We start from the raw sequence: 126,375 nt of genomic DNA, 5'->3' as shown, positions 1-126,375 counted from the left end.
TTTTTGAGAAATTCCTATATTATCTCTCAAACTTAAATGAAGTTTTGTAAAATCCCGGCAGATGTCAAACTCTAGAAAAGAACTGCCTGAGTTGTCGGATTCCTAAATACGTATTTACTTAAAATTCTGGCAGCGAATTCCAAATTTTCTTTTGCTCACTTTTTTTAGTGTTTACGTGGGATTTGAATGGACACAAATTTTAAGAAAGAAAAAGCAAAATTTTAAAATTATAATTGAAAGCAAATCATATATTCTGCGTGACCATTAATTATCTCATAAAAAAATAATATAATTTTTTTAAAATTAAAACATATTTAAATAAAATAATATATAATTGCTCTGTCTTAATTTATGTGATACTTTTCGCTTTTCGAGATTCAAAATGTATGAACTTTTACCAACATTTTAAGATATATTTTTTCACCAAATTGATATTAGAAAAGTTAAAATTTATAATACTTTTTATGCCGTTTATATAAATTTAATCTTAAAAGATTAAGTTTTTAATCAAATCAACTTTCGAAAAACAAAAAGTAACACGTAAAACATATGATACATGGATTGAGACGTATCATCGAGGATAAGGAAGGCAAAAAGATTTTGCTGTATCCCCAAAATCGAGAATGCACGTTCTCTTGTCTTGCTTTTCTTGTTTCTTTTTGAGTTTAATCATGGCTTATGTTTCCCTTAAACGCGTATTACCATTATGTTTGTTTTTTGCTAAAGGGTGTAGATGATAAAACCGAACATTGAAATGTCATGTGCTTCCCAAATAGACTTGCAAATTGTATACAAAGTTACTAATTAATTTCCTCTTTTAGTCAGTCCTTTTCCGTGAGTACTGTAGCACAAAAAAGGAACTCATACTGGAATATTTTGGTGATCTTCATCATGCAGCATGTTTGCCATTTTGGTTTATGTTGCAAAATATCACCTTTGAGCATCCCTTTTACTTACTCCCTCTGTCCGAATTTATTTGACACTTTTCGTTTTTTGAGAATTGGCTTCTTAATTTTGACCGTGTGTTTGAACATCAAATATCTAAATTTTTTGAAATAAAATTTACATATTTGGAAACTACGTAAAAAGTATTATAAGCCATCATAATTAATAATTTAAAATATTTAAAAGACATATGTAAAAATTACGGTCAAAGAATAATTCGTTTGACTCTCGAAAAGCGAAAAGTGTCAAATAAATTGAGACGGAGGGAGTATTTCTCTTCCAAGTAACAAAAGTGGTCCTTTATGTTTGGAAGTAGATTCAAAATATCTGTTAATTATATATATATATATTAAGTCTTGGTCCTTTAAATTCGTCAAAGGTGAAAACTTTGATTTCTGTCAAACATTTAACAAACTTTGCATGTTACATTTGACGGAAACAATACGTTAAAAAAAATATGGCGGGAGCTCACTTTTGGATGTGTATTTTTGTCTTGTGTGGTTTTTGAGGTATAACTTCTGCTATTTTTAGTCTATGCTTGGTGTTTGGTGTAATTTTTTACTGTGCAATTTCTAGGATTTTATGGTAATTTCCTACTATTTCTGGTTAATCATTTTTGTTAACAGTTTTCCTCAAATCTAACAAATAATGTAAAAAAAATATTAGATGAAAATAAAAAATAATCATTTTTAACAAACTTAAAGAATTAAATCGCTTGGGAATATATTTAAGAGACCACTTTGTTAACATAAGGACCATATGTTTTAATTTTTTGGCGCAGTCTTGAATGATATCCTTTTAGATTTTGCACCTCATAACTAGCGGTATACAAAGTAAACCGACAAACCGCACCAAACCGATAAACCGAGAAAAAAAATTGACTAGTGGTTTGGTTTGACTTGGTTTGGTGTTGAAAAAAAAAACCCGACCATAATTTGTTTGGTTTGGTTTTAGCTAAAAAAAGTCAAACCGAACCAAACCAACCCGACATTACATGTATTCAATTTTTAAAACATAAAAATATTTATTTGTAATGTAATTTATAAATGTTTCTTAAATTTTTTCGTAATTTTTTATCTATTATCATATTATTCAAGCTTGAACTTAAAATTTTGAATGTCAATAAGTTTTATATCCTATGGATGTTAGTAACTCAAATAAAGTCCAAACCAAAACCAACTCAACACTACAACAACACAACAATCCTAGTATAATCCCACCACGTGTAGAATGCAGGAGGGTAGAGTGTACGCGACCTAACCCCCACCTTGAAAAGGTAGGGCGGTACATTTTCGAAAAGACCACTCGGCTCGAGAGAGAAGAGAGGAAGACAAGAGGAAAACAAGACAAAAGGTCGGGGTGGCCAAGCATATCGAAAATAATATGATAACACGAATACCAAAAGCGAGAAAGTCATGGTAGAGCGATCGGAAGAAAGGAGCATTAACTACTATAGATAAATAAAATAATCAAAGTACAACGGCCAACAAATATAAGCGAAGAATCAAATGCATAAACCAAAAGGCAATAAACAAATGAGCAAAAACCGCAACTACTATGGTGAAAGGGTAAGCCACCCAGCCTTTCATCCTAATCCGAGTCCTCCACAACCTCCTATCTAAGGTCATGTCCTCGGTGGTGACCGTGCCATATCCTCTCTAATCACCTCTCCCCAATACTTCTTCGGCCTCCCTTTACCTCTCCTGAAACCATCCATAGCCAACCTCTCACACCTCCGCACTTTGGAGCATCCGTGTCTCTCTTCCTTCTTGCCCAAACCATCTCGGCCTCGCTTCCCCGCATCTTGTCCTCCACCGATGCCACTCCCACCTTGTCTCGGATATCTTCATTCCCTAATTCTATCCCTAGTGTGTCCACACATCCACCGTAGCATCGTGCATTTCCGCGACTTTCATCTTCTGAATGTGACATTTCTTAACTGGCCAACACTCCGCTCCGTACAATAAAGTCGGTCTAACCACCACTTTGTAGAACTTGCCTTTAAGTTTTGGAGGCACTTTCTTATCACACAGCACTCCGGAGGCGAGTCTCCATTTCATCCACCCTGCACCAATACGATGTGAAACATCGTCGTCGATATCCCCATCTCCCTGTATAATAGACCCAAGATACTTGAAACTTCCTTTCTTTTGAATGGCCTGGGTACCAAGCCTCACTTCCTCATCAACCTCACGCGGTACGCCACCGAACTCCGCGCTCCAAGTATTCTGTCTTGGTCTACTCAATTTAAATCCTTTAAACTCCAACGTCTGTCTCCAGCCCTCCAGCTTATCGTTAACTCCGTTGCGAGTCTCGTCAATCAGGACTATGTCATCTGCGAACAACATACACCAAGGCACCTCGCCTTGTATTTGTCGCGTCAATTCATCCATCACCAAGGCGAATAGAAACGGGCTAAGAGCTGATCCCTGATGCAACCCCATCAGAACAGGGAAGTGCTCCGAGTAGAACAGGGAAGTGCTCCGAGTCTCCTCCTACCGTCCTTACCCTGGTCTTAGCTCCATCATACATGTCCTTTATCGCTCTAATGTACACCACAGGTACACCTTTAGCCTCCAAGCATCTCCATAGGACATCTCTTGGCACTTTGTCGTGGCCTTTTTCTAGGTCAATGAATACCATGTGCAAGTCCCTCTTTCCGCTCCCTGTCTGCTCCACCAATCTCCTTACAATATGGATAGCTTCGTGGTCGAGCGCCCGTGAATCCAAAGCGGTTCTGCGAAATAGACACACCTCTCCTCACCCCTCATTTCCACCACCCTTTCCCACACTTTCATAGTGTGACTTAGCGACCTGATACCTCTATAGTTGTTGCGGCTTTGAATGTCTCCCTTGTTTTTGTACACGGGAATCATTGTACTCCATCACCATTCTTAAAGCATCTTTTGTCTTGAAAATGACATTAAACAATCCGATCGGCCCACTCCAAGCCTACCCTGCCTGCATTCTTCCAAAATTCTCCAGGAATCTCGTCAGGTCCGGTCGCTCTTCCCCTGCGCATCCTACGAACAGCTCCCTTAACCTCCTCAACCTTTATACTCCTACAATAACTAACGCGATGCCTATCAGAGTGCTCCAAGTCTCCCAATACAATGTCTCTGTCCGCTCCTTCGTTCAAGAGTTCATGAAAGTATGACTGCCATCTCTGTCTAATGCGGGCTTCCTGTACCAACACTTGGTCATCCTGGAAGTCATGACACACTTCACTTGATCCAAGTCGCGTGCCTTCCTCTCTCGCGAGCTTGGGCAGCTTCTTATCCCCACCGTCCTCCTCTAGTTCGCATAAAGGCGTTCAAAGGCAGCCGTTTTAGCCGCCGAAATCGCCAACTTCGCCTCCTTTCTCGCCATCTTATACTTTTCCCCGTTCGTCCGCTTGTCTTCATCATCCTTGCTATCTACCACCTTCATATATGCCTTCTTTGCTTCTACCTTCCTCGGACTTCTACTATTCCACCACCAATCCCTCGGTGCCCGCCACGGCGGCCTCGTGAGACCCCTAATACCTCTCTCGCTTCTTCCCGAATGCGGTGGCCGTCTATCCCACATCGCTCGCATCCCCCCCTACTATCCCACGCTCCCATAGCCATCAACTTCTCCCCCATCTAGTGGCACTAGACGGAGTCAAACTCCCCCGCCTAATCCTCGGTCGGTCATCCACAACCTTCTTTTTCTTCTTCCTTCTTATCTCCAATCCATCACCAATAGCTTATGTTGGGTCGTAAGATTCTCACTCGGTATGACCTTGCGGTCTTACAGAGGCCTTTATCATCTTTTCTAAGAAGCAAGAAGTCTATTGCGTCGCGACCGGCATCGAGCTACGAAAGGTTGCCAAGTGCTCCTCTTTCTTCGGAAAACACGAGTTGGCTACCACCAATCCACAAGCTTTTGCGAAATCCGGGGAGTGAGACTCTCCACCATTCCCGTCCCCCGAAGCCAAATCCTCCACGTAGCTCGTCGTAACCCTCGAAAACGGACCTAATGTGCCCATCGAAATCTTCTCCATGAATAACTTCTCTCAGGGCGGTATACTTACCACCACTTCGTCCAAGTCCTCCCAAAAGCGCCTTTTTACCTCCTCGTCCAAACCTACTTATGGCGCGTAGGCACTAATAATGTTCAAGGTGAACCCTCCAACGACTAACTTAATCGCCATCATCTCCGTCGTCGATCCTCCTAACCTCTACCACCCGATCTCTAAGCTCACTATCTACTAAGATCCCTACCCCATTCCTGTATACCTCGACTTGCTCCGAGAACCAAAGCTTGTGCCCGTCCACATCCTTAGCTTTAGGTCCTACCCATTTAGTCTCTTGGACATAAGCTATATTAATCCTCCTTTTAAGAATCTTAACTAACTCTATGGACTTTCCCGATAAAGTCCCAATATTCCAAGACCCTGCTCTCAATCTAGAAGCTCCCTCAACCCCCTTAGCCCCCCCCCCCCCAACCCTAGTCCCCGATCCCAACCGAGAACATGACCCTAGTCTACCATTCCTCGCCAAAGCCAGTAAAGAAAATATACGCTAGTGAAAGGTTAATCTAAGACAAACGAAGGGTCAATAATGTAGCACAAGTTAGTAATAGTCTATAAGTTTTAGAAATAGGTATTCAATTAGGCGGAGCGGTGCAAAAATTTATAAGGCTAAACGACAGAAATGGGCTATTGGGTACCAACTCCAAGTAAGTAAAACACATTCACCACCGAGAATCTCCGTTTGCCGCGAAAATATCGTTGTCTCTGAAAATATGCTCATTCCCTTCGGCAGAATCATTTCACCGATCAATCATCCTTGTTCACCGACCGAACCGCCGGAAAACTCGATTACCCGTGCAGAAACCGCCCGGAAACCTACTGGCAGGGTTTCGATCATGCAGGTAAGAGAAAGGAAAGAGAAAAAAAAAAACAAGAAAGGAAGAAGGAGAGAAAAGAGAGAATAAAAGAGAGAGAGAGAGAGAGAGAGATCTGGCCGGCCGGAACCAGTGGTGGTGGTCGCCGGTCGCCGGTTGGGGTGGCTTGGTTGGGGGGTGGGTGGGGTGGGGGTTGGGAGGGGGGGAGGAGCTAACTTACCGTTGTATATGAGAGGAGAGAGAAGATGAGCGGAGAGAGAGAATCTGCACCTTACAGAATCTCACAATTGAAAATTATGAATCCCAAAAACCAACTCAACACTAATGCTAACAAAAGAAATTCAATTTACCATAAAGAATGACAATAATGTTGGATATCTATTCTTTAATTTTGCATAATTGGTTTAGAGAGTGAAAATACATAACTTAAGTTTTTTTTTCTTTGTCATGTAACTAATACTTGTTAGCCGTACTTATTTTAGCATGACTTAATATTTTTAGATTATGGTCATTTTCTTTATGGCTTATTAATTAGCAATATTTATTATAACCGATTTTATTATCTTTTGTTGAATATTTTAATACAATGTCATCACTCTTCTCACATTTTGTGTTATTTTCTTAAGAAACACCTTAATTATATAGTTGTATCATACTAGGACTAAAGAAATATTTGAATTAAAAGTGCATATGTTTTGTATCAAGATTATTCCGAAAAAAGAAAAAAAAAAACCCCGAAAAACCCGAGCAAACCGAATAACCCGAGAAAACCCGAGGTTGAAAAACCTTAATTTATTAGTTTGGTTTGGTGTATAAATTTTAAAAACCCGACGCAATTGGTTTGGTTTGGTATTTAAAAAATTCATACCAACCCGGTCCATGTACACTCCTACTCATAACATTGCCACGATGTAAAACCGACACGAGTTAATGGTAAATTGACTATCTGCCGTGCATACTCCAAAATATAATTAAGTTGAATTTCACAAACACAAAACATCCGATCACACTCCATGCATATGTGCGTAGACGACTACTCCGGCCGTCATTTTTGTGGAACCAAAAAAACAATAATAAGAACCATGATGCAAGTCCATAATTTGAAGTAGTAAATTCAGAATATGGTCATCTAGTATATGAAGTATATATATAGCCCGTTTGGATTGGCTTATAAGTTGCTTATAAAATTTGTTTGATTTTTTGAGTGTTTGGTTTGGAACATTAAAGTCATTTTGTCTTAAAATAAGCTCAAAAAAATAATTGGGCCCATTTGATTAAACCATTGTTTCTCTAAAAGCGAACTTATAAGTGAAAAGCAATTTATAAGCCAAAAAAATAAGTTAAATTACCCCAACTTATTTTTTTGAACATAAAAAACTATAAACGAACTTATAGGCATAAGCCCATCCAAACAGGCTCATATTAAATTATTTTGTATACATATACATAACTCAAGCAGAAAGTAATAATTTATCCGTATTCGTGGAATCCGTTTAAAGTTTGCGTATGATGAGAATAAATATTGGTAGCAGAAATAGTTGATTAATGGCTTAATTGTAGAAACGCGTTGTTTGGTTTTTTCATCATTTCTTGAACGTTTTCTTCCTTTTAGTTTAATTTGTCTCTTCTATCAGTCAACATTCTTTTACTTTGTACTTTTAGGTTTTGACACTTAAAAAAGTGTGTGGATGATCGTTCATTACAGTGTTACATAATCAAAATGACACAATGACTATCGTGCAATCACATAGTAAAAAAATTCTGCTTTACGTTTCTCTAAGAAAAAGAAAAAAAATAACTGGGACAATCTTTTCTGTATTTTTTTTTTTTTTTAAAGTTTATATATAAATCATGTATCCTCTATTCTGGAATTAAAAATCAAGAAGTAGCTTTTAATTAAGAATGTAACCCGTGGCAAATAACAAAGCGGTTTTTAAAAAAAAATAAAAAAAAATAGCATTCAAGTATGTTTTGAGACACGTCGAAAATAATAAATTGAATATTCTGAAAAGAAATATGTGCTATTAGAAACATAAAATGAAATCAAACAAAAAGATATATTTTCCGCATTTTGTTTGATTACTAATGTCAATTTCCACTTGTAATGCATATTGGGTCATTTGCACCTTTGTCCCAATTTTGTGCTGGTCTTAATTTTGCCCTTCAAATGGGCTGGTCTTTAATTATTGCGTTTCAAAATCAAATACGCATTGTAATATCCATAAGTTATCTTGCGGGGTGTCCTTAAAGAATTTATGTCATATACGCATAAGTCCGATTTTAAAAGGAAAAAATAAAGGGGAAAGAACGTCACTGTCCCTGAAAAACAAAATAATTACCCACCCTTAACCCTTTTACTTTCATGCCCTCAAACTATTTACTTAAAATGCTCCCAAAATTATGACACCAACAGGGTATCACCCTGTCTCTTATGTACCATAGTGGTATCACAGATGACTTTTTTCATTTATTCAAAAACACTCATCAACTCTCAATGAAACCCATATGGTATATATAATATACTAACATAGTATCATTGAGGATCATGTTCATTTATTCAAAAAAACACACAATCCTCAAAAAAAGAACCTCTATTGTGTTTTATATATATATATATATATATATATATATATACGAGATGGTATCATAGAGGATTGCTTCAAATCTTTCAACAAGGCACTCCTCAGTCTTTCATGATACCATCATAATATATACCACATACTGAGATGGTATCATGGAAGACTGTTTCAGTCCTTCAATGAGACACTCTCTTAGTCCTCTATAATACATCATGATATATAAATACACTGCGATGGTATCATGGAGGAAGAGTTTTGGGTGAGGGGGTACTCGGGTAAATACTTTCGGCCGGTTGGATTTTAGGCGAAATTAGTTTAGGAGAGGGTAAATATTTTGCATTTTAGGGGTGTTTTATGTGGTTTTCCCAAAATTAAAGACCAGCCCATTTGAAGGGCAAAAATTAAAGACCAGTCCATTTGAAGGCCAAACCGTGCAATTACTTTAGGGTCATCTGCACAAATGCTCTTATTCGGGGGTGGTCTTTAATTTTTGCCCCTCAAATTGCTGGTCCTTCGTTTTTGCCCTTCGGCACTTTAAGTGACCGAAAATACTCCTAAGATTTTGGATTCGAACCCCAGCAGAATATAAAAAAAAAAAATCGCAAGACAGAATTTCATAGCAAATTATGCCTATTCAGGCAAAAATTAGGTCTTAAGGCGCAACTTCTGTAGAAAAAAAAACCGTAAGGCAAGTTATGCCTTAAGGCATAGGTTTTATATAGAAGTTATGCCTTAAGTCATAGTTTCTATAAAGAAGTTATGCCTTAAAGGCATAACTTTCCCCCTTGTCAAGCATAACTTTTGCCTTAGGCATAACTTACCCCTTGTCTGGCATAACTTAGAACTACAGAAGTTATGCCTTATAAGGCCTAACTTGGAACTACAGAAGTTATGCCTTATAAGGCCTAACTTGGAACTACAGAAGTTATGCCTTATAAGGCCTAACTTGAAACTACAACATAACTAAGTTAGGCCTTATATAAGGCCTAACTTTCACGAAACCTTGCCTTGCGAGTATTTTCAGTCACTTTTTTAGGCGAAGGAAAAAAATTAAAGACCAGCACGTTTGAGGGACAATCCACGCAAAAAAAAAAAAAAAAAAAAAATTACTTCATGCATATTGGCATGATTCACTTTGGGCCCTTTGTTGGTCCAGTCCATTACTTTTTGCTTAGTTTCGCATACGTTACGTTTCACCATGAGGCCCATTTTGTTTGGTAGCATCATAAAAATGTACTCCCTCCGTCTCAATTCAAGTGTCTTAATTTGACCTGGCACTAAGTTTAAGAAATAAAATGATACTTTTGAATCTTGTGGACTTTTGAATTTTGAGAAAAGGGTCAAAAATACCCCTCTACTTTGGGGAAAGGGCTAAAAATATCATCCGTTATAAATTCGGGTCAAAATACCCCTCCCGTCATTAAAGTTTTCAAATATACCCCTGTCTTAACGGAATTTCCCAAAATAACCCGATTTTATTTTTAAACCCGCTCCATTTAAACCCGACCCAACTAAATAAAAAATCCATGTAGGTTACCCGCTCCTTTGTCTAGTGGCTCCAGATGTAGGACTCCGGAACAAGTTGGTTGCATATGGGTTTTTTATGTAGTTGGGTCGGGTTTAAAAATGAAATCGGGCTATTTTGGTAAATTCCGTTAAGACAGGGTATATTTGAAAACTTTAATGACGAGAGGGGTATTTTTGACCCAAATTTGTAACGGAGGATATTTTTAGCCCTTTTCCGAAAGTAGAGGGGCATTTTTTCCCCCTTTTTCCCTTTGAATATTTAACTTACTAAATATAGAAAGAGGCGCTCTTTTTGGGACATACTAAAAAGAAAAGTAAGACACTTAAATTGGGACCGAGGGAGTGTTTTATTTAGATAGCTCATAGCTACATGGTTTCTTTTTGTGAGATAAAAAAATGGACCCACATCTTATAATTTTGGGTCCACAAATTTTAGGTGCCTCACAAAATGGAGCCTCACACAACTAATGTCAGTTGTGTATAATACATATTAAAAAATTTCGATATTGAGGATGATCAAAGGGTAAATTTCATAGATGATCACATAACAATGAACCAAAAAGTATAAAGATAGAATGAATAAATTTCAATGTTCTAAATAGTAATAAAAATGAGTATAGTCAATGAGAATGGGCACTGTAAGGTTAATTCCCATTGTTCTATGTCAAGTGACAACATTTTTCATCAAGTTGCACCAAACTGAGGCGACCAATTTAGAGTAGCTACACGGCTACACCACAGTCATTGACAACTACATAACGACCATCAGACGAGAAGAAAAACGAGACACAACGTAGAGCTAAACAAAGAAGAAAATAGCTCTACTAACATGTCCCTTCTGGATTAAGTCAATACACAAAAAACCTGGCCTTTTAGATTATAACAAAGTAACAGAATACAGTAATAATCTCATCTGAGCATAACATGGTCCACTAGGAAACTGAATATGACAGTATTAACGCAAAATACTGCTACAACTCTTTGGACACAGTTTAAATCTGCATCTGTTATACATAATTGAACTTGATTAAGCTTTTACAGTACCGAGTTGAATCAACAACTAAGCTTTTCTATAATATAGTAACTGTATTGAGTTAGGTCAACTCTTTAATGCTTGTTTCAACAGAATTAGATTATAAGAAATATTGAGATTATAAAATAATGTGTTTATTATTGATTTATTAAAAAATGTGTTTATATACATACACCTTAGGTCCTTTGTTTTATTGCGCTAGATTTGCCCTTTGAAGTGGTCATTAAATTGCTATTAAGCTACATCATTTGGTTCTGTATACAAACTTCAGCAAAATAACTTTTCGTTGGTTCACCGTATATTTTTCAGGATCTCAACATTTATTACACAAGAAAAGCCTAGAAATCTTGCATGACTGACAACAATTCCCTCACTCCCTCTATATAAACCACAGACCTTGCACATCACTCACCAGTAAAACTGATTAAAGAAAAGTTAGAAAACTGCTCTTTGTATCGAGTTAAAAATGGGAAATAGGACATTGCTACTACTAGTGCTGGTACTTTTTTCTGCATTAGTGACCTCCGTCAGTGGCCATGAATATGAAGGAAGGAGAGAGAGAGAAGAGGAAGAAAGTGAGCAAAAGACACAAGGAGAAAAATGGTTCTTACTGCGCCACTTACATGATGTTGTGAAAACTGATGCTGGGTCTTTGAGATTGGTGAAGGGCGGTTATCGAAGGGGTTCATTTTTACATAGTCCAATGCATATTGGTTTCGTCTCCATGGAACCTAATAGCCTCTTCATCCCTCAGTACCTTGATTCCGATCTTGTCCTCTTTGTTCACCGAGGTAATTAAACTTCATTTTGTATCTCTGTCACTAAATCTTTTTAAAAGTTTAACTTCTTGCACACTAACATTGCATAAAAAAGTTTACATGATTAAGTCTTCTTAATGATGTGATAGATAGTCCTTCAGAAAATGTTCGATTAATAACATGGGAGTGTAGAATTTAAATTATAAACCAGAATTTTCATTTTGTATGAATTGAATAAAGGGGAAGCAAGAGTTGGACACATCTACAAGGATGAATTAGCAGAAAGGAGTTTGAAGCATGGAGATGTTTACACAATTCCTGCTGGATCAGCTTTCTATTTGGAGAATACAGTTAAAAATCAGAGACTTCACATTATTTGCAGTATTGATATTACCTCAGAATCCATGGGATCACATGTTTTCCAGGTATCGTAAGCAAATTTCCCAAAAATTGGTCTTTAATCCATCTCTTGTCTTAGGTTCATTGTCCTTATTTTCTTCCCAAGTAACTCATAATATATATATTGTAGTCTTTCTTCATTGGTGGTGGAATCTATCCTACATCTGTTCTTGCTGGATTCGATCATACTACATTATCAACTGCTCTTAATGTAAGTGTTCAGATGAATTTACCATTTCTTAGTACATTTATCAATGAAAAAGGAACTGAGTCAAGATTATGTAAAATGATAGGTCTCAATGGCAGAATTAAGCACGTTTTTGACCAGACAATCTTCTGGGCCAATCGTGCATTTATCTGGTTCTCATTACACAAACATTTGGTCCAAATTCTTGGACCTAGAACCCCATCGAAGACTAGCTCACTTGAAAAGGATTGTGAATCTTGAGGAAGAAGCTAGCCCAAAAGAGGAGGAATCAACATGGTCATTGAGGAAACTCTTGTTTACTTTATTAAACACAGAAGACATTGTCAAGAGAGTGAATCATAAAGCTCCATCAGCATACAATCTCTACAACAGGAAGCCCGATTTCAAGAATGACTATGGATGGAGCAAGAAGTTGGATGAGTCTGATTATTCTCCTCTTCGGCAATCTGGCAATGGCGTTTATCTTGTCAATCTATCTCCGGTAATGATCATTTGCATGCGTTGACTCAAATCTAGCGTGAAAGCAATATTAGTTAACATGGTCCATGTATATATATTGTAACTTGTATGTTTCTTTTTTCGCTTACATGTTTTATCTGTGTCTCTTGGTTAATTTAGGGATCCCTGGTGGCACCTCATGTGAATCCAACTGCAATAGAGTATGGAATAGTGTTGAAAGGGACTGGTAGGATCCAAATTGTGTATCCAAATGGAACTTTAGCCATGAACGCTAGAGTACGAGAAGGGGACGTTTTTTGGGTGCCCCGGTACTTCCCTTTCTGCCAAATTGCTTCAACAAATGGCCCATTTGAGTTCTTCGGATTCACTACATCAGCAAGGAGGAATCATCAACAGTTCTTGGTGGGTAAGAACTCATTGATGCAGAGCTTGCGAGGGCCAGAATTTGCTGCTGCATTTGGAATTGGTGAGAAAAGGCTTAAGAGGATTGCCAATGCGCAACGTGAGCAAGTCATCTTGCCTTCATCATCAGCTGCTCCTGGTGACAAGGCAACTCATGAGTTATGGAAGTAGTACGTAGTTGGTCTAGTTGAGTTATGGCATGAAAGTCCCATGCCAGTTTTGGAACTTTGTTTCTTTTTTCTTTTCTGTTTTCTTTCATGCAATCTGATTTTGTTTTCTTGGTAGTCTTGCTGCACACAAGACGCATTGCCATTTTGAGTTGTGAATAAGACGGATTGGTTTTTTGACATGATTCTCATCGTAGTTTGAACTACATTGCTATTATTAAGAAAATTTGAAATTTCAGCTATACCTGTGGTGGTATTTGTTGGGTGACTAAAACTATTTGAGAACATAAGATGTGGCCAAACAAAAGCGACTAGCTCCTAATAAAATTGACGAACTTCAGTTTCAGGTGCATGATCAGTTTCTTGGCAACTCACAGATATAAACTTTATAATGGACAACTTATACAATGACCATCAGACAAGAAAAATGTGATGCTAGGTAGAGCTAAACAAAGAAGAAAAATAGCTCTACTTAACATGTCCTGGATAAGTCAATACAAAAAAGACAGTTATAGTTCCATCTGAGCTCCACCAGGAAACTGTAACATGACAGTATGAACACAAATATTGCTCAGAGAAACTCTTTGGACATAAAGTTTAAGTCAGCATTCTGTTATACAGAGAAAAGGAATAGTGCAATCACATTCAATACATCCAGCTGAATTTTCTGCTCGTATGTTAAAGAGAAGAAGAAACCAAAACTTAATAGTCAAACCGTAGAACATAACTTCCATGTGAGCAATGGTTGAGCCAGAATTTTCACTAAAAGGATCCAAAATATAAGGAAGTAGACACACAAAGAAGCAGGGCGATGTAACATCATATATACATAAAATAATTTTGACCTTATCTACACAATGTAATTCTTCGACGAACCCTCTTGCACAGGGCCTGCCCCTGCCCGTGAGTAGCCTTAATATGCTCTGCTGATACTTAATCATAATTCATAATACAGGGCTCCAATTACTAATCCAACTGGTCAGCGTCTCCACATTTTTGGTAATATCTTCCAGAGAATCGCTTCTTAGTATGACCACAATATCCTCTGGATAGTTCTCTTTTGCCTCCTCCAGCAAAACTTGAAAGGTTGCACGTTCAGTATTATTAGCAAGCTTTTGATCAGTGTAACCTCTGGGACAGTCAAAACAGTCGAGACATATTCAATAGGCCGATACCAGAGATGCACACAAACGAAAAAGGTAAGGATCAATTGATAGAGTACCTCTTAGTGAACCGATCATACAAGACTGAATTGTCAGTTTGAAGCACCACCACACAATCAAACCAACGTTCAGGAAAGAAGTCACAGCTCTGATGATCAACTATGTTTCCGCCTTCTTCTATCAAGTTTTCAAGCTCATCACATACCTGGATAAGCAACATCATGCAAGTTAACAACACATTTCCTTAATCTTCAAAGGGAACTAATTTCCCCAGTCGAGGCCTGGAAATAAAAAAATATCGTATGCGAAAACTTCAGCCTGCAACAATAGAATGAGAAAGTTTTCTCCCCGGCCTTCTTTTCCATTACATCAAGGAATCTTATTCTTAAAATAAATACCGTGATAGCATAAAAGCACAGGAAGTGCAGGGTAGAGAAACAAAACAACCACTATAACTCAATTTCATCACTTGATTTAAATTTAGCACTATATATAATCCTTAATTATAAACTTTTCAGCTTTTAAGAGTACAAATCAATTAATCAATCAACTATACCTCAATCTCAAATTAGCTGCGGTTGGCACTCTATCCATTCGTTTCAACACGGGTCCAATTTTATACATTAAATATGTTGTACTTTGAAAATACAACTTCAAGAAAGTTCAAATTAATACTACCGTCTAATTCTTAAATCTAACTTATTGAATGTTTACCATCAAGCTTTGACTGTTTGTGTTAAAAAAATATTCGACTTCCGCTATAATCTTAATCGGTTTTACCCTCAGAGTATCCATATAAACACATAGAGGATAACAAATAAGCACAATCAATCAGAGCATATTCAGGCAGTAGAGAAGTCAAAATGTTACCCCCTCCGTCCCAATTTACGTGGCACCATTCGGATTTCGAAATTCAACTAAAGTCTTTCCTTAACTGTAATTTTTTTTTATATACCAGTTAGATATTTTGAATTGTTAATTATTGCGACTTATAGTACTTTTTACATAGTTTCCAGTTATGTAAATTTCATTTAAAAAAAAAAATTAAAGATTCCATGCCGGAATTCTCGGTCAAAATAAAACTGTTTGACTCTCGAAATTCAAATTGTGCCAGCTAAATTTGGCCAAAGGGAGTAACAGATAGTACGATTTTATTTTAGTACTAATAGTATTCAAAAAAAAAAGATTGAGAAAAACTAGGTTAAGAAATCTACCAAAAATTTGGGAGAAGGGCCATGTTTAAGACTTACAAGGTCTTGGTTGATATAGTAGCAATCGAAAGTGTCATCCCAGCCGTTGATCAAGTTTTTCTCATTAGCAAATTCGCCGACGTTGATGTGGCGGAGCTCCGTCACCTCCGCCAGGGCATCCGCCGTAGTTGTCTTCCCTGTGCCCGGAATTCCGGTGATAAGTATATTAGGTTTCTTCCTGCAGCTGCTAGTTTGCGCCATAACCGTTTACTGTACGTATAGCAAAACCAAATTGAATGGAGTCCAATTGAGCTTTTACAATACCGAGTTGAATCAACCCCTAACCATATAGAAATTGAGAAGAGCTAGGTCAACTCTGTAACGATTGTTTCAACAAATTAAATTATTAAGAGAAAATAAGATAAATTAGTGTGTTCAATATTTGATTTATTAAAAGAGATAGTGTCAAAAATATCACTTTTTTTTTCTTACTTGGACTATCATCGACTATTTATCAAAAACACACCTCGAAGTTGAGTAGTGTTTGAATATAATTCTCAAAAGGCACTTGACAACTTAATTTGCCCATACAAGTTCATTCACATGACAGTTGACTTGTTATTTTTGAGGGTAAATAGTTTATGATAGTTCAGATAGAAACTAAAAAAAAAAATACTTCAGTTGTGTTTTTAACCATTATCTTTTAATTATTTTTAAAATAAATTCAATCAATTCCGCTAATTATCTGCGTGTAGTGCTATTAGGTACTATTTTTAAGCAAAAAGGGAGTGTACATCACGCACCTTCAAATACTAGTCGAGATGTGTTTTGATAAATAGTTAGTGATAGTTCAGATAAAAAATACAAACACTTGACCGTTCACGAAAAAACTCGTAAAAATGTAATACTTCAAGTGTGTTTTTGACCATATTCACTTATTAAAATGAGCGTGTTTACATATATGCATACACCTTAGATCCTTTCTTCTACTGCGTTAGATTAAACCTTTGAAATGGTCATCAAAATTGAAATTTCGTTGCATCATTTGGTTTTGTATACAAGCTTCGACAAATAATTTTTCTTTGGTTCAGCGAATACTTTTTAGGATCTCAACATTTATAGTACACCAGGAAAAGCCTAAAATCATGCATCGTTGCCAACAACTCCTCTCAAATCTCACCATTCATCACTCTATATAAACCACAGAGCACCTCACACACCACACCAGTAACCAAAACTGAAGTTAGAAAACTTGTTTTGTGTAACAATTTGAAAATGGGAAATAAAAGGACACTACTACTTCTAGTGCTAGTACTTTTCTCTGCACTAGTGGCCTCCGTCGGTGGCTATGTATCGGAAGGGAGAAGGAGAGAAAGAGAAGAAAAGGAAGAAGAAAGCGACCAAAAGACACAAGGAGAAAAATGGTTCTTGCTACGCCACTTACACGATGTTGTGAAAATTGATGCTGGGTCTATGAGATTAGTAAAGGGTGGCTATCGAAGGGGCTCATTTCTCCATAGCCCATAGCCCAATGCATATTGGTTTCATCTCCATGGAACCCAATAGTCTCTTCCTCCCTCAATATCTTGATTCTGATCTTGTGCTCTTTGTTCACCATGGTAATTCAACTTCATTTTCTCTCTCTTTCACTAAATCTTTTCACTAGTTTCACTTCTTATATACCGACCTTGTATAAAAAAAATCATTTAAGTTTTCTAAACGATAGCTAGATAGCCTTTCATTAGAAGCAGGACTAATAACTTGGAAAACACTAACAGGTTAAAATAAACGGGTAGTGTAAAAATCAAATTATAAGCCAGAATGTTCATTTTCTATGAATTGAATATAGGGGAAGCAAGAGTTGGACACATCTACAAGGATGAATTAGCAGAAAGGAGTTTGAAGCATGGAGATGTCTACATAATTCCTGCTGGATCAGCTTTCTATTTGGAGAATACAGTTAAAAACCAAAGACTTCACATAATTTGCAGCATTGATATTGCCTCGGAATCCATGGGATGGCATGCTTTCCAGGTAAGCTAAGTTGGATTCTCAAAAAATGATCATTTAATCCATTTCTTGTTTTTGGTTTATAGTACTTTTTCTTCCCAAAGCTTCGTAGTAACTCGTGTAACTATTTTTCAGTCTTTCTTTATTGGTGGTGGCATTTATCCTGCATCTATTCTTGCTGGATTCGATCATACCACATTATCAACTGCTCTTAACGTGAGTATTTCAAGGAAATTTACATGTTCTTACTAAATTTGTCAGTGGAAAGAACTGAATCAAGATTATGTAAAATTGCAGGTCTCGACAGCAGAATTAACCACGTTCTTGACCAGGCAATCTTCCAGACCAATTGTGCATTTATCTGGTTCTCATCACACAAACATTTGGACCAAATTCGTCGCCCAAGAACCCCACAAGAAATTAACTCACCTGAAGAGGATTATGAATTTTGGAGAAGAAGCTAGCCCAAAAGAGGAGGAATCAAAATGCATATGGTCATTAAGGAAATTTATGTTTAATTTATTAAACAGAAAAGATGTTGTCAAGAGAGTGAATCATAAATCTCCATCAACTTACAATCTCTACAATAGGAAGCCTGATTTCAAGAACAATTATGGATGGAGCAAGAAGTTGGATGAGTCTGATTATTCTCCTCTACAACAATCTGGCAATGGCGTTTATCTTGTAAATCTATCTCCGGTAATGATCATTTGCACGGCCTGACTTACTTGTACATTTTGTCTCAGGCTATTGGTGACCTCTAGTCTAGAATCTGAGTAGACATGTCCAAGTATAGTGACTTGTATGTTTTTTTTCTTGTTTACATGTTTTATCTATGCTTACTTGTAAATGTAGGGATCCATGGTGGCACCTCATGTTAATCCAACAGCAATAGAGTATGGACTCGTGTTGAAAGGGACTGGTGGGATACAAATTGTGTATCCAAATGGGACTTTAGCCATGAATGCGAGAGTATGAGAAGGGGACGTTTTTTGGGTGCCAAGGTACTTACCTTTCTGCCAAATTGCTTCAACAAATGGCCCGTTTGAGTTCTTTGGCTTCACTACCTCAGCAAGAAGGAACCATCAACAATTCTTGGTGGGTAAGAACTCACTGATGCAGAGCTTGAGAGGGCCAAAATTTGCAGCTGTATTTGGAATTGATTAGAAAAGGCTTAAAAGGATTACTAATGCACAACATGAACAAGTCATTTTGCCATCATCATCAGCTACTCCTGGTGACAACGTGCAATTCATGAATTTTGATTAGTTTAGTGGGAATTCTACTACGTAGTTGGTCTAGTTGAGTTATGGGCTTATGGCATGAAAGCTCGATGCCAGTTTTGGATCTTTTTTCTTTTTTTTTTTTTGTTCTATTCTGTTTTCCTTTGATGCGATCTGATTTTTTTTTTCCTCGGCAGTCTTGTTGGACACAAGACGCGTTGCCGTTTTGAGTTGTGAATAAGAAGGATTGGTTTTTTGACATGATTGAGTTTGTGGTTCGAATTCTGTTACCATTTGTAAGAAAAACTGGAATTTTTGTTTCAGACAGTATTAACATTCACAAGCTCATCATAATCATTAAAATAGAAGGATGCACCTGACAAAATCAAAGAAGCACCCCACATATCAGCACCCAGTTATTTCTAGCTTTTCAAATAAACCACATTATGTATAAAGATGAGTTCAAGAATCTCATTGATTCAGGAAATCTTTTTAACATTCACCACCAGATTATACCACCAACTAGAAAAATCATTAGTTGAATGTATTTCGGGCCAAATTACTGGAGTCGTTTTCAAGACTGCTATAAACCTAGGACAACAAAAGAACATATGTTCTGGTGGTTCCTGCTTTAGACCACAAACAAAACAAAGTATCATCTTGCAATCTTAATCTCCTATGCCGATCTGAGGTTCGGGACCCTAAATTAACAGGGCATTGGTCTTTTATCGGAGAAGACATCAAACTAATCTTTGCTTACATTAGATAATTAAACTCAGTGGTGGAGTCAGAAATATATATATATATATATATATATATATATATAAGGGAATTCAAAATATACTAGAAAGTCTTGCTTGAGATTTGCAAATGCGACTAAAATCAAGTTTGATCCCACTTTACCACTACACTAGGTTTTTCTCTAATATTTACTTAATTCAACAGTTTATAAAACATTTTACCTTATATGTACAATATAATTTTCAGCAAAGGGGATTCAATTGAACCCCTATCCTCTTACTGGCTCCGCCCGTGGATAATTGTATGATTCAAGTGATCAACATATTAAAAGGTTCAGTTTCGTTTGCTTATCTTTTACACTAAATTTCCATTTTTTGCATGCTTGTTAATTAGTATAGGTACGTTACCTCATTAAGATTGGTAAACTAAGCCCCCTTTGATTATATTTCTCTCTATTGAATAATAAGAAGGCTGTATACACTGTCTAGCAGCATAAAAAAAAGTATACCCTAGGGGATAACTTTTTTTTTTAAAAAGATTACTACTCCCTCTGTCTCAATTTATGTGGCATTTTTCGCTTCTCGAGATTCAAACTGTATGAATTTTGATCAATATTTTAAGATATATTTTTTTACCAAATTGATATGGGAAAAGTTGTAACTTATAGTATTTTTCACGTAGTTTTCCAATATACAAATTTAAATCTTAAAATATTGAGTTAATCTAATCCAATTTAGCTTCAAAGTTTGGTCAAATTGACTCTCGAAAAATAAAAAGTGCCACATAAATTAGGACAGAGGGTGTTACACAACTCTAATGAGTCAACAGAGCGGAACACATATGTCAGCTTTGACTAAGCCCAATCGAATCGAATTCACAGAAATTTTGGCCCAAAAAAAGGGTGCGTCAAGCACTGAGCTAGCTCAACTTATCGTGGCTTAGTTTAGAGAGAGGAGCTTTTTATTTCCTATAAAAACAAAAAAAAACAAAAAAAACTAATAATAATATACTAATTAATAATAATGATAATAATAATAAAGATAACAAAGGCTCGTTCAATACGCTAACCGAGTATTTTGCGGCATTTTGTCATTGATTTAATTCAAATTTGCTAACCGTGTAATTTTTTTTTTCTATAATCGGTTTGAACACATTGCCTATATTTATTTTTTATCGTGATCAATCCACAATTGAAGACAGTCACATCCATTGGTTATTAAACACTTGACATTGTAAAGAAAATTATATTATTACTATGGCAATTAAAGCTTCATTGTCAATTTTTTATAGAAAACGCTGATTGGTAACCTTAATACAAGTGTAAAAATTAGTATATACATCTTAAAAGTTAAATCCGTTCTTTTAGTGCGCTAGAGTAGCCCTTTGAAGTGGTCGTGAAAATTGCAATTTTCGCTACGTCATTTGGTTCTGTATACAAACTTCACCAAATGATTTTTTGTTGGTTCAACGAATATTTTTCAGGATCTAAACGTTAAGTACACAAGAAAAGCCTACAAATCTTGCATGATTGACAACAACTCCCCTCAAAATCTCACAATTCCCTCTATATAAACAACTATCGGTCCTTCACTCTCCATTGTACCATACTCATTACAGAAAACTTAGAAAACATTCTTCTTTATTACAATTAGTTGAAATGGGAAAGATAAGGACACTGATGCTTCTAGTGCTGGTACTTTTCTCAGCACTAGCGGCCTCTGTTAGTGGCTACGAAGATGAAGGGAGAAGGAGCGAAAGAGGAGAGGAAGAAAGTGAGCAAAAGACTCAAGGAGAAAAATGGTTCTTGCTACGTCACTTGCACAATGTTGTGAAGACTGATGCGGGGTCTATGAGATTGGTGAAGGGTGGCTATCGAAGGGGTTCTTTTTTGCATAGTCCAATGCATATTGGTTTCATCTCCATGGAACCTAATAGCCTCTTCATCCCTCAGTACCTTGATTCCGATCTTGTCCTCTTTGTTCACCAGGGTAATTAAACTTCATCTTCTCTCTCTTTCACTAGATTTTGTGAAGAGTTTAACTTCTATGTTTAAATGTAAATCATTCATTAAAAGTGGGATCAGTAATGTGGAAAATGATAAGATAGATTATCTGCTAAATATTTTGAAGTATATGGATAGCATAAAGTTAAATCCTTTCCTTTGAGCCAGAATATTCAGTTTTTATGAAATGAATACAGGGGAAGCAAGAGTTGGACACATCTATAGGGATCAATTAGCAGAAAGGAAATTGAAGCATGGAGATGTGTACACAATTCCTGCTGGGTCAGCTTTCTATTTGGAGAATAGAGTTGAAAATCAAAGACTTCAGATAATTTGTAGTATTGATATTACCTCAGAATCCATGGGATGGAATGCTTTCCAGGTATCCAAAGCTAATTTCTCAAAAGTTGGTCATTTAATACATTTCTTGTCTTTGGTTTATAGTCCTTTTTCTTCCCAAACTTTGCAGTAACTCGTGTAATTTTTATTTTCAGTCATTCTTCATTGGTGGCGGTCCTGCATCCATTCTTGCTGGATTCGATCATACCACATTATCAACTGCTTTTAATGTGAGTATTTCAAGGGAATTTACATGTTCTTACTAAATTTGTCAGTGGATGACGATTATATAAACGACAGGTCTCAACAGCAGAATTAAGCACGTTCTTGACCAGGAAAACTTCCGGGCCAATCGTGCATCTGTCTGGATCTCATCTCACAAACATTTGGTCCAGATTCTTGGCTCAAGAACCCCACCTGAGACTAGCTCACTTGAAGAGGATAGTGAATTTCGAGGAAGGATCTAGCCCCAAAGAGGAGGAGTCAACATGTTCATTTAGGAAATTTTTGTTTACTCTATTAAACAGGGAAGACGTTGTCAAGAGAGTGAATCACAAAGCTCCATCCACATACAATCTCTACGACAGGAAACCTGATTTCAAGAATGACTATGGATGGAGCAAGAAGTTGGATGAATCTGATTATTCTCCTCTAAAACAGTCTGGCAATGGTGTTTATCTTGTCAATCTATCCCCGGTAAATGATCTGCACTTACTGACTTAAATATTGTAAACTTGCCTCATACAAGTGGTGACCCTTGGTCCAGTAGTCTCATATCTCCTCACGTGAAGGCAAATCTGAGTTGATTTGGTCCATGTATTGTAACTTATTAGTATATGTTTCTTTTCTTGCTTACATGTTTTATCTATGTTTCTTGGTTAATTTAGGGATCCCTGATGGCACCTCATGTCAATCCAACTGCAATAGAGTATGGAATAGTGTTGAAAGGGACTGGTAGGATCCAAATTGTGTATCCAAATGGGACATTGGCCATGAATGCTAGAGTACAAGAAGGGGACGTTTTTTGGGTGCCCCGGTACTTCCCTTTCTGCCAAATTGCTTCAACTAATAGCCCATTTGAGTTCTTCGGCTTCACTACATCAGCAAGGAGGAACCATCCACAGTTCTTGGTTGGTAAGAACTCATTGATGCAGAGCTTGAGAGGTCCAGAATTTGCTGCTGCATTTGGAATTGGTGAGAAAAGGCTTAAGAGGATTGCGAATGCTCAACGTGAACAAGTCATCTTGCCATCATCATCGTCGGATTCTCCTCTGAGGATGAACATGGGTTTTTATTAGTTTAGTGAAAATTCTAGTACGTAGTTGGTCTCGTTGAGTTATGGCATGAGCTCAACGCCAGTTTTGGAACTTCGTTTTTCTTTTCTGTTTTCCTTTCATTCGATTTGAGTTTCCTTGGTCATATTATATGATGCAAGACTCATTGTCCTTTTGAGTTGTGAATAAGACGGATTGGTTTTTTTGACATGATTCTATTTGTTGTTTGAACTCCATTAACAAAATGTGATATTTCAGCTGTTATGTGGTTGGTACTTGTTGGGTAACTGAAATTAATTCAAAGGATATAAGAATCTGTAGAAAAGCGACTCGTGGACCAATGCTATGAAAGAAAATACTAGTATAAAGACATAAGTCCTAAATGTTAGAGCCTATTTAGTGAAGAAATATTGACTACTGTTTTCATCAAGGCCAATTTCAGTTTCAGGCACATGATCATTTCTTGACAACAGCGCACAAGTATAAGCTTTATACTGATCAAACTACTTTCCACCATTAAACCTTGAAGAAAAAATGATTATTCAAGCTCAATTTTACTCATCCTATTTGAATTAATGTTGAAATGCAGTTCTTGTACATTTGCTTACAACAGTAAATCCTACATCATTTCAAAATTGTCTTCATTAAAAGCCTAAGGCCTACTCTGTGAGTAAATTTAACATAATGTAGGTATTCCAGAGATTAGATTGTAACATTTCTATACTCTAGTGGCACAAAGAGCATCCAACATGGTGATAATACTCGCCGGTCTCGGGGTCAATTTCGCCCTTGGTCACTATACTTATGTATCGGTAGGGATGGCAATAGGGTGGGGCAAGCCTTGACCTGCTACCTGCCCGTTAAGCCCCGTTTATGTTATCTTTCTCCTCTTTATTTTTCACTTTGCTGCATGGATTTATGTGTAACTTCTTTTGATATTTTTTTTTACGAAAAAGGGCCAAACATACCCCTGTACTATGAGAAAAAGTTTAAATATATCTCTCGTTATCTTTGGGATTCGAATATCTCGGTTATCTTGTTGGATCAAATATACCCCTCCTCCGTTAAAGTTGTCCAAGGTGGACATCCAATCCTACGTGGCATGCCACCTCAACGCCCCTAACTCATTTTATCCCTACCCTTTATTTGTTCTTCCACCACTAAAATTTCTTTCTCTCCACCACCGTTGCCACCATTACCACCACTAAAATTGAAGATGAAGGTAGAAATGAACCAACTTTTTTTTTTCGGGCACAAATCAATTTTAGACCAAACTTTTTTTAATCATTAAACAAAAAAGTTAAATAAAAAATAATAAGTTTTCTATTTATTTTATTAAATTAAGTAGGCGTTTGGCCATAGATACCAAAAACAAATTCACTTTTTTTTGGAATTTTTGAAGTTGGAGTTGTGTTTGGCCATAGTTTTTGAAATTGTAGTTTTTGGTGAAATGTAGTTGTAAAAAAGTGAAAAAAAGTGAATTTTTTTGAAAAATAAGTTTTTTGAGTTTTTGGTATTCCGGAATACAACTTCAAGTTGTATTCGGAATATTTATGGCCAAACGCCCAAAAGTGAAAAAAGTGAAGAAAAAAAATCCGGAAAAAAGTGAATAATTTTTATGGCCAAACGACACCTAAATTAAATTATCATTTCCCTTACCTTCCTCCACCACAACCCATGGTGCACCATCAGCGCCATCTCCACCCCCACCCTACTTATTCTCTTCTTTCTCCAACCTAGATTTTTCTTCACCTTTAGACACACACACACTTTTGGAAAACCTCAAGAAAAGAAAAAACTGCACTACACATTCATTGTTTGAACAAATTCTCGATCAAAATTTTTAAAATTAAAGTATATTGCCAAATCAACATCCATTTTGCAGTTGAATGTATAAAACGTTTTTTTCGTAGTGTTTTCATTGTTTGCCAGTCTGCCGATCTACCACATTGTTTCCCAAACCACAGTCACCAACTTTGGTGGCGGTAATGGTGATGGAGGGGGAAAATTTTTTAGGGGAAGAACAAATTGAGGGTAGGGGTAAAATGGGTTAGGGGCGTTGAGTGGCATGCGACGTGGCATCCAACTCATCAAATGTTAGTGCCACTTAAGATAGGATGTCCACCTAGGACAACTTTAATGGAGAAGGGATAAATTTGATCCAATAGTATAACGACAGGGGTATATTTGGACTCAAAGTATAACGAGGGGTATATTAAACCTTTTCTCATAGTACAAGGGTATATTTGACTCTTTTCCCTTCTTTTTTTTTATCGTTTGGTAGTTTAAAATGGAACTAGAATCACATAGAGTTCTAACCTTTAGCTCTAAATCGCAAAACATTGGAACTTTCTAATAGAACATACGGAAAGAATTCCTTACCCTCTGTTTGGATGGTTGTTTCCCGTGGTTTATTAATGTACAGTATGTTATGGTACAGTATGGTGTTGTATTGTATTGTACTGTATTAATGAACACAATATTTGGATAGACTGTATCGTTTGTTGTGGTTTAATAACATTTGTAGTGTTTGGTTTGACTGTATGGTATTGTATAATAACTTTTAAGTTTACTAAAATACCCTTAACTTTTAATTAGAAATTAGTTTATATATTAAAAAAACTCAAGTAAAGAATAAAATAGGAACTTTAAAAAATAAGAAGGTATTGGGTGGGGGTGCTGGAGGGGTGGATGGTGTGAGTTGGATGGTTGTGGGATGGGGGTGGGGGTAGTTAGTGGTAGGGTGGGGGTGAGTGGTTATGGGGGTGGGGTTGGGTGGTGGTGAGGGGTAGTGGGTGGGGGTGGTGGAAGGGTGGGTGATGTGAGGTGGATGGTTATGGGATGAGGGTGGGGATAGTAGGTGGTAGGGTGGGGGTGAGTTGTTGTGGGGTGGGATTGGGTAGTGGTGAGGCGTAGTGGGTGGTGGGGTGGGCAGTAGAGGAGTGGGGTAGTTGGGGTGGGGTGGGGTGGGGTGGGTGGTAGGGCGGGGGGGGGGGGGTGAGGTATAATGAAAAAAATGAAATACGTATGCAAAAAAATCTTTAAATCTCGTGGTTACAAAAATTAGGACTTTTAAATGGTTATATAGCAAACTGGGATGAACCACGGGTTTACAACACCATACCACATAATTTCAAGAACAATAGAAATAATCAAACAAACATGATTTCATAGAAAACCATACATTAATAAACCACGGGAAACCACCATCCAAACAGGGGGTTAGAATCAAATTATACAGTTGTACTGACCAATAGAACATGGAGAGGATTGACTCAAGTGGGAAAAGAAAAAAAGAATCAAAACTTTGTACCTTCGAATTGAGAAGAACGTGGAGAATCCAAAAAATTTCGTCAAGAAAGTGATTTGGGTGGGATTTTTTTTTTCTTTCCAGTATTTGGGTGGGAATTGACTGGAAGTAAATTTGGATTTTCTTGGACAGTTTTGGAGACTCGTGATTCAAACTGCGTCAAAACAAAAAAATAAACGGGTCAATCCTATTTTGCTCGACCCGTCCTGCCCAATTAAAAAATTTCAAAAATTTAATTCTACACTGCCAGGGTGAATTGATTAGATAACCCTCTACAAAATATAATAGATCCCTTTGTGTTATTTCAGAATCTTCCATATATATAATTAATGGGTCATATAACTTTATTCATTTTGTAAAGATCTTTTTTAACTAATTTCCTCCATTTTTTATTTGCTCATGTGCCCTGCCTCGCCCTAACCCCACCTCGAGGAAATTAGTTAAAAGGGATCTTTAGAAAATGAATAGAGTTATATCACCCTTTATATATATGAACCATTCTGAAATAACGCAGATGCGATTTTTTATATTTTGTAGAGGATCGTTTAATTAATTCCCCCCTCAGCTGCCATCCCAGACCCCAGTATCAGTAAATCCATAAAAATATTTTTCTCATATCACAAAATTATTTTTTGTCTCACTATAGAATTAAACTATGGGTCAATTGTCCTAAAAATACAATTTGTCGGGAAGTTTCCGGCCTGGAAAATGACACAACACCAATCTTTGATTATTATTTTTTTTCCAAAGAAAATCCAGCTTGTCACATCGATGTACTCCAACCCTAGCTATTTTTTGTTTATTTTTTATCTTTTACTTATTAAAATTAAATCAAGCCATCTTTTACAATCCCAGACGACCTCCGCGGAACGTTACTTGTACTCATGGCTCCGATCAATCTATGCTGGCATAGAAACAATATAGGGCCATGAAAAGGACATTCAGGTCACAAGTGTATTTTTTCCTCCTTCTTTTCAGGGTATTTTGTCATAAATATAAATTAGATATGCTAACCGTGAAAATAATTAATTTAAATAATGGGTTAGAACTTAATTAGGACAACTTTCTTTCGTCCCGTTTTACGAGATCAATCTACAATTACGATTGACAGTCACATTAATTGGCTTTTAAGTAGGTGATATTGCAAACAAAATTATATTGTTAGTGCAAGGCATTACAAGTTTATTGTGAATTGCTTATAGTAAATGTTGATTGCTTAAAGGTAATAAAAGTGTAAAAATTACTCTACTATACATATAAACTTTTAAGTCCATTATTTTGTTGCGCTAGAGTAGCCTTTGAAGTGGTCATCAAATTGATAATTCGCTACATCATTTGGTTCTGTATCCAAGCTTCGGTAAATTATTTTTTTGTTCAACATATATTTTTCAGGATCTCAATGTTTATAGCACACCAAGAAAAGCCTAAAATTCATGCACGGTTGACATCATCTCCCTCAAATCTCACCATTCCCTCTATATAAATAGCTAGACTATGCACCTAAGTCACCATTGAACCAAAACTGATTAAAGAAAACTTAGAAAACTTACTTCTTTATTACGAGTTGAAATGGGAAAGAGAAGAACACTCCTGCTTCTATTGCTGGTACTTTTCTCTGCACTAGTGGCCTCTGTTAGTGGTTATATAGATGAAGAGGAAGAAAGTGAGCAAAAGACTCAAGGAGAAAAATGGTTCTTACTGCGCCACTTGCACGATGTTGTGAAAACTGATGCAGGGTCTATGAGATTGGTGAAGGGTGGCTATCGAAGGGGTTCGTTTTTACATAGTCCAATGCATATTGGTTTCATCTCCATGGAACCAAATAGTCTCTTCATCCCTCAGTACCTTGATTCCGATCTTGTCCTCTTTGTTCACCATGGTAAATTCATCTTCTCTCTTTAACTCGATTTTTTAATAGTAAAATGTCTATGTATAAGTTTTATCAGGATAGGTAACTTGAAAAATAATAAGACAGATTATCTGTTATGGCATGTTGAAATACAAGATAACAAGAATAGCATAAAAAGTTAAATCCTTTCCTTTAATGAGCCAATGAATACAGGGGAAGCAAGAGTTGGACACATCTATAGGGATGGATTAGTAGAAAGGAAATTGAAGCATGGAGATGTTTACACAATTCCTGCTGGATCAGCTTTCTATTTGGAGAATAGAGTTGATCAAAGACTTCGCATAATTTGTAGTATTGATATTACCTCAGAATCCATGGGATGGAATGCTTTCCAGGTATCCAAAGCTAATTTCTCAAAAATTGGTCTTTTAATCCATTTCTTGTCTTAGGTTTATTTTCCTAATTTTCTTCCAAAACTTTGCAACTTGTACAATATTTTGCAGTCTTTCTTCATTGGTGGTGGAACTTATCCTACATCCATTCTTGCTGGATTCGATCATACCACATTATCAACTGCTCTTAATGTGAGTATTCAAGGGGACTTAGCTTTTGCTGCTACCTTTAGCAGTGGAAAAGACTTCATAAGTGGGAAAAAACTAACCGAGTCAAGATTATGTAAAATGGCAGGTCTCGACAGAAGAACTAAGCACGTTTTTAACCAGGCAATCATCAGGGCCAATCGTGCATTTATCCGGTTCTCATCACACAAACATTTGGACTAAATTTGTAGCCCAAAAACCCCACCAAAGACTAGCTCACATGAAGAGGGTTGCAAATTTTGGGGATGCAGCTAGCCCAAAAGAGGATGAATCAACATGGTCATTGAGGAAATTTTTGTTTAACTTGTTGAACAGAGAAGATTTTGTCAATCGAGCGAATCATAAAGCTCCATCAACATACAATCTCTACAACAAGAAGCCCAATTTCAAGAACGACTATGGATGGAGCAAGAAGGTGGATGAGTCTGATTATTCTCCTCTAAAACAATCCGGAAATGGCGTTTATCTTGTCAATCTATCCCCGGTAATGAACCTCACATATTCAAAATCATGGAGTTATCTCTTTCTTTTTGAGAGGAAAAAGTCTATTTCCTTTTATTTTACTTCGCACCCATGAACTTAAAATCCTCTTAATTACCTGTTCTATATGTTTTTCTTTGATAATGTAGGGATCCATGGTGGCACCTCATGTTAACCCAACAGCAATAGAGTATGGAATAGTATTGAAAGGGACTGGCAGGATCCAAATTGTGTATCCAAATGGGACTTTAGCCATGAACGCGAGAGTACGAGAAGGAGATGTTTTTTGGGTGCCACGGTACTTCCCCTTCTGCCAAATTGCCTCAACAAATGGCCCATTTGAGTTCTTCGGCTTCACTACATCAGCAAGAAGGAACCATCAACAGTTCTTGGTGGGTAAGAACTCATTGATGCAGAGCTTGAGAGGGTCAGAATTTGCAGCTGCATTTGGAATAGGTGAGAAAAGGCTTAAAAGGATTGCCAATGCTCAACATGAACAAGTCATCTTGCCATCATCATCATCTTCTCCTCGTGACAAGACAATTACAGAGCCAGAAAGGAAGGAGATGGCCAAGTTGGAAAGGATTATCGGGAGCTTAGGCAATGACATGTTCATGGGTTTTGTTTAGTTTAATTAGTTTAGCGGAAATGCTAGTCCTTAGGCTAGTCGAGTTTTGGTATGAAAGCTAGAAGCCAATCTTGGCGCTATTTAGTTCTTTTTTGGTCTTTTTTTCTTTTTTTCTTTTTTTTGGTTTGGATTTATTTCCTTGGTCATCGGACGCAAGACGTCATGACATTTGAGTTTTGAATAAGACGGATTCTTTTTTTATTCGTGTTCCATCGATGGCTCAAACTCCACTAATTAGAAACTTTTAGAGTTTCACTTGGTGCCTCTGGTTGGTATCTTGAACATGATAATTGAGATTAACTGAAAGAATTGATATCTTAAGAGTTTTAGTATTATAGATTTCAGTTCTAGATTACAAAATGGTATGTAAACTCTACATTGGGAAATAAATTTGCACAGTCGCTCCATTACAAATTTACAATAGAGAAAAGAATATTGACGCTCACTTGGATCACTGTATTTGAGATGTTGCGCTGCAACTAGCTTCTCATGCATTTGTTAACTTCTTAATAAAAGAAAATCTTAGAGTTAGAAGCTTACATGATACTCAAGTTTAGGTAATTGGCCGTCATAGTAACTCAACTCTATTTTGCGTTCTAAAAGTTACTCAATTTTAGGTAAGTGACTTCTATAGTCACTCAACTTTGGGTTGGCCTCCATAGTCATTTTAGCCGAAAATATAATTTCCGGTACATATTTAATGACGTTATAATTTATTTTAAAATATATCTTAAAAATTAAAATTAATAATTAAATTTATTTATTTAGGATTCAATTCATCATAACTACTGCATATAATACTAAAGTTTAGGATATTATTCATCATTAATACATAAAAATAAGGGAAAAAAAGGGTTCAAAACACACTCGGTATGGCCAAAGTTGTCATAACACACGAAAGTTGCGGGGGTCTGTGACCCCCCCGACTTATTTTTTGTGTATTATCTACGCTTTCAATGGACAAAGTCACCCAAACTCGTTTGAGTGTATGCACGCGCTCCACTACAGGAAATTTGATTTTTAGCTACCACTTCTTAACGAAGGGAGATGAATCCGGTCGTTATAAGTGCACTTATAGTGACCAAATTTTTTTTCCAATCGTTAGAGCTAATTTTTCTTTCAATTATCGTGCTTTTTGCTTTGTGCCTTTTGTGTTGAGTTTGTGCCTGTTCAAGAATTTATGCCTTTTGCTTTCCTTTGTGTTGAGTTTAAAAGATTTAATTATTCTTCAATTGGGTATTTTTCATTTCTCCACTTTCCAAAATTTCAAACCCAAAAAAACTCCATCGTCACGACCAAATCAAATGGGTCTTTTTCGATATTATATAGGATTTGTGACATTGTCGACATTGAAAACATGATTAATAATAGTGGATTAAGATAGTAGAACCATAAACAAAAACTCCATTAGGGACGTCGAGTTTCGACTTGAAGCTTTCGGATCCGGGTCTTCAAATTCGGATTTGATGAATAAAATTCTTGGTTGCTTGATTGTTTGAAGGTAACTCGAGCTTAGAAGACGTCGGAACATGAAGAAGAACTGAACGACTCCATGACTGCCATGAACAAAGCTTGAAGCTTCGAACTCGAATTTTCGAGTTGCCGCAAATGAGCTCCATTTCGAGTAGGTGATATATCAAAAGAACCGGAACGTTGAGAGGAATTCGAATATGAAATTTGGTGATGTTTGTTTGAGATTTGAAGTGCATTAGGATCAAATTTCAGTCCAATTCTCTATGAAGAAGATGAACGGTAATTTTACCCTTGATTTTGCCAAAGTTGCCATCACACACACAACTTTGCGGGGGTCCTATGACCCCCCTGGACTTATTTTTTGTGTATTATATACACTTTTATATGGAATCTTACGCGCTCAAAGAGAGTAGATACAATTGCTTGTACAGGTCACCATATAAAGGCGTACAAAATACACAAAAAATAAGTACAGGGAGGTCATAGGACCCTCGCAAAGTTCAGGTGTGTTATGGCAACTTTGGTCATAGTTTGAGTGTGTTTTGAACACTTTTCCCTAAAAATAATGAACTTAGACAATATATCTCAAGTACAATTGCAAGGCATAAATAATACTAATAATAATAATAAATTATTCTAAGAATATAAAATTCTATCAAATTAAATAAGTGAGCCAATAAATCCAATTAACAAGATTGTCAGCGATAACAACTGAAGTCTACAAAAAGTTACTGAAACAACACTAATATCAACCGTAGTAGATTTAACCATTTGACAAAAAAGTTAATACCAATATCAACTGTTACATGTTGCTATTAACAGTTTGTACAAAAAAGACACCTTATATACTGTGTCATATTAACATTCAGCACAGATTTAATTAAAAACAAAATCATGACATTATCTTAACACTTCCTAGACTTTTTCATTGACACCTTGCAATATTACTTGCGATATATTGTTTAGGTTTATTATTTTTCTGTATTAATGATGAATAATATTATAAACTTTAATATTATATATGCACTAATTATGATGAATTGAATCCTCAATAAATAAATAAATTTAATTATTGATTTTAAAATTTTCAGATATTTTTTTAAAAATAAATTATAATTGCCACGTCATTAAATATGTACCGAAAATTATATTTTCGGCTAAAATGACTATGAATGTCAATTACCCAAAGTTGAGTGACTATAGAGGTCACTCATCCAAAGTTGAGTGATTTTTGGAAGACAAAACAGAGTTGAGTGACTATAATGGCTAATTACCCAAAATTGAGTGATCATATAAGCTTCTAACTCGAAAATCTTACATTGTTCAAAGCTGCAGGAAGAAGATGACGAGAAACGTTTGTGGACTAAGATGGAAATTAAAATCTAGGACTTGACATTTATAAGTTTCGCAAGTTAATACAGTACTATAATAATGATTATAATCACAGTTTAATGTTTATAGATATTTCTTAAATTTTTACATATGTACAACGTCTGAAAAAGCTAACTTGTTATGAGTTATGACTTATAATAAGCACTATGACTACCTATTACTTTAAGTTTTTTTCTTGACGACGTTGATTTCATAAATTCCACGAGCCTTAAAGTTCATTTAGGGCCTGTTTGGAAAGCCACCCAGGTAATTGGAATTGAGTGTAATTACACAGTTTGGCCTATTTGTTTGATCACGTAATTACACAGTTAGGTGGGAGTTGGGTGTAATTACACTCTCCAATTTTCGGGGGGGGGGGGGGGGGGCGTGGGGGTGAGAATTGGGTGTAATTACAATCTGTAATTACAGGGTTACTTTTTAGTTTTTTTATTTTTATTTTTTTAATTTCTTTTTATTTATATTTATTTTTTATTTCTATTATTTTAATTTCTTTTGATTTATTTTTTATATATTATTTTAATTTCTTTTTTATTTTTGCCTTTTAATTATTTTTACTTTTTAAAATGTATTTTTCTTTTTATATTATTTAGTTTTCATTTTCTTGCTTTTCATTCCAACCTTTATTTCTTGCAATTCCATGTAATTGCTCGTATTTTTTATTTTTATTTTATTCACTTAGCATAACCGTGTTATTATTCTAATTTTTGAAACTACACCTCTTAATATTAGAGAGAATGAGTCATTAACAAACTTGGCATATAACGAGTGACGTTATTAAAGTAGAGTTTCGTTGTGAATGAGGTTACAAACTTATATTTTCCCTTTCTTTTGAATTATTTACTTAAGTTACGTTGAAACTTATTTGTGTAATGTTGGAATTTGACATAAGAGTATTATGTTAAACTTTTAGTATTATGTTAAACTTTTTCTTTTGGATTTTGAATTTAGGTTATATTTTCAATTTTAGGTTAGTTGCTTTCACATTGCATGTTGTTTATTTTTTCTTATATTTGATGAATTTTTTGTGTCAAACATTTGAAAAATGTTATGGCATTAAATTTATAAATATTATTTTTTAGTCAAACATCCAATCCATGAAGTTCTCACAAAAAAAAAAAATCTTCTTTTAAGTTTTATAATTAATTAAAATTAAATATTATTATTGAAAAATATATATCAATTATTTTTTACAATATTAGTTACAAATATATGATTATTAATTAATATATTTTCAAGAAATAATGTGTTATTAAATAGCAAATTTAATATCATTTATGAAGGCAAATATTTTTTAAATATTAATTTTAATTTTTTCATAATTAAAATTTATTTTTAAATTAAACTAACTGTGTAATTACACTTGTGCAACCAAGCAACACGCTTGTAATTACACTGTAATTACGTTATGACAAATAAACAAGTCGTTGTAATTACACTACTGTGTAATTACTAGGTTGTGTAATTACTACCCTAGTAATTACACCAATTCCAATTACCAGGTGGCTTTCCAAACAAGCCCTTAATTCCTTCAAGTAAAAGTTACATTTATTTTAATTGGAGTTCAAGCATATAAATACTATTTTCTCTGAGGTTTTGGGATCGTAGATAACAGGGCAGTGGTGTTCATGGGAGTAGACATGAATTATTGTCTGCATTACATTAGTACGTATTAGATAAGCATAATGTACAAGTGATCAACAGAGTAGAAGAATCAGTTTTTTTTGTTTTTGTTTTGGTTTGTCATCTTTGTATCCATAAATCAGAGTAAAGAGCTGAAATACAATTAAGGAGACATTCAGGGAACGCACTGAGGAATATCAGTTTTTTGTTCACATTTAGGTATAGTAGTCCTACTTTCTTTTCAAATATGTGTTTACTAAAATCACATGTTGCAGGCTTAGTTGTTTGCCAGTATCATCTGGAGAACCTGCCTGACATGATTCTTTTGGTGCCCTACCTAATATTGGTGGAGGCTTCAATTAAGAAATGTTATTTGTTAGGTATATTGTTGGCTATTATTGGAAGAGACCAATTTTAATTTGCCGTCTTCTTTTTAGAATATGTTGCCTGCCTTTTCTTTAATAGAAACGTCCTTTTACAACAAAAGATGGAAAAGAAAATTAAAGGATGAGCAAGTATGCTAATAATTGCAAATTATAAAAGTTTACATAGGCGACATTCGAGATCCCTCATATGGTTACACCATCCTTCTTTATTTTGTTACAAAAAAGTAACTTTATTATTGCTATTTCACACCTAATTAATAGTCATCTTAGCTAGAAATTATTTTCGGCAACATCAAGCAGGGCATCAAATCTAAAACATAAAAAACCACCCACATGGACAAAATGAATCCAAAATTAATAAAACCTGACCAGATGGCTTTCATTTTACAATAATAGAGGATTCATTTATTTTACCAAAAATCTTTTCTTCTTTTTTTCTCGGTCCTGGATGAATAATTTATGCAGGACCTTGTAAGTTGCTTCTTTTAGAAACCAGAACTCATAAATTCAAAATCATATCCACCTCTATTTATACATATTTTTTTTTAATGTGGTGAAAGTAATGGGACCCTAGATAGAAAATAAAAAAGGCAAAGAAAGCCAAAACCATGATAGTAAGATTTAGAATATTTGGATTGATTATAAAGTTCTTTATAAAACGATTTGTTTTCGATTTTTTTTGCGTGTTTGGGTGATCAACAAAAGCTACTTTGTCTTAAAATAAACTCAAAAAATTAATTGAACATTATTTAAATAACTTGGTCCGCAAACCAAACATAAGTTTAAAAACAACTTATAAGTTTTTTTTTTTTTTCAGCCCATCCAAACAGGCTCTTAATTAAATTGTGCACCACGGCAAAGTTACAAAGATAAGGGTATGTAGGTAATTTGGAATAGTGCTGCATAGAAAGCCTACATACTCCACTATAAAAACTCTCGTAGTGCACTCACAAACCCTACTCTTCACTCCTTTTCTATTTGCTTCCCTCTTCTTAGCGGCTAGTCTTCAACAGAAGCTCTCTACTTTCGATTTCAAAAGGTAACCTCCATTCCTCATTTATTTACTTTCAATTATATCATAGCCGTCTCTATATATGCTAATCTCTTTCGATTTTGTGGAAGATAATATGAAATACTTGTAATACTGCATAAATCTTAGGTAGCTGATAATTTTTAAGGTCTATTTCTGTAAAATCCGGATATGATTGATAACAAGTCTTATACATGCTATGAGACCATACACTTGATGAATTTTGATGCTTAGTACTTGTTCTATGAGATATTTTACTGCAAAGGATATTATTAGATCTGTTTTTTGTAGTTCTAAAATGTGGATCTTTTCTAGGTATAGTTGTAGACCTAATTGTAAGATGAATCTACAAATGATTGACTATTTTCAAAGTAGTTTGATGAATCTATGCTTTTCTATTGGAAAGTTAGTCTATGATTTGGTTAAAGTAGATTCATTAGTGATTGCACCAAATAAGTTCTAGTTTTTATCATGTACTGTATATGAATGAGGATTGAGCTTTTAAATAAGGGAAAATTAGTATTTACGCCTTGTAGCCCATATTTTGAGTTTGTTACCCGGTTTAGCCCGTATTTGTGTATAAACACCATGTGTTGAGCTGTATATTTTTGAAAATTTCCTTTTAAATATTCTACTTACCCATCTATCTGTACAAAAGCTATGTTTATTATTATTATGTATTTGAGTATTTCCTGGGTTGTACGGAATACTTACTTTGTTGCTTAACAAAGTAATTATTCTAATTCTGTGTTTCTGATTGTGATTCATTTGATGTTATCTTTAGTTACTTGGTCAACATGGGTAAAGAGAAGGTTCACATCAACATTGTGGTCATTGGCCACGTCGACTCTGGTAAGTCTACCACCACCGGTCATTTGATCTACAAGCTTGGTGGTATTGACAAGCGTGTTATCGAGAGGTTCGAGAAGGAAGCTGCTGAGATGAACAAGAGGTCATTTAAGTACGCATGGGTGCTTGACAAGCTTAAGGCTGAGCGTGAACGTGGTATTACCATTGATATTGCCTTGTGGAAGTTCGAGACCACCAAGTACTACTGCACTGTTATTGATGCCCCTGGACACAGGGACTTTATCAAGAACATGATTACTGGTACCTCCCAGGCTGATTGTGCTGTCCTTATCATTGATTCCACAACTGGTGGTTTTGAGGCCGGGATTTCCAAGGATGGACAGACACGTGAGCATGCATTGCTTGCTTTCACACTTGGTGTCAAGCAAATGATTTGCTGTTGTAACAAGGTTTGCTTTGGAGACTTTTGTTTTGTTTTAGTTACTTTATAATAGTGGTTCATTGTTAATGAACCCCTTGTTTGCCTTGTGCAGATGGATGCTACCACCCCTAAATACTCCAAGGCTAGGTATGATGAAATCGTTAAGGAAGTTTCTTCTTACCTGAAGAAGGTTGGATACAACCCTGATAAAGTTCCTTTTGTCCCCATCTCTGGTTTTGAGGGAGACAATATGATTGAGAGGTCCACCAACCTCGACTGGTACAAGGGTCCAACCCTCCTTGAGGCTCTTGACCAAATTAACGAGCCCAAGAGGCCCTCAGACAAGCCCCTCCGTCTTCCTCTTCAGGATGTCTACAAGATTGGTGGTATTGGTACCGTTCCTGTCGGTCGTGTGGAGACTGGTGTCATTAAGCCCGGTATGGTGGTAACCTTCGGTCCTACTGGTCTGACCACTGAAGTTAAATCTGTTGAGATGCACCACGAAGCTCTTCAGGAGGCACTTCCCGGTGACAACGTTGGATTCAACGTCAAGAATGTTGCGGTTAAGGATCTCAAGCGTGGTTTTGTGGCTTCCAACTCCAAGGATGACCCAGCCAAGGGGGCTGCCAGCTTCACCTCCCAGGTCATCATCATGAACCACCCTGGCCAGATTGGAAATGGATATGCTCCAGTCCTTGATTGCCACACCTCACACATTGCCGTCAAGTTTTCTGAGATCTTGACCAAGATTGACAGACGGTCTGGTAAGGAACTTGAGAAGGAGCCCAAGTTCTTGAAGAATGGTGACGCTGGCATGGTTAAGATGATTCCCACTAAGCCTATGGTTGTTGAGACATTCTCAGAGTACCCACCATTGGGTCGTTTTGCTGTGAGGGACATGAGACAAACTGTTGCTGTTGGTGTTATCAAGAGCGTTGACAAGAAGGATCCAACCGGTGCCAAGGTGACCAAGGCTGCTCTGAAGAAGAAGTGAGGATGTTTTGATTAATTTCTTACATGGTTGATCTATTTTATTTGCATTAGATGTTCTCAATTTTGTTATGGACACTTCTCCATCGATGCCATTGTCATTTCATAGTTGCGTTGATGGGAGACACAGTTGGTACGATTTTCTTTGTTGCTGTAAAACGGTTTTAATTTATTTGGCATCGAAACGTTTTCCGGTCAAGCTTTTTCCTCTATAATGTGATGGCTTTGTTATCCTCATTTGCTGTTTGTCTTTGATATTTTTTTCCTACAGTTCATACTTGTTACCACAAGTAAATTTGCCCATTCCCATTCTTAAACTAGAAAGGTTTTTGTCCTTTCAATTTACAGTTCAATCAGTAAAAGCTATAGCCGGCGCATAATGCTAGTCTATTTCCATTCCTATATAACCTACCCCTCTGTACTAGTCTTGATTTCAAGCTGCTCTAGTTTCTAATCTGTGAAAATTGTTCTTCCGTAGACCATTTGCTTATGTTGACACAATGCTCGATTGAACGAACAATACACGGATAAGGAGTCTACGTCCTGCGTCATATCCTATTGTATCTTTTACCCAAACAGGTCCTTTGTTACTAGGTACGTGGGAATAGAGTACTACGTTTAAAGCTGATAATACAATCAACAATAGAGTAAGGTTACATCACAGGCCATCGCAGTCACATTCTAGTATTTGCCTCTTCTTTAACATAATCCTGTTGAAGCGTCATAGCTGTGAACATAATCCTCATTTGAGTCTAACAAAACATACCTAGTTTAATCCCACAGGTTTTGGGGAGGGTAGCGTTTACGCAGATCTTACTTCTATCTTGAAAGATGGATAGACACTTTTTCGATAAGACTCTTGGTATAACCCTCATTTGAGTATTTCCCTCTTTTTTTTTTTTTTTTTTTTTAACTTTCGTCTTTAGTCACATTTGAGTGAAATCCTCATTGGATTATTTGAACCGTATGACCTTTTTTGAGGATACTCTTAAAATTTCCTCCCCGTTAGCCAAGTGAGCTAAATTTCAAATTTAAAAGTAGTTTGATCATCGATAAAGTTATTTTTTTAAGACAATTTTCTTTCACTGGGCTAATGGGGCACTGAAGTTAAAGAGTGACCTCAAAAAAGGCCCATTTGTAAAATGCACCTAGTCATCGTTCACATTTAAAAGGGAAACGGAAAAGTAAAAATTAAAAACGAAGCTTTGAAAAATAGTTCGTTCATACTTCGTTATCTTTGGGAAGTATCTTGCTTCTGATTATCTTATTCGATTATCTGCTCTGTCCTTGATTCTGCATGGCATCATCTAACCCTTCAAAATTATTTTACCCTCAAATAATTTTTTACTCGCTAAAATAACTCAATCAGGCCGATTTTTTTCGGCAAAAATAATACGGATAATTTTTCCAAAAAAAATATAAAAATAATTAGTATTATTTTTTTTAAAAAAAAAAAAAATTCGGGTCGGATTAAGTTATTTTAGTGAGTAAAATTATTTGAGGGTAAAATAATTTTGAAGAATAAATGATGCCACGTGGGATTAAACAAAGGGTATAATTGAATATAGTATAAACATTGTAAGGTATAATTGGCCTAAAATATAGCGAAAAGGTATGGATGAACTATTTTTCGAAGTTCAGGGGTAATTTTGACCCTTTTCCGAAAGGGAAAAGGGTCAAATTTGCTTTCTAATTATGATTTATAGTTTAAATTTATCCTCCGTTAAAATTTTGATTTATATTTACTCTTTCCGTTAAGAAACTTGTTACATTTTTCCACATAACTAACAAATTAATGATTAGGATCTCATATTTATCCACATAGACACCATATGTATATATAATTTTTATTTTATTTTATATCATCCAATTAAATTTTACCATGTAAACTTTTTTTTTTTTTAAAAAAAGACATCATTTCACCTCTGAACTTGGCACGAAAACTCTCTTTAAAGAACTAAACTTAAATTGTATTTATATACTCCCTTAACAACGTTCATTTTAATTATTTTTCACCCTAAAAAAATAATATCACTCTCACAATGTGAGGTGTATTACACTGGCATCACGTTATTTTCACATCATTGCCACGTCATCGCCGTGTCAAACCATCACCTCCCCTCTTCTTCTCTGTCACTGTCACCGCTGTCCACTGCCGTCGGTAAATTTGCTAAAATTTAAACCCATTACTTCCCAATGTTCCCTCTTTTTCCCCTTTTTCCCATACTCCTACATACCTCAATTTTAACCCAAAACGTATGTAAAACCTCCTGTAATGGATAGTAGAACTGCTTTTTCGGATTCGAATGACATTAGTGGAAGCAGTAGTATATGCTGCATCACCAGTGGCATGACTGAATCTTTCTCACCTGAAATCACTTCCTTAAAAAATCTCTCGACTACTTCGCCGATGCAAAACTTGTGGTTCCTGGCGGTGAGGAAATTTCGGTACACTGGTGAATTTTATCGGCGAGGTTTTAAGAGTGTGTTAAGTGGGAAAGAGAGGAAAACAAGTGAGGAGTTGGTGGAAGTAAAGGAGTTGATGAAAGAGTATGACGTGAGTTACGATGTTGTGGTCAATGTGTTTGCTTATTTTTTCTACAGTGGCGGAGAAGAAGAAGGGAGGAGCGTTAGGGGTTTTGCCTGATTTTTTTTTACCAAATTTGAGTTTTGCTTTTTTATTGCAGGAAAGTCAAAGTATTACCATAATTGCTTTTACTTTTTCTGAAAGAAAAATATAATTCTCTTTCATAGTTGGTTAATTCTTATCTTGAAGAAAAAGTTTTGTACATCTATCTATTGAAGACATTTTTTCCACAACTAGAACACATACTACATCCACAATGTAGTCCTTTATAGAATTTTGTTTAGGGGGAGATTTACTCTCTTATAGTTTTAATATTTTCTTTTTGTATTAATTTACATGTAGGTCAATTGACCAAACCCATATCATATTACCAAAGTCTTTTTTTTTTTTTTTATAGTTTTTCATTGTTGCTTGATTCATTGTCATTCAGGGTTTGCAATTATTAACTTCCGCATAATGCTCTGATTATTTCGATCCCAACAAGGAGTTGATGGAGGGCGGTGATAGTGGCGGAGAAGAAGAGGGGGAAGTGATGGTTTGAGTAGAGAGATGCATTGTATTTTTTTACTCTTTTTATAGAAAAAGATATTTACATGGCAAATTTTAATTGGTATGATATAAATAAAAGAAAAATTATATATATATATATATATATATACACACACACATGATGTCTATGTGAATAAATAAGGGCTTCTAGTCCGCAATTCGTTAGTTGTAAGGGCAAATGTAATAAATTTCTTAACGGAATGATAAATATAAACCAAAACTCTAATGGAAGATGAATCTAAACTATAAACAATAGTTGATAGGCAATTTGACCCTTTTCCCTTTTTAAAATCGTTTTGTTGTTAATGATAATTTATCTTTATCTAAAGATACCTACTTTATGAAAATTCTTCTACCTTGAACAATCATAAGGCAGTTTACATCTTGATTCTTTTAAGCCAACAAAGAAGTGGTCAAAATTGATCTTAGAAAACCAAAAGTTCCAAACAAGTTGGACGGACTGGAGTTCTTATTTTATATTGTGGTAAAAGCTTTCCATTTTAATACCGCAGGCTAGTCACCATTTAGCCCTATAGTTGAAAATAACCACTGTCATAGATCAAATTTCACAAATGAAACTTCATGCAATGCTCTCGAGTTTCACATGTGAAATTTAACACTCCAAATGGCAATTTCTTATTTATATGGGGTTAAAAGCTGCTCTGTGTGAATTCTGTCGGGCAATTCACATGAATGCCCTTATTTTGGGGGTGGTCTTTAATTTTTTGCCCCTTAAATTGGTGGTCTTTAATTTCCCCCCTTCGCCTAATACCATGAGGTTTGGGGTTGAATCCCGGTTCAGTAAAAAATAAAAATAAATAAATAGAGGCAGAATTTGCCCTTAAGGTGGAATTTTACCTTCAGATAGAATTCTACCTTTGTCTTGCGAATCCAAGTTCTACCTGACGATTTTTTTTTAAAAAATTTTGACTGAGCTGAGATTTAAACCCGAAACTTCGGAGTTTTAGGCGAAGGACAAAAATTAAAGAAAAACAATTTAAGGGGCAAAAATTGAAGACCAGTGCATTTGAAGGGCACTCCGCACAAAAAAATGAATTCTATCCAAGCTTTCCGCCATTGTTTCAAGGGAAAAGGACACAAATGGCCACTGGGCACAAAATAAACCCACGCCCTGGCCCAAGTTTTCCCAAACTCAAAAACTAGCCCCTAAACAATTCCCATTCGGCAACCAAAATCTGTAGCAAGCTTTTTGTGGCGACTAAAAGTCACCAAAAAAGATTTAAAAAATCACTACTAAAGGCTGGCCGACTCAACATCCCAAGCGCTTTTAAAAAAAAAAAAGTCATACTTTTTGCCTACTACAGAAAAATCAGGCTTTTTTAGTGGCGACTTTTTATAATGTGTATATTTTGTAAGAAATATTCTAAAAAAATCTGAGGCGATTTTTGTATATAATATGAATAATTTGTGTATAAAAATATATATCGGTACCTATCTGTAATGTATAGAAATTGTATAAAATATGAATCACTAATGTATAAAATATGTATCATTTGTGTATATAATGTGTATTATAGAATAGAAAATTGTATCATTTTTGTATATAATATGTATCATTTTTGTATAGAAAGTGTATATATAATTCAAAGTCCGTATATAAACCGTATCGATGCTTGTATAAAAAGTGTATCATATGTATAAAAAATGTATCATAGAAACCGTATCAATGTGGTATATAATATGTATCTCTATTGTATATGTAAAAAAATAATGTCATATCATTATTGTATAATATGTCTATAATAAATGTATAAATAGCATATAATTTATGTATAATAAATGTAAAATTAATTCTAGCATATGTATATAAACTGTATCATTCTTATATATATTTATACATATTTTGGGATATTTTTTACTAAATATACATATATTATACATGTTTTGGGACATTTAACCTTTAGTGACAACTTTTTTAATTGATACTAAAAAACCTGATTTTTCTGTAGCAGGCCTTTAGTGGCGACTAAAAGTCGCCAGAAAAAGTCTGATTTTTTATTTTATTTTTTAAAGTGCTTGGGCTGCTGGGCCAGCCAGCGCTTGGCATTATTTTGGGCCGAGTGGACTCCTGGGGGTATTAGGCCCAAATATTGACCGAATATGGCATTACTTTGGGCCATTGGACACAGTTTCCTTTCCTTGTTTCAATATCAGACCATTCTAATTGGCAAGCCCATATTCTCATGGGCTTCTCGTAATTTAGTCTAACTTGATCTTGATGGACTTGGATGAACACTAGGCCTCTTTTGCTATAAACCCGTCGCCAAAATGAAGAAAAGCTTCCTCGTGATCTAACTTCAGTACTAGGAGTATCTGTTTTCTCTTACAAGATGTATTATAAACCGATTCACTTAATAATTTCCTCTAACTTTCTTGACAAGACAGCACTGGGAGCTTCAATAGTGGTAATTTATGCAAATATCTGCCACCAATAAACTGACACTCCCTCCGGATTACAAAAAAGAGTCTACTCCCTATTTGTACTCCCCTTAAGAAAATACTAACTTTTAGATAAAAATAGGTAATTTAATTAAATTACCCCTAATTATATTGACATTGGGATTTGATCATATAATACTTAATAGGGGCAAATATAAAAAAATAAGATTAATTCTTTCTTGATTTGCTAAGTGGACTCTTTTTTTTTATCCAAAAAAAATGTTTGACTAAGTTTTTGGGAGAAAATAAGTACTTCTGGGAGTAGCAGAAACAGTTTTTCAGAAGCTAAAAAAATAGCTTTTGTTCAAAAGCATTTTTTGAAAAGCACTTTTGAGAAAAATACACTTAAAAATGTTTCTTAAAAGCTTGACCAAATACTAATTGCTGCTCAAAAGTACTTTTTATATTAATTAGCCAACCACAAGCTACTTTTTGCCACTTTAATTTTTATTTTTATTTTTAAAATAAGCTGATTTTAGAAGTTTGGCTGAACAGGCTATTAGTTATGGAAAGTTAGCTATTTGGTCTCGTCCAATTGAAGTTTTTCCCTTACTAGAGCATATCAAAGTAAGTAAGGAGGAGACGATAGAGAGCACCTAATTATACGGAGAAATAATTGTACTTGACTATTATTTTATTTCACATTTAGCACCTCTGTGCCATATTGAACTTGATAATACGTAACATGTACTCCGTAACTAAGGGAAGCACAATTGACAATTGACTAACACTCAAATGAAAATTCTGCGGTCTTCAACTTTTTCAACAACTGCACTTTCTTTAGTGCACTCTAGAAGAGTCGGATACTTTCCTCTAGTTAACTAACAATTGTACTTTTCTAATTCTAATGCACTGGGGCTGGATTCTTTCGTTTGACTTCAAAACAATTGTAAAAGATAAAATGAACCTCTTATATGCACGGCAGGTGAGTTTGAACATTTTGAACTCACACTTTGGACAAAACACTTTTTGTTCGATCTTTTAGTCAAAGGCCGACGATAAACAGGGCTGTAAGTTGGAACTAGTACATATACGGCCTATAGAATCATGGATGTAAAAATCAGAATGAAAAATATATTGTTATAGAGTTTCAAATTTCATAGACTATTTTTCAATTACATAGGTTGAAAAGTGACTATTTGTGATTTTTATCCGTTAACGCCGACACCACTTAATTATCTATCCTACGCCAGTTAACATCTTTAATTTGCAGTAATAAAATGTTGTGTGAAAATCCATAATAGGGTTTGCTGTCAATATATGATTATTTACTGAAAGTTAATCAGACATGCCTATTGTTCCTATCTAATTTATCGGTTATACAAGAATTCGGTAATTAAGTACATTATTCATACTGGTCAGTAGTCACTACTATAAATTAGTAGGGGAGGGGGGGGGGGGGGGGGGTGGAGACTTGGGATTTTTCTTACTCAAAATCATTCCTAATTAATATGAGGAACAATCAAGCACGTCAATATACTAATTATAACATGTCATTACTCTACTTTTTCAAATTATCATATCAGACTTGTTATAAATTGCCTAGTTGTTGTAGATCAATTTAACCAGATATATTATAAAGTATTATATACCGGTATAGTTCACAAAAATTACTATTTTTCATTAGAGGTTTAACATGTATAACTCTTTTTTAAGTTGGGGGCCAATTTGACAAGAAGAATTAAGTACGAAAAATTCATACTATAGAAACATGGAGAATTTAACACTACATATAAAACATCAGGTTATTTATAGGTAAAATTAACAAAATGACTACCTTTTGGTAGTTTTCTATCATTTATAGCTATCTTTTAAAAATTACCATTTGTAGCTATGTTTTCCCAAATTAAGGTATTTTTTCGGATGTATTTGATGCTTATAAATACATAGTAACACAGTAAAAAATAAAACATATCCCTTGATTTAAGACCATAACGGTGGGATCAATTAATTAGCTATTAATTGGTATTTTTTACCATAACTTTCCACAAAATCAGATTTTAGATTACCTTTCCATAACTATTTTCTATTCCTCCATCCAATCTTCAACATTCAAACATAAAAAATCAAAAATTCAAAATTTGAAAACATTCAACAGCCAATATATTTGAAGTTTTCAATATTGATTTCGTTCTTGATTTACCCATGTATTTGATAGCATAACTAATGTATTTAAAGTTTTCAATCAAACCCCATGTATTTTATATTAAATCTCATGTATTTGTGTGATTAACAATTTGCATCACCCATGTATTTTAGCGGTAATGTATTTGAAGTTTTCAATATTCATTTCGTTTTGATTTACATATGTATTTGATAGCATAACCAATGTACTTGAAGTTACCAATCAAACCCCATGTATTTTTATATTAAATCTCATGTATTTGTGTGAGTAACAATTTGCATCACACATGTATTTGATGGATTAATTTGAACAAAATACACAAATATATAGAAAACTTACAATGTATTTTCGCCACTCATGTATTTGAAACTAGATGAATGAAATTAATTTGAACAAAATACACAAAAATATAGAAAAACTTACATAAATACACCACCAACCACAAACAATTGGTAACTATATCATAGAACATACACAAATACATATATTTTTCATCTTCTCAAAACCCTAAAAAATCCTAGACCACCAAAAAAACCCTAGCCACAGAGCAAATGCAACTCGGTCCAAATTTATGGACACTGGTGCACAGCCCAAAAGTCTTGGCATTTACAGCTACAACTTGCCCACAATGAGAGATAAGCTGTCAACCATAATGAATGATCATTCTAGTTGGAACATCATTCACATTAAAAAAAAATGGAAAGGTTAATTGCCTTCTTATGTTTAATTTGTCCACAAAACTTGAAATCATGGAAACCAAAAAAAATTTGAGAGAGAGCGGTTACACCGTCGTGGTGGTGGTTGATAGAAGGAGAGAGAATTTTTTTTAGGGATTTGAGAAATGAAAAATCTGAAATGGGTAGTGAGTAAGAATAGAAAAAGGAGAGAGAATGATAATGTATATTAAGTGATTAATATTGTTACGATTAAAAGGAGGATATGAGATTGGGAGCGCTAAATTTTAGGTGTATTTGTGCACCAGTAACTGAAAATTACTGTGTAGCTATATTAGTTAAATTCAAAAAGTATTTAGTTATTATTAGTAATTAAAACAAAAAGTAGTTAATATCACTAATTATGTACTAAAAGTAGTTATAACACCTAATTTTTCCTTATTTATAATATAGAACTTTAAGGAAGTGAAAATTAAAGTGGCAACTACTTACATTATTTTGGCCAAAAGAGTAAATACCAATATTTCAAAAGGTATCCAATATCCAATCTTCTCGTCTATATATGTTTAAGCTGCATGTGAGATATTTTTTTTTTTCCATGTCTTGTCACCAGACACAAGATACGGAACAAAGATAACAAAAACATGTTTGATTTATACAACAACATGGGAGGGAATTGTTTCTCCGGGCGAAGGAATGTCAAATTTGTCGTGTTATATGGAAATACAGACATTAATTTAAGAGTTTTAACTTCTTTTTAATATATTTTTTTTCTTATTCTATTCGCTTAGTATTTTTTGCACTATCAAATTATAACCTAAAAAATAATCTCAAGTAATTGCACATAATAAGCTGAACAAATTACTTATTACATGTTAATATTATTAATGATATTGATTGTGTAAACATTATTTATAATTGCTATGTTAAAACGTAAATTGATATCTTCAAAACTGTATAAAAACTTTTTAACACTTTCAATTTATTTGACATATTAAGTATCAATAACTTTATTTTGACCATATATGTTAAGTAATTATCCTATGGAACATTGTAAACAATTTATTACAATCGGCAAATTATAGCTATATAACGATAGTATAAAGAAATTATACCTCAATACATATAATATAAATTCATGAATTATAATAACCGGCGATTAAACTTATCTTAATAGTGTAAAAGGTACTTTGTACCGTCAGCATATATTCCTTAAATTCAATTTAACTGTATGGTTTGGGTGATGTGTAGCTGGTCATGTCATTTTCGTAATATATTTCTGGCTTTCCCAAGAGAATTTGGGTTAAGTAAAAGATCCAAAGAGGATGAGATTAGGTGAGGTTGTTTGGGTGTCCCTCTCTTCAAGAATTTACAAAGAATTAGATATATGAAAAAAAAATATTCATACATGTATTCCTAAATAGTAAACTCCGAGAGCTTAATTCCAAAAGTGGTTGGGTAAACTATGGTCCCCTTATTTTCCATCATTTTATTTAAAGAGCGAAAGATAGAGATACCTTTGGTTATATAGATATGTGCAAAACCAGCTAAAGTTTCAGATTCCATGTGCACCTACTGTATATTAAAATCCTAGTGACTTTACTATAAAATAGTTAGTGTACATTTGGTTGATTAAAGTCGATGTTGGCAGTACCATGTTGGATAGACATATCCTGTAGAGGTAAATAAAATCTTAAGATTGGCTTTTCCCTGTATCTTTTTACTCCTTTTCCCCAATCTGTATTTTATGCATGCAACAGATTTTGGCGCAAGATTTATTTCTTATCTCATGATATATAATTGAGACAAATTTTATCACGGTTCATGATTTATCTGGTGTTAGCCCCCGCTTATATTGTTCACGCTTCAGATGTATAGCCATAGATGTGCAGGATAATATATTAAATTCCCATATCGATGGGTGATGAATTATTTGATATCCTTATATAATACTGAGCAATTATCATCTCATGAATTAGCTTTTAGGATGGACTTAAAAGCCAAAGTTTATTCTCGTATCATATTTATTATATATATATATATATATATATATATATATATATATATATATATATATATATATATATATATATTGCCATTAATTAATTACAGTTTAACGAAAGAACGAAATTCACCACTCTGAAAATGGTCACCTATATATCGATCTCACAGGTGCATAGTCTTTTGGATATAAGGAAAAAGATATGTGTGTTTGTAAAAGACATTCATATGAGGTGAACAGAACATAGAGTAGTGGTATTGCCATATATAGGATGAAATAATAAAAACGTCACAGTATATGTTGCTCCTGCAATCGACCTTTACAAAAAGCATATTTAGTTACTACAGTTAAGTGTTCAATCGAGAAGAAATATATTAATTAAGAATTGAAGTAGTCTATACAGAGGCGGATCTAGGATTTGAAGGTGGCGGGTGCCACAATTTTCTTCAATGTACATCTTGTTAGGAACGTGTATTTAAATTTGACCCATCTCTTTTTAGTTTATTCGGCTCAACTTAATAGGCTTTTATTTATTTATTTACAAATATGAAAATTACACCTCAAAAATCAAAAAACGAACATAATTAGCATCTTAAACAAGGAATCACACTCATTAACACCCATTAACAACAGAAGTAAAATCAACATTTTCACCAAGGGACTTGCATCTCTTATGTATATTAAAAAATTGCATAAGTAAAACAACATCTTCAATAAGGGAATTACGCCAATCAAAATAAGAAAAATAATAGAAAAACTCTTCAATAGGTAAATACTCCCCATAAGTAAATGTAGAATTAGATAAACTACAAGTTCTCAAAAATAAATCATAAATTTCATGTTTTTTTCTAAGCGACTTAAATTTCCATCACAATTTAAGTAGTAAAGTGATTTAAATTGAATTTAATAATTATAGAATAGCATAAATTTTTATAGTACACTCCCTCCGTCCATTTTTATTTGTCCATTATACTAAAAATATATGTCCACTTTTACTTGTAAGTTATATAGTTTGATAAACCAAGACATAATTTATCATTTTATACCTATTTTACCCTTATTATTAAGTACTCCAATTCATTTCTTATTTATTTATTGCTTATTAAGATTGTCCCAAGTCAAATATAGACTAGAAAACATAGAGGAAGGGAGTAATAAACAAAAGAAATTATTTAAAAAAAAAAAAGGAATTTGATCTCAATCCAAAATTCCCATTGATCTGTGACCCAAGTTTTTCGATTTAAATACTCACAGATTTGAGATTAAGAGAAATACTTAATTTAAGGAATTTTGAAGTTTCTATTCGTGTGTTCTCGCTAGAGATCACATATAAAATAATAGAAAAGAGGAAAGACAATATAAATAACAAAAAGATAATATAGAAAATTGGGAGGGACGAAAAGGAAATTACTGGTACAAAGGAAGTAAAAAGCGCAAAGAAAAATGGGAGTCGAAAAAATATTCAAGATAGATTCAAACTTGTCTACCAAATAGTGACACCTTTGTCTAATTTATTCTTCAAATTTAGCGGGATCAAATATTTAACCTAATTTAAGCAAATTACAACATAAATATATAAAAAATTTATTTATCGAGGGGGTGCCATGCCACCCCCAACCTATAGGGTGGATCCGCCCCTGAATCTATACCATCAGTGTAATTTTTTTTATATTAACGGGTCATCTTTACCTGTTATAGCATATAACTTATCTTATTTACAAAATTATATATTCCATATTAACTAATTAACATCTTCATGTAAAAACATATTATGTATTTAGTAGACCACAAAGACATTCGATGCAGCTAAGTTTCTAATCAAACGTCATTGAAGCTTAGGAGTTCCTTAACCTTTGCCGGTTGCCCTGATAGAACTGGGTTTTGGAGCGGGCTGGTTGCCATCCATTCCCTTCTTTAAATTTTAAACCAAACAAAGGAATATTACTGTACAGTCTATACTCCCTCTGTTTCAATTTATGTGAACCTATTTGACTGGACATAAAGTTTAAAAAAGAGGAGAAGACTTTTAAATTTGTGGTGTTAAATGAGTCACATACATTTTTTATGGCTAAAATCATTGCATAAAAGTAAATTATTTTCAAATTTAAAAAGTGATCATGTGATCATTTTTTTTACACAGACTAATAGAAAAATAGATTTACATAAATTGAAACAGAAAAGAGTATATTATATTAGTACGTACTTACAGGATATAGATGCAAAGGAAAAAGAAAAAAGGAACTGTAGTAGTAAACAGTAAGAATTTTGGAAAACGGGACGTCGATGGTCCATTTAGCATTTGCCAGTAACTGGTGTTATATACGACAATAATCAAACAGCAGAGAGGGGGACCCTAAAACCGAAAGAGGGAGAGTTTCTGCCTTTCTGGTGAGGTGATTGAGTCTGATATGGATGAATATTCACATTATTAATTCTTTATCTGTCTTTTAATTATACCTCAACATCACCATCACAATACTGTTAAATACAGGAGAAAGGGGGTAATTGTACTACTATGGAGTAGTATATACTACCTTGCGAAGCAGGAGCAGAGCTACAATAATAATACTATACTAATTATTAATGCACTATTTTTTATTTAAATTCGAAACTTGTATTAGGAAACTATTATAAATATAAATATTAATTAATTGTGGATCGAATACTTAAAACAAGCTATGCATTCGATGATAAATTCAGTATTTTTAAATTTTTAAATTTTGACTTTGCCTATGGAGTGGAAAGTAAGGGGACGACCAATTTCCGAAAACACAGGTGTGGCGCTGTAGTTGGATTTGGATATATATATATATAGTGTCCAATTAGCCACTCGACATTGCAAGAGACACCAGCCACCTCTTCTCCGTCGACCTCGGATCCTATTTCTCTCTTTCTCCTAGTATACAACCATTTCTATGTACAGATAGAACAACTCCAATTACTTTTTATAATCAGATAATACAAAGTAACAGTGTTGTACTACTGATAAATACCACATTACTTTATATTATTAGAAGCATAATTTGTACTGCTGTTAGTATACTCATTTTAGCTAATAAAGTTAACCAAATAAATTGTCATAATTTGTACTCCTTTCGTCTCATGTAACATAATTCACAATAAGAAAGTTAAACTATCTATTGTCTGTGTGAATTCAGGCATGATTTTATTAAGTTTTTAAGGATAAAGTTTACACTTTTCAAATTTACATGAATACTACTACTACTAATAATCAATGTAGATAATAGTTTGAAATATTTAAAAAAAGAATTTGAGAAAACGTAGCCAAAGGATGAATAGTTTAACTATAAAAAGAGTAACGCTTTCAGATAAAATGATACGGGTGGAGGGAAAAAATAAGTAATTTCCGTGAAAAGTTAACTCTTAAGTCTAATTTAACCTCAAAATTTAAGTAATTAGGGTATACGAAATTATGTAAGAAAAGCTACAACGTGTTCCCTCAACCAATTGTAACATTTACCTTCACAAAGAGAAGTCGTTAACTAAAATAAACAGTAAAAATAACTAGGGATATAGTAGTACATATTGGGCCCACAGTGCACCCACCTAATTCTCCCACTCAAATGCAATATAATATTTTCCAGCTGGGACTTCACGGGACGACATCGTACTAAGGGAGCATATGCATTATGTTCTATCTCTTTCCTTTTATTTTTGGATTTTTCGTCCCTGTTTTCTCTTTCTCAGTAACCAAGGGTCCAAAAACCAATAATGGCATAATCATTTCTACCTTATGAATGGCTGTAAAGGCAACCCCCTTTTCCTCCTTAGGCAGATCTAACTTTTGATTCTGTCTATTTTCTTTTTTACTTTTCCTCATTATTACGTTGTTGTATAATGTGACACCTCCTAGCGTCACTATGAAAAGCCATAAAAAGGGTGCATAACTCAAAAGCGGAATCTTTGAATTTAGGTTGAAAAAAAATTCAAACATTTGCATGTACAAACTACTGTTGCTACAATATTCTCAGACTGTTATTCCCTTCACTCACCCCAGTGCCCAGTGTAAGTTAAATGTAACCTTGAAAAAATTGACAATCATATTTTAACATAAGATAAAAAAAAAAAAAAAAAAATTTAATTACTGATTTTATATTTTGAGAATGGTATATGTAATTATCTTCAGATTAAGTTGGAAATACATATAAATGCATGTAAATACTGTAGCTAGAGGTCTCATACCGTATATACCCTTCACTCATCCAGTGTAAACTATAGATTTGGTCCGTAGGTGGTTACTTTTTTTTTTTTTCATTGCCCCCTTACTTATTATTTAACAATCTAACTTTACCCTTTACCCAACCTTTTTTCTTATAATTAATTTATTGCGTACTCTACTTTTTCTTTGTAATATCGCAAGGCTAGTCTTTAGATTCTTGATGCGTGGCATTATTAAATGACGGAAAACGGTTTAACTATCCGAACTTTCATTCATCATGTCAGTACAATACAATATAATATAATACAACACGATACATCTGAAACGATATGTAACAAGCATACATACCTTATTTCTATCATTTTCAATATTTATTTAAATGACGAATTAATAATGTAAAGACCTTTTTACACTTCAATCAGTTTGTAGAAGGTAAACTCAATATTTTTACAGGGTCTTTTTTGGGGGGAGGGTGGAGTGGTCCACTTTGAGTCTATGTCTAACCGACTATAGAGAGAAAAGCCGTATAAGATAAGGAATAAAATAGAGATAGAGATAGAGAGAGAAAGGAAAATTATTTGTATGGCCATGATATTGTATGGTAGTTTTTGCTGCTAAACATTCAAACACAAAGTGAATACCAGAGAACCTCTGTAAGAAGAAGAAGAGGAAATAGTCTGTGGATGGAATCGTGCAGTTTGTAACCATTATTTTGTCTAGTTGTTAACTTTGGATTTAGCTTATACAGTGTAATCTTGGGATTTAGCTGTTTTCAGCAAAATCTTTGGTTTCTTCTGAAAGCTGAGCTGTTTTTTTTTTGGTTCCTTCTCACTTAAGCTCCTCCTTCTTCTTCTCCAACTCTTCTCAGTCCAAATTTTAGCTGCAAAAATGATGTCTGATGATGGACTTTCTTCCCTAGCTTTCATTCAAGATCCAAACTCAAACTCGAACTCAAACCCTAGTAGTAATAATCCAAACCCTAATTCAAATCCATCTGCCAAAAGAAAAAGAAACCTCCCAGGAAAACCAGGTAATCAAAGTTTATTATATTATATCTCAACAAGGTTATTCTCAAGACTCCTTTGTTTGTTTGTCATAATTGATTTGCTTTTTTTTTTTTTTCTTTCTTTCTTTTTTGTTGATATTTAACAGATCCAGATGCAGAAGTGATAGCACTATCACCTAAATCACTGATGGCGACGAATCGATTCTTATGTGAAATCTGCAACAAGGGTTTCCAGAGGGACCAGAATTTACAACTCCATAGAAGAGGTCACAACTTGCCATGGAAGCTAAAGCAAAGGAACAAAAATGAAGTGATCAAGAAGAAAGTTTATATTTGCCCCGAAAAGACCTGTATCCACCACGATCCATCCAGAGCTCTCGGGGATTTAACAGGTATTAAAAAACACTATTCGAGAAAACATGGTGAGAAGAAGTGGAAGTGCGAGAAATGTTCAAAGAAATATGCAGTTCAATCTGATTGGAAAGCCCATACTAAGATTTGTGGCACGAGAGAATATAAATGTGATTGTGGAACACTTTTCTCCAGGTATCAAACATCCTTATCATTTCTAGTTGAATTTATTACATCTAGTACATTAGAGAATATAAATGGACAATCCTAAGATTAGTCAATTGAGGAAATATATGCGGTAGTAAATTAAATCTATGTGAAATTTAATGCTACTAACTTGAAATTGAACAGAAAGGACAGCTTTATAACACATCGAGCATTTTGTGATGCATTAGCGGAAGAAAGTGCACGATGTACTTCAGTTCCAAGTGCAACAAATCTGAATTTCAGAAATGAAATATTGTTGCATGGGGGATTTAGTAATAATCTTCAGCACAGTGGAAATCCCCAATTTGGTTCTAATTTATTTAGGCCTGAGTTTATGGGACTTGGATTGGACCCTGCAATTAGTCATCATCATCAGCTCAATAATGTTGATGGACAAAAACCAAGGATACCACTTTGGTTGGACAATAATATGAATCCAAATTCAGGTAATGATTTCTTAGTAGCATCATCAAGCTCGACTACTAGCAACTTGCCTCATCATGAATTGGTCCAAATGGCGGCTCATAACAATAATCAACAATGGTTCATTAATGGTGGTGGTGGTGGTGGTAATGATGATTCTGGAATTGGCTCTTCCTCATCTCAACTTCCTTCAAGAGTACTGCTAAAAGAGGAAGAAGAGAACAAAAGAAATTTGTCGGAGACAATAAATTCAATGTACTACAATAACAATCATCACCAAGAAACAACAACAACAAATATGTCGGCTACTGCACTATTGCAAAAAGCAGCCCAAATGGGATCAACGAGGAGCAATTCGGCCCTCTTTGGCACTGGATTTGGGTTAATGGGCTCGTCTTTCTCTAAAAGCAATGGACAAGGACAATTTGCTGCTCATGATCAGAATTTGAATGGCTTAATGATGAACTCTCCGTCAACAGTTTCATCTTTGACTCCAAATGTTAATCAAGGAAATAGGCTGTTGTTCGGGGATATGAGCTCGAGTTCTTTAGATGGTATTAATGCAAGTGGAAAGAGTTCAGATCCTTTTTTGAACAAAGGGAAGCAAGTAAATCTGAGTAGAAATGAAGCTATTGAAGGAAGCTTAACAAGAGATTTTCTTGGTGTAGGAAGAAATGAAAGCAGTCCTTTTTTATCAAAAGATGAGCTGGCCAAGTTCCAGAATATTTCCAGTTCAGCCATGGGATTAAGCCAGTACAATGGAAGTCACTGATCTAAGGTTGCTCCATTGGGTTCAACTGAACCTGTTGTTTTCGACTCGAAATATGTATACATATGCAAAAAGTTAATGTATGCGGATAATAAAAGCTCAGTACTCATACTGAATGGAATTACTCTAAAGGTCCAAACTTGTGGGAGCTATTAATTCAAGGATTTTCACTACAGTGGAATGATACAATGTTCAGAGTGTAAAAAAGTTGGAACAAGGCCAAAAGCTTCAATCTTCATGAGAGAGAGAAAGAGGAGGAGGAAGCAAGAGCAGCAATTTCGAGGGATCTTGTGAATTGTCAGAGAAAGGGGTCCACTGAATGTTGGAAGAGATTTGATAAAAGGGACTTGACAATCACAAGTCAAGCTTTTTTCCTCGTGTAGAAATATTTCTGCTTTTTTTACAATTTTTCCTTTCGAGTGTTCAATTGATTACTGCAAACCTGTGACTCTCCAGGTTCACTGCCATATTCTGAATCTTATATTTTTGAATAATTTTGGTTGGTATAAGCATTTTACTTCTACCTTTTTATGTTTATGTTTCTTCATGAAGAGGTCCATGCCTTGTCTTTCGTTGAATTAAAACTTTTGAACGATAGAAAGGTTGCCCAATAGTCTTGGCGGTTGTCATAAATTGTGCTCGGGGGCGGATAGATCTAGTAGCATAGGTATGGTTTTTGAGCTTATAAATTTCAGTCTTGATCTAGATTTATTTGTGTAAACCCCACTGAAATGGCTGAAAATTTTAAAATATGAATCCAGAACTCAAACAAGTTGATGGATTCAGTTGTTGGAACTCGAGTTCTGAACTCATAAAATTAAAATCCTGAATTCGACTCTATTTGGACACTTTACTCTACTCTCATACGATTATCACGTGATTCTGTTATTTGACTATATTTTTCTCCTAGATTGCTCTTTAAGTTCTAGAAAGCAAATGTTCAATTTGTGCACAGGATTAGCATCAGTATTTCGTTCTATACTGAATATTTTGCTTTGGACCTCATGATTTTAAGGCTTAAGACCACAATTACCATAACAAGGGTAAAAATTACCAACGGTCGGGGTGTAATGGATGGTTGAAATCTTCCCACTCTTAATTACAGGTGTTGTATTCGAGTCCTGATAATGGATAACTCTTTTTATGAGGAAATGGACTTTGAACATCGGATGATTTAACTGCAAAAGAACAAGGGTGTAAACGCGGTTTAAATGAGGTCTCTTGTGATTTCTCTCATAGAGATCTCGGTCTATAGCTCTTTAATTTCGAACGTGCTAACTCCTTTGTCTGTTGCTTGTCAGCATGCGGAGGGAGATATCAAAATCATTCCAGCTCTTATATGAGCCAAAAGACAAGTTTAAAACACCAGCTAGTTTAATTATCAATAATTTATCTCTTTCTAAACTCCAAAACCCTGGTTATAATGTCATCATCAGGGCATAATTAATCATTTTTCTTAATGATGCAGGAAGCAACTCGTGTCACCTCCTTTTTAGTAGTAATAAAAATAGAAGTGCTACTGTAATTTGAAAATATGATACTCCCTTCATCAGGACATATATAATCAATCATTTTTCTTAATGATGCGGGAGTAACATAAAGTTCTACTGTAATTTGACATTGTTTCTACTTTATGGAGAGTCAATATTTTTTCTTTTAATACTTACGTGTCTTTTTCAAATACTTTAAATATCTAAGTATAAAAATATGTGTAATTGTTACTACTTTAATCTAAGTGCAGAATATGTACTTAATTTCTAAAATTTTATGAAATTGACATCCAAATTCATACTGAAATATCAATTAAAACCCTCATTCTCAAACCACAATTATTTTTAAGACAATTAGGAGAGTAGCATTTCGGCTTTAAGTCCATATTTATAATTAAGCATTGGATGGTCCTCTAGTAATCAATTAATGGACGATCGCGAAGTGACCTTTTTTTCTTGGAGTAATTCGATCAGTTGTTAAGGGTGATTATGCTTCTCGTTGAGAACGTATGTGCATGGAAATAATCCTGCATGGAGATAGTTAGGTTGGAAATTGAATTGATCGAGAGAGACGGTGTGTGAAAAAACAAGACGAGCATAAAGCCCTAGCATTCAATTATGACATTGTTTATTCAACTGCTTCGAATTTCCAACTGATTGTCAAACTGTATGTTTTAAGCAGGTAGTCAAAGCTACTTGTATTAGGTAGCCTCGACATTCGCTTTCATTTTCCTACCTAGGTTAGGTAAACAATGTCCGTATATTTTTCTCTCTTGTATTTTTTTTTTTCTTCCTTCCTTTGTAGATCTTTGATTCTCCCTTCTTTCTCTCTTTTTTATTTTCCCACTGTGCAATATGGCTCTTACAACTCAGATGTATCATAGAGGCAGATTTAGAGTGTTATTAATGGGCTCTGGAAAATTTATATTTCAAAAATATTTAATTGGGAACACAATTATAATTTCATATAGATATATTAGCTTGAATTTCCTGTAAAAATCATAAGGTTTAAATCATAATTCCACCTTTGACAATGATAACTACACATAACGATTATGTTTGCTAAAAAGGAGTAAATTTGGACATTTTTCTTTTTCTATTTTCAGGTTGGGTGAGTGAGAGACAAAATGGCATGGATCGAACGTAACCTACCTTAGCCACTTGTGTTACCGGAGAGTATTTGGCAAAGAAGCCACTCCCTTGATTTAATTTGCAAAAGGGCCACTCATTTTCTTTTTCCTTTATTTTTTCATTTTAGGGTTAAGGGTTGTGGCCCCAGGGTCACTATATAATTTTAAAAACTTTGGGAGTTTACAACTTATCCACTTAAGTCCCCTTTCACTTATTATTAAAATATACAAAAGCCCCTTCTCTCTCCCCGCTTGTTCCCAACTCCCGCTCTAAAAAAAATTGAAGTTTCTATCTGAATTCTCCCTCTTCCCCAAACTTGGTAACGTTCCTGCCGTCCATTTCAGGCATTTTCTTTAATTTAGCAACTCCTCCAGAGCATTTAGAGCTCCATTTTGCCATGAAAGTTGTTATTATTTTACGAACTCGATAGAACCCCAGTGTTCATAAACTTGAGATTTTTTTTTTTCAAAATTTTGGAAGTTTCGCCTGTTTTTTGCTAGAAATATGTGTTAATTCTACTCATATTGCTTGTCTCGGTCTTTGTTTTTTTGTTTTTGCTTTTTGTAAAGTATGGTCTATTAATAGACTTTTGGTCGATTATTCTTGTTTTTTGTCATGGCTGATCAATGTCACTATGTTTTTTGTATATAGATTATAAAAATGGTTAGAACTAAAGGAGAGGAGGGCACATAATTCAAAACCGTTCTAGGGCCACATCTGACGATAGAAAAAGAAAAGGTAGAAAAGTTAGTCGAGAAGGTAAAAGAAGAAAAAAGCGTAGAACCTGAAAATGAAGCGTACTCGGAGGAGAATAACGATGTGTATAGTGTCGAGGAAGGTGAAAGAGATGATCCCCATATTTCTGAGGAGTCTGGTGGTGATGAAAATGTTGATCCCTTGTCGTTGCCATATTGTGCAAGGACAATTGACGTTGACAAGTATGGTCTGATCAATTGGTTGGATGATTACGAATCGTTTCCAGCAAAAGTTTCGGTTAAGAGTAGGCTGACATTGCTTGCTAATTTTATAACATTGATAAAAGATCATAAACTTAGGAAAATGTTCATGCATTCCTGTTTTGGTCACTTAAGAAAAATATCGGAACACTTGATAGATTCGGTGGAATGTTGGTGCGCTATACGGTTCTTCGTCATGTGGTTCATAAGAAGCGAGATTTGGTTCTTGGTGAATGACAAGCCCGTGTGTTTTGTCTTGAATGAGTTTGCTTTGATCATCGGTCTAAACCGTGGATCATATCCCAACGAGAGAAGGAAAGGGAACTTAAGAAAGGAGCACGTTCTGCACAAAAGTTTGTCGCGATAGAAGATTTCGTAGAAAAGCCATTGGCGGCGATCGGAGAACCTAAGGTCGACCAAAGAGGAAAAGCTCAAATGTTGTCTAGTGTGGCTTCGCACACAATATTGCGTTTGCCACAAAAGATGTGTCGAGAGGTGTGGATCATGACACGATAAAAATGGCAGACGATTTGGAGTTCTTTAATAGCTATCCTTGGGGAAAGGAATCATTTGAACTCACTCTGGACTACTTGAAGAACAAGATAGACATTCCCAAGCACCACCAAGTGCACGGGGAGAAAAGGGTTACATCATATGCTCTCTATGGCTTCCCGCAGGCATTCATGGTAAATATTATAAACCACCGATGCGAAAGATGTGTTCGTATCTGGTTTATTTTTCACTCAGTTTTTATTTATGTGATCATAGGTCTGGGCATATGAAGCTTTTCTTGGACTTGAAAGGAATGTTGGGAAATCATAGGAGGTTCCTTTCCCTATTCCTAGGATTCTTAGGTGGCACACAAAGAAAATGGAGCGATTCGCTGAAGGAGATCCATTTAAGAGAGCTGAAGTTATCGAGGTGTAAATTTGGAGTCTATTATTAATTTTTTAGCAAAAAGATAAGCTTAATAATAATGTTTTCTTTATTTGTAGATGGTGCACCCTTACCTCATCCCTACAGTGCGTGAGTTGGAGCAAGATTACATGAAAAATCTGATGCCATATGATGATAAAAATAATGACCCAATCATTGATGAGTCGGAGCGTGAGCTGGAAGGCGTGATTGTTTTTATTACAGTAACAAATTCCTCGAAAGCTTCTAGTAGGAGGGGGAAGGAGTCCATGGAGCATTTTGATGAGGACTATACTCAAGAGGCCGAGGATAATCATTCGGAAGATCGTGGTGGTAATTCAGCCGCAAAAGATAATGTTGGTGTTGGGACATCTATGGGTAGTGCTGCACCGAGTGGGCAGGTGGAGCATGAGCAACTGAAGCAGCGTGTGAAGAAGATTGACGAGTCTTTGAAGGTTTTTGTCGCTTATGTTGAAGGGAAAAGAATTATAAAGCTCGAGAAGGCGAAGAAGAATAAGAAGGAGACTCTCAATGAAGCTGCTGGTAAGGTTGAGGTTGATGTTGATCAGCCAATGCTCGACATGTCGACGTGCCAAATGCTCAAGATGTCCATGTGCAAAGTGCTCAAGATATCTCTGTGCCAACTGATCAAGATCTCCCTGCTGCTGCGTCTACTACTGAAGTTGAGAAGGAGTCTGCTGCTAAAGTTGCGAATGAAAAAGAAGTCCCTGCTGCTGAAGGAGAGAAGGAAAAAGAAGTCCCTGCTACTGAAGTTGAGGTAGAAAAAGAAGTCCCCAATGATGAAGCTGAGAATGAAAAAGAAGTCCCTAATAATGAAGCTAATGTTGAATTTCACACTGACAAAGTACGTGTCGACAGTTGTCGAGGAAATTAATTTGGGTGTGGTGGATGATAACAATTAAGTTGTGTGTGGTGGATGATAACAAACAATTTTATTACTTAGTTTTAACTGTTTTTTACTTTAACAAATAATTTATGGCAACGGTGTTGTTGCCTTGTGAATTTGGACGGGCAAATTATTTTAAGTGGTAATTTATGACAAGGTTGAAGCATTGCAACATTTGTATTTAACTTTGTTGTTGCTCTGTGGATTTGAATGTGCTTTTGTTTATTATAGACTTGAGTTAATGTTTATGATTATCGATTGTGAGTATATATTGTATGTTTATTATAGACGTGATTATTATTATAGACTATGACTAAGATTTATACGCAAACTCATATAAATAAAATTTGTTTCATATTCTTAATAATCATCATACATACACACAAAATGAAAGACTCAATCCCACTACAGACCTATTAGTCATTTCCAAATAGCAAACATTGCTAATGAACCATACAACAACATCCTAAGTCCAAATAGCAGTTGATATATAAACTAGGCCACTATTTGCCTAAAAAGACTATAATAAAATAAAATAAAATAAATAAAAAGACTTGATGCTACTTTAACACTATATTAACACTTGATTATTATTATTAGAGTCTCCATCCATTATACACATGATCCAAAGATCTTTAGAACAAGTAATGGTTCTTAATTATCAAATATTTGCCCAAAAAGGCTATAATAAATAAAATAAAATAAAATAAATAAAAAGACTTGATGCTATTCTAACACTATATTAAGACTTGATTATTTTTATTAGAGTCTCCATCCATTATACATATGATCCAAATATCTTTAGAACAAGTAATGGTCCTTAATCATCAAATATTTGCCTAAAAAGGCTATAATTAAATTAAATAAAATAAAATAAATAAAAAGACTTGATGCTATTTTAACACTATATTAACACTTGATTATTATTATTAGAGTCCTCATCCATTATACACATGATCCAAAGATCTTTAGAACAAGTAATGGTTCTTAATTATCAAATATTTGCCCAAAAAGGCTATAATAAATAAAATAAAATAAAATAAATAAAAAGACTTGATGCTATTCTAACACTATATTAAGACTTGATTATTTTTATTAGAGTCTCCATCCATTATACATATGATCCAAATATCTTTAGAACAAGTAATGGTCCTTAATCATCAAATATTTGCCTAAAAAGGCTATAATTAAATAAAATAAAATAAAATAAATAAAAAGACTTGATGCTATTTTAACACTATATTAACACTTGATTATTATTATTAGAGTCATCATCCATTATATACATGATCCAAAGATCTTTAGAACAAGTAATGGTAATCATAACATTACTATCCAATAAGTCTGACAATAATCTAATGTTTTCAAAGCACAACCTTGTTCCAAGGAGGACCATTACTTGTTCTAAAGATCTTTGGATCATGTGTATAATGGATGGTGACTCTAATATGATGTATTCAAGTGTTAATATAGTTTAAAATAGCATCAAGTCTTTTTATTTATTTTATTTTATGTAATTATAGCCTTTTTAGGCAAATATTTGATGATTAAGGATCCTTACTTGTTCTAAAGCTCTTTGGATCATGTGTATAATGGATGGGGACTCTAATAATAATAATAATAATAAAGTGTTAATATAGTGCAAAAATAGCATCAAGTCTTTTTATTTATTTTATTTTATTTAATTATAGCCTTTTTAAGCGTAGTGGCCTGGTTTATATATCAACTGTAGTAGAGTATAGACAAACTACGGTATCTATAATATACTATGCTCGTTGGAGATGATACTCTTTTGGTAAATTATAGACTTATCTACGGTCCCTTAGGTTTACGTAGTTTAGGGTTTAACTTTTTTTCTATTATTTTTAGGAGCTTTACATTCACCAGACTTCTCATTCCAAAACAGTCCCCTTTATTTACTGGTCTATAATATACTATGCTCGTTGGCGATTATACACTTTTGGTATATTATAGACCTATCCACGGTCCCTTAGATTTACGCAGTTTGGCGTTTGGGGTTTGACTTTTTTTTAATATCTTTTTTAATTATTTTTATGAGCTTTACATTCACCAGACTTCTCATTCCAAAACAGTCCCCTTTAGTTATTTGGTCTATAATATACCGATGGTCTATAAGAGGCTATAGCTTGTGGTTATTATAGATATTGTATTGGTTATTAATCAACTTAGCTTGTGGTTATTATAGATATGGTAGTTGTTTGGTTATTAATCGACTCATCAAACAACATTAAATCAACAGCGTACGAAAAAATAAAGTAAGAACACAAAGATCATAACATAAACTATTTTCATTAATATGGTGAATTTTTACATAACAAAATAAAACCCCAAAACGCCACACAAAGCTTTCAAAGAATGAAAGTCCAAAAACTTCCATCTACCACTTTCATCGGCTCGAAAGCTTATGCAAAAATATACTAAAAACTAATATTCTAGGGGATGGTGGGGGATTGTCGGGAGCATCGTCCACGCCTTCGAGCACAGAAGCACGCGGATGCGCGCGGTCTCAAGGATGGCGGTTTTCGATCCGCTCCTCATCCTCTCGAGTTCCCCTGAAGAGCCTTTGGAAATCGTTCCTAAAGAGGAGGAACTCAAGATGTGGTACTCTGAAATGAGGGTGACGGTTTGCTCTGTTCCTAATCCTTCTCACCATTGTTGACCAGAAAGTTTTTAGGAGTTTTTTGTGATGAGAGAGATGAGATAGTGTATTTGAAATAGGCTTAGGCGATTTATAGACTGATGACCTCGGTTTAGTGAATCGATGGCTAATGTGTGAGTGACACATGTCAATGCGCATCGAGGTAGCGTTTAATATTGGGTTTGATTAGACATAACCGTAGGCTTTTTCAATTTTAATTGGTGGTGTTTGGCGGTTCAGCAGTCGATGGGCTTTAAAGGCGAATATATATCAGATACATTATCTGGTATAGACTAGATATTAAGTTTATTATTTACAATACCAAGTAGATATATAAAACACAGTCTTGGTTTATTATATACAATTATACAGTTGATTAATATTGAACTGACATTCAAGAAAAACACAATGAAATACATTCACTGAAATATTTAATTGAAGAACTAAAAACTGCAAAGTACAAGAAAAGCATATTTAATTGAAGAAACCAAAACTGCAAAGTACAAGAAAAGCATATTTAATTGAAGAACCAAAAACTGCAAAGTACAAGAAAAGCACAATGAAATACATTGAAAAAATACACATCGAGTTCATCCTGCCTGTTCGACATCGTTGTTTTCTTGTCGCCGACTTTTCCCTTGCAAATTGAGCACTTGTTTCTCATCCCGTTTACATGTTCTTTGGGCTTAAAAGATTTTGCGATGCCGAGATACACTTTATTCTCTTCCCTTCCAGTTGGTTTTGTTGCCGTCATACTCTTCGACATCAACATTATGATCGTAGTATCCATTGAATGATCGCCCATTGCTCTCGTTTTGCATTGAATTTGCATCCATTTGTTGTTGTGGTTGCGGTGGGGATGGGGGTGGTCTTCTAACGTGTTGGCCATTTGCTTGAGACCTCTCAACAACATTTATTCTCAAAAACGAGCTTCTGACCGTCGACGAACATCAAGCATATATAATACCACATGCCTGTCATTCGTTATGAAAGAAGGGTGAGCTTTTCCTTTGTGCTAGGCAAAGCGTTAATCATAAAACTAATGCGCGGTGTTTGAGGTCATGATCTAACTCCCTGCTTTTCCTTTATGCTCTCAACCAAATGCGTTATCATCTACCGTTGCGACGCGTAGTGATCGATGTGTTACGCTGGCTCGCGAGTAATTCCAAATCGACATTATATTTTGGGGTCCACCATTCGGCTCATATAATCATCACTACTATAACATATTCTCCGATGAAGCAGCATACTAAAGATATAATAGACTATTGCTATGGTGGTCTATAATTGGTCGATGCCTAGAACTTAGAAACGATGCAGTTAAGACGAAAAAAAAAAAAGTAAGGATATGGCTCTTTTAATGGAGAATTGACTCACGAGAATTAGAACAAAAAAAAACTCCACTACCGATGAGCAGCGACGTAATTGGCACACGATAATTGAGCTTTGACAACAATGGTGAAAATAATTCGAGCAATGATTTAAGAGATTTAAGTTACGATATTTGAAGTGGGAAAAAATCGTCGTTTTGAATGGAATTTTTGGATGAAAAGTCGGATGTTTGGCCACTTTAAATCCGCAATCGGAAAAGTGCGAAGTATAGGGAGCGACGAGCTTTTGGAGGAAACGGAACAAAAAAATTAAATTCGCTAAATTGGGGTAATTAAATGTTGGAAGGTTGGGGGTTGTTTTGTATTTTTTAAAACTTTGGGTATAGGGGTGACAACATGGGAGACTTCATTTGATGATGTCATAAATAAGTGCTGAGAGTGGCCTTTTAGCAAACTTTTTGAGACTTATGACCTTTTGTCAAAATAAGTGTTGAGAGTGGCCTTTTAGCAAACTCTCTCATTTTACCGCCACAATACCTAAATTTTTCTGCCAATTGACAGAAATGATATTTTTTGTGTTCTATAGTGCCACTTACCACTATACTCATAATTTGACAAATAGCAGATGTATCGAATTCAACAACTATCAAACTAGTAAGTTGTTCGTAATAATCGTGATGCATATTTCTCATTTTTTTGTGATTTCAGATTCTAACATTTATAATTGAGATGAAATTTGTAATCGGCTCTTAAGAGTGATACCTAATGAAGAATTTGCAAAAGTTGTAAATTGAAGAGGTCAACAACGATGGGTTTTTTGTCTCCTTCAGTGATTTTTCTTTGCCGATTAAATTGTTAACCTATCATTTTACTTTTTGCTGTTTCTACCTTCGTAGTCGAATATATTTGCTTGCATAAGCTTTCTAATTTTAGGTTCTAAAAGCTTGAACAAGTATACTCCCGTGAATTCTTCCCCGCCTTTCTGATTGGGCTAGGAGACATAACAATCCCATATTCTTAGACAGCCCAATGATACTGTTTAAAAACTGGGCTAGTGACCCGAGTATCGAGGGCAATTCGCATTCTTTTGCGGTGATCTTTAAATTTTGCACCTCATATTTGTGGTCTTTAAATTTTATCTTTCTGCTAAACCCCATGGGTTCCGGGTTCGAACTCCCATTCAGTCAAAAATTTTAAAAAACTTTGCCTTGATATATATATATTTACTTTTCAAGGTAAACTTTTAGTTATGTCTTAACTAAAAGTGTGCTCCATAAGACATAACTTCACGAAAGTATGCCCAATAAGATCTAACTTTTCCTTAAAGATAACTAAAAAGTTTGCCTTATAAGGTAAAATCTATGCCTTAAGAAAAGTTTTGCCTTATGAGACATACTTTTATTGTCATAACTAAAGTACAATAAGCGATAAGGAAAAATCATAAAGCAGACTTTTAGTTATGACTTAGCTAAAATTTTGCCCATAAGGCATAAGTTATGTCGGTAAGGTAGAGGTTTGCATTAAGGCAATTTTTTTTTTTACTCAGCTGGATTTTGCAAAACTCTGCCTTAATGCCTAATTTTGTTACGAAACTTTGCCTTGCGATTTCTTTTTACTGATCCAGGGTTTGAACCCAAACCTCGAGGTATTAGGCGAAGGGAAAAAATTAAAGACCAGCAATTTGAGGGCGAAAAATTAAAGACCAGTGTCTTTGAAGGGAATCCGCGCAAAAAAATGAAAGCAATTTGACGGGCCATTATAAATATTGGGCTTTTATAAAGATGAATTAGTCACTTTTGTTTAGGTGTTTAAAATTTTAATCACTTTAACTTGTTTAATTTTGGGACCTACTATTACTATTAATTGTCGTTACGGTCGAAAGTTAGGAGCTAATCTTGGCTTGGTATTTTAACTTGATTGGCACATATGATAATGCACTATATGAATTTTAAATTATATGCATTATTGGCCTCCTTTATCCGTATTTTTTGTTGCTTCAAGTAAAAAAAATTACGAGAGTCCGAGAGAAAAAATAACATGGGTACAAAATATTCCTTTTTCTATTTTTATATTTTCTCGTGGGAAGTCAAATAAGTTTGATTTTTGTTTTACAAAGTTGAGAAAGCAGAGGAGAGACCCAGAGATCAAACTAATGCTTAGTCAAGAGATCTATCAGCGGAATTCCAATTCCTTACAGGCTGAAAATGGTAATTATAATATGTTAACAAGTGGTATCTAAGTAACAATCGAGCTAATAGATGATACTTGTGTCAAATGACAAAGCGTGACATTAGTAGGATCTTGCTGATACCACCTAAATGATAAATAGGCGGTGATGTGTGGTTTTTTGAGTTGTTGTTCTTGCCTATCCTGATAGAAGAATGAGTTATCTAATATTAAAGCATGTAGAATAAATTTTAGATAAAACAGTCCAAGAGACAATTGAAAAATATATAAATGTACACCAATTCAAAATTTGATTCATATCTTACAGTTGAAAATCCAAATTGGAAAAATGAGGAACCAAAAAAAGAGGGAAAGAAGAGAAAAACACAAATATTCAAATTGAGGAAATCAGAGACGATCACAACCGTCACAACCAAAACAGAGTCCATAAAACTCCAATTCCCAACACCGCCACACCATTCACACTATCAGCACCGGAATAATCCGCCGGCGCATTATCGTTGCCGGAGCTCGGAGTCAACGCTGCCGGAGACTTCTTCTTCAGATTCAAAGTCGCCGGCGCCAGTGCAGTCGCTGGAGCCGGAGAAGCAAAGATACCCAAAGGCTGAAGCACTTTATCTACCTGATAAGCCAAGAAAAAGTGATGAACTATTAAGTGTTGTTACACAGATTTGAAGAAGAAGACGAGAAAAATACATCAGTTTATTTTACATGGGCAAGTTATCTTTTTTTAGTTCATACATATACAAATGAAGTTTGTTGGTCACTCAACTTTATTCCTGGATTTTATATTTTTGCATTACTTAAGCATCCCATTTGTAATATCATCATAGAGTGTACTATAAATTCTCTGGTGATCATATAATATAGTAATTTTTTTCTAGCTCTTATTTTTTTTTTTTTTTTGTTTGTTAATTAGTAAAGGTTCTTTCGTTACCCCTCTTGCTTATACTGTTCTCTTTGACGTTCACTTTTATTCATTAATAAAAAACTAGAAAACTTTATCTACCTGATAAACCGCAAGCTCGCCGTCAGTATAAATCGTATTAGCCACAGTAGCATCCACAATTCCGGTAGATACATTCACTTGGTTACCGGAAGTCGTTACATTTAACGGGAAATCCCCGGGACTAGTGTCTCCAGCTTGTGTCCTTAAAGGATTGCTAACAGTTTGGAACTGTGACATTGAAATAAAACTAGGAAGTACATGATATTGCACTAACTGAACTTGTTGTTGAGAACTTAGTGAATTGAGGGTACCAGCTTTTAAAGTGGTAAATGCATTATCAGTAGGTGCAAAAACAGTCATTCCTTGGTTTGAGTTATTTAATTGTGTGTTGATCTGATCACCTGCTTGAGTGGTTCTTAAGAGCCGGATAAATGTGGTGAATTGACCGGCTTTTTCGAGTATTTTTGTGATGTTGGTGGGGCCTGATGGAGCAGGGGCGGAGGCAGAAGTTTGGCCGAGGGTTAGGGTGGAAGAATGGAGGAAAATTACTAAATGGAGGGAAAGAGAGAAAACAAAATAGCTCTTCATATTTGTTAGGAGTATTTTCTCTCTCCTTTTCAAGAATGGATGGGTGGAAAATAGAGAGAAATTGCACTTGGGAGTTTGAACTTTGAAAAATGGTTGGTGCTTGTTGCTAATAGGGCAGAAACAGAATGGTTTTATGGAGAGGAAAATAGGAATTTTATATGGTAGGTGGGATGTTGGAAGTCATATTAACTGTAAAACTAATTAGTAGTATAGTATCCCTCAATTTGGTTGGAGGTTAAGATTTTAGCTGTTTGTGGGATTTATGTTTTAATTTATATACTGACAGTGTAAAGATATTTTATGCGCTCCGTGAACTTCTAATATGTTATAACATGTTAGTTATTGTTTCTATTAGGTTATATAGTCAATGCTCATTGTAGAAATTTATTTGTAATTACCTTATGAATGACATAATTGTATAAATATATTTTAAATCGTCAGACATAGAAGTTAAAATATACTACTTATTCGGTTACAAGATATAATTAGAATCTTCAAATTTCTGTCAAATATTGACCTTAATTAGAAACATATGGAGTTGGGAAGAACTATTACAGCGAATGGTTTGCTTAGAAACTTAGGAAAGTTGGAGAGATGAAGGTGGGTATGTACAGATATTAAAGCTTGCTTTGCTTACACTCATTAGAATATTATAATTAAGGCTATGGAGCATATGATTGACTTGGCACTAACTTAAACAAGAAGCTTTGTTTAAATTCAGTGCAGTGTTCTTGTTCATTTGTGCCCATCCTCGATTGTTGATTATAGTTCATTAAACTTTAACTAGGCCCTCTTTCGTAACTTATGGATATTATGAAGCAAAAATATAAACATATGCCTTATTTTGTGTTGGTCTTTAAACAAACAATTTTTTCGCAGGTCTTACATTTATATTTTAGTTTCATAATGTTCCACAATTATGTCCCACATTGACTTTTATCTTTATTCCTTGCTAGGCATAAGTTCGGTTGCTAAAGTGCAAAAGTTAAAAGACCAGCCCATTTGAAGGGTAAAACGTGCGATTTCCTCAAGTTTGAAGCATGCAGTAATTAACTAAATAGTTTTTCTCATATTTTCAAAAAAAAAAAAAGGTTCTCCTTCGAGAGAACTTTAATTTGCGCATAAAGATTTCGAAACCAAAAACAATATAAGAAAATAGAATAATTTCATGCTAAAGGGAAACTTTTAATTTACTTATTTCATTTCTAGCAGTTGGTGACATGTGAGTTTGTCCCATGCCCTGACGGTCCAATCATTCTTTGGAAATTTGGAAATAAGCTAGGATTGCTTATTCTTAGGAAGGAAATTACAAGAACAGAAATCGAATCTCACCAATAAGATGAAAGTTCATCATTCATCCGGTTTGAGAATTAATAATTATGCGTGAATAAAATACATGCATTCTCGTTCCAGAAAATAGGAGGAGAATGTTATATTCCTCATTTGCATTTTCCCTTGCCCTTGCCCTTGCCCTTGCCTTTGCCTTTTCCGACCTTTCCAACAGCACCCTTACCGCCATATAAATCATCTTTTCCATCACCATTAATGACAGCTAGAGCAGTGATGGCTTGCAAGGTGACAGAACAAGGAAAGCCATTACTATAATGCAAAACTTTGATCTCCTCACCATATCTAACTTTATCTTTGTTTCTCAGCCTTTTTCAATTTCCTTCTTTAGTCTGAACTAGGGATGAAAGGAGTCATATATAACTGAGGATAGCCAGACTTTAAGTTTGGCTTAATTCATGGAACCATGTGTGTCAGCTTCTTCCAATATATTAGGTTACGTTTCTTTGAAGAAAAAAATCCCTAACCAATCGAAGCATTATAATTTATGCATGTTTATTAATTGCTTAATTTGTGAGGTTCCATTTGAATTTACTGTGATTTCCTGCTCTTATATAAATTTCTACTGTGATTCCTTTCTTAAATATCTCACTGAACAATCAATCCTACAAGTTTATAATTTCTTCCACAACTTATTTATCATTATTATGAGCTTTCTTTTTGGTCAGTTCTATAGGATTGAAGAAAGAACAGGAAATGCGCACAAGCAAGCTTTTATAGGTTGAAGAAGGAAAAAAAAGTTTGGAAGCAAAAGAACTCTTCAAAGTCAAATGGAGATTACACATGCTGACATGCCAACATACTTTAATGTGCAGTATATTGCTTGGTAGTATTGGCTGCACAGTTGATCCAACCTTAATGCTTGCCTTTCGTGCTGCTCACTCCGCACTACCTTTCTGTCCATGTGAACAAAGAGGATGGAGATGCGCGAGAGGAAGTTTTAGCAAAAGAAAGAAAAAACCTCTTCTATTTAAGGGCATAAATCTGCTGGAAAAGTTTTAGGTGCACATAAACTGCTTTTGATTGTAATACCAAATTACCAATGAATCAACATCCCGAATGGAAAACGGAAGCTAGGAAGAAAACATGAGATATTATGTACAGCAATAGTTTAAGCATCAACGTCTGGTGTCCACTATGACCTGCATTTAATTAGGATTAACTGAAGAGGGGCATGGATGCTCTATACAATTCGATAGCAGTAATGCAACAGGAATCAGAAAACTTTAAAGAAAGTGGCCCTTTGATATTTCTTGACGATCAGTTTGATCCTCTGGAACATTTCTTTTTCCGCTATTGAAAAATCGGAAGATCAATTATTGATCGGTTTGTGAAGTTTAGGTCTGCAGAGGATGTTGAGACGATAGACGAAGTCCCTTCTTCAATTTCTGTCACCATCTTCAAGAAGTAACTGTGCCCGCAAAAGAAATGAAGATATAATTGAGTAAATTATATGCGCCACTTGTTTTAACAGCAGAAGACACTTACCACCGATTATCTGCAGTTAACTCAGGGTGAAAAGCAGTTGCTAGCAAGTTCCCTTGCTTTACGGCAACAACTACTTTCTTCTCAGACTTGGTTGACTCCTGAAGAATCAAAACAAAACCGTGAGTAGTTAATATTCCAAGAAAATTGACAAAGTACCAGATCAAAGATTATGACAACGATATACAAGAAACTTTTAACGTATTGTCCACAGCTGTTCTTTTTTGAACAGGCAGAAAGTCAGGTTAATCTAAGGTTGCAATCTGAGCTTAGCACATAGTACTGCCAGCAAACAACAAAACAAGCAGACCCCAAGTCTTAATGGCAGTAAGAAACTTCGACAGTGATAACACATTATATGGAAATTAGAAGCTGTAACACAACAATAAGAAGACAACATACCTAGTGTAATCCCACAAGTGGGGTCTGGGGAGGGTAGTGTGTACACGGCCTAACTCCTACCTTGTGGAGGTAGAGAGGCTGTTTCCGATAGACCCTCGGCTCAAGTACAGCATATCAAAGTCAAGTATGGAAAGGAAATACAGTAATGAAGAATCCATGCGAAAAATAAAGGAGACGTTAGAAGCTGTCTATGTTTAATTTTTTATTTTTTTTTAGCAAAAAAAAGAAAACCTCCGCTCTAGATACCTTTGATCATAAGCATTCATAAATAAACCCTGACAGCAAAGATGATCTCATGCAAGAAAAGAAAGAGCTACAAACACAATCATCACAGTTTTAGCTTTGAATCAACCAAAATAACAGATCACAGGTGAATGAGTGAGCATGAGTGCTTGGACGAGCATATCACTTAAGGATTCAATAATCCTTGCATCTATACTGCAGGCATCAATATATAGGATAAATTAAAACCTCTTCGTTCTGCATAGCAGGATTGGAGTTAGCAGTTTCAGAGGATGAAACAGGGATTTCGGCCAGCACTTCAACATCTGGTCCTACTTCAATAATTGCAGGAGCACGGATAAAAACAGCACGGCAACTAGGAGGACCACCTTCTTTAGCAGCAATCTCAGGAATAGGAAGTTCTGACTCAAAGCTTTGAATCTGTTTGGTTCCGACAATTCAATTGCTACATTAGAACTCCATATTGATAATATTAAAATATCAGTAAGTCATTACTATTGATGGCGCAGAGAAAGTGCCAGAAAAAGTATTGCCAGAAAAAAAGGCGCTGATTAGGTGAGACGGGGAAACATGCATTCCGGTATCTCTTCATTGGATAAAATGAACAAAAAATTGGACAAGAGTTATTGAGTGTATAAAATAGATTTCAATTCTAGTGAATTCATGTTCCTGGTTCCTTCCAAATCAGCCAGATAAGACATACTGGTGCGTTCTTTTCTGATTCCTTGTAAATCCTAACTAGCCAGGTGATCCTCTACTTGGCATTACATTATACCAAAGAGGAATAAATAAACTGCCACAGATATGCAGCAGCCTCATAATGAAGAAACATAAGATCTACTTCACTTACTGAAGCTACCACAATTCAAATTGGTAGAACAACCCGTGGTTACTAACAACTATTCTCAAAACATGCTTCCTTCTGCATGTCCTAATACAGTGTATTTTTCACGAGGGGAAAAATGCCCTGATATATTCTCCTGGCTTCGATAAATGACAATATCTACCTTCTCCAAGATAGATCAATATATTAAGCCTCAATTTCAAAGTAGATGGATAACCGAATATTTTTGTGGAGCTTTGTGCTAGTCAAAGAAACCAAAGGACCTTGAACTCCCTCAGTAAAGATTTTTTCAAAACTACCAGGTAAGACAAAAAGCATTTTCCTGGAAAGTACTTACTCCATACAAGGTGGAGCTCTGAGAATTCAAATGAACAGCAACTAGAGGATGGGTTTTCAAAACTACAAAATGAAGTTAAAACAAGTGACAGTCTCATAAAGCTAATGAAGCCTTAAAACCTTACAAGGTTGGCTCGTTGGGAGACCTATAAGAACCTCTTATTTATAGAGTGACGAATGATGTATGTAGTATATCTATATATGCCTCTGAAATTCACAATTACCAATCGCAAGTACTCCATTATCATCTTTTTAACTGATTGAATTGAATCATTGAATATACTTCCTCAAAACTAGCCTCATCATTGTGACCTTGAGGAGAAAACCTCTCAGTTACCTGGCTCCCGAAGAAGTTTCTGTGAACAGTACAATCAAGCCCCCCAATCAGTTCCTGCCCTCCAGTTTTCTGCCCTGAGATGAGAAACAACAAAACATATCAGAAGATCCTTTCATCTTAACATTGATTAAACACTAAGAATGGAGAAAACAGAGTGAATTGAATACCCACCCGTTGCCTTATTTGCCAAGAAGATAAGGCCTGCACATGTACCCCACACTGGCTTCCCCATTTTAACAAACTCACGCAAAGCAGGGAACTGTAATTAGAAATAAGATAAGTAACATGGTAATATGTAATAGCAAGCATAATAACAATGGTGTAGTTGCAATTGCTTACAGCCAAAAGATTATACTCCCTCTGGTTCAAAATAAGTGTCCACTTATATAATCAAGAAAGAATTAACTTTATTTTTTCATATCTGCCCCTATTTACTCAAGCAATAAATAAGCAAGAGGGTAGTTTAGTCAAAATACCTTCTTCTTTTTTTTCTTTCTAAGAGCTAGTATTTTAAGGGGTGTGAAAAGGGTTAAGTGGATAGTTATTTTGAACTGGAGGGATTAGTGTTTAATCCAATAACAAGGACAATGCAGATAGAGATAAGGCCTAGCGGTTGATAAAGCTGGAACAAATCACGGGAGACTAGGTTTCAAAATATCAGCAGAGGCAAAAAATAATAGGCTATTTCTTCTCATCTATTTAAGTCTTAGTTACCTAGTACTGTTGCTAGTAGGAGATAGCAAGTACCCCTAGATTAGTCCAAGACCAAGTTGTAATCACAATAAGGAAAAATGAAAATGATTTGCGACAAAGCCAATTCTACCATTTAGTGGTTTGAACACAACATTCAATTATGTTTCTAAGTAATCCAAAAACTTAATGTTTTATTCCAAATATTATCTAGAACGCTCCACAATCAAATTAATCAATCGACTATACATCGATGCCAAGTTGGGGTTGGCTATATGCATCCTTTGCATCCACCCCAATCTAATCAGGGAGTCCATGTACTATATTGTTACATGGACACTCCTGATACCTATCATCAACCTATCTCAATTATATATCCAGGTCTTGGACTGGCTATGCCAGGCAAAGGAATAAATGCTCGAAAATAAACTGAAAGACAATAATCTTTTGGATTTTTGATGATTTAGATAAAATTATACTCCAGGCTTACACAAGAGTCAGGGCAAAGATATTAGGCACGAGGAAGAAAGATACCAGGTTGTGGTACTCGGCTACTTTGGCCATGGTGGTGCTTTCACCCCCTGGAATGATAAGACAACTAACATTATTCAACTGTTCGGGCTTCCTTATTTGAACTCCCTTCACTCCCAATCCTTTCAGCGCTGCCAACACAAAACATAAGAAAACTCAGCAACTTGAACCAAGAAACACAAAAAAAAAAAAAAAAAAAACAGTATATGAAAAGAGAGAGTATCAATAGGACCTGCTATGTGTTCATTGAAGGACCCCTGTAAAGCAAGAACACCCACAACCATATTTAACTCAACACACAACAAAATTGCTTGCAACCAGTACTATATAATGTGACCAAGAAAGGGCTAAAAAGAGTTTATTTGTGTCGAGGGAGAAGATTCGTGTACTGTTTTGCTTCACCAATATGAAAATTGGGGAAAGAAAATATAAAAGAGACCTGACAATTTGTGAATCTTAAAAGCTGCCATGAAATTCTATGTTGGCGGCCACACGTTGGATACTCACTTTTGGGACCCACGAATCTTCTAAGGCGTCGTAACATCGGATTTAATACTGTGTTGAAATTATACTAATGTGGAGCTTGGAGGAATTAAAAAAAAAAATTTAAATATAAAAGTTCGCATTAAAAGAATACTTCACTGTGGTATTTATAATTAAATACTATATTAGTATAAGAAAATATTAAAGCATAATTAATACCGTATTAAGCTAAGGTTAAAGTTTTAAAGTGAACTCAAATATAAGAATTAGAAGGGAAAGGGAGATGGTTGTGAAGTAATTTAGTAAAAAGTTTAAATTATATCGACAATATTAATAAAAAGTTTAATGATTTTTTTTTCTTTTATCGTGATTAATTTTAACTGTCAGTTTAATTAGCTAAATTTAATCCAAGATATGTACCAAACCAAGAAAGCATTACTCCAATAATTACTATTTTTAAATATCCTTATTATAATAAGTGACCTAGAAAGTATGTGAAGTGTTAAAGAAATAAGTTGGAAAAAGTTTAAAACAATTTAGTCAAATAACTCTGGCCCTTTGTGTGAAAAAGGAAATTAATTTTGGTCACAGCCGATTAAAACAACTTCTAAATCCTGCAGCTTAATTAAGTAACTTTGCCCCCAAACTATTGATGCACTTCAAGACACCCTAAGTTTCAGCTATCCCTGATTTTAATTCACCCCGCATTGCCATGCCACGACAAGTGGAATGCACTTTCGTCCACTTGGCATTTAAGGTCCTATGTGTCCTCCACATAGATAAATTATTTTTTTTAAAAATGGTAAAGGCCGATTTTTATATATAAAAATGTTGAAACAGATTTTTTAAAAATCTGGAAAATTTGATTTTAAAAAAAAAATGGAAAAGTAGATTTTTAATTAAAATATCTTTAAAAAATGAATTTTAAAAAAACATAATTGAAAACTTAATATTTTTTTAAAAAGTGTCCTAAAAAATCCAGATTTTTATGATTCTTTTAGGACAATTCTTTAAAAAAGAACTGAAAAACAGCTGCTTTATACAAATATGGAAAAACTGATTTTTTTTTTTTAAATGTGGAAAACCATTTTTTTTTAAAAAATAATTATCTTGGTAAATTAGATCATTTTTTAAATTTAGAAAAAATTGTCAGTTTTCCACTTTATTCTTAAAAAAATCAATATTTCAGATTTTAAAAAAGTTCAGGGTTTTAATTAAAAATTCAATTTTCCAAATTTTTGTTAGAAAAACGGGTTGATTAAGTTTTCCAGATTTTAAAAAAGTCCAGTTTTTCAATTTTCCAGGTTTTAATTAAAAAAATCAAATTTTTAGATTAATTTTTTTAAAAAAAAAAGGGTTTTGAACTTTTTTTTTAAGAAATATTCAGTTTTCCAGATTTAATAATTTCTAGATTTTTTAATAAAAATTGAGGCCAAATTTATTTTAAAAAAATGGGTTTTCCACATTTAAAAAAATTAGTTTTTTCTAATTTTAAAAATATATGCGTTTTAATGGTGGAAGGGACTGATTTAGATGTTGAAATAGGGGGAAAAATTAAAGAAATGTAAAAAAAATTGATTTTTCTTTTAAAAAAAAAAAGAAGCTGATGTGAAGCCTCTTACGCACCTGAAGTGTTCGCGCACCTTGCTGTGCCATGTAGTAACATGGGGTTCAGTTAGCTAAGCTTAGGGCGGCTCGAAGTACATCAATAGTTTGGAACTAAAATTATAATTGGTGTAAAGTTTAATGCTGTTTTAATTACTTGACTCATTATTTTTTGGTCTTTCAAAACCCCAGGGCGTGGCCTCGATTGAAGAAGAATCTGTTAAACCCCAACACACAAAGAGTGCAAAAGAGAGAGGAAGAAGATGAAGATAGAAGAGGTACAATCCACTATAAAGAAGCAAAGAATAGCTACTCATACCCACATTAAAGGACTTGGCCTTGAGGTAATACCTCTTTTCCCTATTCTCTTTTACTGTATTTACCACCCCCGCAATAATGCTCATCCCCTGCATGAAAAACGGTACACATTCTTTCCTTTGCATAGAGGCAGTTTCACTATCGTAACACCAAAAAAAAAAAAACTGTACTTTACATTGCGTCAAGGTGAGTTTTTGGATTGCAATCACTGGGTTTCTGGTGTGACATTTAGTTTGTTTGGGTTTTGTCGAACTGCTTTGAAATGCTTTTTACCTCTCTATCTCGTAGAGGTAGGGGTAAAGTCTGCATATGCTCTGCCCTCCCCAGACCCCTACCTATTGGATGTATGTTGTTGTTGTTGGGTTTTGGGTTTTGATTCTAGATTTCAATAAAGCTGCTGTTTGGTCGAAAGTTTAATTTGTTTTTCTTGAGTTTTATTGGTTCTAAATTTTCTTAAGCCTTTGTTTGGATGGTCGGTACCCATGGTTTCATAATGTACAATTGTATTGTACCGTATTAATGAAATGAAATACATAACGACGCAAAAACTACCAAATCTGTGGTTACAAAAGTTGGGCTTTTTTCATTGTTATATAACCACGGAATTACAACACCATACAACATAATTGTAAAAACAATGGAAACAAACATGGTTTCAAGAAAACAATACAATAATGAACCACGGGAAACAACCATCCCAACAGGGGGTAAATCTGCTAACTTGATGGTATAAAGGTTGATTTCTTTTCTTGGTTATGTAGAGGTTTAATTTCTTTCTTTTGGGTGTTCTGCATTTTGGGAGTTGTGATTCTAAATTTCAGTAAAGCTTCTATCTTGTGCTGATATTCTGGGCATCTAGAACGTTTTCGAATCCTGAGTTTGATTCTCATTCACTTCAATTGTTGTCATATGGTTGATTGAATGTAACTACATTGTATTATATGGTAGCCCAATGGAAATGCAATGCCTTTGGCATCTGGGTTTGTGGGCCAGGCTGCAGCCAGAGAAGCTGCAGGGCTCGTGTTTGATATGATACGCCAAAAGAAGATGGCTGGTCGAGCTTTACTGCTTGCTGGACCGCCAGGTACTGGGAAAACAGCTCTCGCTCTTGGTATATCACAAGAACTTGGGAGTAAGGTACATTTTTCTTCTGTTACTTTGAGCTCTAGGTTTAGAGCATCTTTTTTTAAATTAATTGGTGTTGTAAATGGTTCTTCCTGGTTGTTAAGAACATTCATTATCCTTAATATAGTTTACTGTTGAAAATGTAGCTTGTATGATATTTCTAGTACTTGCACCAATTTTACAGGTTCCTTTCTGTCCAATGGTGGGATCTGAAGTATATTCATCAGAAGTTAAGAAGACTGAGGTTTTGATGGAAAATTTCAGGCGAGCTATAGGGCTTCGTATGAAGGAAAATAAGGAGGTTTATGAAGGAGAGGCAAGTCCACAATCATCCCATTTCTCATCTAATTCATTTTTATGTCTTTGACACAATGATTTTACTTTCTGCTTGATTAGTTTTGATGTACTAGAAAACTGCTTTTTTTTAAAATATAGGTGACTGAACTTTCTCCAGAAGAGGCTGAGAGCGTGACTGGTGGATATGGGAAAAGCATCAACCATGTTATAGTTGGTCTAAAAACTGTCAAAGGAACCAAACAGTTGAAGCTTGACCCAACTATATACGATGCCTTGATTAAAGAAAAGGTAAATGCCGCCAATAGAGGAAATTTTCCCCATCGATAAGTATGGTTAAGGATAATATTTGCTTTCCCTCCTTAGCATCAAATGTTAGATCTAGGTTGGACCGTTTCTCTTATGGTGTCATTTATTTTATTTAGTGTCATCTCCTGTCTCTATGATATATGAGCAGATTGCTGTTGGCGATGTGATATACATTGAAGCAAATAGTGGAGCAGTTAAAAGAGTGGGTAGGAGTGATGCTTTTGCTACAGAATTTGATCTCGAGGCAGAAGAGTATGTTCCACTTCCTAAAGGAGAGGTTCACAAAAAGAAGGAGATAGTCCAGGTTACTCTCATTTCTTGGTGCTTCTTTCACAATTAAGACAATTTGTTATATTCCTTACTTATGAAATGCATTTAACGATAAATGCTTTAAAGATTATTTTCTTTCTGTAAACTTCAAATTTGAAGAGTGAAATTCTAGATACCAATTGGAGGAGTCATGTCATGAAACCTTAGAGAGATACAGTGATGGCCAAGAATTCAGGCTCCAAGATTTAATTGAGTTAACTGGAAAAATGTTTAGTTCATTTGATAACAAATGACATAGTTAATGGAGCAGGAGGGAAATATCCAAGCATCTTCATCTTTTTTACAAATAGATCAATACTTAAATGGCCTTTTAGGAGGGAAATTTGTTACGAGGGACATGAAGGTATCCGTAAATAGTTGCAGTTCTTTATCTAATGTTCCTTTCTGCCAGGATGTTACATTGCATGATCTTGATGCTTCAAATGCACGACCTCAAGGAGGACAAGATATATTGTCTTTAATGGGTCAGATGATGAAACCCAGGAAAACCGAAATCACTGACAAGTTGCGCCAAGAGATCAATAAGGTACTTTGCTATGTCTGGTGCAATTAATGCTTTCGATAGCCGAATGTTCTGCCTCATGCTTGTTGATTATGGACTATGAGCCTGTTTGGATGGGCTTAAAATAAGCAGCTTATAAGCTGTTTCCAGCTTATAAGTCAAAAAAAAAAAAAAGTTGGGGTAGGCTAACTTATTTTTTTTGGCTTATAAGTTGTTTTCAGCTTATAAGCTGCTTTAGATAAGCTAAGCCAAACGGGTATAATTATTTTTTTGGGCTTATTTTTTGCACAAAATGACTTTAAGCTGGTCAGCCAAACACTCAAAAAAGCTGAAAACAGCTTTTAAGCAACTTATAAGCCAATCCAAACGGGCTCTATAATGCCTGGAGCTGCATCCAGTAGAATAGACATGGATATGTTCATATGTCTGGTAGAGCACAAAGGTTTAGAATTTAGCATAACGTATCGTGTGGGTTATTTATCTGCAGGTGGTTAATAGCTATATTGATGAAGGTGCTGCAGAACTTGTCCCCGGAGTCTTATTCATTGATGAGGTTATTTCTAGTATAGATATTTTATGTCTATTGAGTTATTATATGCTTTTATAGATCAGTTAATGACAGAAGCTTCTTTTGCAGGTACACATGCTTGATATGGAATGCTTTTCGTACTTGAATCGTGCTCTGGAGAGTTCACTTTCTCCAATTGTGATTTTTGCCACAAATAGAGGTATCTGTAATGTCAGGTAAGAGGTTCTATTCCATCCCATGCTTAAAATTGATTATCATGTTATCAATTTTATTTATTTCTTTGACTGTGTGTTTTTCTGATAACTATAAACTGAAGCTGCTTTCTGGCCCCTTTGCATCTGACATCTATCTATTGTATATTAGAATGCAGTGCTTGTAGAACATCCCATTCTGCATGACATCTATTTTGTGTCTTTAGAAATAAAGGAAAATACAATACATAGTCACTCTTTTTCTTAAGTTGTTTTTATGCATCACATGGGCCATTTTAGTTTTAGCTTTTTAGCTGCAAGAGATGTGAGAATATCAAAATCCGCACATCATCGCTGAGCTTGTTGTATCTTTATCTGCTGTCAATAAATCCTCTAAGTGGTTATATTGGAAAAATTTGAGCCGAGGGTCTTTCGGAAACAGCCTCCCTATCTTCCGAGATAGGGGTAAGGTCTGCGTACACTTTAACCTCCCCAGACCCCACATTGTGGGATTTCACTGGCACATCATCGCTGAGCTTGTTGTATCTTTATTTGCTGTCAATAAATCCTCTAAGTGGTTATATTGTAAAAATTTGAGCCGAGGGTCTTTCTAAAATGTACCTCCTTATCTTTCTCGAGATGGTAAAGTTCTGACACTTTACTCCTCTCCCTGCACCCCACATTGTGGGATTTCACTGGGTATATTGTTTTTGTTGTTGGTTATATTGGAAAAATTCAACTAGTCCCTGAGTTTTTAGTTTCTATTTATTCAGGTTGGTGTAAATTGTGTTTTTAGTTTTTAGTTTTTTTCTTTTCTCATCATGTTTTCTCTTGAGCCGAGGGTCTTCCGGAAACAGCCTCTCTATCTTCCGAGATTTTGTGTGGTTCACAGACATTTTACTTTTCCTGCACTCTACACACTGTGGGATTTCACTGGGTATGTTGTTGTTGTTGTTGTTGGTGTAAATTGTGTTTTCTCTTTAGATAATATAGCTTTTTAAACACCTTAAATGTATGCGATGGCTAGGATGAGTCAGTTATCACTTAAAACTAGATGTTTTTCTTTGCAGGGGTACAGATATGGCTAGTCCACATGGCATTCCAGTTGACTTATTAGATCGGTTGGTGATTATTAGAACTGAAACTTATGGTCCAGCTGAAATGATACAGGTTTGGATATTTTGATAAACATTTTGTTGCACACTTAGTTGATTTCGACCTTGATGTGACATAGCAGTTATTTGATGGATATGTGTCTCAATGCATGGTCAGATCTTAGCTATCCGTGCACAGGTAGAGGAACTAGAAATAGATGAAGAAAGCCTTGCGTACCTAGGAGAGATTGGTCAGCAAGCTTCCTTGAGGTTTGATTAACTTACTGTATTTTATTAAGAGCTATCAATTTTTCTGGAAAGGAGTGTCCCAAATTCTATCTTTTCCTTTCTGTCAGGCATGCTGTTCAACTACTATCACCAGCCAATATAGTGGCCAAAATGAATGGACGTGATAAAATCTGCAAGGTACCTGACGATCAAATTTGTTTTTGGTTTTGGTCAATACGGAGTTGGGGGAATTGTTACTTACCTGTTTACTTTTACAGGCGGATCTGGAAGAAGTCGGCTCCCTTTACCTGGACGCAAAATCTTCTGGAAGACTTCTCCAGGAGCAGCAGGATAGATATATCTCGTAACAAGCTGCATTATGGTAGTGTTCTGTCTTGAGGTGGTCAATGGTCAGATACAAATCGCTACTGGCAAGTCAATTTGTTTCTCTTGGTCATGCCTACCTTCCATGCATGATGCAATTTAGTCTTCGGGGGAGATCTTAAGACATCAAGGTATCTGTCAAAATTTGGGATGCTTGAAGATGTTATTATCTATATTATATTTTGGATGCACATTATGTTTTACCTTGGTCCTAAGTCTTTGGGAAGTCCATGGGACATTTGGTCAGAGGAGAAATACTCTTGAATCTGAGGAAAGACAGAAGAAAGCTTCTAAATTCAGAAAATATATGTTGGATGAGTCCTGTTTCTTGCCTTTTGGAGGAAGCTGATCAATAGCCTGTTTGGCCAAGTTTATTTTCCCCCAAAAGTACTTATTTTTTTATAAGTGTTTATTTTAAAAAAGTTTTGTTTGTATTCTTTTTAAAAATAAGTCTTTGAAAGAGTTGGTAAACGCTTTTTTGTTTAAAAAATAAACTTTTGTCCAAAAGCATTTTTTTGAAAAGTACTTTTGAGAAAAATACACTTAAAAACACTTTTTAAAAGCTTAGCCAAACACTAATTGCTGCTCAAAAGTGCTTTTAAAATTTATTGGCCAAACACAAACTATTTTTCGCCAAAAGTACTTTTTGAAAAGCACTTTTGAAAAAAAAAAAAACACTTTTCAAAATAAGTAGATTTTAGAAACTTAACCAAACAGGCTATAAATATGATACAGGCTTTTTACAAATCAATCGCTGAAGCGTTTTTACAGTGGCATTTTATGGCTTTGTTCCATTTGGGGTGCTTATTGTGTAGGTTAATTGGACTTTTGGCAGCACACTGACAGAGAAACAATAGCAGTTTGCTTTTTTTTTTTTTTTCACATTGCATGATCCTTGACGATGAATTATCTTTTCACGTATTTATTTACACTTCACTATTTCTTCTACTATTATTCCAGAGTCGTGGTTATTCCGTTTAAGCTGGAAAGGGTTGCTACGCAAGTCTAATAGTTTCCTTGCATTAAGTGTGATTTTTTGCATTTTATTGTGCTAAAAGTCTTTGCTGTTCAGCTTTTCAATGTTTAGAGTCAAGATTAAAAGTCACACAAGCCAAGAAAATTATTCCGTATTTCAAGACTCTATATTAACAGCGAGCCAGTGAAGTTCTAATATTGAATTACTCCCTCCCATTCAAAAAGAGTGTCCATTTAGCTATTTGTGCACCCCTTAAGAAAATATCAACTCCTAGGCAAAAATAGCTAATTTGACTGAAATGTTCCTAATTAAATAGGTATTGAGATTTGGTCACTTAACATTTAATAAGGTTAAATCTGGAAAAGTAAAGTTATTTCTTTTTTGATTTGATAAGTGGACACTCTTTTTTAACTAAAAATAAAGGCTAAGTGGACACCCTTTCTAAACCGGAGGGAGTACTTATTGTCATTACAGTAACAAGAAAAAATTATAGGCTACACATATCTCGATTTGTTGGGGCCATTAAACATAAAAATGTATGAACCTCTTCAAAAGATTAACTCGACTCAAATGGAATGCAGCTTTTCAGACCTAAACTGAAAAAAAGCTGATTTTATCTGTATGTTTGAAACTCTTTAACTACTATAAAAGAATACTAGTAATATTCTTATACTAGTAATATTCTAAACATTAGTTATGTAAATAGTTCCACGGAAAAGTGATCTAACAATAGAAGGAAAAGCTATTGTCAGTGTATAAAAGTTAAACTCTTCTCAATTCTCATAATTCATCTTTTACGTTGCTAGGCTCCCTCTTGACACGTACTTTAGATGTAGAACTTTGTGATGTGGTAGAAGAAGCTGGTTTCTCAATCTTGAAAGGGATAGCTGCATGTTTCTTGATAAATTTGTACAATCCCACCATGGTACCTTCAGTCTCAACTAGGATCTGTAGGATCACATACGACAATAACTAGCCTTAGTCTCAAACAAGTTGGAGATCTCTAGAATCACATAAACATTTGGCGTCTTGCTTAGTTTATAGAGCACCAGCACAAACAAAATAAACATCACTTACTGGATCAATGCTCTTATTTCCGGCTGGAAAGAACTGGAGACTTGGGAATCCTTTAAACTGCAAAGGATCATAATGAACGGAAAGTGATGATCAAGCTACTATATATTGTCTTCTTCAAATCCAAACCGTGTATTATTATAAACTACCTTAGCACGAGGGTGCTCATTTCTTGTTCCATCCATTTTGGCTATAACAAGAGACTCAACGCCATGTAATTGGTGTGCAAGTTTATTAAATGTTGGTTCTAGAGCTTGGCACTGCCCACACCATGGTGCATAGATCTAACAAAAAAGATGTTGAAGTGCATACTAAAACTTTGATCCCTCAGTTGATTACAAAAACCAAAGGAAGAAAATTCATTTCTTGAACATATACCTCAAGAAGCACGTCTTTTGACTCATTTAGAACGATTTCATCAAAATTGTTCCCGACCACGATTTCCACATCCCCGTCATTCTGTGATAATTACAAAAGAAACAGATTTGAATCAGCACAACTATGATGAGTTACAAGTCAGAAGAAAATTGCAGCTTACAATCTCGGGAATTGGATCAGATTTATAGAAAGGTTTTAGCTTGTTTTCCAGAAAATCCTCTCCAAATGCCTGAGGAAAAAAGAAAAAAATAAAAAAGTTAGTCGAGAACTTCTCAACCAAAATTTTATGCACCTAACAACCATTTGTGACAATCTACCTTAATCCTCTCGAGTGTAATGTCCCCCTCAAATCTAAATTTAATGCGATCATCTTCTTCTATGTATCCAATAACCTACAGGAATTAAATCAAAAATCAGGATAATATTGCACATTCAGTAACCAAGGTTCCAAAAAATCTTCTTGTGCCCATTATAATGTGGAATAAGTGTTACCTGTGGAGCATCTCCAGTGACCCCAAAATATTCTGATACTGGTCTTCCAACTTCGTCGTCGTCCATTATCACAAAAACGAAGTTAAGCTTCATTTATCCATGTCAAAGAGTACGCACTGTTAGTTAATTGACAGTTCCAAAAAGTAAGGGATTGAAGATTTGGATATTTGGGAGTAAACTGTATGATAGATGGGTAGTTACCTATTCCTGTTACATAAGTACTTGATAATTGCTCACTAATGAACAGAGGATAAAAAAATTAAACTTTAAACCGAGGCCTTTGAATTCATTATCTCTCAAGCACCGATCAACCTACGTAAACCGAAGCCTTAAAACTCCATTTGAGACTAAACAAAATGTCTCATTACCTTTCCCTTGAAAAGTTTTGCAGCATCTTGAAATGTTGGAAACAACTTGTCCGTATCATTTGCTGTGGCAAAAAGCAAAACCTGCATACAACATAGGGGACAATCAATACATTATTAACCATATTCCTAGATGAGGAAGAAAAATTTCAAAACAGAAGTCATAAAAGTTGTTAAACAAATGATCTAATCTTACCTGCTTCTCAATTGGACTCGCGAAAATTGCAGGGGCGGTTTCTTTAGTAAAAGTTGTCACTAAAGGAAGCTTGTTGGTAGAAACAAACTTAGCTATTGCAGATTTTTTCACTTGACCATCTGGATGGCAAAATGAAAAAATAATAAGGATGTCTGCCTGTTGAGACAAGATTCAATTCGAGTATCTAAAAACAGAGATGAAAGGAGCAGCTAACCATAATGCACCACTTTTTCTTGCTCCTTTTTAAGCATAACCAAAGCAGGGCGTTTAGCATCGGCTTCTATGCTGAATAGCTTAGCCACGTTAGGATTTGTTGTCTGGTAAAAGCTAACATCATTTTCAAGTTTTGAAGCAGCTGCAACTTGTTTAGTCTCGGGACCCTGTAAAATGTTTGGACATTAATGAACTTATGAGGAATTAACTCATAAGAGGGCTATTAAGAACAATGTAAGTTGCAGATAGTCACTTGGTGGAAATACACAACAGAATGAAGATCTAGATGATATATTCAGAGAAGCAAAAACACAAATACTTTCACTAGAAGAGAAGAATGATAGGCATTATAGCAGTTCACCAGCTACTGCAACAAAACAAGACAAAAATCATCTATCAAGGTTCAAGTTCAAATACCACTAGACTAAGCAAAAACATACCACCAAGGAGTCGAGGTACGCTAGAACAACTTTGTCCTCAGAAGTTAGTACACGCTCTGCGTCTTCTGTTGTTGTTATATTGTAAACGCTAGGTCCTATCTTCTTCTTTATCCAAGTGACAATTGCATTTCTACAGGTAAAACTCCTCATCAATTTCACATCGAAACACAACTCAGGTTGATAAGCCAGAAGAGCTAAAGTCATAACTTTAATTGAGTATGAGACGCACAATCATAATTGATTGCCCAAGCCAGCAACGTTACAGTGATATCAAGCTTATCATCAGCTAAACCCTATAAATCAGAGCTTTGAGTTTCTATACCAAATTAACAGAAGTATACGAGAAAATAAAAACCGGTACCTATGCTTGTGAACGGTAGTATTTTATTGTTAATCTGTGCATCACAAGTTGGCCGAGACATTGCCTTCAAATAAATATAAATATATACATATATCTCTCACTAGAGGAAATGAAGTTTTCCATGGCAACTTTACCCTTGACCCCTTTAGTACTATGAATTTTCGTGGCGCCTCAAAAGGTCGCTGCAAAAAATGCCATGGAAATTAATACTCCCTCCGTCCCATATTAGTTGTCATGTTTCCTTTTTTGAGAGTCAAACTATATAAATTTTGACCAAAATTTTAAAATGTACATTTCATCAAATTGATACGCGGTAAGAAAACAGAATCAGGAAGATTTCTTTTGAACGTTCAAATTTTAATTATAAAATATTGACTTGATCTAATCCATTAAGCTTCAAAATTTAGTCAAATTGACTCTCGAGAAGCAAAACATGACAACTAATTTGGGACGGAGGGACTAACATTTTACTGACTACTATACTTAAGTCGTCATGAATATATACTAATTTTTCTTTCAAAGAACAACATTTTGCTAAAAAATGTATTTCATTACGACTTTAGGTGGCACCGCGATTAAGTTTTAGCGACAACAATATTTTCAACTAGCATGTCTTGTAGTGAGATCTGTATGTATGTAAAATGTGTGTATATATAGAGAAGAGACAGACATACTTGGTTCTTCGGCCATTATAAGGTTCAGGATCACCATCAACGAAGAAAAAAATGGTAGGAAAACTTCGGACATCATAGTTATCAGCAATCTCAACCTCCTTAACCGCATTGATCTTCGCCAAAGCCACATTTTCCTTCTTCAGCTCTGTTGCTGCATCCGCATATTCAGGAGCCAGGGCCTTACAATGTCCATTCCAGGGAGTGTAAAATTCCACCATCACATACTTATTATCCTCCACGAATTCGCTGAAATTCCTATCTGTCAAGACTACAACGTCCTTGTCATCAATCTTAATGTCCTCATCTTCTTGAGCGCGATCAAATGGCGCTGAAGGGAACTTGGGATCGGCATGGTTGTCGATGTCTGGTTCGGATGAATCCTCGTAGTCTTCGAGGAAGCTGAGGAATTCGTCGTCGTCGTTGTCGTCGGGGGATGCAGCGAGTGATGGGATGATGAAGAGAGAAAAGAGGAAGAAGATGATCACCCGACTCGGCATTTTTCTCTTCTGTTACAGCAGCAGGTGACTGATTTCGTAACAAAGATCCGATAAAAAGCACTTAGTACTAGTTACTACCACACGTGTTTACACCATATGTAATTGAGTTTAAGACAGATCCATACTATATTTTTATATTTTGATGGAAGTATCAAGTCAATGAGAGGTCATTTGGTTTGTGAATAACGAATATTTTTACTGAGATTATAATATGGCTATTATATAATACGGGGATTAAGTAATTATAACAGATTATTTAGTGGATATGGTTTTGTTGTTCGATGTGCTAGTAACAAATAAATAAATTACTATGATAAAAAACAGTATTTGATAGATATTTGGCTCATTGAACTAATATTTTAGTATTTATCGGAGTAATTTTTATGAAGCTTACAGTTAATTATACCAAGCACGATATATTACACAGGAATTTTTTAATCTAAAAGTTCCTTTTTCTTTACTCTTGTATACCTTTTCACCATCCCTCCCCATAGGCAAGCAGGCGTGTCCGTTAAGCATTTCGTTGCGTTAGCATGAGAGTATTCTACTTCCTTTCGTGATTTTGCCGTGTTAGTTATTTGATGGTTTCAATATAATCCTTCCAAATTAGTTAAAGGATTCTTGTTATACAATAGAAGTATAATCTTTCCTTTTTACCTTATCAGTGGATTTTAACATGTTATCTGCCTTGTTTTTCACCTTACTAGTCTCACTTTTTTATGATATTTTGTTACTTGTAATAACCTTTAGATGACTTATAGTCTAAAGATTTTTTCACAATATATAGAATTAAACCCGTAGTTAGCGGCTGAACTAACTAGTATATAGTATATTTTGTAACAGCTAATACAAAGACGGGTGTTACATCTCACATCCCAAATCATATGAACTCGAACAAGAATAAACCAAAAATGTCAAATAAGCAGAAGCATCAGTGACTGGGTGACCAAAGGTCTGCTTCGGCTACTTTTGGCTGGATCCATAAGTACCATATGCAAACAATTATAAATACTAGACTAATTCTGAAGCCACTCACTATATATAAATCTTAGATTCGCATCTTCAGTATCGATCAAACATTAAGGTGAGCGGTATTAGCTTCACTTGTGTTGCGTTTACGTGTGATGACCACAAAGAGAATCACAATTCCTAAAAGAATAGCAAACACAAGACCGATAGGAATTCCAGTCATCCCACCACGTCCCAGTCGAATCCCACCGCCTTCTGGTGGTGATAAACTTTCATATGCAAGATTTGACTGTACATTTGATGCTGTAGGAAATTCAGAACAATCATCACATAAATTTTCATTACTAGTGTTTTGTTGTTGAGCATTTGGGTGAAAAAATGAGTATGTTTCTGGTGATAAGGGAACAGGGCTTTCATAAGTGAGAGCTCTATCTTGAGAATTAATAATGGATGGTAAACAAAGAACAACAAGCAAGAAGAGAGAAGAAGCCATTGGAAAATTCATTTTGTTTCTTAATTTGTTGGTTTTTGTGAAGTGATCCCAGTAGACTAATGGAACACAGTAGGTTAGAATTGTGGGAATGTCTGGAATTTTGCGTTCAATTTATAAGCTGAAATTAATCATGAATTAATGGTTGCTTGTACTTGAATGTATAGAGGAAAAGGAGGGAGCCAAATAGTAATACATAAATCATCGATGATAATGCCTTTAGTAAAGTGACTATTGTTAAATTGTGTGAACTGTCTTATCTAAAAGTTTAAATTTAAAAAAAAAAAAAATTCACACTTTTATTTAATGCTGAGGTCTGATATTTTTATTTGGCCAAACACTGTTATAATAATACTTTGGATAGGTAGCAGAAAGACTTGAGCTCGGGACCTATTATTCGCGCAAGTACCTCTTTTAAGAACGTAATACAGTATAATTTTAAAATAGAAAATACTGCACAGCTAAGTCACATTGATTATGTGGTATCAGGAGAACATTAAGATTTGCTGCAATTAATTAGTTCACAGAGAATTAAAGAAGATGACAAGTAATTATCTCCTTTCTTCTTCTTTCCTTTTATTTTTGATAAGCGCATCATTCCCCCCCCCCTCACCTAAGAATTTCTTACGACACACCTTACCTAACGTTTGGTCCTATCACCCCCTTAAACTATTTAAAATCGTAATATTTTACCCCCTAAACGCCGACGCCACTTCATATGGGAGAGTGACATACACTCTCTCGCTACACGCGCATTTATTTTTATTTTTTTAATATTCGCTTACGTGTCAATTTTTAAGAATAAAAAAATAAAAAACTGATTTTTCTTTTACAAAATTTATTTTTAAAACCCGTTTTTAAAAATAAAAAAAAAAGTGAATTAAAAAACTGATTTTTCTTTTAAAAAATTTATTTTTAAAACCTGTTTTAAAAAAAAAAAAAAAAAAACTGAAAACGAGAATTTAAAAAATGATTTTTCTTTTAAAAAATTTATTTTTAAAACCCGTTTTTTAAAAAAAAAAAAAAAACTGAAAACGCGAATTAAAAAACTGATTTTTCTTTTAAAAAATTTATTTTTAAACCCGTTTTAAAAAAAAAAAAACTGAAAAGTCGAATTAAAAAACTCATTTTTCTTTTAAAAAATTCATTTTTAAAACCCGTTTAAAAAAAAAAAAAACTGAAAATGCGAATTAAAAAACTGATTTTTCTTTAAAATATGGAAAAATGGATTTGTTAATAATATGGAAAGCTTGATTATTTTTTTAAAATGTCTTAAAAGATCTTGATTTTCATGATTTCATTTTCTTAGGACACTTTTATTTTTCAAAAAAAAATGAAAAAGTGTTTTTCTTGTCAAAATTTGAAAAAAAAACTGATTTTTTATAAAATTTTGAAAAAATTAATTATTTTTTTAAAATGTGAAAAACTATATTTATATTCATATTTTAAGAAAATACAAATTTTTAAGAAAAAATTAAGCTTTTTTTTTTTTATGTTTTCATTTCTCAAAGAGAGCGTAAACACACTCTCCTTGCCACATCAAAGATTTATGGTGAAATATTATGGTTTTAAATAGTTTAAAAAATGGGACCAAACATTAGAAGGCAGATATCGCTAAAAACGCTACTAAAGGAGTGAATGATCATTTATCCCTTTATTTTTTGAAGAGGTGAAGGTTTGCTTAGACTATACGCAATCTTTTAATCGAGTGATTTAGTTTTGACTTCCAGTCTCTGTCTTTTTCTTATCGTCTATTCCCTTTGACAATTGATTAGTTCTGCTTATTGTTTAATTTTTCTAATTAATGATGCAATCTCTTCATTGTAATTGATGGACAAACGATGGAGTTGACACTTGGCAGGACCAATAAAAAGCAAAATGGGATCATCATGGAAAAGCACATTAATCATCTAGTCTGCCTCGTATGGAACATAGTTATGTTCTGCTCTATGTACTCAAAGGTGGATATATAACTTGTAATCAATGGGTTTACATGAACTTAGTAACTTTTAAAAAAAAATTATGTATTAAGAAATTTAATAAATACCTAAAAAAAAGTATTTGATTTTAAGCCCAATTTTTATTGTATATTAACTTGGGATTAAAATGAACTCATTAACTTCAAATACTGAATTTGTCTATGCATGTACGCAAATGCCTCATTAGTTGTCTTAATGCGGAATTTAATTTATATGTGCCGTGTTGAAAATACTGAATTTGTTGATTGCTCTCTCTGTCTCAAGCACATCAAACTTTAAACGGGAGAAAGAGTATGATTAGGGAGCTCATCAATGAAAGTTTATATATAGTCGAATCCTTCGACTATAAATATGGGAGGTTATTTGTGGTATAAGCAACAAAGTAATGATTAAAATTCAGAATGCATTAGCAGCGAAAGAAATTTAGAGGACAATGATTTTAATCATTTTCAATACTGATATGATGAGCTTAATTATAATATAGATTTCATCAAATTGAAAAATTACACGTAAAGGCCAAATACATGCATGGTTTTCTCATTTGTGTGCTCTCAATTTCTTTGCATGGAGAAAGTTATGTTGGGAATTTATTTGGCTTAATCCACCAGCAAAGCTGGCCTTTTGCTACTTTTGGCTCGATCCATAAGTACCATTGCAAATATTTGTACATATTAGACTAATTCTGCAGCCACTTACCATAAATCTTAGATTCGCGTCTCTCTGTGATCAGTATTGATATTCGATCAAGCATTAAGCTGAGCTGTATTAGTGTTACTGGAGTTGTGTCTTCGTGTGATGATCACAAACAGAATCCCAACTGCTATAAGAATAGCAAACACAAAACCGGTAGGAATTCCAGTCATCCCACCACATCCAAGTCCAATCCCACCACCTTCTGGTGGTGATAAACTTTCATATGCAAGATTTGACTGCACATTCGATGCTCTAGGAAATTCAGAACAATCTGATGAATCACATAAATTTTCATTACTAGTGGTTTGTTGTTGAGCTTTTGGGTGAAAAAATGAGTATGCTTCTGGTGAGAAAGGAACAGGGCTTTCATTAGTGAAAGCTCTATCTTGAGAATTAATAATGAATGGTAAGCAAACAACAAGAAGCAAGAAAACTGAACAAGCCATTGGTAATGTCATTTTATTTCTTAATTTGTTGGTTTTCTTGTGAAGTGATCCCAATATTCTAATGGAACAGAGTAGTTTAGAATGTGGGAATGTAATGAACTTCTGAGTGCAATTTTATAAGCTCAAATTGATCATGAAGTGATAGTTGCTTGGACTTCAATGTATAGTGGAAAAGGAGGGAGCCAAATGATACATAAATTATCCCATGACAATGCCTTTAGTAAAGTTTAACTTAACAGATGTGACATTTTTATTTATACAACTAATATTTTGCCAGATGTGAGGTCTAATTCGTTTATTTGGCCAAACACGTTTTAGTATTATTTCGGATAGTTAAGAGAAAGACTTGAACCCGAGATCTATTATTAGTGCAAGTACCTCATATAAAAACTCACTATATAACTTCCAAATAGAAAATACTGCACAGCTATCACTCCCAATTAAGTCACATTTTTTTCATGTGGTATCTGGAAAACGTAAAGATTTGATACAACTAGTAGTTCACAGAGAAAGAAGATGACAAGTAAACATGTCTTATTTTTTGAAAAGGTAAAGGTTTGCTTAGACTATACACAAACTGTTAATTGACTTGCTTTCGAGTGATTTAATTTGACTTCTAAGTTTTGTCTTTTCCTTGTCCTCTATTACCTTTGACAATTTTGTATTCTGCTTATAGTTTAATCTTTCTATTTTCAGTAACGAATAATGATGCAATCTCTTCATTATTGTTGATTCTTTTCCTGTGCAGATGGAATTGAAACTTGGCAAGACATATAGTGAAAGCAAAATGAGATCATTATGGAAACCACATTATCATCTGCTGATATCGCGCATAGTTATTTTCTGCCCCCCATAGATGCATAGGCGGAACTAACTTAGTAATATATGTTTATATGAACTTAGTAACTTTTCCTAAAATCTAATGTATTAAAAAATTTATTAAATATGTATAAATATCTGATTATAGGTATTTGGGTCTGCCCTTTTGGATTTGAGAGAGAATGAGGTCCGGTCGTTTAGGTCTGAAAGAATCGAAAAAAAGGCATTAAGACCCTTTTTTTTCCGTCTTGAATAAGTGCATGTTTGCACATGCAATATTTTTACTTCTTTTATCAGGTAACCAGTGAAGGCGTAAATAATACGAAAAAATAAGCTCAGGGGGGTTAGACCACCGTATAGTTTAGGTGTGTAGTTGTCAATTTTGCCATAATTTAGTTGTGTTTCTATGTCTTAACCCAAGATTATGCATGCTAAAAAAAATGAATTTATAAAATCCTATTTAGCCCTTTCTGAAAAATTTACATCACATGCTCTTTTTCTACGAGATGTTTAGAATCCATATTAAAGTCACCAATACAATACCTACCAAATTGGTTCTCCTGGGTTCCTATTTAAAAAAAAAAAAAAAAAAAAAAAAAAAAAAAAAAAGGTTAGTATGAATATCAAAAATGAGATCTCTTCCATGTTAGAAAAAGAAAACAAAAAGATGCATACGAGTATCTCTATATATGAGGTAAGTGTTTAAAGCATAATTTCAAGAATCAAAGATAGAGATATTCATGGAATAGTGACAACCTAGGAATGGAAAAACAATTAATGTCTCAAAATGATAATATGTATAAGAGAATGGTCATATTTCAGAACTATAACCTTCCATCATACATGAACATTTCAAAAACCAAAATGGAATCATTCAAGTTTCTATTTGTCACTCTCTTAATCCTGTTTCTCCTTGTTCCTTCTCAAGCCACCGGTACGTAGTTGATCATATAGTTTTCTTTATTGAAAAAAGTTGTTTTATTTTATGATCTTTTGATTTTTTTTTAACTTAAATTTGAGTTTTCTTTTTTACATCTCTTTTTAGGTGATGCTGAAATCAAAGGAGATTTTCCTTCAGATTGCATTTTCACAAGTAAATGCAAGACCAAGTCGGATTGTAATGGGCCGTGTAATGACCTTGGGCCTTTGATTGGGCTGTGCGTTCCGGATCCAAAACCAACTGGTGGACTAGTATGTTGTTGCGTCGTTACTTAAAAAAGAGATCTTATTCCAAATTAAATTTTATGATATTTGTGTTGTTTCATTTTAATTTTTATCCAAATTCTGATTGTTTTAGTTTATCTTTGTTTGCTTGTAGTATGGTTTCTGAACAAGTGTTCTGATGAAATATCATTGTGTTGCTCGTAAAGAGTATGTTTTGATTTTGTCGGAAATAACTTATTAGGAAAGATGAGAAAGTAGGGATGATTTATAACGGAAGGACAATCAGATTGGTTAAATACTTACTTGCAATACGTGTTTATATAAATCAAACAATATAATTTTACTTAACTATGATTGTGAATATGTGTATTCGGATCCAGTCCAGTACCACATCTTCCAGTAATGTTCAATGGGCATCTAAATAGACGCCACGTGTCCACCTAAAAAATTAAAGGCCGGCATTGCAATATTCCACCTTCCTCCATTGCAAATTAATCCAACAAAAGTCTATAACTCACCCCATGAAGCATAACAAAAAAAGCAATTTGTCGAGTGGGTTTACAACCACGATCTCACATCTCAGAACACTTTTTATTTCTAAAATTTCATCTAACTCTATAAGATTGAAAGATACGTAATAAACTCTGGTGTATAATCCCAATGCAGAACAAACTAAGGGACTTGACCTTTACCCAATAAATAATCATAAGTATGAGGAAAAAAGGACTCATCCATGGTGCTGCAGGTGGAAAAAAGAAGAGCTTTGGGTCGTCATCCATAGGCTATGGACCATAGCCCTCTATAATACCCGAGTCAATATGAACATAATATCTCAAAATTAAAATGTAAAAGGAAAGGGACAAAGCTTTTAAAATAGGTAGAAAATTCGGAAAGCGAAATTAGCCTCTAAATTTAAAGTTTCAAACTTTGCAACTTTTCTTAAGTCCCAAAAAGAAGCTGAAACTGTAGTTGTTGGGTTAATCTGCAATCCCAGCCATTAATTTTTAGGTGGACACGTGGCATCTATTTAGATGCCCATTGAAAATTACTGGAGGATGTGGTACTGGACTGGATCCGGGATACACATATTCACAATCACATTAAATGAGGAGCCAAAATTTGTGGAAGTGGCCGATGATTAAAATTCTTTTATAAAAAATAAAAAATAAAAAAAATGTGGAAGATGAGATTTCTTCCTAAAACTTATTCTTTAACTATGATTAAGATGCTTTTTAAATTGATTTAGTCTAGACCTTTAAATTTTAAATATGACAAGTGTAACACATCTAAATATGCACTTAAAGAAGGTGTAAAAGACACAAAGCATTTTCCTTAACTAGTGATGAAGCCGCGCTTCGCGCGGTTATAAACAACATCAATAAATTTATACTAATAAATAATGCTACAAATTATTATACTAATAAATAATGCTACAAATTATTAGAATGATAATGGATTAACTTTCTTATATGAGTAACATTATTAATTGTATATATTTAATTAGATTACAAATCTCTACTTGTGTGTTAAATATTTTGTTAGATAACAATTAGAACTTTTATTTCTCTATAATTTTCTTCTATTGAAATAACATGAAGTTGAAATAAAAAGTAAAGAAATTTATAACAGACAAAATTCAAATTAAACGAAAGAATTACAATTTTCTTTAAGACTTCTAGTCTTTCAACTGTCGTGCAGAATAAGAATAAGCGATAAATTTAGAAGGTATCTATAAGATCGCCCGTAAGCAGTGTTATTAACTTATCATTAGTATCTCTTTGTCTATCTTTTACTCTAGTTAAGAGCAATAGGCTTTTTATTTAGTAATTAGTTATGTCAAAATTGATGGATCTAGATTATGTACAGTCTATGCATAAGCATTCACAGAAAAAAAAAAATGTCGAAGGGAGAAAATTTTTTTATTTAGTAATTAGTTATGTCAAAATTGATGGATCTAGATTATGTACAGTCTATGCATAAGCATTCACAGAAAAAAAAAATGTCGAAGGGAGAAAAATTTACTTAGTAAATATAAACACTAAACTTCAATACTGAAAAAAAAAAATCTTTTACTAATAAGTACAAAAAAGCAAATAGAGTTTATCAATATTAGTTGAAAAGGATCAAGAGAACCTCTTGATTATGTTTGCGATCTATTCCTACCACAATGGTAGCCACAATTTTTTTTTTTTTTGGCAGAAGTTATAGGATCTCTTAGACCCAACTGTTCATTAATTTATAGAATTTGATATAATAACAATTAATAGTGCTTCTATTTTGAATGTCCTACCTCAGAAAGAACAACAACAATATTTCCAATGAAATCTCATAAAGTGGAGTCTTAGAGTAGAGTGTACTCAGACCTTACCCTCACCTTGGGAGGTAGGGAGACTGTTGCCGACAAACCTGGCATAAGGACCGACAATTTAAAATAGTACGAAAAAAGAAATAATGAAACGAATTATAAGCCATGGCAAAATACTATAAAAACCATGATAAAGCACTAACAACCACAAAAAAGGAACAGTGACAACCACAAATTAATAAGATAATCAAAGTACAAGAAAGAGGCTATAAATAACACTTTTATTCTTCTACTCTCCACTGTTGGCTGTTGCCCTTGTAAGAAAGATCCCCCGGACCATTCGAGAAGTTCAAAAAAGTTAGATGATGAAAAAAGAATTTTTAAGAAACGTGTAATATATTTAGGATGGAAAAAATGGAGAAGATAGATCATCAAAAATAACTGCATATCTGTTAGAAGCCAAAGCCAAATCATGGAGGAGAAAACAAATTTACCAATATCATGAGAAAACACACAAATAATGAGACAAGCGAATAATTAGAACCTAGAAGGAGAAAAGACAAAATTTTCGAAGACCAGTCAGTAGCAATCCACTTCTCTTCCATCCTCTTACATGGTTACAAAGTTGGGTCAATACTTCTTATGCACCACGTTCACGAAACGAAGGAAACAAACTATAGAATAGCTCTTTAAAAATGAACAGTTCTAGGTAAAACGAAAAGTCATCAAAACGTTCGGTATATCCCTTTAATGCATTTATTAGATTAGTTTTAAGATAGTCTTATTTGCTGCTACCGTGCTACGTGGGCTAAGGGGTCCGGAACAAAAATAACCCCAAAAAAAAGGGTATGAACGAAAATAACCCAGGAAAAAAAACAGGTACAAAAGTCACCAACGCATGATTTTCATGCGTTAAAGGACTTAACGGAGACGGACCCGTTAAGTCCTTTAACGCACTATTTTCATGCGTTATTGGCTAATAATTTCAACCCAATAACGCACTATTTTCATGCGTTATTGGATTGTGTTTTTTTTTTTTTTTTTCTTTCTTTCTTTCTTTCTTTCTTTCCTTTTTCCTTTCTTTCACACTTTTTTACATACTTTAGCTATAGATTAATCATGCTTCGAGACTCCGAAACGTCAACATTTTATATAGAACACGATATTTTTTTACGCATACTATAATGTAGGCTCGATACATAAAGGATACGTAAACGTTCGGATCGTCGTTTTAGGGGTTGAAAAGGTGCCGAAGTAAGTTTTGTTTGAAAAAACTTAGTGTTTTTTCCATACTTTAGCCATAGATTAATCATGCTTCGAGACTCGAAACGTCGGCATTTTATATAGAACACGATATTTTTTCGCGTACTATAATGTAGGCTCGATACATCAAGGATACGTAAACGTTCGGATCGTCGTTTTAGGGGTTGAAAAGGTGCCGAAGTAAGTTTTGTTTGAAAAACTTAGTGTTTTTTACCTACTTTAGCCATAGATTAATCATGCTTGAGACTCAAACGTCAACATTTTATATAGAAGGTGATATTTTTTTTTCTCGCTTACTATAATGTAGGCTCGATACATCAAGGATACGTATACGTTTTTCAAACGTATACATAATCTATGGCTAAAGTATGGAAAAAACACTAAGTTTTTTCAAACAAAACTTACTTTTTGGCACCTTTTCAACCCCTAAAACGACGATCCGAACGTTTACATATCCTTGATGTATCGAGCCTACATTATAGTGCGCAAAAAAAATATCGTGTTCTATATAAAATGTTGACGTTTGAGTCTCAAGCATGATTAATCTATGGCTAAAGTAGGTAAAACACTAAGTTTTTTCAAACAAAACTTACTTCGGGCACCTTTTCAACCCCTAAAACGACGATCCGAACGTTTACGTATCCTTGATGTATCGAGCCTACATTATAGTACGCGAAAAAAAATATCGTGTTCTATATAAAATGCCGACGTTTCGAGTCTCGAAGCATGATTAATCTATGGTTAAAGTATGGAAAAAACACTAAGTTTTTTCGAACAAAACTTACTTCGGGCACCCTTTCAACCCCTAAAACGACGATCCGAACGTTTACGTATCCTTGATGTATCGAGCCTACATTATAGTACGCAGAAAAAAAATCAGGTTCTATATAAAATGTTGACGTTTCGGAGTCTCGAAGCATGATTAATCTATGGCTAAAGTATGTGAAAAACACTAAGTTTTTTCAAACAAAACTTACTTCGGCACCTTTTCAACCCCTAAAACGACGATCCGAACGTTTACGTATCCTTGATGTATCGAGCCTACATTATAGTACGCGAAAAAAATATCGGGTTCTATATAAAATGTTGACGTTTCGAGTCTCGAAGCATGATTAATCTATGGCTAAAGTATGTAAAAAACACTAAGTTTTTTCAAACAAAACTTACTTCGGGCACCTTTTCAACCCCTAAAACGACGATCCGAACGTTTACGTATCCTTGATGTATCGAGCCTACATTATAGTACGCGAAAAAAAATATCGGGTTCTATATAAAATGCGCGTTTCGGAGTCTCGAAGCATGATTAATCTATGGTTAAAGTATGGAAAAAAACACTAAGTTTTTTCAAACAAAACTTACTTCGGGCACCCTTTCAACTCCTAAAACGACGATCCGAACGTTTACGTATCCTTGATGTATCGAGCCTACATTATAGTACGCAGAAAAAAATATCAGGTTCTATATAAAATGTTGACGTTTCGGAGTCTCGAAGCATGATTAATCTATGGCTAAAGTATGTAAAAAACACTAAGTTTTTTCAAACAAAACTTACTTCGGCACCTTTTCAACCCCTAAAACGACGATCCGAACGTTTACGTATCCTTGATGTATCGAGCCTACATTGTAGTACGCAGAAAAAAATATCAGGTTCTATATAAAATGCTGACGTTTCGGAGTCTCGGAGCATGATTAATCTATGCCTAAAGTATGGAAAAAACACTAAGTTTTTTCAAACAAAACTTACTTCGGGCACCTTTTCAACCCCTAAAACGACGATCCGAACGTTTACGTATCCTTGATGTATCGAGCCTACATTATAGTACGCGAAAAAAAATATCGTTCTATATAAAATGTTGACGTTTCGGAGTCTCGAAGCATGATTAATCTATAGCTAAAGTATGTAAAAAAGTGTGAAAGAAAGGAAAAAGGAAAGAAAGAAAGAAAGAAAGAAAGAAAGAAAGAAAAAAAAAAAAAAAAAAACACAATCCAATAACGCATGAAAATAGTGCGTTATTGGGTTAAATTAATTAACCGGCCAATAACGCATGAAAATAGTGCGTTAAAGGACTTAACGGGTCCGTCTCCGTTAAGTCCTTTAACGCATGAAAATCATGCGTTAAAGGTACTTTTGTACCTGTTTTTTTTCCTGGGTTATTTTCGTTCATACCCTTTTTTTTGGGGTTATTTTTGTTCCGGACCCTGGGCTAAGCAGTTACTACAATTGCTGGGCTAAATTGCAATAGCAACGTGGGTTTAAATTAATTAGTTTTAGTAGATTATTTTGTGTATTTTATATAGAGAGATGAAGGAAAAAATCTCAAAAAAAGGAGAAAAAAGATAAATAGGAATGGTGTCCATAGAGAGGTGTCATATCACTTTGTCTATGCCTAGCTTTATATTATATATATAGATTACGATTGCGAAAGAAGATGCACAAAGACAATGGGCTACAAGGAAAATTGTGTTACTGGAGGATGTGTTACTGGACTGGATCCGGATACACATATTCACAATCACATTAAATGAGGAGCCAAAATTTGTGGAAGATGAGATTTCTTCCTAAAACTTATTCTTTAACTATGATTAAGATACTTTTTAATTGATTTAATCTAGACCTTTAAATTTTAAATATGACAAGTGTAACACATCTAAATATGCACTTGAGAAAATGGAGAGAAAGTGTAAAGACACGAAGCATTTTCCTTAATTACGATTGCTAAAGAAGATACACAAAGAAAGAATGGGCTACTAGGAAAAAGGAAAATTGAAATTATAAAAGAAGCAACTCAACTCAAGCAGTACATGCAAAAGTAAATAAAATCAAAGGAGAAATAAGAAACAGTAGGGATATAAAAGACACCCTTTTTATCTACAATTTTGCAACAACTCATTTAATTTTCCATTCAACTTGAGTCCTTTATTCACGTGGAAAAATGAGAAGTTTTAGGTATTGCTCCTGAAGGAACCAAGAGGTTTGATGGCAACTGCTCGGAGAATGTACTGGTGGTAGACTGCTGCGGCAAAGGCTCCGATGAATGGACCGACCCAGAAGATCCAGTGTTCATCCCATGCCTTGTCCTGGTTGTAGATCACGGCTGCTTCAAAACTCCTTGCAGGATTAACACCGGTTCCGGTGATGTGGATGGTGGCTAAGTGGACCATGAACACTGCGAATCCAATGGGAAGTGGAGCCAAGACCGTCACATCACATAAACAAAGCTAAAATCAACTTACCATCCTTGCTTGAGTTTTACTTATATTCCCCGGCAGTAAATAAATGTTTACACTATCAGATTATCTATCGTATAACTAAAGGGAAACATGGTAGGTTGGTGGACAAACCCAAGGGCAAAGCCGGAGGCGGGGGCAGCCAAAAATGGTAGTTGCCAATGTTGTAACCTCAATTTTTTTTACATCTTTTCTTAAATCTAACAAGTAGAGTTTGTTAAATATTTAAAGAAGACTAAAAGCTTAAATGATCAAAACTACTCATGAATATATTAATTAGGATGACGCTCCTCTCCATTTTCACTCTCTCTATTTTCCCCAAGTTCCTATTTAGATGAAAGACACATAAGCATAGTTAATAATTAATGGTTGAGATCTAATTGTCCAAATCAAGGTCCTAACCATAGTTAGAATAATAAATATTTTCTTTATTTACTCTAAAAAATTTGACAATCCCAAAATTCTAACTAAAACATTATCTCACCCATAAATTAATCCTAAATTTTTTTCTTTTCCTATTTATTATGCGCTCTTCCTTTTTTTTTTTTTTTGCTTCTTTTGAACAATTTTTTTTCTGTACAGTTCTTCTTAATTTCCCCCCCTACGTCCACCTGGATATGTTCCCAATTTTTTTTTTTTTGTATACTTCGTGCTTTAATTTTAATTCAAGAAAAGAAAATTTATAAGTCAATTATTTGACACGTAATAAATAGGAAAGAAAGAAAATTTTAGGATTAATTTATAGGCGAGATAATGTTTTAGCTAGAATTTTGGGATTGTCAAATCTTTTTAAGAGTAAATAAAGAAAATATTTGTTATTCTAACTATGGTTGGGACCTTGATTTGGGAAATTAGATCTCAACCATTAATTATTAACTACGATACGTGCCTTTTCATCCAAATAGGACTTAAAAATGGAGAGAGTAGAAATGGAGAGGAGCCCCATCCTATTAATTAGACATACCCGAAATACAAGGGGACCATAACGTAGACAACTACTTATAATGTTTGTTTCTAGCATAGGGGCTGAAGGAGGTTTATGCCGAAAAATCAGACTGTATAAGTGTATATATATGGTCAACTTCTTTTAGGTATATCTAGTAGACGATGAACTTCCTTGATGAAAATCCAGCCCTCGCCACTGCTTGCACTAATTCAAATCTAGAACTATCTCAAAAAAGCCTCATATTTTTATTTCTTGCTTCGGTGACAAAGTTTAAGCATATGCTAGTTTAGTCTGTTTTGATGGAATACTTACGGGGACATGAGAATCTCTGGCGCTTCTTTTGGGGTCAGTGGCAGAAAAGACAACGTAGACGAAACAAAGGTACCAATAATTTCAGCACCTAATCCAACACACTTGCTGTGTCCTGGTGCCATTTCATTAGCACCACCACCATATCTGTCGTAGTATGCCGTTTGGAAACCCTTCACCAAACCCACACCACAAGTTGCGCCCAAACACTGGGCTACCATGTACAACACTGCCCTGATCAATGACACTTTCCTTGCCAAGAACAGCCCAAATGTTACTGCCGGGTTAATGTGTCCTCTTGTATTATTCACATATCAGTACTTTAAACAAGTATGCAAAGGAAACAATGGGATAATATGTTGTAAAAACTATTGGAGTATGATCACAGAAAATTCCTTCTACCTTTAACGGCACCATCCTTAAAAATAATTCACTCGGTGTAAGTGTATTCCTCAAAAATCAGCAAGCTTGATCAATGGCGTACGCAATATTTTGTGCAAAATGTGTCGATTTTTAAGTGTATTCCTCAAAAATCAGCAAGCTTGATCAATGGCGTACGCAATATTTTGTGCAAAATGTGTCGATTTTTAGTCACAGTTTTTTAATCTAACCATCTAATATCCCTTGCCAACTATATAACGATATAGATTTGCATCGCTCAAGACCCATTTAAACAAAAAGGATACTCTGCAAAGAATTTCTTTATTTTCAAGCACGAGACCCCTGATTAAAGATAGAAAAATGGCATCCATCTCACCACATGCATTCATAGTGTCACAATTCTGTTAATAAGAGAATTTGGGTTTGAATGAGGTTTTATTTCTTCTTCCAAATTGATACACTTTGTATCATTTTCACATAACGTTAGCCACAGATATCTATAATTCCAATATGTAAAATTATGGTTTTGAGTTATGATTTCTAATGAAGATATTTTTGGAACCAGAATTACACAACTAAAATTACTATTGATAAGCTATGCTACTTCGTGTTTTGATGATTTGACAAACCTACTTGAGGAACCAGTTATGTCGTTAGAGGGACCAGGTGCTCGATCAGGTCCCCTGGGCGTCGTATAGTCAACTCTACAGCTGCAAAACTGCTGACACTGTAGCAGTGCAGCATATACAGCGGTACAGCAGCAGAGTTGCTGCAGGTTGACCAATGGTCCAATGTTTATGACTTGTCCCTCTCACCTTGCCTCTCGTCTTATATACACAACATATCCTGAGGGAAATATTATTCTTGCTATATCCCAAAATTGTTCAGATCTTGAGTGCAAGTCTCTACCTATCAAGGTGTGTTCAAGAACAAAGCTTCAACTAATCCAAAGACCTGTTCCCTACAACTGAAGATGTGTTAAGTCCTAGAAGTGTTAAGTTTTTTGTTCCTTTGTTCTATAACTTGTAAACCTACTCTTCTCAAAAGGAAGCCGTGTGTAGGTAGCTTGAATTCTCAAAAGTTGTTTGTAGGCTGTTTACCTACTAAAGCTCTTGAGTGGTATACTTTTCTAGAGGTAGTCAAGGTGTATTAGTCAGTTTGGCTTGAGGTAGTCATATGTATTAGTCAGTTTGGCTTGAGGTAGTCATACTCTGTTGAGTGCTTGGCTAGGGGTAGTCAAGAGTTGTAGCTTACAATGAAGGTATTGTAAGGGTGAGGAATTAAGAGGTTAATTCCTAGGTTATAATAGGTTGTAATCTGAAAGTTGCTCAGTGTAGTGGAGTTTGAAATCCTACGAGGTAGGTCGTGATTTTTAATCCCTTGAGGAAGGAGTTTTCCACGTAAATATTCTGTGTCATTTACTTTCTGCACTACATAAGAAAACTGATGGATAACTAGGTTCCTTCATACATTGTTTGGTGTACGTATAGCGTTTAACAACTATTAAAAAAACTGAAATTAGTAACGGACTAGTTTGTAGCTAAACGGCAAAATCCGTCAGCAAGGGAATATCAAAACATTCTGTCAGCTAGCAATTTAGCAACTGATTAGCGACGAAGTTATTAGCTAACTCCAGCTTTTCTTTAGTGAATATTGTAGCTAACGACTTTGTAGATATAGTAAGAATGAATAGCTCACCAGAGATACCAGCAGTGCAGTAAACAAGAACAAAGATCATTCCACCAAAGGCCCAAGCAATACCAACTATGCCAACACCGCCACATACATCACCATTAGCATCAACGTCCGACTGGTGTTTGTAACCAATGACAGTAAGTACAGTTACGCAAAGTAAGAGCAATGTGGCAATAAACTCAGCAATAGCAGCTCTATACAAAGACCATTGTTTCAGCACATCAAAATCAATCAAGGGAGCTGGTGGTGGATCGGTGTAGTCCTTGCCTGAAAATTCTGTTGCTGCTTCTACGTCTTTAGCCATTACTAATTGTTCAAAACACAGTTTTTTTTTTCCTGTTAAAACAGAGAAAGAAGAAATACAGGGGATGCTCTGTTTTTGTGTGTGATGAGAAGTGAGAGGTGAAGGGGCAGGTATTTATGAGAGCAAAGGACTGAAGGGGATTAGAGCTATGAAAAGATGATAATGCATGATTAATTGTAAAGTTCAAAATGTTTAAACATTTTTAGCCGCCCAGTACATATAATTGTGGAATTGGTCCCACGGCCACGGTTGTCTTACAACGGCTCTTCTAGTATCTGCTTTCTTCTTCTACTGTAAGCTCTTGGATTTTTGTTATCTTTGATTACTAATGAGAAGTTTTTTTATATGATCATCTGGTAATCTTGAGTAATAACCAATGGCTATTTGAAAATCTCATGTAAATGAAGACTTGAACCGAAATGATTGGAAAAAAAGTGGATGTGGATGGTGGCGTGGCAACTGGCAAAGGCATGTTATGTCATGCAAAAAAAGTAGTGGTGATTGAAATTGTAGTTTTTAGTGATTGCAAATACTGAGCTCCTTCCAAAGTTACATAATCTCTAGCATAAGTTGCAATTAAATTCTATCCTCTTACTCTTTTATTTGTTCGGCATACATTATTATGGACAAAGAGCCGGGTTAATACTGGCACATGGACAAGACTTGCTGTAATTTTTACTTGAATATTGTTAGAAAAATTGGCTATCTTCGAAAAATAACTATAAAAGGAACTTGACCAAACAAATTTAATTTTGATCGAAACCAAACAAGTCCATACTACCTTGCTTGTGCAAATTTCAAGGTTTTGACCAAACAAAATGGTAAGAGAAAATTACTGTATGGTCGAATGGATAAGGATTAGTGGACAAAGTTGAAAGGCAAGTCATGTTTCTTGGATCATCTACCCTCTCAAAATTAAGAAATCATAAAAGAAAATGGACAAAAAAAATGCCAAAAAAAGAAAAGAAAAAGGATAGTGCTGTCTTCGTCATATAGTTTCACTTTTTCATTATAGCAAAATATTCAATAAGTTTTCTGATTGATACATTTTTCTGATATTATAAGGTAAATTTTTCTTAATTTGTTCTCGTCTGTCATAATAAAAATTAGTATGGGATGGTCGGTCTAATAATTCAAGATTAATGAGTGGTTATCCTTCATTTCGAAATTGTGTATTGCTATATTAGTAATTTAGGTAAGGAAACTGATAATAGCTGATGAGAATAGCAATTCTTAATCTTATCAGTATCGCTAATCATTTTGAATTCATCCTAATATTTTTTCAAATACAACTAATTAAGACTTATTTTTTGGAATTTTGGGGCACAATGCTGTGGTATTATTGGCTGACTGATAGCCAACTAAGCCTGCCAGATAAATCTAACTGGAGGACTCACCCAAAAGCAAGAACACCACAAGCCCACAAAAAGAAACTATATGCAACTTGTGTTTCTTGTAATTACGAGATATTGATGATCGTCATCATCTTATTCTTCTTTTTTGTAATTTTTAAGTCCAAAGAGATAAATACACCAAGAAGGATTTTTGTTTGCTGTTCTATGTCCTTCCAAGAGCTTATCCATATTGAAATGAAATGGCATTGATTCATGAACCCAATTCAAGAAGAGTTAATTACGGTGCATATCAATTAGAGTAATAATGCTACTAAAATTGACCCATAATTTTAAATCTTACAAAAAATGACCCAGCTCCTCTCCCACTCTCACGCTTTCTCTCTCTCTCTCTGTGCCTCTTCTCTCTCGCCCTCCCCTGCCACTGCACATCCGTCATTATCGCCGGTGGTGGTTAAGATCTAGATCTAGATCTATCAGAAAACTCGTCGCAAGTGGTGGTTGAGATCTAGATCTAGATCTATTAGAAAACTCATCGAGGTGGTGGTGGATTAACCGGTGATGAAACACATGTGGCGGAGATGCAATAACCGACGGTGGTGGTCGCCTGGGTGACTACAGTGCACATTAATCAGTCATATTCATCAGCTCAATCCCAAATCCCATAGAATTCTAGTAATTCTATTTGAAAAATGAATAATCATGAAAAGCAATGCCATTTCATTTCAATATGGATAAGCTCTTGGAAGGACATAGAACAGCAATATCTTATAATATTGTATAATAGTGTATATAGGTGTATACACCTCTCTTATACACTATTATACATTTTTATACATCTATATACGTAATATATCTGTCTTGTATACTTATATATATAGGTGTATAAATATGTATAAGTCTTATTCAAAATCAGTCTAGATCTATGTTTATACCCACTTATACAATATTGCATAATTGTGTATAAATATGTATATGTGCATATTTTCTTGTATATACACTAAAAAATATGTATATGTGGCGTATTTTCTCGTATAATATTGTATAATTAAATTTTTTAGTGTATATACCTACACATTATACACCTTCAAACACCTGTATACATAATGTACTTGTCATTTGTATATAAGTGTATAAAAGTGTCTCTGGGCCAAAGCTTTGCAATGTGAGTTTTGGGCTATTTTTTTTGCAATGTAAGTAAGCAAATTGTATATTTCTGAAATTTTCCCATTTAAGAATGCCGCACTTGAAATTAGGACACACAACCTTTAAACAATTTTTGACCCATCTTAGTGATAATGCTAAAAAAAATTGCTTATGTTACCAATTATAAAAAGTATTTCTATAGTATTAGCACAATTTTTGACGTGTTAGATTCAATTGAATCATCTTCGAATTATGTAACTCCATCTATGGTCACCATCTCACACCACAACTCCCTTTTGTTATAAACTTTTTGGTAAATTGAAGGAGGCAAGACAACTTCCTGATCATACTTTATTCTAGTGAAAACAATATAGACTATTGATTTCTTTTTCCTTTTTCAATATTTGCCTTTATTTTTCATTTGACATTTCACGGTTCATACCTTAATCGCAGACATACAAACTAATTACAAAGCGTTGAGACAAATCGATTGAGCGAGGTTCTTTATTCTAATCAAGATAGCCAAAAAAAAAAAAAAAAAAAGGAAAAATTAGAAACAAATTATTTTAAGTTTCTTTGTATTAAAAAATAGTTAAAGTTCGGTAATGAACCGTCCACTAAGCTAAGCAAAATCCATTATAGAGCCCTACACTTTATTTTTTAGGTTATTCCTTTTTCCATTAGCTTCCAAACACGTTGCAATTGCATCATTCGTAGTTCACAACTCATTCAATAAAAAGATTAATTTCATTTTCTGAAACTAATTTGATAATGGAATTGCTATTCATTTAATTAGCAGTAAAGTCTAAAGGGAGTTCTTCAAGGTCTTAAATAATTTTATGGTCACCAAGGCTATCATGTATCAAAGTAGTAAGAGATTTTGGGTTCGAATATTATTGTCGCCCATTATTAAATACAGAAAAGGTTCAAATATGCTCTCATACTATGTAAATTGAGCATACTTATTCTCCATTCATTTTTTAGCTCACTTATGTCCATCCATCAACTACTTGATCCAAGTATGTCCTTATTTTGAATGGTTGCCCATTAATTGTAATATTAATTAGTCAATTAGCACCAGATCTGAGAGACCTAGACTTACCCCACCCCATGTGGTGGGTATATTTGATCGCACGCGCATGCTTTGAGGGCGGCATATTTGACCCATTAAAGTTCTAATTTTATTTGCTTGTTAAATGGATTGTCTTGTTGGCCATGTAATAGACCACCCAACCCCCACTCCTCACCCCCCCCGCCAACCCCAAAACTCAAATTGATTGTTTTGGTTGTAAATCTTAAATATGATCAAAGAGAAACAAAAATATAGAAAAAACTAAATAATTTGTTGGAAGAGAAACCCAGATCATCATCGGCCAAGAACACAAATTTTTAATCTCAAAAATGACCCCCCTAGAATAAATACGCGAATCCCCTAATTTTCCTCTCTAATTTTCTTTTCTTTTTTTTTAAATCTAAATTATGATCTATTTCTCTGGAGAATCATTTGAGCTCCCAATCCATATATTGACTAATTAAATGCAGAAAGCAGACTTCAATTGGGATCTCTCTGTTCCTTTTATAAACGAACGCAGAGTTCTCAAACATACTCTTTACAAAATACATAGAGAAATGTAGCAAAATTAAAAAGAGCATACACAAAAGAGGAAGGGAAATTAGATTATATATTACTGAAATATACATTCTCTTCTAGTTACAAAATTAAAACAGAAGAGTTTACATATAACAATAATTAATACACAATTCATCCGTGGCCAAAAGATCAATCGGCCTGAGATTTATTCCCTAATATTGTCCTAACAACTCTTTGGCTTTTCAACATTGTTCAATGCCTTGATATTCCTCCATAAATATTTCCCACTTGCCATATCCACGAAAACCCAAAATCCATTTTGAATAATTTGAAGAAAATTATAAGGAAATCTCACCTTAACAGAATCCAAATCTTGTCCCTCTTTGTTTTTCGTTTCAACCATAGAATCCTCAGGAATTACAGAATCTGTATCCGATGAAGAACTAACCGTCCTCCAAGCTACATAACCAGCCAATAATGCCGAGAAAAACACCAAAATGAATCTTAAAGGACACATAATGATATCTTCGTATGTAAATACTTGCACCCTCAAATTTGTTTGTGTCTTTCTTATATAAAGTAAAGGTGTTGAAACCGCGTTCCTAATCTAACTAGGAAAATAGAAAAATAAAAAAAAGAAGAGTATAAGGGGGCAGGAGGAGTTGTTGGCTGACTTTTCATGACTTAATAATCCAAAAACAAATAAAAAGACTTTCATGAGTTGGCAAATTTACACTTTAAGTCCCTCAAATATCAAAAACATTACAATTTTGTCTTTTTGATATATGACCAAGCAAATTTAACCCCCTATTTAATGAATTGTACATTTTTTTATCCGTTTGCTTGTGAATATTTACAAATTTTTAACGAATTATATACTACTCCATCATCACTTTATGGAACCGTCAGAATTTTGCAAAAAAGTGATTCTATTGACGGGATTTGGTATGAGATCGATGATTTCAGCTGCTACTCACCCCATTCGATCGTAGGAGGTCACAATTCACACAACACGATCATTATGGGTGAACAAGAATTGGGGATCAGATGTAGGCGAAATACCTGCCAACGACTGAGATGTTCAGTCGACTACCTCACCCATTGTGGGGATTTAGTTTTTAAAAAATTTTACCGTGTATTCTAATGTGGAATCTTTAAGGTTTCCTTTTTAACTAAAATTTACATATTTGAAACTACGTAAGAAGTACCATAAGTTTTAATAATTGTCAATTCAAAATATTTAAACAACATATGAAAAAATCGTAGTCAAAGAATAATTTATTTGACTTTCGACATTCAAACGGTGCATCATAAATTGAGACGGAGGAGGGTGCATTCCATAATTTGATTATCCAAGTATTATGTTATATTTGTATTGCTGTTCTATATTTGAGGATAATATAATTTTAAAAACAATGTAAATACAATGTATTTCCTATATAAGGGATCAAAACACACAGTTTAATAAACTATCACAATTCACTGATTCATATATAACAAAAATCAAAATCAATATTCAGTCTGTACCTAAGGGATTTGAATTACTATTATATCTCATGACTAATCCTCTTATGGTAGATGTATGTATAACATTATAAGAAAGTCGTGTTAGGTGTAACTTGTACGAAGTCAAGGTGAGGAGGAAATGGCAACTACACTGCATGTTATGATTTCTTAAATCGTGGAAATGGTAGCTAACAACTTCATGTGATGATTTCTTTAGTCGCAATAAATTATTACAGTAGTACCTTATTTTTGGTACAAAGTCGCTACATATTACTAAGTCAATGCAATTATCGCGCAGCCATCTAGAAGCATCCCTTTTCTTTTTGACAACTTTTATTTTCTCTCTAAGAACTGGTTTTTTAAAACCATTTGTCAGATCAAAATCCCAATTATGATTCCTTTAATGGATTTGTGTGTGCTTGGTGTATGAAAAAACAAATCTTTTTTTTTTTTTTGTGTTTGCAATCTTCAGGAAAAAAAAAATTAAAAACTATTTTTAGCCAAATTGGGAAAATGACTTTTTTGTGAGCAGAATATGTTAAATGTTGAAAGAAGCCTTTCCATTTGGAACTATACCAGGGCGATTTTAAGTGTAAAATATGGCGCACGTAAACTAATAATTTCTCCGTAAAACTAAATATTTTATGTATATATTTTCTAAAATTAATATAATACTAGTATCTGCTGAAACATATGCTGCAAAAAAGGCAAATGATACACTTAATTGAAGTTGAATTATTTATCTAAAGGTCTAAGATCAATCCCACTTAATACATTTTTTACCTTCTTTTTTTAGTGATATATATATATATCTCTTCTTTTAAACGTACGTAGTGTTCTAAACACCCATTATACAAAATACATAGACAAACATAGCAAATTACAAGAGCATGCACAAAAAGAAGAAGATAAATCTCAGCAGATTACAAGCGCATGCACAAAAAGAAGAAGATAAATATTAATAAGAGATTGCTCTTTAAGTCCAACTTTATGTAAGTTTTTTTTTTTTTTTTTTTTTTTGGGTCAGTTCATAAGAATAATATCTTTATATATTTATTTATTTAATGCTTATTTTACTTTTAATAAAATAATTTATAATCATAAAAATATCTATCTACTTATTTTACGCCACAAGTTTCAAAAAAATTTCTTTTTCTTAAATTTCATGCTTAATCAAATTAACACCATCGCATAAATTGAAATGAAGGGAGTACATATTATACACATTCTCTTCTACAAATAAAAAAACAGAAGAGATTACATCCTCCAAACTAATACAATTCATCCATGGCCATAACATTCGGCCTGAGATTGTAAAATTCACCCTAAGCTTCCTCCCCTTATCCAAAAAATTACACGGGGAAGTATTAAAATTTGATAGGTAAAAGTAGGAAAACTTTATTTATCATTTCCATCTTGTTCTTCAGCTCGATCATCTTCTTTAATAGTCTCAAGTTTTGGAGAATGAGAATGTTTTTGTGGGAAAACAAAAAGTGAAGGTGCAACCTCAATCCAAGGCTTTACATTAACCATCTTCTTCGCCATTTTCAGTACTATATATGGTACAAACGTAGACTCTTTCTCCTTTAGAAAAAAGACAAGAAAAAGAGGTACGAATGGTGAAGTAATTGGTTTGAGGGATATACCAAAATGTTTGGAGGAGTGTTTATTTATATAGGGAGAGGAATTAGCTGAAAATATCAAGAACCGTAGAGTGGATGGACGGTTCTATGGGATTACACGTGTGTAGAATGCCATAAATAGAGACAAGAACAATAGAAGCGCCAACGAAGGCAATATGGGACGTGGACTATTATGAATTATTATTGTTTGGTGGAATGCCCACATCAGTTTGTTTGAAATTTCCTCTTATTGTTGACACGTATGAACTTCTAGAAATATCTTTTCTTTATTTGTTGTTCACTTCTATTTGCGTATCCTACTCTTGATTGTTAGGTGGACTAATAATAGACGTGTTGCGTAAAGTTTTAACTCACCATTTACTAATGTATTATGGTTAAATACATTATGGGCCTTTTACACTTGATAAAAAAATTCTATTTAAACATTTCACTTAGGGGTTTGACTTATTGATCATCCGACATCAGTGGAAAATGTGCATTTTAGACATGCATTATTGATATGACACAACGCATTTGGCTTCTCACTCACACACTCTTAGATCAATTTCTCTCTCTCCATACTTCTTCACTATTAGTGCTAACTCACTCCAACAAGCGCCATTTTTCCTAGTAAATAGTGCATTGATCAGATCCAGCAGAATTGAAACCTAAATAACATGGGACAAAAATGAATAGAGACAGAGGGGGTGAGTGGACTTGTGATTAAAAAAAGGAAAATGTCCAAACATCCCCTTAAATATTCGAAAATAAACGGTTATGTTATTCATTAATAGTTTAGCTCACAAAAAACCTTAACTGTTCAATAATTGGTGGAATAATAATTTTGGTATTGCATTAGAGATGTAAATTAAGTCATCATATGTACAGCGTCATTAATTTATTATGGTCATACACATGGACGGTCCTCTAAACTTGATTAAATTTCATAATTAGACACCTCTCTTAGAAGTTTTATGTGTTGTCTATTAAACACACGTTGTGGATATGATAAATCGCGTATTTCACACATTTTTGTGAACGTGAAATATATTTTTTATTGCTGACGTGACTTATTATTTGTCATAATAATGGAGATTCAGTGTTGTGATATTAATTTGATGGGGCTGAGAAGGGATGGTTCGAACCAGCCCGTTAAAGTAGCCCACGTTGGTACGTAACCCATCAAACAGAGAGAATGACCCCTCTTTTAATCGGGTCATTTCCACCTTTTCCCTTATTTTGGGTTAGGCCGTTAATTTTTGGCCCTCGAATAATATTTTTGCACCTTTTCCCTTATTTTGTGTTGGCCGTTAATTTTTGGCCCTCAAGACGAATAATAATTTTGACAAACTTACTCAAATGACTATCTTATTGTAGCTTCCTACCATTTTATGGCTTTCCTTTTTAAATATTATCATTTGTAGCTACATTTTAGCAAAATAGTGTATGTTTTCGCGTGTATTTGTTGCCAACAAATACATGAGAACACGATAAAAAAATCATGATCCTTGATTTTAGCCTTTAACGGTGGAGCTATTAAATTAGATATTAATATATTTTTTTTGATGTATTTTAGTGATTTTTTTTTTTTTTTTGCTTTGATGTATTTCAGTGATTTTTTTTTGCTATAATATATTTCCGTGTCTTTTTTTTTATGTATTTCAGTGATTTTTTTTTATGTATTTTACAGATTTTTTTTTTGATGTATTTCAAATATATTGTATACATTCCAACTACATATAAAGCCAAATATATTCAAATTTTCGTGTATTTGAATGGATTTCAACAAATACATTCAAATACAAAGACAAAAATTAACAAAATACACTAAGAAATACACTCAAAAAATACAAAGACGAATACATTCAAAAACAGTGTATTTGTGAGATATAGATTTTTTAATGTATTTGTATTTGGCTTTTAACAAATACACATAGCCAGATACAAACACTACCACTATCAAAAACCCTAATCTCTCCACCACCACAAAAATCCTAATCTGAGACACCACCACCACCAAAAATCCAAATCTAAGACACCACCACCACCAAAAAGCCCTAACCTTTCCACCACTAACAAAACCCTAATCTCTCCACCTCCACGTCATCTTCTCCGCCGCCACCACCAACAATACACACGGCCAGATCTGTGCCATCGCCTCGTCGGATAGAGTGAAAAGAGAGAGAGAGAGAGAGGGGTGAGCACAGAGGGAGAGGGAGAGGGAGAAGAGAGAGAGGGGCGGCGGAGAGAGAGAGAGGGGTGAGCACAGAGGAAGACGGAGAAGAAAAGACGGGCGGCGCGGCCATGGTGGTGGTGGTTGAGAGAAGGGGAGAGAAATTTTTTAGAATTTTGAGAAATGAAAAATCTGAAATGAGTAGTGATTGGAAAAAAAGAAAGATATATGTGTTTAGGTATGTATTTTTGATATAGCTACCATTTGTAATTTAGAAAAGTTAATTAGCTACTAAATATAATTAAATAAAAGGGTAGTTAATATTAATAATTAGGTCTTAAAAGAAGCTACAATGAGTAAAAATTCCTCATTTTTTTGCGGGCATAAGTTTATACTTTCGCTTCACAATATTTCACAAGTCACGCCGGATTCCTTAACCATATGCCCCGTTAAGCATAAATTCGATTTTAAACAGCAAAAATTAAAAACCAGCCCATTTGAAGGGCAAACCGGGCAATTAAATGCTTCTAATGTGGAGGTTCGAATTAAATTGCCTTGACATCCAACAGGAGGTCAAAATGAATCAAAAGAAACTATGAACGGGATATGGGAAAATGTGCAACGAAGGGACATAGATATCCTTAAGAAGATACTTATTAAACTCATTTTCGAACTTAGAAGGTGAAGATAAAAAGGATCTAATTATCTTATAATGAATTGACGTTCACCACCATGTTCGCTGACATGGAGTGAAAACTCATTCGAACCAACATGAGCACTAAGCTTCCAACATAACTCCCAAAACTTCCTTGAAACCTCAAAGTTTATATTCCAGGCAGAGCACAACATCCTTATGTGCCCATTTCACATGTTTATTCGGCATTCCTTGGTAACTTCAAATTTGATTAGGAAAGCTACAGAAAATGAATCGCTAACGGTAGCTCACAACTAATTGACTCAAAAGGAATATGTATTATTGATCCATATATCCCGCCATAAAAAGCCCAACGGGAGCAAGTACTTGAAATGGCAATCCATAAATCATTTACAAATTTTTTTAACCCAATTACGTGTACTTCCCTAAAAAAATTATCATCATCAATTTATATTCTTTCAAAATATAGTTGGTGGTGTATTCCGGGAGATGTAGTTGTAAAGACTTCACACTTGACATGGGAATACTTCAGAATACACTTTATATGTCCTTCACATCCCTAACCCTTCATCATTTATGAATTCCTTCTAAGGCAAATCAAATAAGCTACAACAACAATTAGTAAACAATCCTTATTTAGCCTCACCTAAGAACGAAGAATCTGATGAACCTTTTTCTTCGACCGTTGGGTCCTAAACTAATTTTTACATTTTGACCTTGGTGGATTTGGAGCATTTCTGCGATTAAGCACAACAATTATTTTATTTATCATTCAAGTGAAAAATGAAAAGCTCTCCCAAACACAAATAACCCTACAATTTGCAGATCTCCTGTGTTTTTTTTAACTCTAACATCAGCCGAAAGTGAAGACACTAACCTAAAGTACGAACATAAAGGACTTCACAAGTGTGAAGGTGCTCCTTCAGAACATCTGCCTTCATCGCAGTTTTAAGACATTTAGCTGCAAATGCATTTTGAGGAATGACTTAACCCAAAATTTCAGTTTAGAACACCACTGACTAAATGCCAATATTTTGATGGATAGAAATATATTGATACCAATACTTGTATTGTAGAATATGATGCTTCGTAAAACAAAAACAGTGGTAAGGTCGTCCCCAAAGGTGTGGCTTAGTGATGTTGAGAATCCTAAGGTCTCAAAATTCAAATTCAGCGGAGACAAAAACACTAGGTGATTTTTTTGGTGGATAGAATGACCTAGTACCAATTGTTGGTGTGAGGTATCCCATGGAATTCGTTAACATAGAAAAAAGGAACACAACACCGAATAGTTGACAGTTGGGGGTATGACTTGTGAAAACGCAATAGTTAAGGTTTAAGGTGTGTTTTTGATCAGTAACACTTCCAACATACAATTTGGTTTTATACTGGACTATAATCATAGTGAGAAGCAATTTCTTCGACACAATAAATGGACATAACGGATATTCTTAGTAGTGCAAACATGTACAGAATAAATTTACATGTTTCAGAACACCATAATGAGTTTAGTGAACCTTTTATAAGAGAGCTTTGACAACAAAAAAGGACCAACCCACCTTGATCAATTCAAGGTTCATAAGAGGATAACAACCTCTTCAGTACTTCTCAATGTGCTCTAGGTTTCATCCAAATTATACCAAACAGTTAAGGAACAAACAGGTAGGAGGTTTGTAGATGCAAGGGTTAAGCAACTTTACTACAACCACTGCAACATAAGTGGTATCATCCCACAAGTGAAGTATGGCCGAGACCTTTTCCAAACGACACGGCTCAAGCAATTTTACTACTACTAATGTCAAAGTATTGGAATTTGGACCTAAGAACTATCCGACTAGGCAACAAATTCCAACTTCATACCAAACAAAGATAACCTTGAAGGCATTTCACAAATTAAAAACAGTAACATCAAGCAATAAAAACTACTAGCCAGACTATATAAAGTAGAACAGTAATAAAGCAATACTAAACCACAAAAAAACAAAATCCAAACCACATTTTTTCCGAAGAAAATAATCCAATGTTACTCCATAATCATATCAAAATTATCCTCGGTAGCATCCTCAAAACAAACAACATAAATAAAACATACATAAACTATAAGAGCAAAATGAGAACATAACCACCTCAAACCGAATCATCAGTTCTCGGGAATCTCGACATCACCATTAGAAATCTCATCCTGCAAATCCTTAGGATCTTTTCCATCAACAGTACAACCAACAGAAACACAAGTCCCCAAAATCTCCTTAACAGTTCCACTCAACTCCTTAGCCATAGATCTTGGTGCCATAATCTTAGCAATCTCAATAACATCATCAAGTGAGATATTCCCATTATGCTTAATGTTCTTTGTTTTCTTCCTGTCACGTTCAGGTTCCTTCAAAGCCTTGATAACAAGTGCTGCTGCTGAAGGAACAACGGAAACCTTAGCTTGACGGTTTTGCACAGTCAGTTTAACGGTGACACGTAGACCCTTCCAGTCTTTTGAGGTTTCTTTAGCGATGTCTTCACCGATTTTTTTAGGGGAAAGACCGAGTGGACCGATTTTGGGTGCGAGTGAAGATGCTGCTCCCACTTCACCACCGGTCACACGGACGAAAACTTCCACAACTTGGGATGGATCGAACTTTGGCGGCATCTTGAAAGTGAGAGAGAAAGTAAGGAATTAGGGTTAAGGTTTTGGTGTGGTTTGTTGAGGAAGTGGCGAGTGAGGTGATAACAGGAGATATAAAAGTAGGGTTTTTGAGATAGTCGTGTTTACCCTTTATGGGCTTGTATGTTGGAACTATTCAAAATCTGGGCTTATGGGCCATTCATGGGCCTACGGTTGTATACTAAACATTTCTTATTCTCTCGTGGGCTTTGCCAACATATTCTGCAAGGTTTATTATCACTTATAAATATGAGTGAAGTCAGTTAACTGGCCAATTTAAAAAAAAAATTGTGCGGAATGTCCTTTAAAGGCACTGGTCTTTAATTTTTGTCCCTCAAATTTGAAATCTTTAATTATTGGCCTTTGCCAAAACACTCATGGGTTTCTGGTTCGAACCCCCATTCAGTCAAATATTTTAAAAAAATCGCAAGGTAGAGGTTTGTAATAAATTAGGCCTAACTTTTCGGGGCAGAGGTTTGCCTTAAGGCCTAATTTTGGGTAAAGTTTGCCTTAAGGCAAACCTCTGCCCGAATAGGTCTAATTTTGCTACAAACTTTTTGTCTTGCGAAATTCTCTATTTTTTTTTTTTATTGAGCCGAGGTTCGAATTCAGAACCTCGGGGTATTAGGCGAAGGCCAAAAATTAAAGACCAACAATTTGAGGGACAAAAATTAAAGACCAGTGCCTTTGAAGGGCAATCGTGCAAATAACCCGTCAACTAATTGAAGAAATTGCACGGTTTTCCATTCAAATGGGCTGGTCTTTAATTTTTGCGCTTAGCAATCGAACTTATGCCTAGTGGTGTATAAATTCTTTAAGGGAGCGGGACATAAATTGTGGAATATTATGATGTGAAAATGTAAACTTATGTTCCGAGAAATAATTGTTTGTTATGAGCGAGAAAAGTTAAAGACCAGCACAAAATAGGGACATAAGTGCAATGAGCCCAAATAATTTGCCTAAAGTTTACTTGTGAATTAAGATGGATGGGTGGAATCAATTTGAGCTAAAAACAGTTCATATATCAATATGTACCATTTAAACCGTTTTCCTTTGTTAGCTTTATAATTGGTTCGGAGGTTGTCATCCAAGGGTGTAGTTTGGTGGTTAATGAAATAGGTAGAACAACGAGATTTCATGTTCAAAATTTTAATGGAGGCAAAAATACTAGATAATTTTTTCATCTATCCATTCCTCGATATATAGAGTTACCTGATACGGTGCTGATAGTAAATTGCAAATGCCAGATATATATATATATATCCTATTAAATTAGTCATGATGCGAGCAATCTAATTGAACACTACAATTATAAAAAATAAAAAATAAAAGTTCGCAAGTTGGACTTGGACAAAAAATGTCACATTTGACCAAAAACTTGTATTTTCTAATAATCACTTTGCGAGCACAATATCTATATATATAATAAAGCTAGGCATAGACAAGGTGATGTGGCACCTCTCTATGGCGTGGAAAATTATTTATATTTTTTCTCTTTTTTTTTTTTGGTATTTTCTCTATTTCTTCCTCATTTATGTGATATGTTAAAAAAACTAAAAAGTCGTTCTTTCACAGTAGTGCACCCACGATCTTAGCATCGAATTCAAGACAATTGTTATTCTTAAATAACACATAAATGAGACTTTGTTTCAGTTTTTTAACCTTTGATTACCTGTCAATTACCTACTTTTAAGACGTTCATTATCAATTATTCCAATAGTTACAGAGGCAAATATATATATGTAACTCACAAGTTCTCTTCAGAAATTATTTATCCACCATGTGCAAGTAACAGATTTAATCGTGAACTACTTGCCACCAATCTTGTTTGTCATTTCTTTAGACGCCAGGTGATTAGCTTCTTTGAACGTTTTGTTTTTGTTTTCTTTTCCTTTTTAACTTTTTTTTTAATTTTTATAATAACATATTGTTACTTTTGGTACATGAATGTGATTTTTTGCAAACTGAAATTAGGTGATTAATGAGGTTATATGTTGATGTAATATTACTCCATTTTGTTTGGTAAGTTGTTGATATTTTGTTTTTGATGGATTGATATGGTTTTCTATATGTTACTCTCTTCTTCTTCCCATTTTGATCTCAAACATGCATCAACTTTCTTGAATCGAAACTAGGTTTTTTCAGGTACTAAAGTTATTGGTGTCAGTTGTGTTCTCATTCTTATATCATGTATTTTTATAGAGTATAAGCATATTTTTGTTGGTTAGCTATTAACTGCTATAAAGTTAGAAAATATATCAACAATAGTAAGTGAAGATGTTATTTTAGAATTAGTGTACCAAAAATTCTCCATATTTTCAATGAAAAGGAATTAGTAAATGATAAATTTTCTCAATTGTCCAAAATAGGATTTTCCATGAAATTAAAACTTGAAAATTTTGTTGTACTTTGAATTCTCTCCCCTTTTTGGCAATGTTGTCTGTTGAATTCATAGGAATCTTTATAGAAAAAAATGAGTAATTCTTTTTACATTTTATAAATTTTTAATATATCTGATGATTTTGAGGACAGAAAAAGAGTAGCTTTAGAGTGAAGTGCATGTTATAAAGAATGTGATTTTGCCGTGAGAGAAGACAGGAGAAGGTAATATGTGTTCTTAAAATAAAGGGACAAGAAAGCAAGAAAGAAAGAAAGAAAAAAAGGAAAAACATAACGCGAAAATTGTTCAAAAAATTCTGTTGGTATGTCTTTTCTCCTTTTTCCTTATTATTTTTGTGATAGACATTGTAGTTGATGCATTTTTTTAAAAAAAACATTAAAATGGAACTCTTAAATTTATAGATGAAGAGTTAGATAGATACTTAATAGAATAGATAAACAAAAGAAAACTACGTTTAAATTCTATATATCAACATAAAGAGTTTTCTTCATCTCTTTCTTTCATGATTCTTTAAGAGAAAATATAAAGTATAGTTTCACTTATTTAGATTATTATATAAAGTTCAACTATATATAGATGATTAAAAATCGGTAATTGACAAAAAAAAATAAAAAATTAATGACAATGATAAAATAGCTTAGAACCTAAAATCTAAACAATCTGAATTTTAAGGCTAAAGAATATTTAAATATTTTTAATATCGGCTATTACAAAGTTATTTTACAAATTCAATAAGATTTTTATAATCGTGCGAATCAGTTCGCTAGTTAGTATGATAGTTAAGAGCAGTGGGTCTACGATTTGCTGAGCTCATGCATTCGTGTATACAACAAGTGGGGTACACGAAATATTTTTATAGTTGAGCACTATATAAAATCACATACATAAGGGAGAGACTTGCTCGAGGCCAAATACCCAATAAATATAACTTCAAGCTATGGAAAATAGGCATAGATCTCTTCCTGAGTTGTGACTTTAAGGATCAAACGCTTATTATTAATAAACCAATAAATATAACTAATAGCAAGGGAATAACTTTATTTCTAACAATTCTATCAAGCAAGCACCATGTTTTATCATGATTTCGACCCGGGACAATCCCTGGCTAATCACCTAGTCCTCACCATAGGCAAGATGTTGGCGTTCCCCAATACTGAAAGAGATTTCAGGGTCGTCGTCATTTTCCTTTCACTTTTAGATTTAACAAGAGATCAACGAATGAACCATGTGCAGCCCTACAATTTCGATGAACATGTGAGTCTTTACATCTCAAGTAGTGGTCACTTATTATGCACATCAAATACGTGCCCATTGTACCATAAAATTTCCAAGTTGTGCAAGTTACAACTTAAACCAACTTTTAAAAGCAGGTGAAACACGGCTTTCCTCTTTGTTTTTCTTCTTTCTTGGCCACTGGTCTCGTTCTGCCAAAGTCATAGTCACAATGTGGATAATTCCACAAGCGTCACGCTGCTAGCGGTCCTCCCCATTAATAATTGAGTGACAAGTCCATAAGTAGTTCTATCATTTCTTTTGGGGGAAAGAGATGGTCTACCTTAGGGAAAAAAATAAGGCTTTAGATATCAGAATTTTCTCTATATCGTGAGTGCTAACTTTTTCTTCTTAAGATAAGAAGGAGGAAGATATTTTTGTAACAGTAGTGTGCTTACTAATTTGCGTGTGCCTCAAATATATTTTATTGGATACATATTGAAATAACTCCGTCAAGACAACTCTATCCACCAATTCTTTGACATATGAAACAAAATTATACCTATAGGTTTTTTTTTCTCTACTAGAGATATTATCCTAATCTCCCGTGATTTTTTCTTATATTATTGACCGCTAGGCCACATTCTTTGATGCAATTGAAAAGATATTTTTGATATATCCTTTGACTTAAGAGTTTTGGGTTTTAAGCGTGGTTTTAAAGATTTTTTAGTGAATTCAAATGTAAGAAAATGCACAGTTATGACCCTTATGAACCAGTATTTATAATGACTTTTATTTATAGCCTATATGAAAATTTAGGTCAATGTTTTGCACAACTTAGATGAAAGTAGAATATAAATTTTACCAAAACTACATAGTTACATGTATATTCTCCTCTTGTTGATAATCCCCCAACTTGACATTGTTAAAATCATTACATCAAATTACTAATTTAATGCGCAATGATTAAAAGAAAACCTCATCATATGGATTATACCTTTCAGTCTTGTGGAAGAAGACCAATTTAAGGAGTCAAAAAGAAACCCAACAAATTTAATTAAATGATATTGAATGGAACAGCTTTTGAATCAAAAAGCACTGCTATCCATTTGGTTTTGTTAGGTAAAATAGCTACCATGTTATTTTTATTTTTATTTGTGAAAGAACTCACCGAAAAAATAGGATAGTTTCAATACTGAGGAATTTATATGGACCGTCTCGATTTAGATACAAAAGTCTAGTTTTCTAAATGGTGAATGAAGAAGTGATTAAATATTGGTGCTGCCTGTTAAAGTGAATTATACTTATCTAGTTGTGGCTGAGTTATATAATTCAAAGGCACCATTATTGGCTAACACTGTTATTATGGTTCTTGGATGAGGCATCCAAATTAGGCATTAGACATCAAATAATGGAACACTTGTCCTATCTCTAGAATTCTATTTGTTTTTTAATCCTTTTTCGTTTAGCAATGGATTTCTTTCTCATTAACTAACATCACTAAATGTGGAAAAGAAATAAAAGATAGGATCTGCTCCAGAGGGAAAATATAAAAAGAATAGACACACACACACAAAGTTGGTATAAGGGAATTCTTTTAATAAGAAAATTATAATTTGAACTCGTGGTGGCAAAAAAGGCGTAATCATTCGAATGGATAGGATTCCTGAAAGGGTATGAAATTACCAAAATATAGTAGTAATATATAATATATTCTGTCAAGAATTACCTCACTCTTCAATCCCTTTTCTATAGCTACTAATTCATGATTAATTATTGAATCAGATAAATGTCATCCTCTTAATTGATCCTACCATTCAGTTCAACTTTCAACTAAAAATCACGAAATCCAATAAAAAAAAAACCACTCCAGTAGCTCTAGACAGATCATTGCTAAGAGAAGAGCATGAACTCTCTTGCTAATCATGTGCTATCATCGTATTATAATAATGATTTCGATATTGGATGTCAATCTAGAGTGAACTACTTAACCACAAATGTAATAAGTTTATTGATAATGTTTGGTAAATGGAAGAAAATAATTTATGAAATGCAGAAGTTGAAAATATTATATTTTAAAAGAAAATGCGTGTGAGAAAAAAGAAGTAATGATGTGAGATTTTCATGAATAGAGACGGAATAAGAGTCATTATCCAAATTTTGGTATTTCAAGATCTTCTTTAGTTGTGGAACGAAGCAAGCCAAAAAAACAGCTGGCACAAGCTCCACACTATATCCAATCTCATAATACGGAGGAGACTAGTATATAATTGGGTGTTGTCACGCTTAACCTTTCATGTTAGTAGTCGTAATATTATATTTATAGCTTCTTGTTTTTTGATTTATGTTACTATCTATTGTTTTTTACACTTCAATTAGCATATAATTACGTTGTAGTTGTTGTCTCTTTTTCAAAATCCTTTAAAATATTTTTTTAACTGAGAATCTATTAAAAACAGTTCCGCTATCTCATAAGATAGGAGTAAAATTTGTGTATCCATTGACCACTCCCCTTTCTAAATCAACTTGTGAAATTACATGGCATGTGTTGTTGTTGTCATCCTTGTGGGGCTACCTCTGCTGGGGCCCATAACCCTTACAGTTGTTGGGCTCCAAGGGGCAACGTGTCACAAGCCAAAGTAGCTGACAATCTTAAGGGCCTCAACTAACCAGGTTAAAACAAATCGATGTTCCCAAAATAATTTAGGGGTGACAAATGGGTTATTTGGACTAAAGTGAGACAGGTCAAGATGGGCAGAACCTATAGATGAATGAAAGCTCAATTCTACTCAAAGCTTATTTGGGCTAAGATGACTTGAGTCAAGATGGGCTAAATGAAGAGTTATAACACAACCCGCTCAACTTACCCTACCTTTTCAATATTTTGAGAAATTAAAAATATCGATATTCTTTGATTGCAAATATTCTCTCGCTCATGCTTTTCTATATAAAACGTGTTTTAAAAATTAATTTTAAATACTTTTTGGATATAAAAGACTCAAACGTATGCTTTTGCTCAAAATAATAAAGATATTCTCTGTAAATATTTCAAGTACATAAATTATATTCTAAATTATTCCAAAAAGTAAATTAAAAGAAAATTAAACGTATTGAATAGTGATCTTGTCAGATTCCTCTCTTTTACCCCTTTGCCTTATGTATATATTTTTATGATTGTCTTGTACATAACTAGGAGTGGCAAACGTGTGTCGGATATAGGTGGGTAGAAAATAGGTTAAACAAAAACGGGTAGCATAAACCCTTAGAAAAAAAATTAAAAACTTAAAAGTAAAAAATTTAAAATAAGGAAATACAAAATAAAAAATAAAAATAAAAATATTTTTTCTAAAAAATTAAAAATAAACATTTAAAAAATAAAAATAATTACAACAATAAATTTATAGAATAATTAAAAAAGAAGTTAATCATATTTTGTAGCTTTTATACTTATGAATGAATGACAATTAATGGGTCTATTTAGGCTCATTTAATGGGCTAGTTTGAGTTGATGATTTGTGATGGGTCAACTCGGGTTAGCCCAAATCAGTCCATCTTCAAAATTACTCATGCAATTAGCAGTAATGCCCTTATTTTAGGGTGGTCTTTAATTTTTGCCTATCAAAATGAAAGTATTTAACTTTTTTATTCGCCTACACCTCGGGGTTAAAGGGTTCGAACCTCTGCTTAGGCAAAAATTAAAAAAAAATCGCTAGGCAGAGGTTGCCTACAAACTCTTCCCTGCCTGCAAACTATGCCTTAAATTAGAGTTTTGCAGGCAAACTCTACCTGATAAGGCATAGTTTGCAAGAAACTTTGCCCCATCAGGCATAGTTTGCATGCAAATGCTTCACTACTGGACCAATGCTTCTTGTTGGATTCAACGATGCTCCTGAAATTGGCCTGCATTTTAATTCGATTAAGATTTGGACAAAGAATGGTTTAAAAATCTACTACGTGAAACAACTAATTAGCATACCCTGCTACAAAAACGTTCAAGGTTATGGTCATTCCTACAGCTATTCCAGCAACTTGTCCAATCTGCAATTAAAACACAACGCAAAAATAAATAATTAGCGCACTAGCTGGTAATATGCTACTACTGAATGTGAAAAAAGTTAATAATATGCTTTAATTTTGCCTTCAAAACTCTGTCTTAAGGAAGAATTTTGCCTTAAGACAGAGTTTGAAGGCAAAATTCTGCCTTGTGAATTCAAATCTCTCCCTTGCAATTTTTTTTTACTAAGCTGAGATTCGAACCCAGAACATCAGGATATTAGGCGAAGGGCAAAAATTAAAGACCGCCCCAAAGGAAGGGCAATCTGCGCAAAAATAAATAAATTATGTTAGTCCAAACTCATTAAAGCTTAGATGAGTTGGGCGGGTCAAATGGGTTAGGACAAATTTTGCCACCCTTACAAAATACCTCCCCGGATCTTTGTTGGAAAAAAAAAGTCAAATTTTGGATAATGTCATCAGAGATCAGTCTACCACTCTTCTTCTTTTTCTTATTCTTTGCTTTTTGTGCATAGTTGGCGAAGATAGATTTAAGATATTAATTTGACGGGTTTAATTTTTAGATTATGACCATTGAACATTTTCCTGCATACCAATCACATCCATTGTGTGGGCTATAACGAACATATTATTTTTTTAGTAGATATTTTGAGTAAGAAACAAAATTGAGGAAAGAGTCCACATCAGCAACTGTAGATTTTTCTTCTTCTTCTTTTGAAAAAAAAAAAAAGAAGGTGTCATTCGCACGATTGCCCTTCAAAGGCACTGGTCTTTAATTTTTGCTTCTCTTGATGGCCTTTCATTTTTGTGCTTCGCTAAAAAAAGAAAAAAATTAATTTTAGATTCGAATTCTAGCTTAGTTAAAAAAAAATTTAAAAAAATTATAAGATAGAGTTTGAATTCGCAAGACTCTACCTCAGACAGGATTGTGCATGCAAAATTCTACCTCAGGCAGAGTTTCAAACTCGGCATAAGGTAAAACTCTGCCTTAAGGTAATTTTTTTTTTACTTCGTTGAAATTTTACAAACCTCAGCCTTAAGGCTTAACTTTTGCCCAAATA

General features: G+C 34.4%; 14 protein-coding genes, 1 long non-coding RNA gene and 1 pseudogene across 18 annotated transcripts; 8 read left to right on the top strand and 8 right to left on the bottom strand.

Annotated features, from left to right (window-relative positions):
• Positions 1-11,355: 11,355 nt before the first annotated feature.
• LOC132052796 (vicilin-like seed storage protein At2g28490) lies at positions 11,356-13,578 on the top strand. The gene is made up of 5 exons (XM_059444480.1): positions 11,356-11,744; positions 11,952-12,136; positions 12,241-12,321; positions 12,404-12,799; positions 12,937-13,578. The coding sequence occupies exons 1-5, from the start codon at positions 11,420-11,422 to the stop codon at positions 13,348-13,350; spliced, it is 1,401 nt and encodes a 466-aa protein (XP_059300463.1). The 5' UTR covers positions 11,356-11,419; the 3' UTR covers positions 13,351-13,578.
• A 446-nt stretch (positions 13,579-14,024) lies between these two features.
• On the bottom strand, positions 14,025-15,984 carry LOC132052797 (adenylate kinase isoenzyme 6 homolog). The gene is made up of 3 exons (XM_059444481.1): positions 15,760-15,984; positions 14,569-14,714; positions 14,025-14,477 (listed from the first exon to the last, which is right to left on the bottom strand). The coding sequence occupies exons 1-3, from the start codon at positions 15,958-15,960 to the stop codon at positions 14,291-14,293; spliced, it is 534 nt and encodes a 177-aa protein (XP_059300464.1). The 5' UTR covers positions 15,961-15,984; the 3' UTR covers positions 14,025-14,290.
• Positions 15,985-17,230: 1,246 nt separating this feature from the next.
• On the top strand, positions 17,231-19,090 carry LOC132054024 (vicilin-like seed storage protein At2g28490). Its single transcript, XM_059446107.1, has 4 exons — positions 17,231-17,318; positions 17,549-17,733; positions 17,971-18,408; positions 18,565-19,090. The coding sequence occupies exons 1-4, from the start codon at positions 17,231-17,233 to the stop codon at positions 18,685-18,687; spliced, it is 834 nt and encodes a 277-aa protein (XP_059302090.1). The 3' UTR covers positions 18,688-19,090.
• Positions 19,091-21,280: 2,190 nt separating this feature from the next.
• On the top strand, positions 21,281-23,527 carry LOC132054684 (vicilin-like seed storage protein At2g28490). Its single transcript, XM_059446657.1, has 5 exons — positions 21,281-21,661; positions 21,873-22,057; positions 22,170-22,244; positions 22,315-22,710; positions 22,902-23,527. Exons 1-5 carry the CDS (start codon positions 21,331-21,333, stop codon positions 23,310-23,312), a joined length of 1,398 nt encoding a protein of 465 aa, XP_059302640.1. The 5' UTR covers positions 21,281-21,330; the 3' UTR covers positions 23,313-23,527.
• A 4,568-nt stretch (positions 23,528-28,095) lies between these two features.
• LOC132052795 (vicilin-like seed storage protein At2g28490) lies at positions 28,096-30,381 on the top strand. Its single transcript, XM_059444479.1, has 5 exons — positions 28,096-28,477; positions 28,661-28,842; positions 28,951-29,031; positions 29,135-29,530; positions 29,676-30,381. The coding sequence occupies exons 1-5, from the start codon at positions 28,168-28,170 to the stop codon at positions 30,153-30,155; spliced, it is 1,449 nt and encodes a 482-aa protein (XP_059300462.1). The 5' UTR covers positions 28,096-28,167; the 3' UTR covers positions 30,156-30,381.
• Positions 30,382-35,915: 5,534 nt separating this feature from the next.
• LOC132052794 (elongation factor 1-alpha) lies at positions 35,916-38,475 on the top strand. The gene is made up of 3 exons (XM_059444478.1): positions 35,916-36,064; positions 36,840-37,314; positions 37,399-38,475. The coding sequence occupies exons 2-3, from the start codon at positions 36,853-36,855 to the stop codon at positions 38,278-38,280; spliced, it is 1,344 nt and encodes a 447-aa protein (XP_059300461.1). The 5' UTR covers positions 35,916-36,064; positions 36,840-36,852; the 3' UTR covers positions 38,281-38,475.
• Positions 38,476-53,378: 14,903 nt separating this feature from the next.
• LOC132052793 (zinc finger protein BALDIBIS-like) lies at positions 53,379-56,103 on the top strand. 2 transcript variants are annotated; one of them, XM_059444476.1, is made up of 3 exons: positions 53,379-53,883; positions 54,012-54,405; positions 54,562-56,103. In XM_059444476.1, the coding sequence occupies exons 1-3, from the start codon at positions 53,742-53,744 to the stop codon at positions 55,610-55,612; spliced, it is 1,587 nt and encodes a 528-aa protein (XP_059300459.1). In that variant the 5' UTR covers positions 53,379-53,741; the 3' UTR covers positions 55,613-56,103. The 2 variants fall into 2 exon arrangements, with proteins under 2 accessions (XP_059300459.1, XP_059300458.1); XM_059444475.1 differs by having other exon boundaries at positions 53,382-53,883; positions 54,006-54,405.
• An 11,281-nt stretch (positions 56,104-67,384) lies between these two features.
• On the bottom strand, positions 67,385-68,844 carry LOC132052792 (fasciclin-like arabinogalactan protein 11). Its single transcript, XM_059444474.1, has 2 exons — positions 68,195-68,844; positions 67,385-67,807 (listed from the first exon to the last, which is right to left on the bottom strand). Exons 1-2 carry the CDS (start codon positions 68,720-68,722, stop codon positions 67,592-67,594), a joined length of 744 nt encoding a protein of 247 aa, XP_059300457.1. The 5' UTR covers positions 68,723-68,844; the 3' UTR covers positions 67,385-67,591.
• Positions 68,845-71,140: 2,296 nt separating this feature from the next.
• LOC132052788 (probable pyridoxal 5'-phosphate synthase subunit PDX2) lies at positions 71,141-75,388 on the bottom strand. Its single transcript, XM_059444470.1, has 7 exons — positions 75,170-75,388; positions 74,941-75,068; positions 73,888-73,975; positions 73,717-73,790; positions 72,428-72,619; positions 71,552-71,655; positions 71,141-71,480 (listed from the first exon to the last, which is right to left on the bottom strand). The coding sequence occupies exons 1-6, from the start codon at positions 75,219-75,221 to the stop codon at positions 71,554-71,556; spliced, it is 636 nt and encodes a 211-aa protein (XP_059300453.1). The 5' UTR covers positions 75,222-75,388; the 3' UTR covers positions 71,141-71,480; positions 71,552-71,553.
• A 1,853-nt stretch (positions 75,389-77,241) lies between these two features.
• LOC132052790 (ruvB-like protein 1) lies at positions 77,242-83,384 on the top strand. Of its 2 annotated transcripts, XR_009414029.1 has the most exons (13): positions 77,242-77,369; positions 78,292-78,480; positions 78,653-78,784; positions 78,904-79,053; positions 79,220-79,375; positions 79,793-79,927; positions 80,391-80,456; positions 80,541-80,647; positions 81,694-81,793; positions 81,896-81,987; positions 82,074-82,143; positions 82,224-82,460; positions 83,145-83,384. XR_009414029.1 is itself a non-coding variant. In XM_059444473.1 (12 exons), exons 1-12 carry the CDS (start codon positions 77,289-77,291, stop codon positions 82,311-82,313), a joined length of 1,368 nt encoding a protein of 455 aa, XP_059300456.1. In that variant the 5' UTR covers positions 77,242-77,288; the 3' UTR covers positions 82,314-82,719. The 2 variants fall into 2 exon arrangements, 1 of the variants encoding a protein (XP_059300456.1); XM_059444473.1 differs by lacking the exon at positions 83,145-83,384 and having other exon boundaries at positions 82,224-82,719.
• A 118-nt stretch (positions 83,385-83,502) lies between these two features.
• On the bottom strand, positions 83,503-88,111 carry LOC132052789 (protein disulfide isomerase-like 1-4). Of its 2 annotated transcripts, XM_059444471.1 has the most exons (12): positions 87,499-88,111; positions 86,464-86,593; positions 86,025-86,190; positions 85,811-85,929; positions 85,618-85,698; positions 85,250-85,336; positions 85,075-85,149; positions 84,918-84,986; positions 84,758-84,838; positions 84,529-84,663; positions 84,383-84,439; positions 83,503-84,253 (listed from the first exon to the last, which is right to left on the bottom strand). In XM_059444471.1, exons 1-12 carry the CDS (start codon positions 87,993-87,995, stop codon positions 84,086-84,088), a joined length of 1,665 nt encoding a protein of 554 aa, XP_059300454.1. In that variant the 5' UTR covers positions 87,996-88,111; the 3' UTR covers positions 83,503-84,085. The 2 variants fall into 2 exon arrangements, with proteins under 2 accessions (XP_059300454.1, XP_059300455.1); XM_059444472.1 differs by lacking the exon at positions 85,250-85,336 and having other exon boundaries at positions 83,504-84,253.
• Positions 88,112-89,067: 956 nt separating this feature from the next.
• Positions 89,068-89,457, bottom strand: LOC132054023 (uncharacterized). Its single transcript, XM_059446106.1, has one exon. The coding sequence runs from the start codon at positions 89,455-89,457 to the stop codon at positions 89,068-89,070; it is 390 nt and encodes a 129-aa protein (XP_059302089.1).
• A 2,719-nt stretch (positions 89,458-92,176) lies between these two features.
• Positions 92,177-92,572, bottom strand: LOC132054022 (uncharacterized). The gene has a single exon (XM_059446105.1). It carries the CDS (start codon positions 92,570-92,572, stop codon positions 92,177-92,179), a length of 396 nt encoding a protein of 131 aa, XP_059302088.1.
• Positions 92,573-100,811: 8,239 nt separating this feature from the next.
• Positions 100,812-105,140, bottom strand: LOC132052786 (aquaporin PIP2-4-like; annotated as a pseudogene).
• Positions 102,778-104,580, top strand: LOC132052787 (uncharacterized). Its single transcript, XR_009414028.1, has 3 exons — positions 102,778-103,123; positions 103,198-104,155; positions 104,188-104,580. It is a non-coding gene; the product is annotated as an uncharacterized LOC132052787 (long non-coding RNA).
• Positions 105,141-116,866: 11,726 nt separating the features above from the next.
• LOC132052785 (large ribosomal subunit protein uL11x) lies at positions 116,867-117,749 on the bottom strand. The gene has a single exon (XM_059444469.1). The coding sequence runs from the start codon at positions 117,670-117,672 to the stop codon at positions 117,172-117,174; it is 501 nt and encodes a 166-aa protein (XP_059300452.1). The 5' UTR covers positions 117,673-117,749; the 3' UTR covers positions 116,867-117,171.
• Between the last annotated feature and the right edge of the window lie 8,626 nt (positions 117,750-126,375).

This window comes from Lycium ferocissimum, chromosome 4, assembly GCF_029784015.1.
Source record: "Lycium ferocissimum isolate CSIRO_LF1 chromosome 4, AGI_CSIRO_Lferr_CH_V1, whole genome shotgun sequence".
In the NCBI taxonomy this organism is placed as follows: domain Eukaryota; kingdom Viridiplantae; phylum Streptophyta; class Magnoliopsida; order Solanales; family Solanaceae; genus Lycium; species Lycium ferocissimum.
This window is presented reverse-complemented; position numbering and strand designations above follow the sequence as displayed.

Excerpts from the sequence above, each read along its gene's own strand:
- LOC132052792 (XM_059444474.1), bottom strand. The coding sequence starts at position 68,722 with ATGAAGAGCTATTTTGTTTTCTCTCTTTCCCTCCATTTAGTAATTTTC. Across the intron at positions 67,808-68,194 it reads GCGAGCTTGCGGTTTATCAG|GTAGATAAAGTGCTTCAGCC; the intron begins GTAGATAAAGTT and ends TTGGCTTATCAG.
- LOC132052794 (XM_059444478.1), top strand. The coding sequence starts at position 36,853 with ATGGGTAAAGAGAAGGTTCACATCAACATTGTGGTCATTGGCCACGTC. Across the intron at positions 37,315-37,398 it reads TGATTTGCTGTTGTAACAAG|ATGGATGCTACCACCCCTAA; the intron begins GTTTGCTTTGGA and ends TGCCTTGTGCAG.
- LOC132052796 (XM_059444480.1), top strand. The coding sequence starts at position 11,420 with ATGGGAAATAGGACATTGCTACTACTAGTGCTGGTACTTTTTTCTGCA. Across the intron at positions 12,137-12,240 it reads TGGGATCACATGTTTTCCAG|TCTTTCTTCATTGGTGGTGG; the intron begins GTATCGTAAGCA and ends TATATATTGTAG. Across the intron at positions 12,322-12,403 it reads CATTATCAACTGCTCTTAAT|GTCTCAATGGCAGAATTAAG; the intron begins GTAAGTGTTCAG and ends GTAAAATGATAG.
- LOC132052795 (XM_059444479.1), top strand. The coding sequence starts at position 28,168 with ATGGGAAAGAGAAGAACACTCCTGCTTCTATTGCTGGTACTTTTCTCT. Across the intron at positions 28,843-28,950 it reads TGGGATGGAATGCTTTCCAG|TCTTTCTTCATTGGTGGTGG; the intron begins GTATCCAAAGCT and ends AATATTTTGCAG. Across the intron at positions 29,032-29,134 it reads CATTATCAACTGCTCTTAAT|GTCTCGACAGAAGAACTAAG; the intron begins GTGAGTATTCAA and ends GTAAAATGGCAG.
- LOC132054023 (XM_059446106.1), bottom strand. The coding sequence starts at position 89,457 with ATGGCTTCTTCTCTCTTCTTGCTTGTTGTTCTTTGTTTACCATCCATT.
- LOC132052797 (XM_059444481.1), bottom strand. The coding sequence starts at position 15,960 with ATGGCGCAAACTAGCAGCTGCAGGAAGAAACCTAATATACTTATCACC. Across the intron at positions 14,715-15,759 it reads ACTATATCAACCAAGACCTT|GTATGTGATGAGCTTGAAAA; the intron begins GTAAGTCTTAAA and ends TTGCTTATCCAG. Across the intron at positions 14,478-14,568 it reads TATGATCGGTTCACTAAGAG|AGGTTACACTGATCAAAAGC; the intron begins GTACTCTATCAA and ends TGACTGTCCCAG.
- LOC132052793 (XM_059444475.1), top strand. The coding sequence starts at position 53,742 with ATGATGTCTGATGATGGACTTTCTTCCCTAGCTTTCATTCAAGATCCA. Across the intron at positions 53,884-54,005 it reads AAACCTCCCAGGAAAACCAG|ATCCAGATGCAGAAGTGATA; the intron begins GTAATCAAAGTT and ends GATATTTAACAG. Across the intron at positions 54,406-54,561 it reads TGTGGAACACTTTTCTCCAG|AAAGGACAGCTTTATAACAC; the intron begins GTATCAAACATC and ends GAAATTGAACAG.
- LOC132052789 (XM_059444471.1), bottom strand. The coding sequence starts at position 87,995 with ATGCCGAGTCGGGTGATCATCTTCTTCCTCTTTTCTCTCTTCATCATC. Across the intron at positions 85,930-86,024 it reads AGAAAAAGTGGTGCATTATG|ATGGTCAAGTGAAAAAATCT; the intron begins GTTAGCTGCTCC and ends TTTGCCATCCAG. Across the intron at positions 84,839-84,917 it reads CTGATCCAATTCCCGAGATT|AATGACGGGGATGTGGAAAT; the intron begins GTAAGCTGCAAT and ends TAATTATCACAG.
- LOC132052788 (XM_059444470.1), bottom strand. The coding sequence starts at position 75,221 with ATGGTTGTGGGTGTTCTTGCTTTACAGGGGTCCTTCAATGAACACATA. Across the intron at positions 73,976-74,940 it reads TAGCCGAGTACCACAACCTG|TTCCCTGCTTTGCGTGAGTT; the intron begins GTATCTTTCTTC and ends TTCTAATTACAG. Across the intron at positions 73,791-73,887 it reads CTTGGCAAATAAGGCAACGG|GGCAGAAAACTGGAGGGCAG; the intron begins GTGGGTATTCAA and ends TTCTCATCTCAG.
- LOC132052785 (XM_059444469.1), bottom strand. The coding sequence starts at position 117,672 with ATGCCGCCAAAGTTCGATCCATCCCAAGTTGTGGAAGTTTTCGTCCGT.
- LOC132052790 (XM_059444473.1), top strand. The coding sequence starts at position 77,289 with ATGAAGATAGAAGAGGTACAATCCACTATAAAGAAGCAAAGAATAGCT. Across the intron at positions 77,370-78,291 it reads TTAAAGGACTTGGCCTTGAG|CCCAATGGAAATGCAATGCC; the intron begins GTAATACCTCTT and ends ATTATATGGTAG. Across the intron at positions 78,481-78,652 it reads CACAAGAACTTGGGAGTAAG|GTTCCTTTCTGTCCAATGGT; the intron begins GTACATTTTTCT and ends CCAATTTTACAG.
- LOC132054024 (XM_059446107.1), top strand. The coding sequence starts at position 17,231 with ATGCATATTGGTTTCATCTCCATGGAACCCAATAGTCTCTTCCTCCCT. Across the intron at positions 17,319-17,548 it reads TGTGCTCTTTGTTCACCATG|GGGAAGCAAGAGTTGGACAC; the intron begins GTAATTCAACTT and ends AATTGAATATAG. Across the intron at positions 18,409-18,564 it reads ATCTTGTAAATCTATCTCCG|GGATCCATGGTGGCACCTCA; the intron begins GTAATGATCATT and ends TTGTAAATGTAG.
- LOC132054684 (XM_059446657.1), top strand. The coding sequence starts at position 21,331 with ATGGGAAAGATAAGGACACTGATGCTTCTAGTGCTGGTACTTTTCTCA. Across the intron at positions 21,662-21,872 it reads TGTCCTCTTTGTTCACCAGG|GGGAAGCAAGAGTTGGACAC; the intron begins GTAATTAAACTT and ends AAATGAATACAG. Across the intron at positions 22,058-22,169 it reads TGGGATGGAATGCTTTCCAG|TCATTCTTCATTGGTGGCGG; the intron begins GTATCCAAAGCT and ends TTTTATTTTCAG.
- LOC132054022 (XM_059446105.1), bottom strand. The coding sequence starts at position 92,572 with ATGGCTTGTTCAGTTTTCTTGCTTCTTGTTGTTTGCTTACCATTCATT.